The following is a 132,992-nucleotide window of genomic DNA, read 5'->3' on the forward strand; positions in this document are numbered from 1 at the left end:
GTCTCAAGCCTCCGTCAACATCTCCGCTCTCTCGGAGGTGACCTCCCTCACCGCCGTCTCAAGCCTCCGTCAGCATCTCCGCTCTCTCGGAGGTGACCTCCCTCACCGCCGTCTCAAGCCTCCGTCAGCATCTCCGCTCTCTCGGAGGTGACCTCCCTCACCGCCGTCTCAAGCCTCCGTCAGCATCTCCGCTCTCTCGGAGGTGACCTCCCTCACCGCCGTCTCAAGCCTCCGTCAGCATCTCCGCTCTCTCGGAGGTGACCTCCCTCACCGCCGTCTCAAGCCTCCGTCAGCATCTCCGCTCTCTCGGAGGTGACCTCCCTCACCGCCGTCTCAAGCCTCCGTCAGCATCTCCGCTCTCTCGGAGGTGACCTCCCTCACCGCCGTCTCAAGCCTCCGTCAACATCTCCGCTCTCTCGGAGGTGACCCCTCACCGCCGTCTGAAGCCTCCGTCAGCATCTCCGCTCTCTCGGAGGTGACCCCCCTCACCGCCGTCTCAAGCCTCCGTCAGCATCTCCGCTCTCTCGGAGGTGACCCCCCTCACCGCCGTCTCAAGCCTCCGTCAGCATCTCCGCTCTCTCGGAGGTGACCTCCCTCACCGCCGTCTCAAGCCTCCGTCAACATCTCCGCTCTCTCGGAGGTGACCTCCCTCACCGCCGTCTCAAGCCTCCGTCAACATCTCCGCTCTCTCGGAGGTGACCTCCCTCACCGCCGTCTCAAGCCTCCGTCAGCATCTCCGCTCTCTCGGAGGTGACCTCCCTCACCGCCGTCTCAAGCCTCCGTCAGCATCTGCCGCTCCGCTGCAGCGCTTTCATGTCCGCCAGCTCGAATGTGCCGTTTCTGTACTAATGCCAACGTAGCAGGTTCAGGGTCCTCGTGGGGACGCCGGCAAGCCGTCTGAAGACGGTCACATCTGTCTGTCGGGGAGTGATGGACACTTGGACACTTGGATGGTGGATGAATGATGGATGGATGGTTGTAAATTGTGCGTTCTGCCTCTCAGGATCTGATCTCCCTCCAGAGATTCGTTCAAACAGTCGATTCTTTCAGGGAATTTCTCTCCTGAAAGACGAGAAGACGAAAAGACGAGAAGACGAGAAGTCTCGCAGCAACGCTGACCGCTCGCTGCTGTCGCACTTGTCAGACTCATCTCTGGCAGCGAGAGATAAAGTGTACGTGTGCATCCAAACCACACACACACACACACACACACACACACACACACACACACACACACACACACACACACACACACACACACACACACACACACACACACACACACACACACACACAGGCTGCATTGTTGTCTGCGAGAGCCAATTTCAGCCAAAGTAACCAGAGCAGTTCAAGTCCAACCTTCAGTGATGAACATCGTCCGTCTGAATCATTAATAAAGTCATAAAACACATTTCACCTCCTGGAGTCTCGCTGCTTTTGCTTTTTGCTGAATTTCTCCAGTTTGTTGGTTTAACTAAATATTTCTTGAGGCCCAACGTGAACTTTGTGTGTCTGCCGTCTCCCAGTCCGTTCGGTGAACCGGGATTATTCAGATTTATGTAAACAAGGAGGCGGGCTGCTTCTTTGTTTGCGTTAAAAGCCCTTTGGGCCAATCAGCACCTTCGGGAGGAGAATGAAAATACCACCGACACAAAGGATTCACGTGAAGATGCTCCGATATCCGGCCGTGACTTTATTGCGTCTCTTCAGGAGAGCAGCTGTGACGGAAACCTTCAGGAATCAGTCGCGGTGTCTTTTCAGGACTTTTGAGGGAAAACCGTCTTCAGATGAACTCGGATGAAAACGTCCTCAGCGGGTCTTAATTCTTTGAGACCCGGTGCCCCGTTTCAGATTCCATCATGAAATTTGAATGGACTCACTTCAGCAGTGAGGTGGTTCGTGGCTCCGTCCTGAGCTGCCGTCTCTCTCCTGAAGCGTCTGTCAGACAGCTCGTCTCCTGAAATGTCCCTCGGAGCTCCAGGTCGCCTCCCTTCGTCCCCCGCTACGAGATCCCGCCTAAATAAAACGGTTTGTCTCTCCGTTGATGAGCAGAAAACACCTGTTCATACTTCTTTTACTCATTCTGGAAGAAAAGAACGTGCTGAAGATTGAAAGCTCGTCTCTTATATTTGAGTTAATCGTGGCCATTTGAGTAATTTGTGGAAATGTACTGTATTTGTGTTATTAGCACCCGATCTGAGTCCGTATTATTTGGTTTTATTTTCCTGTACAGACATTTAAAGTTTTGTTTACCTTTTTTTTAATCCCACGTCTGGCTTCCTTTATTATTTTTTGTACTTGTAGTCCACAGGTTTTCATTTTATTTGGATTCATTAGGTCACAAAAGATTCGTCAACGTATGCAAAATTACTCAAAAGTAGAAGGAGCTCATTAAAAAGGTCATTTAAAGATTTAAAACTCCTTTTGGTGGTTTGAAAAAGGAACAGTTTAGTTTCTTACTTGTTCGTCAGGTTAGTAACCTGAGATGTGATCTTTAAAGGTGGTTTTCAGTGTAAGTGAAGAGTTTAGAAAAGAGCAGACGGGGAGAACAGATGACGTTCAACACGGCAACATTTTGAATTTCGAGCAACACGAGTTCATTTCCGCCAATAGACTCAGCGGGACGCCAATTAATCCACTTATCAATATTAAAACTAGGGAGAAGCTGAGGGCTGATTTCTTCTGTCAGCTGCCAGATGTCCAAGAAACATTTGACTTCAGCAGGAAAAGACTTCCAGTAGTTTACATTCACTAAATATGATGAAAAAGGTTTCAGGTGATTTGTAGCTTCGTGTTTTGATTTGATATTTAGTTCAAATATACAGAAATGTTTAAAGGTCTTCACCTGCTCGCACGCATCTCTCAGGTTTCAGAACTTTACATGTGTTTTAATGGCACATTTATTTGGACAAATTGTACTTTTAAGCCGAACCAGCAGCTCTCAGATCAGCTGTCGGTCGACTCACTGAGACTGAAACATCTCAACAACCGTTCAACGAGTGCGTTTGATTTTGCCGATCGTGCTGACTTTGACGTTTGGGGTCAAATGTCGTGACAACTATTCTATAGATTGCTGTGAAATTTGCCAAATCCATTCATGTCCCCTTCACCGAGAGTTAGTGTTATTTTGATGATCTCTTCATTTTCCTTTATTGCGTGTTAACGCACCTTTAACGACGAAGACGCTTGACATCGTGTCAGATTTGTCGTTGTGAGCTTGTTTGAGGAAAAATAGAAACTCACCAACTCGGCTCTTTGTTGTGTTCCTCCGTGAGCAGGTTGAGCATGCTAGCGGTAGCAGTAAAGCTCATCGGTGCCCGAAGGGGAGGTTGATGTGAGCTGACAATGAAAGCTGCTAAATGATGCATACGCCAAAAAAGGTTTCCAGCTTCCTCCCTGAAATACCTGAACGTGCTTCCACAACGGCGAGCCCACACCGAGAGGAAATTAGCATCCTGAATAAAACAGGCTTTTAAAAATGTTTTTGCACCGAATGGATTAAATTATGATCAAATAAAGTCATTTCATGGGTTTGTGATGATCCTTTTTTTTTATGATTGTATATTAGAAAAGAGATTTGGCGTCACCATGAACACATATTTAACAGCATCGTCTCCGTGGACTTCCTCCAGCGTCACGCTGTGGACTCTTAAACTGTGTCCAGGATTCTTCTTATTTCTGAATTGACTACTTCTGTATTTCCACCTCACGTCCGTCCGTCCGTTGAGGAGGGAAAGGTCAGTCAGATGTCTATCAAACGCAGAGCTCTGCATTACGAGCGATGGACACTACGACTCATGTTTTGAGGATGCTACGTAGTAAAGACATTTACACAGAACCTGGACACGCAAGTAAAACATGAACTGTAGAAAATAGAGATTTCAGCTGGAGTCTTTTTCTTGTTTGTCAGCGAAAGGTTTCTGTACGAGTGCCTTTCTTTGATTTCTCCTGTTCGGAGATCCATTTTAAAGCTCAAATGTTACACTTCACAACACAAACGCAGAAAAACAAACAAACACAAGTAACAACTTAGTGAAGAGTCTAAAAACGTGGCCCGGAGAGAGTGAAAGTCTGACGGCAGTGTGGAACCTGCAGGCTGAACTCTGAGGAACCCCGGCCCTCTTATTGTCCGCAGGATTACTGTTTGATGACTTTCCAATTTGAACAGAAAAGGTTGTACAGTAAAAGAAAGATAGAAGCCGAAGCAATTTACAGCCGACTCCTCAACTCCCAACTAAAGAATTCAGCCCCACAAAGGCTCCGCTCTGATATGGAGGGATTAAAACGGCCCTTTCACCTAAATTCACTTACATTTTAACAGTGGATACTTTAATCAGGGCTGCCCCCAAATTCTGGGTTCAAAAACCTAAATTAAAAGTTTCAGAAGAGCCTCGCTGGCCGAGTTCACCTCCTCATCTTCTCCTGGAGGAAAACTTGAAAACCTCTCAGACGTCGTTCAGCCTCACAAACACCTCTTTCAGAACCTCTGGAAGGGAACATGTGCATCATTAGTCTCCGGTCGCAGGAGACCGGGACGGGTCAGCGTGGCGCAAACTGGCCTCCGGAGTCCCGCCGGGACCGCCAGTGAATTGTTGTCAATCCCGAAATGTGCCTAAAAATCCCGTCTGCTATGTAAAAGACGACCGTAGGAAAGTGGTCGTTTTTAGATGGAACATCAGGAGAAGAAAGTCGCTTTGAAGTTTCGACGTGAGGTTTTCAAAGCCTCAAAGAAGTTAAAGATGCAGGAGGGAGTGCAGCGCGCTCGCCGCTGAGAGACGGCGCTTTAAAACTATCTGATGGATTGATGGTCGGACGTGCGGTTATCTATTTCCTTCTGCACCGCGGAGTTGAGACCAGACGCTGGAACAACATCACACCAGAAGATCACTGTCCCCTCCTGACGGGGGAAGTCTCAGAGTTTCAATTCGTAATTTAGTTCTGAGACGTGGAGGTGACACGGCAGCAGCGTTATGAAAGTTTCAACGACAGATTTAACGAGATTGAACTCAGATTCAGGAGATGTTTGGCAACAAATCCGGCGGCGTTAAAACTCGTTCATTTGAGGGGTTTGAACCGAGGAGCAAACAGGAGCGATGTCACGAGTGACGTCATCGTTGGTTCGTTATGAAGCCTCCAGTTCAGATTCTGTCCGTCACCATCTTTGCTAGTTCGGAGCGGTTTGGAGCAGGAAGTGACCATATTTGGACGAGCTGGGGGAGGAGCCAGCGGTGGATCTGACTCATCTGATCGGAAACCTGACGATACTACATCCCGCCCACCGATAGCTGTAACCTGACTGCACCACAGGCCTGTCAATCAAACAGACACGCCCCCAAAACCAGGTCTTCTTGAATCTTCTTTTCTAATGAATGAGGGATTATTTTCAGATGGACCTCCAGAAAACTAATAAGAAGGAGTGACTTTAGCTAACAACACCGAGATAACTGATGGACACATTTTATTCACTTTGGATTTGATGAGAGAAGTTGAATGGGAGTCTATGGAGCCGGAGGCTTTTTGGAGCCGACCTCTAGTGGCACTCGCTGGTATTGCAGCTGAAGACACTTCTGGATCAGAACCATTTTACAGACCTGAAGCTACGAACACTTTTATATCCAGTCTGTGGTTTGTACCAAATGCACATGAAGGTCGTTCTTCACACCTTTAATGTACAATTTACAAATAAAATTAGACACAATCAGAAAACTCAAATCCTCACTGGACAACCGAATGTGGTGGAAGCCAAGATATGCAGTCAGATGAGGCTCAGGTTCAGTAAGCAGTGATTGTCTTCCTCAGTATGCAAAGTATATGTAAATGCTGTGTAAGTCCTGCTCCCCCCCCCCCAAGGACAGAAACTGGAAACTGAAAACCTGTGACATTGAGCAATATTGAGGAGAAGGCTGTTGCTGAAGTGAAGAGTGACATTGAAAAGCACATCGCAATGCAAAAAATATAAAAAGAAAAAAAAGAAAGATTATAATTTTTTAATGCCTTCGTTTTATTTTATTTTTCAGTAACAGTACAACCTTTTACTGAAATGATAATTTCAGTGTTTCCTTTGTCGATTTCAGGTTTTGTTTTCAATGTCAAACTTGAATGGCTCTATTGTAGCTCTAAATGTGTGAATATAAAGAGCTCGTCCTGGTGCAGCTCTCTGCCCTCGACTCTGTCTCTGTGACTTTTGGTTCTTGTTGCTGAGACTTTTTGTGTTGATGTGGCCGCCTTCAAGACATATCAATAAAGTCTGAGCACCAAATCCGTCCTGTGATCTGATCTCCGTGTCTATTGAGGGCAGAAATGCAGCTTTCTTCGCATTCATGTAGTTTTGCTCCGAGTTCTTTCTGACTTTCTCTTTTACTCCGCAGCGCTACCCTGCCTCAAGAAATGTTGAACAAAAGCTCAAGGCTGCACATTGAATTCCACACGGCCTGCGGTATTCACAGCAGCCAACAATACGTTTGGGCCTAGTTGTTGTTGTTGTTGTTGTTGTTTTTCCACAGATCCATATCAGGCCCTAAAACATGATCTCATCAGATTTTACAGGAAGCTGAGTGGGACTGAAGTGTGAAGCTGAAGTAGCCGTCCTCACAATCACACCTCTTCCGATGATACCCCCTCACCCCCCACCCCGATGATAATACATCATCATTGCCGCCCTCCCAGATTCACATAAAGCTCTAATACAGCACAACAAAATATGAAGCAAAAGTCTGTCACTGATTATAGCCTGTACCCATAAAATGAAACCACCTCTCAGGTACTGTGTGCACTTAGCTAGCCGCGAGTCCCTCCATTTATAACCTCCACTGCTGCTGACAAAATGATAGTGACTGAAAGAGGTATCACATTATGTGTATAAACCTGTCTGTACCACTAAAATCCAAGGTCACATGAGTCAGGCGGGGTCGGCTCCCCGGGGCCAGCGATGACGAGTCAGGAGTTCAAGACGGGTTCAATAAAATAATAATAATAATCTATTACCAGCTATTATCAGCACTCAACCAGGACAACGAGCGGGGCCTGCTGCCCTCAGGCGATGCCTGCAAAGGTTCCCAGATGCCTGCAGAATTAATGTGCCTGTATCCATTAAGATTTAACATGCTCAGGGAGCAGTGTTGGCCACCACAACATTGCAGGGCTGCAAAATACAGACGCCATCAAATATGACTATATTTTGGACCAAATGCCTCAATATCCATGTTGGTGGGACGATTACCCTTGCTTTTCACAAGATATTTGCTTATAATTTTTGATAAATGATGACCAATAATGTGGATATAAAGGCAAATAATAGTAAAGTTAGAGAAGTCTCCAGAATTGACATCACTTTATTGTAATGCGGCATTTAAATCCAGGTAAATACAACATGTAGGCTGTGTCACGTCGTCATGATATTGATCTAATATCAATGTACTCGGCTGCCCCTCCTGACACCAATGAAAGACACACATGATCAATATGTGTGATTTCTGTTGATGAAATGCCACTCTGCGCGCAGGGTGTCAACAGTGAACGGGTTAACGTGCTGCGCTTTGACGCAGGAATGGTTAATAGGAGGACAGGCAGCAGGTGGGGAGTCATGCAGACTGATGAGCAGCAGCAGAGGAGCCACAGTGTGCTGACAGTTCGGGCTGAGCCGGAGAGGAAGCAGCAGCAGCAGCAGAGGAAGAGGAAGAGGAAGAGGAGAGGAAGAAGTCCACACGGCGGCTCCTCATCTGTTCCTGCACCGGGAAATCTTCCTGTCGACTCTGGAGCCGGACAGCTTTTTCAGAAAAAAAAAAAAAAAAAGCCTCGCGGAGCTGCCGGGCATGCTCTCTCCGTCGGCCTGCGTCGTTAAACGGGACGCCGGTGAATAACACTCGCGGTCCATTTGCTGGATAAATGACTTGAGAAACTCTCGTCGAAGTCAGCGGACGGAGAAAGCGGCCGTATGGGAAATGAATGTGTCCGGGAAACAGCAACCGGAGCAGATCGAGCGACCCGCCAGCCTTCCGGTGCCAACTTCGGTGAGTAAACCTGCTCAGTCATTTGAACATGAATGAAGTTGAAGCGGGGATCAGTCGGCCGTCTGGCCGTGAGCGGAGCTGTGTGCACACTTTGATGCGATGATGTGGAGCGAACTCCAGACTACCTTTTAAAAAAACGACTGTTTGTGTTTTCTTGCATAGAAACACTTCAAATCAAAAGCTGTCTTGTAGATATGAATAGTTTCTAAACCAGTACGAACATCTTCACACTTCGGCCTACATTTGGCAAACTGTCGCGCTCTTACTTGAATAAACTTACAACTTTTTTGAATCACGTTTCGCTCAAGTAACGCTTCATCATCTCTCAGGCGCGAGCGGTTTAATGTTTGAGACATTACTAGTTTAAAAACTAAATCTGTCAAAATAGGGCGGTGTCTCGTGTATTATTTATTAACATGCACATGCCGAATCCACCTAAAACCCCCACTAATCTCCTGAATGTCCTCCCCCCTTCGTACGAGCAGTGTAATTCTACGGATAAGTAAATACACATTAAAATGCCACATATGTGACTGGAGTCTGGTGTGAGGCTCCTTCGCGATGTTGACACAAGCTCGTTTTGGTTGATTGTTTATCAGCTGTGGTTTGATGGATTAGAGTAGCTGTGTTAAACAGACACTCGAGCAGCTTCATTTAAAGTTAACAGTAGCGGCCAACATTATTTCACCTTACAGATGTTTGATTATCAGCAGCATGTTTCTATTTTTATCTGTTATAAAAAAAAAAAATCTGTTTTCAATCAGTGCTGAATTGATGTATATCCTGCTGGTTGTCTTGTTATAGAGTATACTAGTACCTCATTTATATTTTCATTCGTCAAATACGTGTTCACTGAGATTCATATTTAATTGATTATTGTGTTCAGACTACTTGAACAAGAAAACAAATGATCGGAGCTTTCAGCAGTGTTTGTTTTTTATTATTCTGTGTGCTTAAAGAAAATATTCAACATGTATGAAATATCATGTTTTGAATTGAACCAATGATCTAATAAGAAATGGGGCAAATTCAGGTTACAAACACATTAAGCATGACTGATCATGTGTGTTAGTTCACCCACGTACCTGTTTAATCTCAATGTTTTTATGTGGCGTTTTCACCCTTTGCTTCAGTAGCCTCTGACCCTTTTGCTCCATTTGGTCTGTTATCACCTCAGATGGCCACTCGGCACCTTTAATTTCATCCGTCCCCCGAGTCCTGTGTTGCAAGCTCTTTGCAATCATGAAGCATTTGCTTTTTAAAACTTGATATGTCGGCCTGAAGGGAGACGCACGTCTGCAGCTGAATTCTGCTCGGAGATTGGTCACTTTTTCACACGTTTCCCACTCTCTAAATTTACTGAGTGACTAAAGGCTAAAATTACACAGTAAGCAGAGTTATACTGAAATTGACTCCTCCTCTCTGTCATGCATATCTATGATCACCTGGTTTCAATATTTAGGTCCTTTTTAAAACCGTTTTAAACAGCAAAAGATTTATGAGATTGTTTTAATAAGAGATGCTCTAATCTGTATTATCTTTGTGCTGCATGGAAGAGTCCAGGTTTTATAAAACAAAATGCATCCAAAGCCTTCACCAAATGCAGATTGGCATCTTGTGCTAACTTTTTATCCAATTCATGTCAACCCTCATGAGAGTTATTTTTGTTGTTGTTGCTTTAAGGCCATTTGAAGGTCATCTTCAATCAAGTTTAGTCAGCATGAAACAGCAATCCTAAATTTGGCCTGTTGACATGCGCAGATGCCCCGAATCTAGCTGAGATTGGCAATCACTGATGAATTAGATAAAAGGTTTGGAACGGCACACCTCTCCTCTCTTACGCTGGATGGGATGCATAGCCACAGATATTGGATGCCCTTTAATGACGAAGCGTCTGAAGAAGACTTCTGTAAACCGGGCTGCAGCAGAAGGAAGTCAGAGGTCAATCCTGTTTGTGTTGAAGGTCTGAATACGTTTGAGCAGATACAGTAGACCGGTCTCTCCTGTCCAAACACTCGCTGCTCTCTGCTTGCAGCACATGTGCATTACAGCCTGGCTGTGTTTGAATTGTATGTCAGGGTATATTAGCGCCGTGATGGACAGGCAGGGTTGTTTGCTTGCCCCTGCCTGCTGGGAGAGACTACATCTCCGACTCTGTTCAAGCAGGAGATTTGTTTGGTGAAGACTTGAAAAATGTACTGTGTAACTTTTCAGACATAATTCTCTGCATTTGCAACAGCAGCTCAGATCGTGGGTTCATTTACATCAGCTATTTGTAAACCCACTAAATTCTTAACTGCAGGCAAATTTAAATGTCTTATGAAATGTTGCACCATTAAAACTCTGAAACTGTCTTAGGCAGTAAAGACTTAGTTAACTCATTAATGTTGGTGTTATTTTTCATTAGATATTAACAGCACTGTCCCATTAAAAGCAGTCTACACTGTAAACAAGCAGTCAGTGTAATGTTGGCATCACAAACCCTTAACTAAACGGTACATATAAAACTACACTGCCAATCCTTCATAGATGTTTCTTTGTTTCATGTGCTTACATGGAACAAAATATGTTTTTTTCCACCTTAGATACTGATATAAAACCAATGGGAAATAGATCTAAAACCAATGGGAAATAGATATAAAACCATTGGGGAAATAGATCTAAAACCAATGGGAAATAGATCTAAAACCAATGGGAAATAGATCTAAAACCAATGGGAAATAGATATAAAACCAATGGGAAATAGATATAAAACCAATGGGAAATAGTTATAAAACCAATGGGAAATAGATCTAAAACCAATGGGAAATAGTTATAAAACCAATGGGAAATAGTTATAAAACCAATGGGAAATAGATATAAAACCAATGGGAAATAGTTATAAAACCAATGGGAAATAGATATAAAACCAATGGGAAATAGATCTAAAACCAATGGGAAATAGTTATAAAACCAATGGGAAATAGATCTAAAACCAATGGGAAATAGTTATAAAACCAATGGGGAAATAGATCTAAAACCAATGGGAAATAGATATAAAACCATTGGGAAATAGATATAAAACCATTGGGAAATAGATATAAAACCAATGGGAAATAGATATAAAACCAATGGGGAAACCAGTATGGAAAACCATTGATGTTTTCTGCAGAGGTTAAACACTTGAAACCTTATCCATGTCAATCACAGAACGTATTAACCCTTAGCAGGCCAACATTACCTCTGTGAACTGGATCATTTAGTAACACCACAGTTACCCGGTTCATTTATCAATCTATGACGAAGCTCCCTGTAAAATCGTGTTTGTGCGATACGAGCTATTTTAGTGACGTGTAAATCCACTTGGTAAAGACTTGTAACTTCTGAAGCGTCGCTGCTACCAGCTTATTATAACTTTAATTGCAACACAAACTTGAATGAGGCGTGCGTTGCATAGCGTAACAGTTTCCCATGTGCAGGCGCCGGTCGCTCGTCCTCCTGAGAAGTAAGCATGACAGCTTCCTCTGTCAACACAATGCGAGCAAATACGCTCCGCATTATTGACTCTAAAATATTGACAGAGATGGAATAATTACTGACACGCAGCTTTACAGGATTCCACTGATTGCTGAGAATATCGACTCGCTGGTCAATATAACCTTTAGAGAGGGGAGAAGGCCCCAAGGACAACCCGAAACTCAGATCACAGCAAATGGGATTAAAAAGAGGGTGATGCAGTATGATTATCAGACAACCAAATGCTGGCTTGTTCCTCTTCTAAAGGCTTTAAAAAAAATAAGTGACATGCATGTCATGTGAAATTTCCAGCCCCCCGCCCCCTCCCCGTGGTCACACGCCGGAGGGTTTCTCTTGGCGGGAGCTGCAGAAGCGTAATTATACCTCAGTGGAGTGTGGAAGTCGATGCTTTTGTATTCAGGAAGTCAATCATATTTTAACCAAATCACTCCTGCTGGAGCATGAACATGTATTCTCTTAAACTTTTCATTTCCCCACTGCTGCTCCGGTAATTTGAAAGGACACAAAACAATCAGACTTTATATTGTAAAACTAAAATTATGTTCCTTTTTTTTTTTTTTTAAAGGTTATATTTAGTCTCTTTCATTGCCTGAACAATATTCAATTTCCCTCCTATCACACTGCAGTCAGGCTCTTCAAAATGAAAAGTTGAATTTAATGACCCTGGAGTCAGAATGCAAACATGTGGCACACGTTTGACTCCTTCAAGCATTTCCTCCTCGTGCTGTATTAAATGTTGAATAATACTGTTACAAAATCATTATATATAGATATCATTTCCTGTCAGATGGCTCCACAGTTTAATGTTAATCTCCTTATGGTGTATGAGCCAACGGCAGCAACGCGAGCGGCCCGTGAGAGTTGTTAAATGGGCCAAAGGGCAGACTCCAGCGTTATATCATAAATTAGTCCTTTTTTTTAAGCTTATAATTAGTCCCAGTAGCAAGTGCAAAGATACATATATAATACAGTATTATGCACAGTCATATTCCATTATTCAACTGACTACAAAACCAGGCAGTAATTAAAGTCTTAATTAGATGGCGTTTTAATTTTTAAAATGTCAGGAGGATATGTAGTGTCATAAATCCTGACACATCAAAACAAGTTGTGCCCGTCACTGTTTGGAGCCTTTCTGGAAATGTTTCCTTAGCAAATAAAAGGAAGCTCGTCCTCTACATTATTAATACCCGCAGCGTTTCATTAGCATTTTTATTTAGAGTCAAGGCAGGGGACTTCTGCATTTTAATGTCCCCAATTCATTTCCAAGTGAGATATGAAGAAATCTACCTCAGCAGCAGATGGAGGATTGTTGTCAGTCTCCACTTCAAGACAACTGCACTTCAAAAATGCAATAAAAGTGATATTTCTTTTTTCCGTCTAAGATTTGTCTTTGAAGTGGGAATAAAAACAAAATATGGAAATGTAAACAGTCCCGCATTACTTCCTCAAAATCTACATTCACCCCAAATTGTTGCTCCCATCGTGGCAACACGAACCTCCGACTGAAGCCAGGCTCACTTCTGCGTTGTTCAAAATACATTCGATTGTATTCGGGTCCCTGGATCGTGTATACGAGACCGAAAATGAAATGAAATATACTGTAATATTAGGCAGCAAAGGCAATTTCTTTTGGAAAATATGAAGACCAGTTGCACCACTTTCCATCATCTAGCATCTCGTACAAAACACACGCAATAATGTCACTCGGTGGGCTGCATGTGGGGGAACCGGCTATCGAACGCAGTCGGCCATGCTGCTGTTTGAGCAGTAAATCTCTGCGACGAGTCCTTTTCAAACACTGAATATACAATGGAGACGAAATACATCAAGGGGGTTTGATTCCCCGCGGAGCCACGCCGAGTGGAAGATTGAACAAGGATGATTGCGGAAGATATAACGGCACATTTCTGCCACTTTTATCGTGCACATGAGGACGGCCCCGTCCTGGTTTCGGTTTAATGACCTTCCAGGATATCAACGCACAGCGTGCTTCTGCATACAGTGGGTTTACTGATGCACGGGGAAATTATCTACTTGATGCACACGGAGTCATTTAAACCAGGATTTGCAACACAGAAGTATCAACCAGCTGTTTGCCGGGAAAAACCGAACTCCCACGTCATTACTCATCTCAGCAAATACCTTCTTCACATTTCTAGTCCCTGTTCAGACCAACAAATGCTGCTGGGCCAATATTTCTCAGTGATCATATAGAAATAACATTTTCTAATTCTCAGCAGCTGCATTAGTTTATGGAAATCTCTGGAAGGTTCGCCACCATTTACTTTTTACAAGAAGTGTGACATTTAGGGAAATATGCTTACATGCTTCCTTGCCGGGAAAACTGAAGATCGATGTTGTTCTGATGTCCGCACAGTCGAGATGAAGCTAGCTGCTGCTTAACGTAGCTGAAAACAACATGACTTCAAATCACAGAAAACACATCATATCTCAAGCTCATAAATGAACCCATCATATCCCAAAAGCGTAGTGTGGCTCTTTTCATCGGTGAGCCACAAATTCATACGTGATATATCATTTGTAAGAAATCAAAGTATAAAAACCTCAGTTTGTGGTTTTATGGCGAGCCTGATATAGTTTTACCAGTTATGCTCTGTAAAAAACACAACTTGACATTTTATTGCGCTACAGTTTCTGTACAAACTAAACAAAACCAGATATGGGTCATAATTAGTGAACTTTAGAGGTGTTGCTGTGCTGATTTTGTTACTTTTAAATGATTTCAAATAGGGTCGTATTCACCGTGTTCATGAGAAGAGTCCATATGAACGGCGCCCTCTTGTGGTATTCAGAGCGCTGAACTCCAACTTTTCTATAATCCTGGAATTCAGATCATATCTGTTGCTCATAAATAAGAATCATCACTCTTTTCATGTTTCGCAAATATGTGTATTTTCTACCCGGTACAATTATGCCTCCAAATGCAGACAATATTGCATTTTATTTTCATTTTAAAGAAGAATGATTTAACACATATTAGATAGACAAACTGGCCCATATCGTCAGAAAAAAAAACTCATATTATCATGGTAAAGTAGTTATTGATTGATTCAGGAAAGGGAATATCTGGGTTATGCAAGCCTGTTATGTTATATATGCACAATATAGATGCAACACAGGCATTTTGTGTCTCCAGTGTAACCGGTGCCGGGCTGTAAAGAGTCACGCACCGTGTATTTACTGCTGTCAGACACTGCTGCAGGTTTACCCAACATGTCTGCCTCATAAGCTCCAGCTGTGTTCAGAACTACATTTAAAACAGCGCGTAGAGACACGCTGGGACACCGATGAGTATAATCCATCACTGTGAAATGACGTGACTGTGCTGTATAGAACTTTCAAAAAGGCTAAGCGTCGCGTGGTGGTTAAAGTAGGTCTGGTCTGCAGCCACAGAATGTGACAACAGTTTTATCATATTCAGTTGTGCCTCTTTATTGTTATGTAAGAGCGCGTCCTGCTTGAAAGAAGTGAAAATAGTTCCACTAAATGTGGTAATTAGCAGCATGGTAAAGCCATGTTAGGAGAAATTACCAGAGTTGTCTCATTTAAAATGATGGATTGCGCTCATCAGTGCAGCTGTATCTCTGGGCTGTTTTTAATGGAGTTTTGGAAAATTCATTAGTACTTTTAACCCTTTTTATTTTTAAAGCTGCCAGGCAACATTTCATGTTGATGTTTGCAGACGTGAGATCACTTTGGAACAGTTCAGCACACTTTCTACGTTTCAACGTTGCATGCAAACGCTAGCAGTGATGTCATCGTTGGTTCGTGAACGTTATGAATCCTCCAGTTCAGATTCTGTCCGTCACCATCTTTGCTAGTTCGGAGCGGTTTGGAGCAGGAAGTGACCATATTTGGACGAGCTGGGGGAGGAGCCAGCGGTGGATCTGACTCATCTGATTGGAAACCTGACGATACTACGTCCCACCCACAGATAGCCGTAACCTGACAGGCTTGTCAATCAAATAAATACGTCCCCCAAAAACAGGTCTTCTTGAATCTTCTTTTCTAATGAATGAGGGATTATTTTCAGATGGACCTCCAGAAAACTAATAAGAAGGAGTGACTTTAGCTAACAACACCGAGATAACTGATGGACACATTTTATTCACTTTGGATTTGATGAGAGAAGTTGAATGGGAGTCTATGGAGCCGGAGGCTTTTTGGAGCCGACCTCTAGTGGCACTCGCTGGTATTGCAGTTTAAGGCACTTCCGCATCAGCCTTAATTTTTTAGACCCAGAAGTTAAACCCATTTGAATATATAGTCATCGGCTGCATGCTGGCAAAAATGAGACTCAGTTAAAATATATGGGGTTGCACTTTAGATGTGGAAGCCAGAGAATAAATGAATAAATGAGAATATGCCCCTTATATCCATCGATGTTAACATGTTGCTGCCTGATTGAATTATTAAAATAATAATAATCATAAAGGACCTTTCTTGTAGATGTCGACATTCTAGTCTTTCAGTGAAACTGTGCATCCAAAGCCGTGTCCCAGCTGTCAACCCCAGGACAGTTTTAATTGACCTGAAAAGAGGCGACAAACTGAATAGAGCTGGTTTTTTTCTTTTCTTTTCATCTTCGGTTCTCAGTCTGATTTCTAAATGTGAAGATCTTGAAGAGATCCAGATGAAAGTGTTCAGTTTGACAGAAGTAGTAATTGTGCCACCTGCCAACATCACGCTGTACTCGTCATACATACAGCCGCTTCCTGTTTCTAAAGACGTGCTGTTGTTGCGGTGCCGCTGAGGCCACGTCCACATGTTCTGCCTTTGAGCTCCTTGGTCGTTAATGAGACCGCTGGTATGTAAAACTACGACTTGGATTTAATTTTTCTTGATCACAGTTAACTGATGTCGACTGTTCATGGTGTTTGAGGTTTTTTATTTTATGCATAAAGTAGGCGTTGGTTGGATTTTTAGCCCGCTCAATATTTCATGCTCATTAAGAGCCTCTAGGTTCAGATGAGTGCGGTTTTATTGGCCTGAAGTCAGACAGAGAAAATTGGGAGTGATGTCGGTTCCAGTGATCAAAACTCATGAGTCATGCCTGCAACTGTATGAAATCCTTGATGAGGGGTTTGTTCATGTTAAACTGATCCGATAGAACTGAAGTGGGATTTGCTTTGGTGGGCTGCGAGTGGATTAAGTCGAGGATATTTAACCACCTTCCACATCTTCCACTGTGCGGACAGGTTCTGATGGTTTTATGATTGATCTCGATAAAAAAAATAATAAAAAAGTCTGTATCTGGAGTTGAGCTCTGGCTGCTGGCTATGTTTGTATCAGTGATTTGTGTGTGTTTGTGTGTGTGAGGCTTGACAGTTGTGGTGCTTTTCAAGGTTATCAGTGTCTGGAAAGTTTTTTTTTATTATTATTTTTATCCATCACAGCCAAAAAGAACTGAAATGTCATCTCTACATCAGAAGGAGAGATTGAGGCACAGAGCTGTGTGGATTATTACATGCAGAAAACCCGAGCTTTGTGAAATGAGTACAGTCATTTGTTTTGCATTTATGAATAAAGCCATGCCATGTACAGACTCTAGTTTAATGAATACATCTTTATTATACTGTATAATAGGAAGCTACTAGACTAGAAACAATTCAGACTCTAAATTCTTAATAGGATCTGACTAGAGTGACGCGATGAAAACCAACGACATCGTATTAAAACCCTCTGAACCCTGAGCAGTTTCTGGACGTCGTTTTTTGGCTCCTTTCATATTTTTGCTCACTGTGGGCTGAACAGCAAAACCTGCACCTCTGTGGACACGGCACATTCATCAAAAAAGCCTTTAGTTCAGTATAACACAGTTACAATGTCATGGATCATAAAAACATATTTTATTTGATGATTTATTTGACAAAAATTGGACAAATAATGGGATCTATACATACCAGTTCCCACAAGTGTTCACAATGTTAGATATTAACTAGTTACATTTTTACAACCTTTACAAAATCCTTTGTGCTCTCTGGTTTCTCTGAATGAATGAATTTCACTTTTCATAGCGAGACAAGAGAAAACAGACGTAAAGGTTGAAGCTGATTACTTCACGCCAAATGCAGAATCTTGAAGTTAAACTTGTATTCAAACATATCAGTGTTTTAATCTTATCAAGTTCTTATCTTTAATAGGAAGAGTATTATTTCAATGTGTCAAACACATTTAAACAACATTTCATGTTTCTAATCTATTGCTCATTTACAGATTGCAGCGGTTGGTTTGAACATGAATTAGTTTCTGCCTCTTCAGACAACAAAAGCTGGTTACAGATCTAAATTGAATCTTTTGGGTTTAGTTATTTATAACTTTAGTTACCTGAGAATGAGGGGAAATCCTAATTAGGGATTTGAACAGATTTGGATTTGATAAAACGCCACTGAACCCTAAACGCCAGACAGGCCTTAAAGATTAGGGGATGCTGCAGGACCGGTTAAAAGTCTCTTTGCTTCAGCTGTGGAAATGTTGTAGCTCCACAGGGAAAACACGCTGTCGTCTCGACCTCGGTGCACTCGCATGAAGACAGCAGTGCTTCATTTCTGGGGAGCTGGCAATGTGCCACTTACCAAAACAGTCGATAAGAATGGCTCTTAGCAACAATATTTAGCTCGAAAAAGTGCTTCCTGGTACTTGTGATCCACTGAGTATATACGGGCGTGTTTCTCTCTCCTTTTTTTTGTCCACTTCAGTTTTGCTAAGCAAGTGGGATGTCGCTCTGGCTCACTTCTTTCAACTCTGAGAAGTGTACCTCTCCCATTGGATCCATGACTGTGATACCTTGGTACAAACACTATAAAGAGTTGAGATGATGCTTTGGAGTCGACCTCTTTCAGCCGCCATCTCACACAATTGAGAGGTGCTGCTCTTTCAACAAATTGTGACATTTTTCTTCAACCTTGTTTCCTTGTTTTCTCCCTTTGGACAAACACTGTGGGTACTTGTACTGCTCTTTTTCCTGTCCTGTCTCTGTTTTATGCTTGAGGCAGATAGATATCCCCTTCAGTGTGTTCAGCTGCCCACATCATAAATTACAGAGTTCAACCTAAGGTAGTTTGTTTTTATTCTAGATATGTGACCCTTCTTATTTAACGATGCTCCCAGCGTACTCACTAATTCTACATTACTCATATTTTGCTTTCTGCATTATATTGATGGCTGCAAGAGTTTCAAAACCTACTTGTATGAATTGTTTGTGAAACGAAAAGTTCCTGCAGTTTAGTGAGTTTTAGTAGAAGCACATAACACTGTTGTTGCTTTTCATTTAAGTACTATTACACGAGAGGGTGTGCTTCAACTTCAGTGATGCTTAAGTACATCGTGCCAATAATGATGTTAAAGCACAGACTCGCGTGTATTATTGCGATTATGCAACAAGTTACCAACAAAATAAAATATGTAATCAAAAAGTGTTTACATTCGCTCTCAAAATATAAAGCTTTTTGTTTGTGTGATCTCCATTTCCATGGCAACACAGGGGGTATGACTAATAACTGGAAAACAGTCACATCAGTAGACTCTTATGGGATTTATGCAATGTTTACTACTCCAGGAAGTAGGCCGATCCTTAGCAACCACCTAGCAACAGAGAGGATGTCTCGTCGGTTTTATTGCTTTCTAGAGATGGTTTCTCAAACTGAATAAATACAAACGAATAGAAACACTAAAGTGCTCAGCTAGCTCAGTCTGGTTGAGAGTAAGATATATGTTTAAAAAAGATATCCATGGACTCGTGTATTTATTTATATATATATACACAAGATATTAGTGCAGTTTCGTTTGTTAAAACCCGTTCAAGCTCGCTGCTGCTAGGACTTTAAGTGTGCGACGCTCTGTGGTGTTACGGTGCTCAGTGACAAAAAAAGGATTAAAAAAAAAAAAAGACCAGATTTCGGCAAATGGTTTAAATTTAATAACAATTCTAAACAACATTATATTATATGAAATTCAATTTAAATGAATATATTGCCATTGAGGAGGGGGAGTGATATTTCTAGTGATGATTACGGTGTGCTGTTTATGCTGATTTGAGCCGCTAACAAATGTTCAGTTGACCAATCAGATCTCTGGGTTGGAACCACTTGTATAATAAGAATTACAGTACTGACGCAGAAGAAGAAAGTCCAGAATGCGTTTGCTTTATTTCCAGAATAGTTTTCAGTTTCTTCTTCTCCCTCCTCTCATGATGAACGTCCATGCGTTTGGGATAGTTGAGCCTCCGTGATTGAAGCTGGAGATGGTTGAGACTCGGTGAGAACGGTGTTGAATACAAGAGAAATGACACGTTAAATTGTATACTGTGGTGTTAAATGACTGGTGATGAGTTTTTATATTTTAGCAAACGGCAGGAAGTCCCGGTTATGTGCGTTTCTTCTTTTAAAAGTTCTTATCTGCTGTATAGTGCTGAATGTGCGACACAGTTGCTGAAAGTTGATGGAAAGATGCCAGCAGGTGCAGCTAGATGCAGATTTTCTCAGGCAGTGTGAATGGAGGCAAAGTCACGACTGTGCAAGTTGGAAAAAGTTTCACAATGAAAAAAGTTGAGTCATAAAGTCTGAGCTTTATGAATTTCTACGGATGAGACGGAAACTTGATGAAAATATCAGAAAGAAATTTGTTTTCTTTTGTGAGGTCTGTTGGAGAATTTTGTGTTTGAAGTGAAAAACATCTATTGCACAAAAGAAATCATGCAAATGATGCCGGACGGAGATTTGCTTTGCTGATTGTCGATGGAAGTCGGTTGGTTTTGTTGGACCTTAAAACTGATAATGCAGACAGAATGTTTTCTCAGAGTGAGTCTGAGATGAACACGCTTTTTTTTTTTCTTGCCAAATTTGGGAAGTCTTTTGGTTATTTCCTAGTAAAGATCTCTGATTTGTGTGTGTTCTTCTGTGGTTCAGAGAGGTTGGGGATTTGGTTTGGAACGGCGATGTGGGCTTTTGTGCACCAATCAGAATTTGGCAGCATTAAAACGTAGATAAGATTGTGAAGCTTTGGCAAACAAATTGCTTTTGGTAAAATCATTCTTCTGGCTCTGGTATCTTATCAGTCATCTCCGACTGGAAAAGCCATGATATTTTGAATGATCTCTTTAACGGACTGTAGGAACGTTATAGTTCAGCTGTTGCAATAAGCTGCACGATGTAATATACATGCACTTATTTACCTGGTTTTGACTGAAATAAAAAACTCATGGAAAATGCTTGCCGTAATGTTTACTGTGGGCACATTTGTGTGTACTGCATAAACATAATATAATGTACAGAAGAGCAGGTGCGATGCTTTCTTTCAGAGCTGAATGAAACATGAGCACATGTTGGATGACACCGTTGGACTGTTTTGTTGTTTAAGGCTACAGACAGGCTGCGTTATGAGTGAGTGGAAAGTTGCACCGTCGGCCGTCCTAATGCTATGACTTCCTGTTTTCTTTTCAAATTAAAAGCCTTCATATCAAATTAAAAGCTTTAAATACATTTGACCTAATCTTGTACGTTTCATGTTTTTTTTTTTATTTATTTTATTTATTTTTTTTAGGGCAAATGCAATCATTTATATTTAGAGCCAAAGCTCGAAAAATAAAGGTTTTATTGAATGTTCGCTAGTCTGGTTTTCAAACAATACCCCAGGTTTAAGAATATTTTTTTGCTCCTTGGGGGGTAAAAGGTCATGAATAAAAGCTCCAGTGTTGATACAGATGCTGGTAGAAGCATATGGCTCCCAGATGCTGTTGTGTTTTCCCCAAACTTTAACTTTGATTGTGACGAGATATTAAAACTTACTGTTAAAGAGAAATATTAAAGTTATCAGTACCTGTAAGCGTGTGATAAAGAGAAGAGGCTTGAAATATCCAGCAACTCCTGCCTGTTCTCTATTATTTAAAATCTAGAAAATAAGATATAAACTCAGCTTCTCTTCAAGCACATCACTGATGGGATCTCAACTGGTGACATGTTCATAAGCAGTCCTCCAGCCAGTGTGACCAACCTGGCTAATGACCAGCTGTCAGGTCAAATTGCCCTCCAATTCATTTGGGCGTGAGAGTGTGAACCAAGTACGCAAGAAGAACCTTCACACTCTGACAAGACGTCCGCCTCGACCTTCTCCTGCCTCTGTGAGGTCAGACAACTTCACAGCAGTCGTTCCACCACTTCTGTCTGCTCGTTATTAATTCATTCAGCAACTCGTGCTGAGATTCATTAGTCTTCTACACTTCAGAAAAACACAACTTTTTATCGGTGAAATTCCCCGCCGACCATGTGGGCATCATATCTGGTGCCCACAGTCGATATGTTGTTTGAAAATCTTCGTCCAAGTAAATATTGATGTCTTGAAATGAATTGTAGACATCAGGTGAGGCCTTAAGTGTGCAGTTCGCTTCCCCGTCCTTGTGCTGTATTCTTCAGGTAGAAATCCTTTGCCTAAATATTTTACAACCATCTTGTTAATGATTAAAAAAAAAAAACCTACTTAAAAAGGTTACATAGAGGATTCAAATTCAATAAATGAGTTCAATAAAATGTTATTAATGTCTGTATGTGACGATCTAGATATGAAGACAGGGTTACAACATAAAGGGTGATTTATTGCAGGGCTGTTGTACAGGAATGCATTAGGTTGTCTGTCCCCCCCCCCACCTCTCTCCCCCCCCCCCCCCCCACACACACACACACATGTACGATTTTTCAAAGGGGAGAAGAGGACCTCATTCGACCACAGTCAGCATGATGATTATGATACGCTGTCAAAAGATTTTAACTCAATTCAGCTTTGAATAAAGTACAAATACAAATGCTTCTGCAGCGGCTGTGATCTGAATGTCAAAGACTGTTATTATTATCTTTTTTTTTTTTATCATTGGATTAAAGACTGACAGCCCGCCTTGAGAGAATATCATCTGAACCATAAGCACAGGGCTAATAAATGAGATATACCATAAAATGGTATTTTATTTGGGGACATCAGCTCCCACACAGCTCCTACACTTTGGATATTTTTATAAACGGGCCCATCACTTAATATTTAATAATATGTAACTAAATCTTTGTTCACTATAGGAATTCGAAACACCATCTATTGCATCTAAATCAAACTAAAAACTCCACCAAGGGTGAAGGATTGTTTTTTTCATGGCTTTAAGTAGGGAATTCACCTTAAAATCAACCTGTCAGCCCTTTAGCAACTCATTTAGTAAAGTTTTAGTTCATTTCACACCAATTACTTCAGCACCGAGCCAGCAACAGTACATTTTAAGGTTTAAGAATGTGCGCTACATGCAAAACAATGGTATGCTATCCTCGTGGTTTCATTCAAGCTAAATTCTCCAGTAAGACAACAACAACATTCGTCTGTATTATTTCAAACGATGTGCTTTTATATGAGTAGTGTCTCATTCACGGTGAACAGCAGCTGTTTCTGTCCCAGCTTTCTGACTCTGAATTTATTTACAGGCTCTATCAGGCTGATCTTCATTCTGAAATTGGTTAAATTACGAGAAGGTCATTAGTGTTTTTTGATATAAAGTGCTCAGAGACTCGTTTCTCATTCTTTCTGTTTTGTCAGCAGCCAAACAAAAGCTCTTTTGTCCCCAGTAGACTGCATCAACCTCCTCAACACAATTATGGAGACTTTACCGCCTTCAAATGGCTTTTGTATGTATGAATGTCAAATGTGATTCAGTGTTGAAGACACTGGTAACATTTGTCCTCCTCCATATTGTTGTGTTATTGTTAAGAAACACAGCAGGGAGCCGCCTCGGCGGTCGGGCAGTGACGGACTACAAAGTAAGGGAGGTGAAACCGGTTTCCGTTGGTCGTTTCAGTCGAGGACGCCGATTTGTGTGCCATAAAAGTTTCAGACTTGTTTTGCGCCCCCTTAATTCAGCCACTCTGCTGCTGCAGCCACGTTTCCACAAAGTCCTCATTTATTGTGTTTCTCGGTGGGAACAGAGCTCGACTTTCATTCCCAAGTCTCTTTTAAAGAGAATTGGTTTGACCTCGGGCGCATACTTATCGTCACCTTTTTCACACAGTCTGATCACTGAGCAGCACATCGGTGCATCCTATACTATTCTACAGAAATCTAGACGTTACCTGCAAAACAATACAACAACAAACCACTGAGGTTTAGTTTCTCTTGACCTTTTTTTTTTTAACTGGTTCCTGCCTTGCGTGTACGAACATGTATTTATGCCTCGGTGCCAGTGATGTTTTCTGGTTGTTCGTCCGTCCCACTCTCCCACTTCACCGCGGTATCTCAGGACGCCGTTGAGGGACTTCCTTCAAATTCAGCACAAATGTTCTCTTGGACTCGAGTGAACTGATCAGATTTTAGAGGTCAAAGGTCGCTCTGACCTCCGGTCCGTCCATCCATCCTTGTGAACACCTTAAAGGAATTTATTGAAATTTGGCACCAACAATCACTTGAATTCAAGGTTGAACTGATCTGACTTTGAGGGTCAAAAGTCAAAATCACTGCGACCTCGCAAAACACATTTGTGGCCAGAACTCTGCAAACACTTTTCTGGTCATTATTCAGCACCACAACTCAGGAATCGGACCATCACGGTCATGGAAGTTTAGTTGATTGTGATTAATTATTTATTTGTCTTGGTGTCATAACTTATTGTTATGCCACTATTATAGTACAAGTCTAATCATAATGCACGTACAAGTAGTGGCAGTTCTGTTTGGCTTTGAAACTGAATCCATGTTTATGTCAATAGATGCTCATTGAAATGTCTTGAGATAAACAGTTGCTGGAAATAATTCTCCACTTATGTGATTGAAAAATAAGACAGAAGGAAAATTACATGGAAATATTGAAATATGACACGTGTTAGATTCATCCACCTGTTTTTATAGATATGAATGGAAATGATTCCAATAATTATGCAAAATGATGAATTATAATACTTAATTATTCCAGCCTTTATTTGTGAGCTTAAGTCTTCCATATTTTAGTTAAAGTATTTTAACACCTTGATAATGGTAAGTGTAAAGCATTGATAACAGGATTGAATTGGTAAGGCCCTCTTATGTCGTGCACTACTTATCATCAACAGTGTCGTAGGAGGTGTTTGATAATCCTTCAGCCAAAAGGGAAACCAGAGAGTAAAAACCTGCTCTCTTATCAAGTGAAAGAGGGGGTGGACACGATCACTGAAATTCAACAGAGACATCAATAAATCATATTTGTGAAGCTTCAAATGATTTCTGATAAAACTGTCAAAAACATGCTGATTCAACTGAGCAGTGAGCGTTTGGGCTCGTCGATTGTTCGGCGCTCAGGACGGCACTTTATTTGTGTTCCTTTAATTTTGTCCACTTTGTGTATCAAAGTTTGTGTGTCTAGTTCCTCCCTTCACAGTCAACTGGCAAATGTTTTTCTAGCAAATGTTATTCTTTCATGTGTTTATGCACCAGGTAATCCGTCAATCTTATTGACTCTTGTGGCTGGATTGTGGTTAAGCTTGAAGAAACAGTCAGTTCCTACTCGGGATGGACATTTCCAGCAAAACTACTTTTCAAAATTTACTCTGAACTTAGCGGTGGAGGACTCGTGTGCCAGCATAACCTGCATGGTTAGCACCACACCTCATCTTCATTTATGTTTTGAAGGAATAGTTTTCTTTGCATGTTCTGCCATGTTCACACCGGGATATCTAATAACGGGATAGTTTTACCTGCACAGCTCCTGACCCCTGAAAGCAGCGTTTTCTTCTTCTTCTCCTCCTGATGTTATTTAATGTGGCTGGCAGACCAAGTTTATGTGCACTACTGCCACCGGGCACCGGTAAAAACGGGAAATCAGGAAACACGAGTCGCATGTACTAATCGATTTTGTAGATTATAACGAATACATCAAGATTTGTGACCCTTCCCTACTCCCTCCGTCAGCACAGCCTTTAGAAACACTGATCACGATACGCATCTTACGTAATTTATAATTCTAGTGCAGCAAAATGCATTTTTGATACTTAAAGTAATATTTTACCAATAATAGTTGTGACTTTTTACTTAAGTAAGGTTTTTAATGGAGAACATTTACTTGTAGTGGAGTATTTCCGTAGTGTGGTATCAGTACTTTTACTCAAATGAGCTATATACTTTGAAATATGACTAAGAACATGGTGAAATTTGGAAAGATGCCATCTAGCAGTCATTTAATTAATATGCAGGCAAAATAAAATGGTTTGTCTTTAGATATTTGCTGCTTTTATTTAATTTGGTGTTTACATATTTTGTTCAGAGAATAGAGCATTAAATTGAAGGTGTTAAATTTTCAGGTATTTAAATATTTGTGTAATTGTGAAAAATTGCCAGTACGACTGCCTTGTTTTGTCATAGTTAAAGATATTGAAAAGATATTGAATTGAAAGTCTGAAATCCTTTTTTTTTTTTTTTCTTTTGCACAAAGGTTTCACAATGTCAAGCCAAACCAATTAACCCAAAACTAGACCAGTCGAACGGAGTACACAAGTGACACATTGAGAAAAGAGGATTAAAATGTTCTTTGTGTACGTAATTGCTCTGCTTGGCAAAATGTCAATGCTCTTCTCAATTCCAACAGACAAAATCTGGAATTGCTTTGCTGTACAATGAGGAGACCAACAATACCCATGATGTCTGCCTGAAATTGACCAAAGAGGCATTAACCATACAGAAGCTGGATGTGGTTTGCACAAGTGGAAGTGAATCCCAAGTAAATGTAAGTGCGCCCGAGGGCTCGAGCTTTGCATTGTAATTCATGCCGCATAACTCCAGAATACTGTTTCAATGTTCACAATATCCTTTTGCCAATAAGAAACTCCCACTTTCTAAAGCACAGAACTGTTGTACTGCGGAGACAAGCGACTGGCGGTCTGGGCTTAAGCATCAAAGTAAGCAGATAAGTTTTGATTATGGAGAGACTACAGTAGGAATGAAAAGGCTTTGCGGTGGCAGAGATGACTGCTTGTGTGTGAAAGCAGTTTTGGCAGCATCGAAACCGAGCGAGCTTCATCTCCATCTTTCTCTGCTGCCTTCCAGGGAGGCGCGGAGCACAACGTGCCGGTGGTGATTTCAAAGATTTTTAAAGATCAAGTAGGTAAGAAGGTTTTATCTCGCTACTGTAATGTGGAAATGTAAATGAAGTCAGTAAAAGGTGTTTGATATTTTGATGGCATTTTAATTTACCGCAGTAAACAAAGATTCAATTGAACGCAGCAGTGCCTACATTTTCCATAATTCCCCTCGAGCAGCCTTTTCTTTTCCCGTCGTTCAGACACCAACACACTTCTAAATCTGTAGTCGGCAAACCCCAAATAAGACAACGCTGATGGCATCATTAGCGGACTTAAAGGAGAATTTCTTAGTGTGTGAAGGGGATTTTCCTTACTGTAAAGGAATACGCCAACATTTGAGGGAAAACAAACTTTCTTTCTCGGAGTCGGAGGAGATTAATGCCAGTCCTACGTAATGGAGCCAAAATAAGGTCATGTTTAGCCTAGCTTAGCATAAAGATTGGAAAGGGGGAAAGAGCCAGCTAGCATCTGTAATAGGAGACTTGGTTACATCTATTGTGTTTTTGTTTTTGTTTAAATAAAACTCATTATGAACTCATGCTGGGCAGCCAAATGTTTAAACCCAGAGAAATGTATTTGAAAATCATTTAAAGATGGCAAAGATACAAAAAAATGGTCAGACGGGTGAAGTTTAATTTTTAGTGATATGTGTAGAAAATCCAGCAGAAGATACCACACAGCTGCACAGGATGAGTACATTTAATTAGTCAAATCTGTGCCACTTTACTGTCTGCTGCTTTGATATGGTGTCCAGCGGAGTTTAGTGTAGCTTAGCATAAAGAGTGGAAACAAGAGGGAGAATATAAACCTGGTTTAATAAATCGGTCAACTCTACATAAAAGAAATGTAAAAACAGCAGCTTGTGATTGTACAGAGATGGATGGCCTTTGGTTGTGAAATCCAACTCAACATTTTCTTCAAAACACAGACATGCTGCTGTAGTCCATCATATGAAAATACGCTGTGCACCATGTTTTTCTATCTTATCATAATTTAAGAGGATGACTCATGTCACAAAGTCACCTATTACAGGTGCTGGCTCGCTCTTTCCCACTTTCCAGTCTTTACGGGCTGAGTTTAATATAGATCGACTTTCAGCGTGGCGTGAGGTTGGTTTTAATCCTGGCTTCCAACTCTCGGTAAGAAAACAAACTTCATCCCCAGATTCTGACATATTCTGGTAAACTCAGTTTTACTGGTTGAACTATTTATGTACACCTACTGGTAAACACAAAATCAAACAGATAAACTGTTGATAACATGTATTTTTAACTGTGTCCAATAGGGCGCTTATTCATGATCACTGAGCATTAAAATGCTGTGAAGAAGTAAACAGTAGCCGGACCATGCTGTTGGCTAGATGGAAGGAAAAATACTTTCATCATGTCTGTCAGTTAAATCACAAGAAGCGATGACCTCTCCGCTTCCAGCTATGATGCAATATCGGAGCGTCATGTGAGCAAATCATTCTCCTGTAATTTGTCTTTTTGCCCACATGTCTCTCAATACCTTTTTGGATGCGAGAGTCATGTCTTCATACCCAGAGGGACATTAAGAGCCCTTTTTTCACAGAGCTTTGCGATTCTTTTCACCACGGAGCTCTTGTTTCCTCCCGTGCCGCCGCAAATGAGTTTATATCCTGATTAGTTTCAAATTTCATGCTTTCCTGTGTTCTTTGTCCGAGCTGTAGGATGTTACCAGAGATTAGTCAGAAGGAGACAGTGATTGCTATTTCCACCACATTACCATGTATGAAATGAGCAATTATTTTGAAATGTTTTCATTAACCTCTGACACTTGACAACTGACGCTTGCAGCCGATCAGACGGGGAAGCTGTTCGTCGGCGACGCCGTGCTGCAGGTTGGTACATCAGTTCGTGACCTATTTGCTTCGAGGGTCGAGTGGCAACTTTGGCCCTCTTTTATTTTGGCGGTGTAATTAATTAGAGGAAATGGGAGCAGAATGTTTTAACCAAATGTGTCTTCTTGTGTCTTTTCTGCTGTTTTAAAGAGATAATATTGTGGTGAAATGTTTTGCTACTGCGCACGCATTATTTCATTCTAACTAAATAACACTTCATTGTTCTCGAGCCTGTGGCAAAAGGTCATCAAAAATAATTGCCGATGTTCCTTTAGAATAGCTGCTAAAAGTGTCCAATATTTAATAATTATATTCATCTTTTAAAAAGGTCATTTGAATCTGTCTGGCGTGTTTATTGGATGAGCTGTTTATCCAGAATATTAAGTAGATTCAATGGACAGGAAGCAAAAATTAACATTCATATTGGAAATTGTTACGAATTATATTATGAATTGAATTGCTACTGCGTCCACCTTTGCATCACCACCTTTTCATATTCATTTGCGGTGACTTATTTGAGCTGTCACGCTACAGAATAGTGCATCCGTACGTACACTTGAAGCCGCGGTGGGTTTGGAAACGTTTAAATTTGGGGGTCCAGGAGGGGGACGCTGAAAAACGAGTGCAAATTATTAATATTTTAAAAGTTGTGAAGACTCAAATTGAACACCCTGGTTCTCTAAAGACCAAATAGCTTGTAACTTTTTTAATTTGAAATGAAAATTAATAAATAACTGCTATATGTAACCACACAGACAAGTAAAATGTCCTCCACCTCTTACACACACACTGAAAGTTTGTTACGTGGTGTGTTTCAGTGCAACTGTTTTGCATCTCTGTTGTTGTAAGTTTGTCTTGTAATTGTTTCCTTTTAGTTGTTTTGCATCTCTTTGCAGTAATTTGTGTCTCTGTGGTCTTTTTGTTTCTTTCTTGTGGTTTTTTTTTTTCTTTTCTGTCTTGTTCTTGTCGTTGTCTTATATCTCTTTGCTGTTTTGCATCTCGTGTTGTGTTCAAATGTTGTCGTATTTACCGCGTACACGGGAAGAGTCCACGTGAACGGCGCCCTCTTGTGGTATTCACGACATCGTAACTCTACAAGCCTCGAGTTCACGAGTTGTGACGTGTTTGCTGGCGTTTACAGAAATGTCCGAGGTCGTGGAAGTTCCTTTTTCATTGGATGTTTAGCTGATATATTGTAGAGTTAGTCTGTCTTCACAACTTCTCAACGGCATCATCTTTTCTCTCTGTGACTTTGAATTTCCTCGCTTCAGTTGTTTTGCATCTCAATTTAGTCATTTTGTGTTTCATTGAGTTTTTTTTTGTTTTGTCTCTTAGTGGCTGTTGGCACTTTGCATATCTTTAGTTGTTTTGCTTCTCGTCCGTCACATCTTTTTACAAACGTCTTTTTGGCCAATTGAAGTCTTTTCTTAAACAAATGTTAATCATTTCATGATTCATCACACTTTCTAAACTATATCTTAAGTGTTTGCTTCTCTCTGTTGCTTTCTGCAGGTCAACGGCATAAATGTAGAGCATTGTACACATGAGGAAGTTGTGAGTATGTTTGTAATTAACTGTTGCCAAAAGCCAATACTCTGCTCCAGCCATCCATTACTCTCCATCCTCCTCAGATTCATCACCAGATCCGGTTGGTTATCAACATGGGGGTGCGCTTTAACAATCCGAGTTGTCATCTTGGCAGGAGTCTGTTTTTCTTGCGGTTTACACTGTGACAAATTGAAAAGACTGAAAAGGAAGTAGATCGGTATCAAACGCTGCTCAAGCAGTGAGGGTGGCAGTATTTGGCAAACGTTTTTCCACATTAAAACCACCCTTTTTTGCTTAATTTCTCTCCTGTGTAGTTTCTCCATCTGTTAAAATTCTCCTTTATTGTCTGCCACCATCCCTCCATCTCCCTGCGCACCCGCTCACACTCCTCCTGTCTGTCATCTCGGTCTCCTCGTGCAGCTCCAAACAGCTGTTCACTGTATTCACCTCCAGAGCGTCAAAACGCATAATGAGCAGTTTCTCCTCGGAACGAAATCCAGAGCTTTTCATGGCGGCCTGTCGCACTGTCGGCACCGACAGATGCTCAGGCTGAAGTATGAAAGGCGACCAGTGTTGGAGAGGATAGCGAGGGTTTTGTTTGCAATGTGCATTTAGGGTATGTAGCAACACGGGATCACTGCAAAACGTGAAATACACACGCTTTGGCCTGTCTAGGCGTGACAGTTTCACATCTTGTTGTTGGTGGAAATGAAACCTACTGCATGCATAGTCATGTGATTAATAGGAAAATGAACCTTGGAGGAAAAACATGGTTGGGATTAGGAAAAAAAACAAAAAAACAACAACATGGTCGCCTCCTGGATTCAAACCTCTGCCTCCCGAATGGCAAAGCGTGGCTATCTCACGTTTTACTGTGGTGGACGTGCATGTCTATTTCATGCTTTGCAGTGATACTGAGTTGTATGTAGAGGCGACCTTACATGGGACAATTTTGTATTTCCCCCCTTTTATAAGATGCCTGGAGAACAGTTAAACCGACGTGAACGCCTCTTTGGGTCTGAGGCTCGACATTTCTGAGGACATATTTTATATCACTTAGACATGAGATAATCAGATATTCAGAGCCTAATTACTTTGCTGTTTCAGCTGTCACTTTGCCGCTACCTGTCATGAGAGAAGCGCTGGCCTTGAAGTTCTGCCTTTTGATGCTTCAAGTGAAACCACTGCAGTTCAGGGTTTAACTTGTGATTAAATATTCTTCACTCATCTCTTGTTACATTTTGTCTGCTCAGACAGTGACAAGACTGTAGCTTGTATCATTTATGTGAGATGAAGTTTTATCTGGCTGCATCACTCACAATCTGTCTGTCGATCCCTCTCGCTCCTGCCAGGTTCACCTCTTGCGTACAGCAGGAGATGAGGTCACCATCACCGTTCGCTACCTGCGAGAAGTCCCATCATTTCTAAAACTGCCTCTAGGTAAGCGTCCATCCAACTAAATAAGCACTACACGCTCTAAACTGCATTTACGGTGGAGATGGTCCTTTTTTTTTTTTTGCTCAACTTTACCCTTTAAATCAGTTCAATAGATGAGCATTTATTTCACAGTTAGAAATTGTCACGCTCGGTGGCCTGAGGCGAGCAGTAATGTCAGAAACACCCAGAGCTGCACTTACCTTCGACAGCTTGAAAAGATGAAATCTGAGCCAGTGAAATCATCCATGTGGAGCTGATAAAAGGTGAAGAGTGAAGGATGGAGGGCAGCGCAGTCAGAGAGCGATGGCGAGCAGGAAAATTAGAACATGAAGACGTTTTTAAGGCAGAAGTAAATACATTTATCAGGTTTGTGGAACATTGCTTACATAAGTGAGACTACTTTGTCATAAAGGTGACTCGTAAAGCACTGTTGGTTGCTTCTTCCAGCTGGACACTGGTGGTGTGGTGTCATCAGATCTGACTGCAACTGATTCATTCATTTTTAACTATTTTGATAATGTGTAGTTTTTACATGCAAACATGACAAATGTAATGGTTTAAATTACAAATGACTCTTTATTGTAAGAAAACAGTGGCAACCGTTTTGATTGAGGGTGTCCGTCCAACATAAGCAAACAACCCATCAACCGTCAATCACATTTCAAATTCTAATGTTGCTGAATTCTGATTGGTGCTCAGCAATCTGTGACATCACCTGTTTCCAAACCTAGAAAAACGTTTGCAGGAAATGTTATGCTTGTGTTTAAGTCAACTGTCCTAGCAAGAAAAATGTAGTGTGATTTTATTTTTAAACCAACAAATGTAAAAAACAACAACAACAACCTCTTTCCTCAGGGTTACTTTACTGTCTCTCAACCACATCCCACTGTTTTCCTCAGCAGATGGAGTTTTCCAGCTGGTAGGCTAATGAACTTTTTGCCCTGAAGTGAGATCAGAGTGTTGATACTACTCCAATATCTGATTCTAGTTTTGATCATCTAACTCTGAGAAAGAAGCTTATCCCTTTAAACTACCAACGTATGTATGGTTAACCCAGCCAACACATCATCCTCACAGTTTGTTGCACATGGGAACGTCTTGTGTAGCATCGGGGCCTTCAGATGTTCGGTCGCTTGTTAGACAGAAACACTGCGGAGCCACCAGTAATTGTTGTCTTGTGAATTGACTGCAAGCAAAAAGCAGGAATGAACTCCATGTAATACAAATCGTTTCTCCTCACGGCAAACACAAGACTCATTTTGTACAATTTACCTAATTATGGAGAGCACACAGATGGAGCACAATAATTAATACTATTAGGTGCGCATGAATATTTATAGCTCAGTTGGTAAACCTCCACATTCTCCCCAATTCAAAGGGAGAGCTGTGAGAAATCCAGCCTTCACATCTTGTGGGTAAGTTCACATTCACAGGAAGGCGTCGGTACAGAGACGCTCAGGTTTTTTTCACTGTGGGCTGTTTTGGCCCGGCGATTCAAGGTTTTGTTGCCTGACAGCAACAAAAGGTTCACGTCGTATTCTCTCTCTAAGCTGCCCTTTGTTGTGCGGTGGCACCAGATGACGAGCAGCAGAGACCAGGAGCCACTTGCCACATTTTACCGAGTGTGACCGCCTCAGAAAGCAGGGCCTCCAACGCCAAGCTAATATCATATCAAAGCACAGCATTCGTCACTTCTGGATGCCGCCTGCGGGTCGACACTCCGCGGCTTAGAGGCAGGGCAGCAAAATAAAGTCAATAATACCCCTTAAAATTCAACACGGCGCTGGTTTATCTGCAACTCCTGACTTACTTTCTCTGTGAGAGAAGGAATAAAATAGCCATAGACACACCATGAAGTTGAACTAAATGTTTAACAGTGATTCTTCAGAAGCCTTTTTGTACCAAACATGAATCTCTGATCCTCTTGTTTTTTTCTGTCTCAGGTTCTCCGGGGCCGAATCACAGTCGAGTATCCTCTCCGCTCTTCGACAGTGGCTTACATTTAAATGGAAATGGAAACAACGCGGTAAGACGGAGATTTTTGATTTGTCATGTTGATGTTTTCCAATCAGAACCTGTTTTTTGTTTTTTTGTTTTTAACAGGTGACTGATGAAATTTATTTAAATAGCATCAAAGTTAAGCTTGAGGTTTAAAACACAACAGAACATTTTTTGGTTTTAGATGCTCATGAACTGAAATCATTAACACCCTCTAAATAACCGCATGAAAGAAAGTGAATATACTTGTGAATCTGCAGCTCTTTTTAAAGTCACAGTATGTTTTATACGTGTCGGTCATATAGGTCGAGCTATAGACACGACCTGCAGGATGCCGTGTTCAAAGGAACATAGTGTTTGGCTTGTCGTGTCCACTCTATACTGATGGTCCATTACGTCCATTAGGAGTCCATTTAGACTCTCGGTAGCTTTCATGCTGTTTACTGCACCGTTCATCAAGCTTCACGTCCTTCTGTACAGACACAACGGCCCCAACAGTACGTCACAACACAACACTGATGTATTTGGGGTTTCAGCTCGGCGTCTCCTAATCAGAATGTACAGATTCATCTTCTTCTTCTTCTTCTTCCAATCGGTGCAATGAACCTTTTTAGTGACAAACGTTTTGACCTGTCGTAGCAGAAAAAAACCCGTGAAAGAAATGTCCCTAATGAAGGCTTATTTCATACCCAAAGTGTGCCAACATGCACGATGACGGGAGTCTGAAACTACAACGCTGTTCGCAAAAAAGTTGGTATGCTATGAAAATAAAAACAGTATGCGATGATTTGCAAATGACGGGAAACATGTCCCAACTTTCTTGAGACGTGTTGATGGCATCTAATTCAAAATGAACATATATTTTTCATAAAACAATGACATGTTTCAGTTTCAACATTTAATGTTGTCTTTGGTCGATTTTCAGTTAAATATAAGTTTACATGATTTGCAATTCATTACATTCAGTTTAATTGACATTTTATACAGCGTCCCGACTTATTTGGAAACAGGTTTGTACTTTTTCTTTAGTTTTAAAGTTGTTTTGCTTAAATGACTGCTGTGGGGCTGATTTCGACCCTTGCTGAGGTAAACTGGGCAGACGGATGCTGAGATTTATTTGAGGTCACCGGAGTCCGTGTACTAATAGAAAATGATAAAAGTCTGAATTGTGAGCAGCATGTTAGCAGAGCAGCAGCAGCAGTGCTCAATTTGTGTGTACAACTGCAGGTCACTTGAGTTTTGGAGGTGCATTTTATCTTCTAAAACTAGTGGTGTATGTGATCCGATGCATTGATTACTAATCCAGCCAAACTCTGCTATTTGGCATGATTTTTGTCAGGTTGACTTGGTTGCTGTCTTATAAACATAAATGTATTTTGACTGTGTTAAATAAATGTAGTATCAAGGTACTGCCTTGTTTCCCTTTGAAAGTTGTTTAGACTCAGTCATTCACATTTTCACCTTCATCATTTTCTAGATAAAAATCATAAGTAACTTCTAGCTGTGTAACTCGCTAGCTGCACCTCAACTACTTTTTTTTTCTCCAATTTGTTTTGCTCTTAGTCTGCTACCTTTAACATTAATAATATCTTACTAACTCAGATAGCCTTCAAAACACAAACTCAAACAACCAAAAAAACAAAAAACCCCTGCAAAGATCTCAGAGTATCAGTTAGTACAGTTCATTGTAAAACAGTTCACTTTGCTTTGAAGCCGACGACAATAAATTACACGGTTTGGAAAAAAAAAAAAATCCTTTGATGCTCTGGTTTTAAAATCTGCAGGTGCTTCTGTGACTATTTTATTTGTAACAGCTGTCATTCCTGACGACGGACACCGTTTTCATAGAATCAAGTCAGAAATCAAAAACCAGTTTATCTGAAAAATGAACACTTAAACATCAGAAGTATTTAATATGACAGGAACTATATTTGGAAAAAATATAATTTGAGGTGTTTTTTGGTTTGGTTTGTATTCTGCCGGTTAACATGGAGGTCTTTGACCTGAACTGCAGCTGTCCTGTCGTCCATCTTTATAAACAGTTTATGGTTGAGATGTTTGAACGCACCTTTGACAGAAATTATGCAACAATTAGAAAAGCAACTTCTGCTTTTAAGTAATTTATGATTCTATACTTTTTAATCATGTTTTTTGTTTCAACATCACAGCAGAATCAAATAGAAACCAGCAGTTTACAGCGAACCTCACCAGTATTCATCAGAGCTAGTGCAGCAGAGCCGACCGCTCGCCAGGCGAACGGCAGCGCTATCAGCTGCAGCTCTTTGTGGACTGCCGCTCCTACAAATCCGCTTTGACTTTGACGTGTTATTAAATGTGAAATAATCCATAATGTCCTCTACGCATGTATGCGAGGTTGCCGTTTAGCCGTCCGAAATGCACGTCCCAGCGCTGATGGCCGCCGGCTCTGGAGCCGGTCCCCTGGCAGAGCCTGGAAAACTCAACTTATCTCAGACAAACTCTCCCTGTTGTTCTTCCACCCTTCAAAACATTGTCTTGTGTTGGCGTCACTGATACAGAAAACACTGGGACAGGTTTTAAAGATTTTATTAACCTCCCTTTGTCCTACTAACACTGAGGAAGTGTTAAAATGAGCTAAATAGACTTGTTTTGTCCTTTTTTTTTTTAAATGAGGTCTTTTACAGTGGTGAGGATAGTTCAGTATTAGCATTTTTCCCCTTTTTTTTTAAATTACCACCACCCTCATTTCCATTGCGATCAGGTGTATATTTTCCATGCATTATTCAATTAGGTGTTAAGTGCAAACTGGACCTTTTTCATAGCTCTGAGCCAAAATTGCAAAACGAAACAAAAAACAAAATGTTGAATGTGTCTCTTTGTCATTTTTATAATTGCATCAACGTGCAGCCTCTTCCTCACAGTAGAAATATACAGCAGCAACACAAGTGTCTGTCTGATCTCCTGTGTAGAAAGCACACAGCGGTTGAATCGATGTTTGTTGTGTCGTAGGTTGGAAAGGCTCAAAGGAAGAAGAGTCCAAATCATTCATTCAACTCTGTGAGCTGTTATAGGCTCCGTGAGCTTGCTTGATCTTTGAGTGGTGATGGTTTTGATTACAGTGGGCAGTGCTAGGATGAAAGGTGGGAGTACTTCCACTGTATTAGCAGCTGATTTCACAGAGGGATATTTCAGTCTTACTAGAGTCGTATTAATAACCCTACCTTCCAAAAACATTGGGTAATGTCCTGCACTGCACAAGAGTGCTTCAAATTAAAACTTTTAATGGCCATCTAGCGTTCAGCTGCGCCTGTGTTGCTCAAATTTAGAAGCTGAATTTGGTATTGCTGTAGAGCTCTTCTGGCTAAACATAATTTAAATGTTTAATTTTTTTCTCCACCCCCTCCCAGAGCCAATATTTCATCGCTTTTAATAGTGAAGCTTTAGAACATTGCATATTAATATGGTAATCTATAATGAAAAGAGTAGCCTTAAAGACTGCACGTCTGGCTCGTCATTTCACATGAATTATTCAGGACTGATTTGAAGGACAGCAGGTGGCCACTTTAACCTTTCACAGATAATCCAGATTTAGAGTGTTTCCATTTAAATCCCTGGCAGCCCGCTGGAGAAGGCAAAACATCTTTGTGCACCGAATCCTTGCATGCTCTGCACTTCTTTCAACTCATTCTTTCAATGTTCACACAGTATATCCGAGGTAAACAATAGACCCTGACACATGCCTACCTATGCAAAAACAAGTGTGGTATGGCGCTGTGCGACACAACGGGTCAGCTTTACTGAGATCTTTTACGTTTAATTCCCCAGTTGAAACTAGGTGGCTGACAAACGCAATTAGCCGGGCGGTTTCCTCAGCCCAGAAATAACATTTAAGGCCTGAAAAAAACCCACAAAGTTGCAAAGGACGGCCTCCGGAGAGTTTCTTTGGTCATGTCAAGAGAGATTCTTCTTGCCTCGCAAATAAGGGACTATTATGTGAGTTGTTCATTTTGTCCGCGCAGTAATTGCTTGTTATTTTTCAGTTCAGTATATGTCATCACTTTAGTGTTCAGAGAATCATGATAGCAAAGCCTCAAGATAGATATTTGAAGAAAAGTAGGGCAACCTATATAACTTAGTTGTTTTTTTTTAATTTTTTTAATTTTTTATCCCGAAAAGAAAAGAAAATGACATTGCATGCTATGAGGCAACTCTGCATGGCATAAAATAGTCTTTATTGTAAGGGTTGATGAAGGCTGGTTGGCTGAGGATGGTGGCTGACCTTGGATGAATAACACAGCTTGTGTACAGTAAAAAAGCGTGCTTTTTTTGTCTTAGGTTAGGTTAGGTAGTTACTTTATTAATCCCCGAGGGGACATTTTTTCGCTACAGCAGCATACAGAAGCAATAGATAGTAATAGAACAATAGAAAAGCAATAAAATAGCAGTAAAATAGCAGTAAAAACTATAAAATATAAATATAAAACATGAAATGCACAGTATATACACAGTATATACAGTACAGTATATATCTATATATATTATATACAAACAACCAAGAAACACAGTCAACAGTGTTATTGTTATGTGATGGATTGTGACTCTTGCTGAGAGAATGCTAAAGCTATTTTTTATGAGTGAATTTCACACATTAATTTGTTGGACACATTTAAAGCTGCTCTAATCTGTATTTAATGTAAATGAGATGTCTAATGTGAGAAGAGTCGCTTGTAGTTACAAACCCACCTAAATTCACCAAACCCCTTTTCAGTTCATCTTAGCGCTACAGAACGTTTTAGCTTCTTTAAACTCGTTGTTTTGGTTTAACTGTCTGCAACTTTAATGGTTTTGCTTTAGATTTCATTTCCCTGCTTTCAAATCCAGATTAACGCCGCTGTCCATTACCTGCAGCTAAACAGAGACTTATTTCTGTTAATTGGTGGTGGGCAGTAAAACAGAAAGACAAGCAATAGTAGTATTAGAATACATTTCCCAAATGACCATATGTTGCTAATTACTCTTAATTTATAACCTCCTGTTCTTTCTTTGCTGTTAAAAAAGCACAAGTTGTCTGATTATTTTTGTTTTTTTAAACAAAACCTTTCAACATTTCAGTGTCTAGAAGGCTAATTACTCGTTGCATTAGCAGAACATAAAGGATACAACGTTAAGTGCCTTAGGAGTTTGGGACGATTATCTGTAATTTAAAACAATCACCAAATTGTGTGAAAATGCTTTCTAGCTCGCCTGCTCGCTAACAAAGAGAAAGGATTCAAGGCATTTAGAAACCACATCTGGAATGTCTTTTAAAGATGTTGTACTGGAGCTGAATGGAAGTCCTCCTTTGTGCCAACTCATTTCATTTTACATTCATGTTACAGGCCATGTACATGGCCCATAGCTTTTTCTTTATAATCCTAACCTTGATGCTTGATGACAACAACCAAAGGTGCAAAACACCCTGAGGAAGCTACACGCAATGTCACTTTAAATTCCCAGGTTTAATTTGTTGTTTTGAAAGGCTGAATAAATATTACCATGAATTTGAAATTTCAGCACATAAAGAGCCCAAAGAATTAGGTGGAAATTCTTGTGATGCGAGTCCATCAGACCTGAGAAAGGACTTCTTTCTAGACTCTTTCATTAACGTTCAACAATCACACGGTAGAAGTGGTAGTCAGAGACGGCAGTTTCTCTGCTGACAGCAGATCCAATAAACCCGAATGCAGCGCTGCCACAAGAGGCCCAGTGGGGTGACGTGCATGAGCCTCCTATTCTCTTGACAGGAAAGACATTGCCTTTTTTTTATTTTTTTATTTTTTTAAGGCTCTCTATACCGGCACATTAAACAGCTGTGTGCTGCTGAGTTCCCGGGGGGACGTCTTAACTCATTCTGGAAATGTAGGAAATTAAGTCAAAATGGTTTGGACAAGTTGAGGGAGAGTTAGTCCAGAAAAAGGAGGTGAATTATCTCGTCTCGTCTCATCTCGTCTCATCAGTGCTGCATGACCGCAATAAACACAACGGTTTCTTCCACCTTGTACGCATGCTAATTTTTTCATTCTTGCATGAGTCAACGAGTAACTAACTGTACTGTGTGAACAACTGGAACCTACCTCAATCCAAATCTGAATAATGATTTAGTTAATGGCTTTGATTAGAATTACTCAACTGATTTACAACACATCGCTTTCCTAAACTTTCTCCACTGCATTCAGTCAGACTTCTTGTTTTTTGGCCCATTACTGTTAAACATTGCTGATTATCATTGATGATGATATGCTAAATTTTTTATGATGGCCATGTTTTTCTAGGTTGGCTGTCGGTCAGTCGATCCACCACTTTGGTTCAGACGGAAATATCCAAGAAACTCTTTGTCAGATTGCTGGACAGTTTTGTACAAATAGTTCTGGTACCCAGAAGATGAATCGTTACAACTCTGACTTTCCTCCAGCACCTCCATGACCTTGATTTTTATACTTTTGGTCAAATCTCTCTCGGCTATTGGATGGATTAGATGAGTTATGCTACAAACACAATAGTGCCTGGAGGATGAGTCATGACTTTTCGGTGTAGTGCCATCAGGTGGTCACGGTAATATCTATATCTGGTCTCCAACCAGCAGCTCGCGAGTATCAGTTTGTTATTGTTCACATAATAGAAGCTTATTCAGCTGGTTTGGGTGGAGCTCAGCTACGTGAATAAATGTTACTAAGCATGAGTTGCTCTCAGACACTTTCATTTGATCAATGTAGCTCTCTGATCTATACAGACGTGTATATCTACATCTACGAACACATTCATGTTGAGATCCAACGGTTTCATGTGACTTCACCTCTGATGCCACTCTGGAGTTGACTTTTTTTGTATTTGAACTCTTGGATCAGTTGGAATGAAATTTGGTGCAGACCTTCCTTTCCCCATCTGAACGAACGGTAGTACGTTTGGTGATTCGTGCGCGATACATAAAACAGTGAGCGCAGTTTAGCATGCTGACATTAGAGTTTAGCCGAAAACACAACTGTGTCTAAAATCCTTTCGTGCCGGGAGATACGATTCAGCGAGCTCTGTCTTCAGTCGGTCCTCTTGACAACGAAACGACAGACGTGCCTTTCCTTTTCAACGCACCCCGGACCATTTACCTCATTGATTCACCTCAAAAAATGATTCATGATTCATGTCACCTCTGAAACATCAGTATCCACGAAGGAGGAGGCTGACTGGTGTGGAGAACGGCGCTGTGGCTTTAGTTCCTGTTTTCCAGCGCCACAGTGGAGCCAGGTGCTTCGTCAGAGTAATCCACTCTGACAGCCTGATAGTTTTCCATTTCCTGCCACCTCACCTACTCTCTGCAGAGCTCCACTTGAGAGTTAACCAAAACATTTTGTTCTGGCCTGACATAATTGGAGCAAAGGATAATAATTTCTTTAGAAATGTAGTAATTACCGGTGCGGAGCTGACAGCGGTCTGCGTGTGACGTGTCGTAGTTCAGCATTAATGTGCGACTCACTTTGCAAAGGTTGGCACTTTTTCTCTGCTGTTCACTCCAGTCCACCCAGAGGCTTTTTTAATGCTCCAGTAATATTTTCAGGCGTTGCAAAGTTGGGGGGAGGAAGATGGGGTGGAATCGGGGAATCGGTTCTTGCGTGTGTGTGTGTGTGTGTGTGTGTGTGTGTGTGTGTGTGTGTGTGTGTGTAATGATAAAGGGGATACATCAGATTATTTGGAGGAGTTTTGGGATTTTGTGCTGACAGAAAATCTTTAGCTCCAGGAATGATTCACTGTTTGATGTTCACTCTGCTTCTCCTATTTGATCCCCGAGCTTGTGACTCATTAGATAATGTGTAATGCATCTGTTCTTCATTAAGAGCGGTGTGATTTGCATTTAAATGTGGCACACTTCCAGCTATCAAAGCTTTTGTCAACACATTGTGCTTGAGGACCTTCAGGATGAATGCTTTCTGATGCAGTGCATCAGGCTCACAGGGGGCTTTATTAAACCTTGAAATTGTGAACAATTTTTAGAGGCAATGGAAACTTGTCACAATCTGGCATTTTGTGCTGTGATACCACAGTTCTGTCTGTTGTACCAATAGTCAGAGGAAAATGGGTTTAAATATGGTAATGGTTTAATTATGTTCTCTTTTAATACTCCATTTATTCCATCACATGCTTCACCTCTTGATGCTGTTTTTTTTTTTTAACTGCTTCTAGATTTACCAAAATATCTCACTGGTGCTGCTGTTGTTCATCAAGGCTCCTTTATTTGAATTAAACTCCTCTTTTCAGATGTTAAAATTTTAAACTTACCTTTTTCTCTATGACAGGACCCGTCTTCATTTCAGGGAGAAATGATACTAACATGCACTATTGCTTTAGCTGTGTGTGTGTGTGTGTGTGTGTGTGTGTGTGTGTGTGTGTGTGTGTGTGTGTGTGTGTGTGTGTGTGTGTGTGTGTGTGTGTGTGTGTGTGTGTGTGTGTGTGTGTGTGTGTGTGTGTGTGTGTGGGTGCTTGTGTGCACTTGAGACTTTGAGTTGGGATACCTGAAGTAGCTCGAAGGCTTTGCTGCATTTGAAGTTGTTTGCAGGATTAAGATGCACTATTCATGAATCCATATGTTTGAACTCGGAGTCCTTTCTAAGTTGTTTGTAAGTAGCTTCAGAATATTTCCTTTATTGGGTTGCATCATTTATTATCTACAGTGATGGTTTGAAAAGTGAAAAAAAAACAAAAACAACATTTTAAGTGTAGGTATTTGTTAAATGTAATTAGTATATATCTGCACACATGGAGAAATCTTTTGAAATATGTGTTTCAATGTAGAAGCATTCATAGAGTTTATAGTGAGTGGGAAATATTAGATTATATCAACCTTATTTACTCATTTAGTCAAATGTTATTGGCATAATGTTTTATAATTTGGTAATATTGCTAGCAGGCTAACATTAGCTTAAGTTTCACCTGACAGGTAGTGTCTGCACTAATTCTCAAACAACTAATCTCAATGGAGGAACTAGTTTGTGTGATGCAACCCGTTTTGACCTATTTAGGCTACATTTAGAATAACTCTAAGTTTGAACTTAAAAACAGCTGTTGCAACCGTCTTCTGCTCCAGTTTAAACAACTGAAGTGCAGTTTAATGAAAAACTAGAAATTAAATGCTGCAGTTTGCAATCCAGAACTTAAAACAGTGAAAAAAAAATAGAGTAGGAATTAAACTTCTGAGAGAATTGAATTTCTTTAGAACAATGTTAAAGCAGTATTGACCTTTTAGTCGTCTGACAACACTTTCTTTTTTTCCCCCAAAGAATCGTACACAACAATCACCCTTTGTTTACGATTATTTTTCTTCCAACTGCAAGTTGTCAAAAATGGAGCTGTACAACGAAGTAGTTTGAACATGAGAGAGTATTCGTATTGCACTATTTTCCCACACATTTCTATTCTGAACACATTCTAATGTAAACAGGTAATGACCATTGTACGGATGCTGCATTGTAAAGTAATCTGAAGTCCTGCTGCCCTTTGTGTAAAGCCACAGTCAGCAGGTACTCATGAACCACCGTTTTCAAAGCAAAATCTGTTTGCGTGCCACATTATCACCTTTAGGGCATCTTGTAAGCAGCAGTTGAAATTTTTCTGAATGCTCACTGCTACCGATGAAAACTCTAAAGGCAGCTGTGTTATTGCCAGTCAGAGACTCTCAAAGTGCACACTCGCCATCATCAAAACATCTTTTATAAAGAGCTCCGAGACAGAAATTGCCAACATGAATGAACGTAAAATTGAAATGGACCTGAAATTTTTACCCGAAATTACTTTATAACAGCACAAACATGAGATTTTTCTGAACTAGTCTCATTCAGTCATTGATGAAGGTCAACAGGACTTTTTCTGTTGTTCCGTTTTCATGTAATTTGGATCCATTTTCTCTGTGGAAACCCATTTCATATACTGTTTTACAAAATCTTTATATTTGTTATTGATTATCGGTAATATTGACAAACCTGATCATGAAATGACTGGTTTTTAAAAAAAATTTTTTTTTAAATATTTTCCTACATGTATGAATTCAAACTGTAGTTGGAAGACTAGCTGTTTCTGTGGTAATGGCTAATAAGGAGCTAAAAGTCAATCAATAAATAAAATAAAAACCTAAATTTATTCCTAGTTTGTTTTGGACACCAAAGACTAGATGTTGCCTGGTTTGCCTGAACTTCCGATGTAGCTTGGTTTGTATATTGTTTGATTGTTCTGCCAACTTAGTTTCTACATTAATTTGGTCTTTAATATTTGTATTGATTAAACTCTCAGTTCTGTTTTTTCATTAATGGCCTGGTGTGTAAATTGTAAGAAGTTATGGCAAAATGGCCATCACATTTTCCAGAGCTCAGTTTCGACAGTCTAACATCCCTCAAGTATTCAGTTTACAGTTGTATGTAGAAAAGCAGCAAATCCTCACATCTGAAGATGTTTTCAAACCCGGCCTGTTTAATCCAGTTAAATCAGACTCTGGTCAGCTCTGCCCCCGGTATGATTTGCTGTGGCTGATTACAATCATATTATGGTGCAAACCAAAATAAATACACCGAGACCATTTAGAGGAATTGGTCTTGGTGCAATTATACACTATACAGGTTTGAGTTTCCCACAACCAGGTAGCAGGTTGAACTTTTCAGGACCCTCTTCCTGTGTTTACTTTCTCATTTCTGTCCCAGACACATTCACTAATGAGCCAAAACATTATGACTGCTCACAGATGAATCAAACCATGTTAATGAGGATTATCTCATTAAATACACGTTCTTAGGTTTGGAACATGTTCGACGATGAGCAGACAGTCCGTTGTTTTTGTTGTTTTTGTGGGAGAATGGACAGGTGTAATGATATGGGGATAAACTAGTTACATTAAAGTTTGGTATTGAAAGTAAGATTTGGCTTTCAAAAACAAAACCTGAATAATGAATCACTGTCGTTGGGAAAAAAAAGTTGTATTGGCACTGAAAGAAGTATTGGCATTGAAAAGCTTTCCCTGAAAAGTTTAACACTTAAACAATAAAAAGTGATTGCCCCTCCCCTCGGACCCTCCTCTCTTGCGGCAAAACAGTGACAGAAAGTTGGAACTGAAAAATAAAACTTTGGCTTTGAAACCTGTGTGACATTGAAAAAATACTCAAAGCATGAAAAAAGCCTGAGAGAGGAAATTTGTGAAGAAACAAATCTGAAGATTGACATTGAAAAGCACGTCACAATAGAATAAGATAATGAAATGTTTTTTGTTTGTTTTTAAGTTTCTCAGTGCCAATACAACTTTTTCCAATGCAAGATTTTTAGTGCCAATGATTCATTTTTCAGATTCAGGTTTTGTTTTTTAAAGCCAAATCTCATTTTCAATGCCAAATTTAATGGCACTTTGTTATACCCATACATCCGGAGCAGTTTTGACAAGGGCCAGGAGTCTCGCACCACCTTAGTTTACCAACGTATCCACTGACTCTGACCAAAGCAAACCAACTATTGGTACAAGAACTCCTTTTAAAGGCAGAACTGCTCCAATAATAACTGATGGACATTGTTAGGCACCGCTGGGTGACCTTTTAGTTTCACTTTTCCTTATTGTAATACTGAATCCCCTTTTTTGGAGTTACTAAAGTACATACAGTTAATTTAAACACAAACTATCCTGGCCCCATTTTTAAAGTCTTGATAACAGATTTTCTCTGAAAAAAGGAAAACAAATCTGCTATGAAATCTGGCCTTTAAACCCCCCAACAGATCTGATGAATGGTGTCTGCTGGTGCTCCCTGAGCTCAGGCTATAAAATACCATGATGATACTATGAACAATTGATGGTGTTGATTAGTGTTAAAAGTGTTTGGGTCAAATTACACACTGCCTGCCACTCCAGAGAAATTCAAATGATTTGTTTTGAATTGGTGAAGATGATAAATTTGGTGTTGGGGAGCTCTTAAAATCAAATAGTTCAACACAAGAAAATCAATGCTGCTGTTTGTAATGCATTTTAAAAAGCTGCTGGAGTCCATGAACTCTGGTGAGTCTGCAGTGAGCAGATAATGAGAGCCTCTGACTGTACTTGGTTTGGACGTCTCTCTGTCGAGGTATATTATTTGGATGCTTAAACACCGGAGAGCTGATTAACCCGGGTTAAGATGGGAATTCTCTGTGCATGTAAATGGTGTAAGTGTTTCATCCGGGCCACCTCCTCGACGATCAAAAGGACTCGGTGAGTGAAACAGGAAGCTCATCACATTGTTCATGTATTCCACGCAGGCTCCGTCGCCCCCTTCACCCTCAGCTAATGAACCAAAGTATGAGAAGCGCTGGCTGGATGCCGCCTGCCTGCCCCTGTTGATGGCCAGAGTCTCCAGATACAAGCCTGGAACAGATAAATTAAGGTAAGGGTAATCCAGCATGATATAATTCACCTCTAAGGTGCACAGTTCACCGAGCACAGTTGTTGGCTTAGCAAGCACTTTTTATTTAAGCGGTAGGATGTTAATGCCAATATCTATGCACAGGCATAAATGGCTTAAAAGGTCACTGCAGCTGTGAGTCTGTGGTTCAGAAGGTGTGAACACCGGTCCAACTTGTAAATGCTTTTGATTATTATGCTGGCCATTTTTCTATTGATTTTCCTGTGTGTGTGTTTCACAACTGTTTTTCCTCAGAAGCTTTTTCAATCAGCATTTTCCATCATCACCAATCTGTTGGGCAAAACAAACCAAAGAGGTTTATTGTTTGACATTGTTTAATGTCACATTTATTTTTTCTTGTGAATTTTGTTTCTTGTCCTTTAAGATATAATCTCCTTTTGGTTTATGAATTATTAATGAGTGATAACAGCTCAGTTTCATTTGTATATCAAACACTGATATAGTAACAAGAGGAGATTGTTAACGCCTTTACATCAGCGAGTTTCATCATGTTTCATTCTCCGGTAGTTTGGTATAAATCCCACCTTAGTGTGACTGTGTGGACTCGCCTTCTTTCAGCAGTGCCTCCTGATTTGGGGATGCTGATGTCTTCAATTTGTTTATACATGAATCAACTTTCTTATCAACCAAAACTAAGTTCTGTATCTTACAAAGGCAGCTCTCAAAATGTTTTGCAACTTAAAAACTGTTAAAATATGTGAAATAGACAATTACAAGTGCTGCTTTATGTATAGTACAGCACAGGATTAAACAATATATGATATATTTTTTAATTAAACAACAAAATAAAAGAAGGTAAAGTCATTGGTGTATATATATTGAGTGGAACAAGATTTTTCTTCTGTTTAAGCCAATAAGTTCTGTTATGTTCTGATATTCACGAGAAGTTATAATGCATTAAGCAGAATAATGTAAAATCAAGCAGAAACTATCTCAGAACAGCTGCTGCAGAAAGGGGTTAAAATATAAGAACATTGAAAGTTAAAGTTTGGTAGCGTGAGTTTAAGTGCTTGTGCATTCAGCTTAAGGAAACATCTACTTTCTTATCTAATTGCTTCAATTCAAATTGGAAATTATTGTTTACCTTCAGTTTTCCTTATCATGTCTTACACTCGTGCTGTCGTCGGAGCACCAGTCTCTTCAGGGCGTCAAGCTCTGGGACTAAAAAAAACAAAAATGCAGGTACTTCATGATAAATAAATGATGGACGCTGCACAGTTAATTAAAAATGTTTATTAAAGTTGTTTATTATACACTGCGTTGGGTATTATCCAAATTCAAGTCCAAGGTAGCTGCCAGTGATAAGACAATAAGACACATTGTTTGTGCCGTCCATAGTTCAACAACACTTCAGACTAAAAAACACTTCCCTCCATTATGTGTCCGCTCAGAGCTGATAGTCTGCAGAGGAGGAGAAGTCCTGCACTGCAAGTGTTACTTAATACAAATTCCCACCCTTTCTTCTTGGTTGAACTGTGCAGCAAGTATTTATCACAGAGATGTATGAGATATTCTCTGAAACCGCATGACTTGAGGTTTCCAAAAATGTCCGTGCCTCGTCTGTATAACGAAGCTTTGCAGAGTAAACCGACTTTAAATTTGCATCAAGTTTAATCGTTACACTCCAGATTCAGTGCTGCGTCCATCAACATTTTATGGTGAGATACAAGACTTTCATAAAACAAAACAGTTTTTTTCCTCGATATAAAGTCTAATATAAAAAATATTAGCATTATCGAATTAAATTCTGGAAAAAAACCAAGATATAGTATGAATGGTTGGCCACTATGATGACCAAGATGTGAGATTAAAAGTGAAGTTGGTAAAATTTCCTTAGAAATTGCCAGCGATTCAAAGTCAAAGTATCAAAGTATAATTAGGGAAAGAAGTGTTCGTATCGAAAGTACTCAATGCGGTAAATGACTCCTGTGACTATTGAATATCATTCTATTAATATTACTCATCGGAAAAACCACACAGCCGAGGAGTTGAAACGCTGAAATGGATCTTTCCAAAGTGCTTTTACTAATTTGTCGCCACAGCACCGTCATGAGTCCAAATATACCTCCATCAGCACCACCCAATGATCCAAACATGTTCATGTGAATGATTTATAAACCCTACTGCAGTGTAATATCTGTTTATGTTGCCTTGTTGAATTTTGCATCGACAAATTGGCAAAATGTTGCGTTTCAATCATTAATCCAATAATCATTTTAATCCTATTTGGCTCTTTATTTTCTTTATTCACACAGATATTTGGATGCAGTTTTGAAATTCTATCACAGTTTAATCTTCTTGGCTTAGTTGAGTTTATAGTTTGTGTTTGATTTGAATGTTTAGTTTTGCTAAATTCAAAGTTGGAAAACATGAAGCTTGTCCAGAGTGCTCATTTGAGTCATTAACAACAGTGCAGGATGTTTTTTTTTTTTTTTTTACCTTAATGTAGTCAGTGACGTACAGAAAGAAAACAAAAGATCAGCTTAAAGGAGTGAGGAAGAAGCAACAAATACCCTGTCAAAGTTTTATGTGTCTAAAGTTCAGACATTATTTTCACAAATCCATAACAGTCTGAATGATGAAAGAAAATAGTATCTCAAAATGAAATGAAATATTAATGGACACGATATCAGTAGTAAATATCCTGGCATGTCCACTAACGTATCACTGGATCAGTCCAGAGTAAAGCTTGTAGCAGAGTTCTCATCCGTGTGAGCAGCTACCTCAGAAATGACTGTTTACGTCTAGATTTCATTTGGATGAAGCAACAATCCTGCAACGATTCTGTCAAATGTTTCGTCCAATCAACAGTTGAATAACTGCTCGGTGGGGGAGAAATATTGAAGAAATGTGACGGGGAGATTTGGAGCTTAGTCACACTAAACCTAATAACCTGATGCTGAATCAGAAAACGCCGAGTTCAGTCGATAAAGAGCCCCGGAGGCAGAGAGCACGTCGATATCAGAGCCTTCTCCACAAAACATGGCTGACGTTGGGACACCACAACGCACGAATACAGATCGGATCTGCGTTAAAGCGCTGAGAGTCTCAGACAGGATCTCACAGGAACACTCAGGCATACAGTACGTAGTGTTAAGTTAGACAGTTTATCCTTTTTATTTTTAATCAATTACTTTCGAAGTGACAAATTCACCATCATTTGTCACTTTGTTGGATCAGATGTACAAACTGCAGCCAGAGATGTTTGAAGCTTTATTTTCCAAATCCTGAAAGTTCAAGTTTTTCTTTGTCTACATTTCCCAGAACAAAATGAAGCACAGAATAAAACATTTCTGTTTTCATTATGAAATCATGGAAAACGTGTCTAACTGCTCATTAGTTGTTGGTTACAAAAGGCAAATCTGAACATACGATAACTGTTGGAAAAAAGGCACAAAGTACGAATTTATTCTCGTCTTAAACCATAAATCTGGTTGTTTTTCTTTAGTTCAGAAATTGATATGATACCCAGTTATTGTGGGTTTTACCTGCATATCAGGAATCATAATCCAACACCTGAGTTATTGTCACTCATCTGTTTTTCTCTCAAATTATTTCATAAAAGCAGTAAACTAATAGGAACCACATAAACTAAATGGTTGGTTTACATGGTTCCTGGATTTGGACACATGGTTCAGTCTTTGCCTTAAAATGTTATTTATTTATGTATTTTTATTTTTTACACACCACAGTTTGTAAACAGTTCCAGCACGAGGAGCTTCTATTACTGTTAGCGGGAAGATGTTGACTCATGTTTTTATCTGACGTTGATCTGGACTGTTATCCGTCCCGTTATCGTGTCCGTAAAGTTTATACACTATTCCAGTAATCCTTGTCGGTACATTTCCTCCCAGTCGGGACGCCAAATTGTTTTTCCTCAAATGACTGCATTCAAATGAACTCTAAACAAAAAGTCTGAAAACAAGGCCACATGAGCATTTGACAGTGAAGAAGCAGACAACCTTGTTTCTTTGTTTCACTCGCTTTTTTCCAGCATGGCGAAGGTGTCTGAGCGACTCCTCAGTCTGACAGTGACGTATTCTCAGCCTTTTTCATTCAAGCTGTCAGAATGAATTCATTTAATAGGGACGAATACATGCAGATTAATAGAGCTCTGCCTCCCACCCAGTGTGCTACCAGTTGGTTTCTTATCTGAAAGCAAGCAGTTATTTGCATAAAGTATTATTCATCAGTTGTGTATGAATGTAATACTTCAAGTTTCATCTTTGTGTTCAATTTGGTGCGAATGCAACTGTTCAGCAAACTGTTCTCGGCGCTACCAAACAAACTCGTGTGATGTTGATGAAGAAGTCACTCAAAAATATTTGCATTCATAATTTAATTTCACGCTACAAACACTCGTTTGTCGTCTTGTTTCTTTCCAAGATTAAAACTGATCTGCTGACAAAACGTATCTTACGAATCTTCATCTGCAGTCAACACTAAGCTTCACAATAAGACCCACTTTGTAATAGTTCTAAGAGTTTCAGGGATGTGACCTCGGTGTATCTCAACACTGCACAAACCTTTAAGGCAACTTCCTCATTTAATTATCTGGACGGCTGGTCTCAAACATCCTGGTCTGCCCGGAGCGATTCTCCTTTGAAGGTACCGAAGATGCAGACCGAAAAAAACCGGGGAGCGGTCCGTCCTGTGAAAGGACTCACTTCAGCGCCGCCGAGCGCTGCTTTAACTTGTGCAACAGTTTATTCACACCGATGTTTAATGAGTGAGAATACTGTCATCACATAAGCTTGTGTTTATCACATTACTGAGACAATTAGTGGACTCAGAGATGGAAAACATGCAGCCACTTTGAGTTTTATTGAAAACAATGTGATGAATTGGGCAGATATCCATCCATTCATCCGTATACAATCTAAAAGATAGGTGACTTAAATATTATACCAAATACAGCAGTATGCTGGCAGTGAAAAAGGGCGTGTCAGCTGTTTGACAGTTTAACAACATTTAGTTACTTTAGTGAAATGACTGCTCAGCCAGACGTCTGCAGGCAGGTCACTTCCTGTCTCTCATTCTCGTTCCTCTCGCTCAGCAGTTTTCTCTGACACCATTTTTCAGACTTTTTTGTTTGAGCTCATCATTTGTCATAATTTTTTTTACTGTCTGATTTATTTGAATTTCCTCCCCAGTTCGTTGGTGCAGTAAAGATGTTGGAAGAACCGATCAGCATTTTCACTCGTCGTGAATATATTTCCTCCGTGAAAGCAGAGCGTTCAGAAACCCCCACTGACAAGATTATGGAGAGACATTTTATTCGAAATGGTCACAAACGTGTATTACCTGATGGACAAATGAAAAGTGAGGTCTGCTTTACTTTAGGCTGAATGTATCTCAGACTACCAGGCAGAAGGTCCTCGGAGAAACACAACTCTGGGACTGTTTTACCAGCAGAACATGTCCTCCGAGCACTAACATATTTAAACCATATATATTTACCTTCATAGGCTCTATAGAGTCCATATTAGGTATTTGTGTCCTAACTGCTGCTCTATTTTGGAAAACATTATTCACTATTTGAAATAACTCACGAATTCAATTCAAAAAGAAAAGATATCAATTAAACGCATCACTTATTTTTTTTTTTGTCTTTGGATTCTAAAAACTCATAAAAATGCAAACTGATCTGCATATCAGGTGATTTGTGTAAGTTTTTAACATTTAATATGTAAATTAATACAAAACGGTGTCATATTTGGAGATGTGTGTGTACACGGATAGCTTTTCAAAAGTGGAGATTTTTAGACCCGTGAAGTTGAATTTAAAAATCTGTACGTAGAATATGAATATTTATTTAGGTTTTGATGCGTGCATTTGTTTAAAAGTATTCAAATGGTTTGGTATTTGTGTGGATAGGAACATGTCAATACCCAAAATTACACACAAACCAAAACAAAAATCATTTTTTCATTTCTAGATTTATTCATATACGTGTGTGACCAGCTTGAGTCACTAACTGAGCAACAAACACGCCAGAACACAACAATCTGCTGAAGTAATCACTATATTTTCATTTATAAAGAATATCTGAACATGCAATTATGTAGGAACAACTGTCCTCACTCATATTCAGCTCTGTTCAGGATCCTCTTTCTTTGGATTTTGTTGTTGTTGTTGTTGTTGTTTATTTGGCTTTAGCTCCAAACAGAAACGCTGACGAAGGTCATCTTCTAAGTTTTGGATAACGTTCAATTGTTTTGGGCTTCCAGAAAAAAAAAATCAAAGATCACAGATCTTTTGCTTCAATAATATAGGATTGCTTCATTTAAAACAAAGAAACGGCAATTAACTCATCGGTGGCGGTCGGAGAGCTTCCAACGTTTGAGAGTAATGACCTTTAAAACCCGACTGCTTATGATGACGGTTGTTCTTCAGTGGAACCTGAGGAAAACGTTGCCCGGTATTCTTCCCCCAGTATTACACACCTTACCACTGGGCAGGCTCTTGATTACCTTAGATACCTGTCATGTGTGTATTATTCCATTTCCTTTTTTTTTTTCTTTCTTTTTTTTAAGATGAATTATTTCAAATGTTTGTTTTCAAGTCGGACCCAAAGTAAACAGAAATGTGCTTCCTTGAACGGTCGTTCTGCTGACAGCGTTAGTTCAGCTCCATCCAGGGACACGTTCCAGCTGACCAGCGTCTTCATCCACTCGTGTTCCCATTTCATTTTACAAGTGGGAAGCTGACTTTGTTGAAACTCGGCAGCTACATAAAACATCAGATTACCCCACGGACCGCGATGAGGGCGGTCGTGGGTGTTATCCAATAAGTCTACAGCTTTCATGCAGCTCTGATTCAAGACTGAGACTAGCAATTAGAGGAAATTGCAATAAATACCAAAGAAAACAAAACCTACTTACACAAATCAATATCGCAGAAAAATGCAGGAAAGAAGAAGCATAAAAACGGTGGTTTAATTGAATGAAAAAGGATGGCCACTTTTAATAAAAGAACATGATATCACACTGAGCGGTTTTCATTGCAGCTGTTTGATCGCTGTCATGGAGTTGAAGTTACATCTATGCGTTTCTTCGTAGGAGATCCAAAGCAAACACATTTTTTTTTTTTTTTTTTATCTCATTCATTATGCTGAAAACGAAATGCCCCAAAGCCTGCCCTTTCCCCTGCTTCACTAATCAAGAGCCGTGACACATTTTCCCTCTCATTGGCATTCGTGCTACACGGAGACTAATGGCTGATTTCCCCTCAAAAACATTTCCCCCTGTATTCTCCTTCATGTATTATCCTGCGTGTTGACGTCCGTTCTCTGTCTCCGTGGATTTCTTACTGCCTCGTCAGCAGGAGAGGCACAATAATTTGTGCAGATGTATGAAAGAGTCTGAGTGTCCCCAGATCATCTTATCTGTGAGGGTTTCTGCTCGGTGACGGTGGAGGAGCTGCAGCAGCTCCTCCTGACGGGGTTGTGTTCTCCTGACATTGATCTGCCAGCTGTCCACTCCTTTGATTAATCTCTGCTTTGGGAGCTCTTCATTCATCCTTTTTTTTTTTTTTCTGCATTTCCTCCGTCGGCCTCGGAGGTTTTGCATCAACTGAAAAGGATCTAACTGAAACTGTAGAGTCTGTGTTGCTCACTTTATCCCTGCATTACTCGCTGACAGACAAGTGCAGATGCTTTGCAGGTTTGCAAAACAAATGCACTCTGATCATCTATTTGTGACACTTTCAAGTTTTACAAATCAAAGCATACAACTCATTTGGATCAGGCACACGCTGGCAAACAATGTTCGCCCTTTGTGAAATAAAAAAATAAAAAAACGACATTTAAGTCCAGTCAGTTCCCCCCTGGAGAGTCAGCGGGTCAATACACAGGCAGCGGAACATACGATTTTAACAAGCGTATTGCAGATACAGTGTAAAAGTCCCACTCACCAGAGGATTCGTTAGGAATGCTGACTTTCTAACATCTAACCTCGAGGACCTGCTGCATCTGAGCGAGGAGGAAGTGTTTGGTTTAGGAGCTGTCGGAGCAGATTTCCCTCTTCATACTGTGCTCTGGAAGCCTTCTGTTGTTTCCGTGTTTATCAGCCTTCGCCTCACGTATTCCTTCGCTACGTCTCCTCGCTGCTGCTCAACACTTCTCCAACCTTCAGGTTTTTTTTATTAATTTTTTTCCCCTCCATGGTTCCACGCGTCTCCACTTCGGGGCGTCTCGTACGTTAAGTGGTGTTTTCTTGACAACTATCTCAAAAAGCTGAAAGCATCAGCAGCGTGCAAATGCACTGGAATTAAATGTCGGAAAGTATCGACTCTGCTGATGAGCGTGATCCCGCTCAGATGACCTCATCAGCATCCCATCAACAGAGAAGTTAATTGTATTTTTAAAGCAATGTGCTTAACCTCACGGATCTCCATGTGAAATATGCAACAACTTTGTCCTATTAATAACCTCGTCTCTTCCTGTAAGGGGTTTGTGATGAGAGGCTGCAGCGGGTTTCATTTTGACATGCAGTGCGCTCGCTTCACTTCTCTTCATTTTTTAAAATCGACTTTTTCATAGATTTGTTTGTGCTTTGGTCAAGTTGAGTTATAGATATATATATATCATACACTTTATGCAAATATTTCGCTGCTTTAATCTTTAGTGAAAAATTAATTAAAGGAATAGCTCAACATTTATCTTCTAAATTAGCTTGAGATGGACGGTCGATACTATTCTTACATCCTCAATTAGAGAACCGGTGACGGGGGATTATTGGCAGAAATGGAATATAATATTCACAATTATGTTAAATTACCTGAAACTAAGATTTGTGTTTTTGTTACCTTGGTATGAGCGCATCATCCCTACATCAGGAGCACGTCCTCTCCCACAGCGTGTTGCACTGCCGTGTTTCTACAGCTGCCCAGAAAGGACAAACCTATAAGGGGCCCCGAATGAATTCATATGAAGGGCCAAAAATGTATCTGGAGGGATCGCCATGGGCCAAATCTAAAAGAACATTTCAGAATAACCTAAAACACTCTTTAATCTGCATAATAGTACACAAACAGGAGTTTTTCCCTTTTTTTTTTCCTTCTTTTTTCTACATTTTCTCTTGTCAGTGTGCCACTGCTTCGATCTCTCATCTTGACTGGCAGCCTGAAGTCTGTGACGTAGGAGCCACTAACATCATGAGCATCAGCAGGAGGAAGACAACACAATCACTCTTCTTGGATTAAGTCGTAGACCAATGGAATTGAATTACTTTATTGGGGAAGACTAACAGCACTGTGCTGTACGTTTCCTTAAAACGGATCACATGTACTCTTTTAGCTGCACAAAAATTAGAGTTGGTAGTCATTACGCTGAGGACTTCAGAGCACATGAGGAGAATAAGCACAAGCTTGTCAAATGGCGTGGTGGGCTGAAGTGGGCGGTTCTGGACAAACCAAACACTGCCTCTACAGAGGGACTTTTGAGCTTTCAAATATTAGATTCAATCCATTTTTCTTATGAAATGCCTTTTTTTATCAATTCATGCCGCCTGTCCATGTTTCTTTTCCTTTGCAGCCATTAGCTGAGCTTTTATACTGTAAAATGATTTGATTTGAACATCGGTAACTGACATTTAGGATCTGGGATGTGCCTCTCCCTGGTTATATGTAGCAAAGATATTTTTATAATTTGGTGTCACTCCCCCCTCATGAGAGATCCTCTGCTTTATATAACGGGGGAACTGAAGCTTCACGTTTCGATGATTGCAACTTGTAACAAACCGCTCCACCTTAACTTTCTACAACATCACCTTCAATATTCTGCTCTGTTTCTGTCTAATCTTCAACTTTTATGCTCCTCCAGGTCCAACTGTTTTGAAGTCTTTGCCTTGGATGGAGCCAGCACCAATATTCTTCAATTTTGCACTGCAGCAGAAAGCACTGACTGGCTCCAAGCAATATCTACTAATATCAATGACTTGACACAGGAGAATGTAAGTCCATCTCTGAACATTAGAGGCTCAGCTCCATCTTCCTCGGAGTCTTTGTTAAAAATGAAAGTGAAAAGAAAACCTGTTTTTTTTTTTTTTTTAATCAAGTAGAGTTGTGTTATATTTTTAATTCTTCCTATAGAATCCACTACGTTATATAATCACTAAATGGACGTGGTTGTTTTAAGTAATCTAAATGTGCAGGTTTGCAGTTTAGGAATTACCAGATTTCAGTGAATTGTTATCCACTTTTAATCGTTTAAAGCTGATAACACCATTTTAATACCGAAGTCATTGAAACTTACACTGGAATATGTTTTGCCCACAGTCGTTGTATGAATCTTCCCACACACTTAACATGGTTTTAACAGACCCTTCCTGACGAGTGCTCATTGACTCATTGACAGAGGCCTCTCCCCTTCTGCTCACAATAAAAAAAAGAAACGCTCTTATACCTAATTAATGAGTACCAAGTACTCATTCTGCATGTGCTCTTCTCTCTCATTCCCTCCTATTTCACTTTGATTCTCACACCGATGACGCGCAGCGTTTTTGATCGGCGAGGATGCAGACGTACTGAACGCTGCGCGCTCGTCGATCGCACAGCTGCCTTTTTTTTTTTTTAAAGTGTGATTAATTCATGCCTGCTTCGCCTAATTACAGACGTGGAGTGTGATTGCTAAATGTCCAATCAGGATGTAATTGTCTGCCCGCTTTGGGAGAGAGCGGAACTTTTGTTTTAATGACCTACAACCTCTAAATAGACTGAGCGACATCCTCGGTTTCCCTCGCCAGTTTTTCTCGTGGATGAGTGTCATCTGGCGTGTTGCTGGATGATTTGATGCCGTTTGATGTTCGGTTAGAGAGAATTAAAAAAGGATCTGGCAGCTTGTTGGTGTTCAACAATACACAGATTTCAGGTGGCGATGAAGCTGCTGAATGCAGCTGATGTGGAACAACCAGCTTGCAGAGAGGGAAATGCTGACACGCCAGGTGTGCGTTCGCTGCGAACACGTTTCACTGTTTTGCAACATTTTTCTGGCTGCGTGATGTTCCAGAAAAACGGTGCACATTTTGAAACGGACGTCTCTTCCGGTGTGTTTCACAAACGTTTTCTGAACATGTATCTTCTCCTGCTGATCTTTATTTGATCTCTGTCTTCATCCACTGACTTTAACTCTGGTGTTCTTCGGTCGTCGTGTAACTCTGCCGCAGATTGCATTTGTATGTGGAACCGTCTGGGATCGAACCAGACATGACTTCCTTTTGTCCTGCTCTTGACTCTGATGCATTTAGCCATTTTGTTTCTTTACTTATTCTGAGATCACTAGTAAGAAAATGACATGGTTACTTTTTTTAGTAAATAAGAGAGACATTCATTTTAGTTTATGAAACACACTTTCCCAGTTTATTAAATGCTGCCAGTTCATGTGCTGTTTGCATTTACGTTGCTAATCCCAATAGTTTAATCGTATTCAGTTAAACACATTTTATTACTTGAGCTGATCACCAGTATCGCACCCATCATAACAAGCATCTCTGCATTTTCCTTCCAAAATCTGCACTGCTTGCAAGTCATTGTTGTCCTTATGGTTATTATAAACGTACATCTCGAATGCAATTGTAACATAGAACAGAAAAGCAGACTTTCAAACCCCCTTGTAGTCTGACTTGGACGTGCCCCCAATCATCGAAGGCTGCCCGCATCCCTGATGAGGGAGCAGTGCAACCAGAGGAAGGAGTGATGGAAGCGAAGATGCAACAAGAGAGGTGGGCTACATGCTAAGCTAAAGGCTAGAGCCTTTACCTCGAGTGTTTGCTCACTTGAGCACAAGCTTTAAGGACCAGGATCACAGCACAGTGGGGAATTACAGGCTATCGTGCTTTCATTTTCACGGAGAACCGACAGGCCTGAGTCAGCGGAGCAGCTACAAACACGCTCCGTCTACCGTGAGGACCTCACAGCGGCGTCGGGGGAAGAATACAGGTTCACTGTTTCTTCAGCGGAAGCGAGTCAGACTCTGAGAAGGATAAATCCCTGGAAAGCGGCCGGCCCAGACCGCATGCCAGGCTGTGCACTCTTTAATCATCAGACCTGGCCGATGTCTTCACAGTCGTAATCAACCTGCTTCCAGACCATCGACTCCCTTCCCGAGGAGAGGCCAGCGACGTGTCTCACGGACTCCATTTGTGATGAAGTGCCTTGAATGGATGTTCACGACCTACATATGAACGTACCGGACACGTCTGCGGTTCACTTCCCAGCAGAACAGGTCTACAGAAGATGCCGTCAAGACTGCCATCTACACGGTCCTCTCACACTTGGAGACCGAGGACTGCTCTACAGTCTCTCCGTGTGGCCTCCCAGAACAACATCAGTATCATCACATTTGCAGATGATACTGTCATTGGATTGATGATCAATGAGGGAGAGTACAAGAGGTGAGATGGCAGACAAGACAACAATCTGTCCTGAAACACCAACCGCATTACGGAGGTGATTCTTGACCCAAGGAAGTGAAGAGAGCCGCAAATCCCACCTCCAACTTCTTCGGTATTCACGTCAGCGAGAATCTCACGTGGTCTCAACACATCGCTGGTCATCACACAATCTCATCCATGTTTGTGTTCTCCGAGAAACTTCGGCACGCCAACCCACACTCTGGGAAACTTGTAGAGGGGTACGATCGAGAGCATCGCAGTCTGTTTGGGGAACTGAACTGGACCTCAACGCTCTTCAGCCGGTGTCACAACTGCAACAACCATCACTTCAGGACATCTTCCACACCACATGGAGAGTCATCGGGAGAGCACTCGATATTATCGGGGACTCGACGCACCCTCATCACAGCCTCTTTGCACTCGTACCTTCAGGGAGACTCGCAGTGTGAAATCAAGAATCCCACAACTCAGAAAACCGTTTTTAATCCGCAGGCCATCAGACTATCGAACGACTCTTCTCTCCTCCCACCGACGTAAACAACTCATTTTGTGTGAAGGGCTCTAACCTCCTACTCACACACACACACACACACACACACACACACACACACACACACACACACACACACACACACACACACACACACACACACGTACACTGCTGCTACTCATTGTGAATGTTTTGCATACACGATCACTCAAAGCACTTTGGGGCTGAATGCATTAACCCTGTAAAGCCTGACACCTCAAATAAATAGCTAAAAATTCTAGTTAAAAAAAAAAAAAAATTGTAAATGTTTTTGAAAAAAGTGTTTTTGACAAAGTACAAAAAAATTATGCTAATTTTAGAAAGACAAACTAATTGGATTTGGAAAATTCAGAAGTTTTTGTTGATGTTTTTTGCTGTTTTTCCAAACAGGAAGGGGAGCAGGGCGTTTAATGTGTCCAGTGTTACATATATAAATTAATAGCGGTCTGGGACATTTTGGATTTTTCTCTTTTTCTCTGCTTGACAGAACTGCTGAGAAAACACTTCACTTTTATCGCTCAAGTCTTCCTTATTACTACCTGAGTTTCCTGCAGTAAGCATTACATTTTGAGTCCATTCCTCCTCCTCCTCCTCATCATCCTCATCATCCTCACATTCCCCTAACTGCTCCATGTCACTTTAATTTCCATCTGTAATAATGCTGATTACATATTTAACACTACTTTTTTTTTGTATTTTTCGTGTATTTGACATCGTTGTAGGTATAATGCAGATTGCATCATGAAATGCGATACAATAACAATTGACATGGATTTGCAGAGAAATTACCTTATAATATCTACTGTATCAAATTTGATGCAAACATTTTCAAGCGATTTTACTCAACTGTAGGCTGCAAAATATTAAGTAATTTCCCTTAAATCAATAACAATATAAATGTTACTCTTGGCTCAACTTTTCTGAAACTATAAAGATGACCTGAACTAATAATCTACAAGAGGTCAGAATGTATCCCAACAGGTTTTTTCAGCAAAGTATTTATCATATTGATGATGTAGAGGACTCAGAAACTCATGCGGAAAATATAATACAAATGGTGTTACATGGATAAAATATTGTCAAAGTCATTAATGCAAAACGTGTTGCTAATTTGTATTTATCAAAGTGTTTTATTGTACATGTGTGCTACAGTAGACCATGTGCATATCAAACCATCTCACGTATGCAGCGTGTCATAAACTCCTATTTATCTTCTTTCTTTCTTTTTTTTTTTTAATGGCTATATAATACAATCTTCTGTTTGCGATCAGAAGAAATGCAGAGTAGGAATTTCTTTCACAGTGGAACTGACTGGCTTCGTGTACGCCAATGTAGAATGTATAATTAAATGTCCATTTGATGTGTATTTTGCACAAAATGTTATATACAGATGAGACTGTTTATTGCTTTGCTGTATCTAATGAGTTGTGTCGAAGTAAAGTGGTAAGTACATCTGAACTAAGCAGAAATGTGTATCAATAAAGTGCGATCACGTTTGTGTTGGTACTCGCTCAACAACTTCATTCACAGCTGTTAAGAGGATCAGAATGTCTTTAAGCATTAAAATCTGTAATATTTTTTTTAATTTTTTTTTTTTTTTATAGCTCTCACTATTTTATTTCTGTTTCCCTCATAGATAAAGATAGTCAACAAATACTGCTCTTCGGATGATCAGGTATGCTGACACCGGCCGAACTCGACAAGCCAACCCAACATATATTTTTTGGAATAACCACGGTGCAGCAGCCCCATTAAATCACCTCTCACTGCACACCTTTAGTAAACAGTCATAGTAGAGACAGAACCGAAAACAGTGACAGGGGCCAGAATCAAACTGAAAGGTTGTGCTTTAATGATACCCTGTCTAACCTTACTCGGCACCAGTAGTCTGAAAGCTGCAGGTATTAAGTGCAGGGTACGGCTCTCGACAACATCTCTGGATGTTGTTGGTATTCTACACTTTACACCAAACACGATTAAAAAAATAAAAGAGAAATGATGCCGATGCAGAATCGCCTTAAACTGCAATACCAGCGAGTGCCACTAGAGGTCGGCTCCAAAAAGCCTCCGGCTCCATAGACTCCCATTCAACTTCTCTCATCAAATCCAAAGTGAATAAAATGTGTCCATCAGTTATCTCGGTGTTGTTAGCTAAAGTCACTCCTTCTTATTAGTTTTCTGGAGGTCCATCTGAAAATAATCCCTCATTCATTAGAAAAGAAGATTCAAGAAGACCTGGTTTTGGGGGCGTGTCTGTTTGATTGACAGGCCTGTGGTGCAGTCAGGTTACAGCTATCGGTGGGCGGGATGTAGTTTCGTCAGGTTTCCAATCAGATCTGTCAGATCCACTGCTGGCTCCTCCCCCAGCTTGTCCAAATATGGTCACTTCCTGCTTCAAACCGCTCCGAACTAGCAAAGATGGTGACGGACAGAATCTGAGCTGGAGGATTCATAACTGCCGTTCATAAACCAACGATGACATCACTGCTGGTTTCTGTTTGGTTGCTATTCATCTAAAGGCTCCTTTTGGATCTGCCCTGATGGAGTAGTTTGTTAGATGGTCAGACTCTGAACTTTTAATTAGGTTTTTTTTTAGGTTTTTATTGACACTATCTGGTGACTATCAATGTGCAGATTGTTAAAGTATCGTAGAACTTACATGTTAAAAGGTCACGTGTCTCTCTACATGTCTAGTGGGTGGAGATCCCAGTTCAGACTATTGTCCTTTGCAAGGAACGTTCCAGCTCTGCATGTTGTAGCATTTCCACAGTGAATAAGCCAATTGAATGACATTTTTCAGTGATTTGGAACAATTTTGGAACGAATCATCCTCATTTTAAGAAAAGCAGCAGAATTCATAAGTGTGACGGTTTTGTCAGGAAGGAGTGGAGACCAGTACATAGAAATCGATGGACCTAGTTAATGACAGGATATGAGAGTGTAACAGAAGGAAGCAGGGCAGCACTGTGCGGCACTCGGGATCTTTCTGTGCTTTTCCTCAGATGGGATGAGAGCAGAGAAACATACCGAGTCAATCTAGTGTAGATCAAAGGTAAATTGTTGCAGTGCGGCTGAGACTGCAGCACCACTTTACAAAGACTGTCTTTTTAAATGCATCACTTCTGAGCAATGTCACTGTTTTCTCTGCTTTTATTCATTTACTTCAGCGGTGCATGTTTTACTCTTGTGGCCTTTTGACTGAGCAGGAGCAACATTTTCATTGTGTATATTTTTCACATTGAAATAATGAAACTATAAATGTCTTCTCTGCAGATTGTTCACGTGGGCTGGGCGTGTGAAAGCCCCGAAAGCAGCGCCACCTGTCGAACTTCAGCATTCAAGTTCCTGGCACTGAGAGGACCATATTTTTATATCTTCAGAAGTCCCCCGGTAATTAGTCTTTCATCATTTTCCTATTCAATATGCTTTTCACTTGTCATTCAGATCTTTAGAAAGCCATTTAAAACATATAAAAGGGTGTAATATTAAGTTCATTTGAAATGGTTTTGTCCAAAATCTGAAGCATGTTTATCTGATGGCTTTACACTCACAATTCAGATCCAGATGATTAAATTCTACTCCGATCTCAGCACAGTGTAATAATTGTTCAGGGCCCATTTAGATTTTGTTCTTGTATGTGAGAGTCGTGATCATTTTGTTCTGCTGCTCACTGATCTGTGATTGCCCCTCTCTGTGCTGCGTGTTCTGTGCTTTTGAAACAAGTTGGCAGCGTATGTCAAATACAGTGTGCCTCAGTTATAATTGAATAAAAGAAGACAGCCGTGCAGTGACTGCTGATGAATTTATATTTGTTGTGATCACGGCTGACTGTTAGTTGACAATGACAAAGGCTGTGCCGCTGACTACACGTGGTTAATTCCCTTTTTTACAATTGGATGATAATTGATTTGTCTGCATGTATGGCCTCTGGTGCAGTGCAATGTTGGCCTTGAAACTGCTGGTATTTATTCCATACCAACACCACACTTTCTAAACCAGGAAAAAAAATAACAGGTTTATATGTTCCAGTATTTTCCATCTGATTGCCTTCTTTTCCAACTCGGTTTATGTCTGGACTGATTATGAAACATTAAAGGGCTTTTAATTTGAAAATAATAAAATAAGTGCTGGCATTCGGCCGACCGATGGTGCTGATCCAGCCACAAATATTTTCCTGATATTATTTACCTCATTTCTGTGCACCCATTTCATTTCAGCTTAGTGTGAAAGTCTGTTCTTCACTTTTGCTGTCATTGACATAGAGGCACTACTTTCTCTTCTCGCTTCTGCTCTCTGTATGCTTTGTAAGGGGCGGGGCTTCATCCCCGCCACACCCACATGGAGCGGGGCCATAGACTGGATATAAAAGTGGCCGTAGCTTCCGCGTCTGAAAATTAGGCCGATACAGAAGTGCCTTAAGCTGCAATACCACCAAGTGCCACTGGAGGTTGGCTCCAAAAAGTCTCCATAGATTCCCATTAAAACTAGTCTAATCAAATTCTATGTCAATAAAATGTCTCCACGAGTTACCTCAGAGTTGTTAGCCAAAGTCACTCCTTCTTATTAGTTTTCTGGCGGTCCATCTGAAGATAATCCCTCATTAATTAGAAAATAAACTAAATAAAATCATGTTTTTGGGGGTATGTCTGTTTGATTGACAGGCCTGTGGCACCGGCCAAATTCCAAACTCAAGGCATCACGATGGCCGCTCACAAACCAACAGGTGACGTCACTGCTGGTTGCCGCTTGAGCAGAGCAGTAGAGAGATGGGTGAAGTGAACAATGAAGTGACAACTACACTCGGTGTGAAACTGGGAAGGCAATAAATCCAGCAAGATTAAGTTATTAATGAACTGACGTCGCCCTCAACCTCCCTCGAGGTTTGAAGTTCACCATCCCTTGAAGGAACAACATGACGCTGGAGAAGTGTGCAGCACAGCAACTGATAAAACCTTCCTAAAAGCCCCTCAAGCCAACACTACATTTAGTCATTGGTCATTTTAAATTCATATCATGCCAAAGGGGTGCCTGAGTCACGCAACCTGTCGGCACCCCCAGTTCAAATTTCTGTTATTGTGAATAGTTAAGCAAGTAGGTGACCTGATTTCCAAAAACCATAAAGTTTCAAGTTCAAGTTTCTTGAATATTTTAAATAAGATTACTTTTTTAATTTTGTTTTTATCTCTATCCATTACAATTTCAAAATAACAAGAAATGTAAAGGGTCCAAAGTCAAAGTTTGGACGTCCTGATTGGTCGGTTAGTAACACCTCCTTTGGCAAGTAGCTTGTAAATGCTTTTTGTAGCCAGAGCCCTTTAATTGTTGTTTGGGGGAATCTCAACCATTGTTCCATGCAAAAGGCTTCTAACTCTGTGAGATGCTGGGTCTGTCTTGCTTGCACTTCTCCTCTGAGGTTATTACACAGTTTAGGATGGGAGACTGAAGCTCATGGCAAATTCTCCAGCTTGTGTTTCTTGAGGATGTCCATTAGATTTGGAGGTGTGTTTAGGGTCCTTATGCTGTTATAGAAGCTGCCCTCTCTTCATCTTTTTTTACAGACAGCTTGGTGCTTGGTTACTGAATCTGCTGGTGTTTAATTGAATCCTTTCTTTCCTTCTGTCCTCTATCAGAGATGTTTCCTCTGCCACTGGCTGCAACACAAGTTTAAAGCATGATCGATCCACCACCGTGTTGGAGAGGTGCACTTTCTCTTTTCATGAAATTTCGCACCTTTTTGTCTCCCAGCATACCTTTGCCCACTGCAGACAAAAAAAAAAAAACAACAAAAAAAAAAAAAAATCGATTTTAACTTCATCAGTGCACAGGACTTGTTTCCAAAATACATCAGGCTTGTTCAGATTTTCCTTTGCCAATGTCTGATGCTGAATTTTGTGGTGAGTTTTCATGTCCTCCAGACCTCAAATTAATCTCTGTTGTTCCCTTTAACTGCCATTTCTTAATTACTGAGGAAACAGACACCAGAAAACACTTGGATTCGTTTAGAGGAGCCCATGTCTGCTGAATGTTAACACGGGGTTTGAGGAGTCAGGATATTTCAGAAAAGTTTTGAAATTTGGCCTTTTGCGTAGATGATTGTGAACAAGCTGAAGCCATAACAAGATAGTTAAGGTTTCAGACCTTGGTAAAAGTTATCTGAGAGTGCAAATTTCTTCTGGTGCCCAAACCTTTGCATGACGCTTTCTACCTTTTTACGACTGCGCCAGTGATAGCCAAAGCCAGAGGCGTTACGTTTTTGGATTGTCCGTTAGTCCGTGCTGTTCTTGTGAACACGATATCTCAAACATTTTGAGGGAATTTTTTCAAACTTGGTAAAGAGATTGACTTGGTGCGAAGGATGAACTGATTCGATTTTGTTGGTCCAAGTTTGCTGACACCCCACACTGACCAATGCTTATAAGCACGATATCTGGGGAAGGCCTGGAGGAAATGTCTTTAAATTTGGAACAAACATTCACATGGAGTCAAGGATGAAGCGAATATATTTTGGTGGTCAGAGGTCAAGGCCAAAATGATCTCACGTCCATCTTAACACTCATTCCCATTCTATCGATATTTGGCTCTGGCATTCACTTGGACTTAACTGATTACAATTTAGTGGTCAAAGGTAACTGTGACCTCACAAAACACATTTTGGCCATAACTCAATAATTCATACATTAATTTTGACATTTCACACAAATATCTAATACGATAAAGTGATTATTATTCTTTTCTGTCTATTATTCGGCACCGTAACTAAAGAACAAAGGGGAGACTATGACCATATTTCACTTTGATGATAGATACTGAATCTCTCGGTGTCCAGGTAGACATTGTGATTGTATAGATCTTCTGAGCTGTCAGGTTTAAAGTTGTGTGCGCCAGTGCATGATTGTGGATTTAGTGTCCCATTGCAGTTCATTGATCTGGTGTTTGGTTGACCTGAAAATCTGACTGCTTAATTTCACAATTGATTTTACAGTTAGAGAGATTTTTAAATACTTTGATCTGCATTTAGTGACATAGAGATAAAAAGTGTCTTACATCACAGCTCCTCGATCATGGATTATGGGTCTGCTGGAGGCCAATACATTTTAGTTTTAGTTCTGCCTCCTCTAGTCTGCTCAAGAATCCAGCTCGACCCACAGTGGATATTACACCGCTGTCCGATCACCACATTTTGAATTCCCTCATAACACCGATGATGTCCGGTGAGATTGGAGACGGTCACTCCGGCCGTTTGTTCGAATGTCAGGGACCCGAGTCGGGTCTTGTTTCAGCATATTCTCAGGCCGAGCTTGTTGATACCATCAAACAGGCCTGCAGCGGTTGCAGGCAGTCTTTCACTCTGCTCGAGGTGTCACTACAGCAAAGACACAACTACCACTAAGAGATTTTTTTTTTAGCAACACTGTGGGTGATGCCTGCATTTTCTATAAAGACATTAGTTATTAATAATCTGTACTGAGCATCCAAAATTCTGTTGGATTTCAACAATTTTATTCCCTAATTATAATTAAATTATAGTGATTTTTCTTCCCACATATTTCTTTTTCTAAACCATCTTCAACCTTCAGTAGGGACCCTTGTTAACATGAGGGAATGGCCCTAATGAACCTTATACGAGTCAAAGAAAGTGCTGCAGGAAATGTCAAGGAAGTCTCCTTTACAAGAAACATGCCACAGGCAAAGACTTTTGCTGATGCAGAAACTAAAGTCTGTCTGAAGTTTCGGAGCCTTTAGTTGTGCTTTAATGGGAAGAAAAATAACTACAGCCTGGGAGCAGGTGTGGGCTGCAGTGAACTTTTGTATTTTCTACTCTTACTTGATACAGACCAATCAAAAGGGAACAGCAGATTATGATGACAAGTCATCAGCGATCATTTTATTAAATTGCATTAATGGCTGTATTTTGAAGTCTGTTAAGTTACAGTTGCGTGAACTCCATTATGCAGCTGGTGGGTTGTGAAATGCTAGAAGTGTCTTCTGGCTTTAGTTGAAACATGGCAGTTGCCAATATCCTGAGGTAGAGAGCGCTTGAATATGCAACAGGATGGTGTTGGGGGATGTGGTTCAATGAAACGTGCCCTGAAAAACAACATTTACTTAGGAGCCTTTTGTACTGTTGCATTGTGAAAATGTATAATTGCAAATCCATTTTAACATTGACCCATGGATGTAGATGACCGCGTTTCAGACCTCATTTCAGACCTTAATTTTGCCCTTTAAAAACAGTACAGCGGGACATATTTTACATTCAAACGCTTCCACACATAACATCTGTTTTTCTTGTCGTCAGTAAATCTCATGAAAAGACCCAAACTGTGAAGGAATAATTCATCATTATTGGTTTTCTCTAGCTGTGTGAGGAAAGGGATCCTCATGCGGTTACTGTGACCTCCTGTACTTTGGGTCGCCAACGGCAACTCCGTGACAAAGATAGGAGTGAAAGGGCAAATAGTCCTGAAATGCCAGGCCAGCTGTGAGCACAGAAGGAGGCTCTCTCCAGTTTTCCAAGGTTAACCAGGTCTCAGGGATGAAAGTGTCACATCTCCTCCTTATCTGGAAATACCAAAGAGTCTATGAGGGTTTTTAACTTTGGCCGAAGAGGAAAGAGTTTTAGAGTTGGGATGGCGAGGCGCTCATCTCCACTCATTCTGACTCGCCATGATCGAGTATGTCAACAAATATTTCTACTTGAGGCATCAGATGCTCTTTTTCCAGTAAATTTGACTGGATTAAAAGATTCCCAAACAGCAAACATTTCTCAATCAATAGGTTTTTGTGTTTTCATTTCATTTGTGACAATATGAAAAAGAAAAGAATCCCAGTTTGTGTTTTAATTAGATAAATAGTTTTGCTCACGATACAAGACATGAGGAGGAAGGTTTCGATTTTCAAACTGCATGCATATGATAAGCTTCTAACATTCACTACCGGTCAAACAAGAATACTTGATTTTCTTTTTCATGTGAAGCATGTTTCACAGACTGCCGACAGCCAGATTCACATCCGTGGGCCAAAAACGATGTCTTGTTGAGCATTTCTGTCATCTTGCTCTCTGAAAATGTGGTCCTGAGATTTGGTCTACAACTGTGGTCTTTCCTGTTTGTTCCCTGAGAGCCACACTGTCAACATGAGGGACACATTTACTGTGAAACTGAAAAAAATACAAATAAAATTTGCATTACACGAGCAGTTTGGAAATGACTGTTCCAGTTATTTTGCTTGGAAGCAGAATCTTTGTTTGAATGGGAATGGATGATTTTTTTCTTGTTCATGTTGGTGAGGACAGCAGGCCAACAGAACTGGCAACGCTGCACTGAATCAGGATGGCTTCAGGGTCTGCAGAGGCTCTGACTGTTTGGGTTTTTGTGTACGGCTGCATTATTTGCTGCCTTTTCACCAAGTAAAGTTTGGCGAGCCTCATGAGGCTCACTGCTGTTCAAATAAATATCGGACACTTGAATTAGCACTTGAAACTTTGTGAATTAAGCAAAGTTGAACTGTAATCTATAACTACAATTCTGTCCTCACTTCTCCAGCTTCCAATAAAGTTTCGCTTTCATTTTAAAATACTGTTGCTACACTTTAGAGCTCTCCATGGCCAAACACCTCAGTGCATTGTTGATCTCCTCCTTTAAAACCCGAGGTGACGAAGCTTTTCAAACTGTTGCACTGAAGTTGTGGAAAGCTCTTCACCCATCATGACGATCTCTCCAATCCTGCGACATTTTTAGAAGACAGTTAAAAAACACTTTTAATCAGAGGCTTTTTGTTAACCTGTAGCTTCTATTATGTATTACTGTTTACTGGCTCATCTCTCCACTCGTGTCCTTGTTGGTTAGTTGTTATTGTGATTTTAACTGTTCAAAAAGCATGCTGTTTGTAGGCTGTTTTATCAATGTGAAGCACTTTTCAGTGATTTTATATCCATGAAAGGTGCTATACAAATAAACTTTCCTTCCTTTATTACTTACTTATGATTCATGTATTAAAGTTAGCTTTCAGAAGACCTCCTACTCCCATTAAAATGTACCCGCATGGAAACATAAATTGATGCTTTTGTAACTTGGTTTATTTCATGATCTCTTAATATCTGCTTAAGCTCTTTTCAAATGCAATTTTTTCCAACTTTTTAGGTCTCTGTTGGTCTAGAAATAATTAAAAGAACAGTTGGTCTTCAGTTCTGGCTGCAACATCAACTTGGCTCTGACCTTTTTCACATTTTACATTATTGATGCATCTCTTCTATTCAAGTGTCCCTGTGAGCCACTGCAGTGAGGCTGTACTTCCAACACCAGGACAAGCAAACTGGAATTCACCTATCAGTCTTTTTATTAATTACAACATGACATGGGATTGTCCCACCAGACACAACATTTAAAATATGCTGTGTATACAGTAGGATTTACCTGTTGGTGATTGGCTTAATCAGCATACGAATATTTTAGCTGGTGGAACAAAACCTGGAAGTGGAAGATTTACACGTCTGTCCTGTCTTTTAAATAAACCTCTCTCTGTCAGCTGCTCCACTCTGCCTGCCCTGTTTGTTTTGCTACAACAAAAGCACTGTGTACTTCTGCTCTAGTCTTTGTGGATAATGCAAGGTTTACTTTTGTGATGTAAATTTATCTCCCTGTACAGAGTACAACAGGATGAATCTATTGTGCTCCGTGTCTCTGGCGGTCATCCAGGCGTTCACACACCTAAAGCCACCTGCCGAGCTTTAATTTGCATGTAGTGCTTAAATAAGGACAATTCTGCCATCAAGGGCAAAAAGGCTTGTTTTGATATGCTGCCTCCTCATCTCACTGATTGATGTTTATTTCTTAGATCAGTGCTGCTGACTGGGGACAAGCTGAAACAACGTATAACCTCTATGAGGTTCTTTTCAAAGTTCACAAGGTATGTTAAGAGAAAAGCGTTGTTATTATACATCAGGGCTGTTTCCAATATAGATGGTTGTTTTTCTCTGCCTTTAAATAATAGTGTTTTATGATCCCAAAAAGGAGGGTATATACACAGTGACATTTTGTTTCTGATTAACCTGTTAAATGTCAGAATTGACTTAATTCCACTCAGTGACTGAAGCATTAGAAGATGAAGAAGATGAAGGCCAGACGTTTCCCTCTATAATTAATTATAATTTTGTGTTCCAGCTGTGGCTGGCAGAAGACTGCTGGCTCCAGGCGAGGCTCTACTTGGGGCTGGAGCATTCGCCCGAGCAGCAGGACAATGAGTCTCTGTGCTTTAGTATTCTGGTCGGCCACGGCCAGAGCCACACCTTCAGGGTAGAGCTGGCCACCGACCTGGCTATCTGGGAGAAGTCCTTCCAAAGAGCCGTCTTCTTGGAAGTGCAGCGAATACGAGTGAGTATTTCCACACATAATCATATAATTTTTTTTTTAAAGTAAGGACCATCTCTGTAAAATGTTCTTGAGTACTACTCGGATTAAAGGAGCCTCTCTAAACACCCTTTTCCCAACCTCAAAGGGACGACATAAAGTATTTGATGTTTGTGGAAATTAAGAGTGCAGCACTACTTTGTGCTTTTAGTTGGGTTTTTAGAGGCAGAAGGCAGATAACTACCATCAGCAGTCTTATGACAGCTAATACACTCTGCACAATACAAACATGACAAAGTCTCAAAATAGCACATTAGATATATATATGGTATATATATATATTATGTTTCATCTTTTTTTTTAAAGTAATGTTACAAAACAAACTATTTGTGACTGTAACATTGAATACAAAGGCTACTTCTGCTTTAAGAATAAGGGCTTGAGCTGTTTGATAAGGTGTTTTATAGGCTAATATTAATTCAACATCTGTGTTCACAAAAAAAAAAGTGCAGTCTCTTACCACTGGCAGTGCAGAAACATTGCCTGTAAAAAGTATCCACCCCCTTGGATGTTTCACCCTTTTGTTGCTTTTATACATGAAATCATGGTAAATATAATTTGGCTTTTTTGACAATAATTTGCAAAAACAACTCTTTAATATCAAAGTGAAAACAGATTTTTATAAAATAATGTCAATTAATTAAAAATATAAAAGGTAAAGTAAATGATTGCACAAATATCCCCCCCCCCTTTTCAGGTCAGTATTTAGTAGATGCACCTTTGACTGCACTGAGTTTGTGTGGATGTGTCCCAATCAGGCTGCCACATCTGGACTCTGACATTTTCCTCCATTCTTCCTTGCAAAACAGCTCAAGCGCCGTCAGGCTGCTCGGGGATCGGGCGTGAACAGCTCTTTTCAAGTCCAGCCACAAATTCTGGATTGGATTGAGATCTGGGCTTTGACTTGGCCACTCCAGAACATTCATCTTGTTGTCTTTGAACCATTTCTGTGTATCTTTTGCTGGATGCTTGGGGTCGTTGTCTTGCTGGAAAATAAAATCTTCTCCCAAGTCGTAGTTCTCTTGCAGACTGAGTCAGATTATCCTCCAGGATTTGGGGATATTTTTCTCCATTCATGTTCACCTCTACCTTTACAAGCCCTCCAGGGCCTGCTGCTGAGAAGCATCCCCAGAGCATGATGCTGCCACCACCATGCTTCACAGTGGAGATGGTGTGTTTGGTGATGTGCAGTGTTTGGTGATGTGCAGTGTTTGGTGTTCGCCAAACATAGCGTCTAGTCTGATGGCAGAAAAGCTAAATTTTTGTCTCATCAGACCAAAGAACCCTCTTCCAACTGACCTTGGAGTCTCCCATATGCCTTTGGGCGAATTCCAGGCCAGATTTCATCTGAGCTTTTTTCAACAGTGGCTTTCTCTTTGCCATCTCCCATACAGCTTCAACTGATGAAGAACCCGAGCAACAGTTGTTGTATGTACAGTCTGTCCCATCTGAGCCACTGAAGCTTTTAACTCCTTCAGAGTGGTCGTAGGTGTCTTGGTGGCCTCCCTCACCAGTTGCCCGGTCACTCAGTTTGTGAGGACGGCAGCTCTAGGCAGATTTAAACAAGTGCCATACTCCTTCCATTTCTTAATGATGGATTTAACTGAACTCTGTGGGATGTCCAGTGAGTTGGAAATATTTTTGTCCTCCTGACTTATACTTTTCAATGATCTTTTCTCTGAGTTGCTTGGATTGTTGTTTTGTCTTCATGTTGCAGTTGTAGCATGAATACTGATGAACCAGAGACTGGACCTCCCAGACAGGTGTTTTTGTACTACAATCACTGGACACACATCATCTGCACTCACGTGATCTCCATTTCACTAATTGTGACACTGCTGGCACTAACTAGCTGGACCTGTTGAATTCGGTCAGTCACTTTAAAGGGGGTGAATATTTATGCAAACACTTATTTTATACTATATATTTTTAATTAATTGACATTAGTTTGTAAAAATCTGTTTTCACTTTGACATGAAAGAAGCTTTTTTTTTTGCAAATTCTTGTCAAAAAAGCCAAATTATATTGACCATGATTTCATGTATAAAAGCAACAAAAGGGTGAAACATGGAAGGGGGGTGAATACTTTTTATAGGCATTGTAAATACTAATTTAACATATTCCTCATTCCAATGATAAAACCACATTTCCGTCACTTTCATTTTTACGGTTGTTCTGGATTTTTCGGTTAGCTAGCACTGACTTTGTTTTTGTAGTGAGAGGCGAGGGAGCAGAGCCGTGCTGATTGTAAATGAGATGTTGTTTTGTTATTGAAGAAATGTTTTTGGGCATTTTTTTTAAATTGCGGGAATTTAGCAAAATTGCAAATTTCTGCAAATGTTAATGATATTGCTTGTATTTGCGTTAATTATTGAGATTGCACTGCCCTTTAAAAAAAACAACCTCAGCAGCGAGTTTCACCAGTCAGTCATTTAACTTATTTTGAATTTGAGAAAATCAGCACAACAAACCTGATAAATGAAAGTGGATCATCACTTATTTTATTTCACACTCATATTTTGATTCAGAATCCAAAACCCTTGAGTTTATAGCGAAAACCCTGTAGTATTAACATACTTTTGGATGACACTGTATGTAACCTATTTAGTTCTATTTAAAGTTATTTTGTATGAACAGCACAGTACTGTCGCTGACGGTAAACTCCAGTCAACCGCAGTAAGTGTAAAATATTTTTTGGGAATATTTAAATCAGCTCTGCCCCTTTCTACCAATTTAATGCTTCAGCAGTGAGGACAGATTTGCACGTGATGTTTTCTATTGATACTCTATTGCTTCTGCGCTGTTTTCATTTTTTTTCTCATTAAGAAATTAATTGCATTTAAAACTGAAAGGCTAGCCAGCGCACTGTTTTCCATAAATGTTATTGTTACTTTAAATGCATTTTAGCACGTGCAATCTAAAGAATTAGTTCTCACATCAATGAGCCATTAAATTGCCTCTTAAATATGTTTTAAAGAGTAAATCTCTGGTGGAGAGGGCCCGGTTAAGGCGACTGTCGCATGTCTATCAAACATGAACACTCAGTGGACAGTTGAAGAGCCACAGGAGGAGTCCACGTTACTATCCAGAAAAACAGTTTTAACGGGACACTTTGCACTTCACTTCCTGATGCCTGCATCCAGTTTATGGCTGCTTGAAACCCTTGTCGTGTATTATTTGCTATTTTTACCGTCATGAGTCAGAGTGCCTCAAATATTCTGAGGCTGCTTACAGTAAATACGGCATGTTCTGGGATTACAGCAGGGAAAGTCCTCCTACTGACAGTAACCAGTAGACTATTATCATTATTTAAGGTCGACTCACCTGGTATTAATAATTCTGGACGAATGTAAACAAAAGTGTAAACTCAGCAGCAAAGTCCGCAGCCTAAAGTGGGAACTATCAGATCACACCAATACAATAAATCATGTTTAAGATGAACAGCTTTGAATGAAAAGCTTTGGATGGAAGTGTTTCAATGATTGAAAAATGTGAGGATGAAGGATATAAAAATATGTAACTGAAAATTATAACCAGTGAAAATTGTTCTACAAAGGTATCCAGAAAACGCGTAATTGCATTCTTTGTGTCGTGCAGTGTTGAAATGTAGAAGAGTGCGGCGTGATGTCCAGTTGCAATGTTTCAGGAAAACTCAAACTACTTTCTCATTACAGTCAAAAACACTAACCTTCAAAACAAATTGCTTCTAAACTTAAAACTTCATTTTTCCTAGTTTTGTTCTACTGTTATGTTCATGTGTTTGTGTGCAAATGTCCTTCCCTTCATGAGAAGCCAGTCACGGTCAGCTTGCTTCTTTTTAGTGAATTCAGAAAGACAGCATTATGCATACTTTTAGGCTATTTAAAAAAAACAGCCAGCTCAATTACTTATATTGTCACATGACAAGCTGCAAAAATACTCCCTCAAAGTAGAAGCTTTAAGTTTGTAACTGTAGATAGTCCTGGACATCTTTGACACCTTTGTTGGTCGCTCTAAATGAATGCACCAGTATTCAACTCTCTGGGCCGTATTTTTGTATTTAGTTTTTTTCTGATTCACCTATACTGTAAATACGCTCGATAACAAACCCAGATGTTGGATTTCTTGTGTAAAGCGCAGTCCTGCGTGTCTGCAGTATCATCAGTTTCTCATCAAGCTTTAGAAACGTCCACATGGCCAGGATCACACTTTGACTTCAGTGAATTAAGAAAGTATGTCAGGTCAGACTTCGCATGAAATGGCAAGCGGTTCCCTTTTTATTTTTATTTTACACTATTTCACCCCCTTCCCCCTCCTCAAGTGCAGCCAACCAAAGATAAAGGCTAAAAACGCAATGAAGCCTGAGGGCTTTGGTGCTCGGGACCCTTAAGTAGGGACATTTATAAATATTACAAAGCAGAGCACCTGTCAGAAGATATTTGAGACTCAAATCCTCTATGGGTCAACATGGGAAGAAGATATAATTAAATGACTTCTTATTTCATCAGTGGAACAGTGGAACTGTATATGTGGGTATTATAGAAGCAAGCAGCGTCGTTGACTCCGGCACAGGACACATGCAAAATCCATCAATCTGAAAGTCTTAAGAAGCATTTCTAATCCCTTTATGTTCGAAAGGGCTCATGTGGTCACCGAGAGTTTAGACTCATAATTCCAACCGACTCAATTACATTCTGCAGTTAATTCAGCACGCGCTAATTCCTAAAACTAAAAACTGTTTAAATGCAGAGGAGAACACAAGTTATTTATTCTGCACAAGTGAAACTAAACACACGAAGATGAAATTATTTATATCTCTAACACTTGGTCTCCCATGTGTTTGGTTCCATTAACTGTGGTTAAATTGTCTGACAGAGTTATGTTTGCATTCAGTGTCACTTACCAACACACATTGCATGTATCCTTGAGGTCTAACAAACTTGTTAAATGCATTTCGTCACAGCTTTTCTCATTCAAACATGTTTAAAACTATTACAAAAAAAAAAAAAAAAAAAAAAAGGCATTGCTGTGCTTCTTTACGCCGTCACATAATTTCTGTATGAAAAATAGTGTAAAAATAGAGGCAGAACAACACAGTTCCCACTCGCTAGTAAAAGTGAAAAACTTGAGACAACAGAACTGGACTTGAATTAATTAAGTTAACTGAAATTAACTTTAGATATTGTGTTGAATCAGCAACTGTTCAGTCACAATAAAAAATATTTCATACAGACTTGCTGTCAGTTAAACTTTCCTTCTTTTTTCACTGGCATGCTCGTCTTGTTTTTGTTTTTTTAGAAAGTCATGAGTTGAGTGAACTCTCTGAAATACATTCATTCAACTCATCATTTTAACTCCAAAAACCTCAAGTCAGAAAAACATGCTTATGTTGTGCTAAAAATTAAAAAAAAAAAAAAGGTTGTTGAATTAACTTGAAATGAAATGTATAAACAAAGATGAATTGATCCCACTAAATAATGTATTATGTATTACACTTGCACGCTCAGGCCGGTATGAGGACCACGGTCCTGTGAACTTTGCGAATTTCCTGCCCAGTTTGCAGCCATAGTTGAAATACATTGAAATTTGAAAATATGAATTTGTGTTTCTGTAAACACCTGGAGTTGTGTTAACTTACTCTCATCATACTAAATAATACAAATCTAAACCATGGCGCAGTTATGTGCTTGTGCACGACCTCACAAACTACTGGCTCTGGGTGTTCTGGTATTACTTGGAGAAACCACACAAAGATTTAATTCATGCTTTATTTGTATAAGATGTTCAAAATGTGAGATTTCAGTTTTACAAGAGAAGAGGCTTTAAGATTGAAGACAAAATCTGTGGTTTGGCAAATGTGAGCAGCACATAAAGCTGCTTCTCTGAGCCGCTTGGAGAGAAGCTCTGGACCGGTGTTGAATTCACTGGATCAGACGGTTTTAAATGGGACTGAGGAAGACTTAGTTCACTCCTCATAGACGCATAAATGTGCTATATTGAGTCACAGACCAGCGATACTAAAAGGAATAAATGCATTGTCCTCGTGGCTTCAGCGCCAGCTTCAAACTGTGACTGCTCAAACCCGGCGGCGTTGATATTTGACGAACAAGTGTGTCTCCAGCTGCTCTCCAGGCGTTAGCATGCGCATGATTGGAGTGAGTAAAAACAGTGTTTACTGGTAGCGCTCCACCTGTGACCACCAACATGCCGTCTCTGTAACAAGGAGAATCACCGAACACAATATTTAATTCACGTTTTTGACATGGCAGCCACAGTTAGAGAATCAAAGCACACTGAGGCCGTGTGGTCGCCGCACTGTCCAAACCGACTCTTCATAAAACGGTCCACTGAAACCGATAAAGAAACAGCGACCGACTCGTTTAGAGCCGCAAATTCAACTTTTACGAGCGAGCCATTTCAGCCTGCTTTGTTTGTAAGTATGTGCAGTTAAGTTTTGAGGACATTATGCCACCGTTTCACTCTACAACAGCAGAGGCGTGAAAGGCATTCAACATATGTTTTACGTTCAGAATATATATTTTTCCCACTTAGCATTCAAAGCTACCTTTATGTAATGAAATGAAGCAGCCCGCCGCTGCAGACTCTTTAAAGATTGTGTTTTCAGTTTCCTGGGAGTCGATGCATCTACTCGTGTAGATGTACAGACATCTGCTGTCATACATTCAGTGTGGTGCAGCCACGTGATGGAGTTAAACAGGTGGAATCGTTTTCTTGAGTTGGAAAAAGGATGAAACCTTTTGTGCGCCTGTGTTACAAGCAGAAGATTAAAAAATAACACCACGACTGACCCTTTAACAAATTCCTCACCTGAGCAATAGCAACAATAGTCACAGTCAACCTGATCAGTTTTGTAATTTCTCCAATTCTCAGTAGTTTGAACCATGTCTTTTTTTCTTGCTGGCATTTCTGTGCCACCTACACTTATTTTTAAGGCCAAGACTGAGCATATAATCATCCTACTACGTTAGGTTGAGGGGTTGTAGCTTAATCTAATGCTCACATATGGTTCATTCTAACATGTTGTAGATACTACCGCAGTTTAGGATCGTGTTAGCTTTTATACATCATGTGGTTCATGAGCAAATGGAAAATACACCTAAAAACACCTGTCAAACTGGGAATATCCCACTCGGCAAGGAAAGAAGGTTTTTAAGGGTCTCCGAGAAGGAGGTTTGTCATCCTTTGACATTGAAGAAATGTAGTGAAAATACCCAGATTTGGTTAAAAGTGGCAGTTTATTTAAAACAAATAAACAAAAGTAGTGTGATGGCACTATGGTGCAGTGGTTAACACTGTCGGGGCCTTTCTGTGGAGTCTGCATGTTCTGATGTGGGTTTTCGCCGGGTCACGTTAATTGATCGGTGATGCTAAATTGCCCCGTAGGTGTTCGTGAGAGCGTGAAGGCTTGTCTGTCTGTCCGTCTGTCTTTCTGTGTTGGACTGGGATCGACTCCGGTTCAGGATGAAGCGAGTATAGATGATGTGGACGGATGCATGAATGTGGTGTGCAAATAATAGCAACCTCCTATTTGGTCTCTTTTGCTTAATATGGATGATGATGAGGTTGTTTGTCCTGTTTCTGTGTGCTGACAGCAGAAGTGGAGCTGATATCCTGCTGCCGTGTTATTTAACGCTCTCTTCCTTGAGTCCCAGCTGCCTGAACGAAGGACGCTGACTTGCAACCTGGGAAATGCAGCTTCTCTGTCTTTAAGCACATTATCATCAAGTGCACATTCAAGACCCTTTTTAACTTGGTTCTCGTAGCGATATAAGTCAGCCAAAGGTTTTTCCTCCAACTCGTGGAGCTAATCTTGGGATGGCTTGTTGGGTACAGTGAATAATATCTGCCAGTGAAAGCCAGAGGAATCGATGGACTGGAGTGAGAAGCTTAATTTGTCGCCTCTATCTGAATTCAAAGACGTATCATGTCAAAAGTCACTTGGACGTCAACAGTCACTGAGTAAGGAGGAAAAAGCTTATCCAGACACATGCAGAGAGCAGTGGATGAGATGTACAGTCATCCATGTTGGTGCCTATGATGTTCACCCAACTTTCATTTTCACGTGTGTTGAAGTTGTTGCAAACTAGCCAAGTTTCTATAAAATAGTGGTGTAGTTTATTACCTTTATCATATTATTTAACATGATTTGTTGGTGAAAGGTATCCCGCTCAGTAGTGCCACATTAAGATTAAATTGTTAACTTGGCAGTAGATCCCCAAAAAGCTGAATATGAATGAGATGGTTCAGGTTTTGTTTCCTCTGCTCAGCTTGTGCTACATGATGAATGTTATAAGTACCGCAGGAGAATAACGAGGAACAGGACCTAAGGTGTCGGCACTCACCGAGATAAGATTCCTGTATGAACGATGCACCTAATCATTAGGAAGAGAGTTCAAGTGATCTGCTTTGATTTGTGTGTTTAGGTAATGGTAATATATTTGCTGGCAGTCAAATAGCAAATGTTGTTCCAGCTCAGAAGCTGAACCGAGCTGCAGGATGGATGGATGATGGACGTGTTCCCGCTCTCTCTCGTTATACTGTAACAATATCCCGTTCCTCCGCGGCGCTCAGACAACATCAGCTTCAAAGGGGAGCGTTAATATGCAGGAATGTTTGATGCCGCTGTCACACGGTTAGCCAGCTAATGATTGGCCAAATTCACTCTCGATGTCACATCAATTGTCAGAGCAGCCGGACCGACACACGCTCAAACAATGTGATGTGATGTCGGAGTACTGATGGATGTGGAAGTTGACGGCCTTTCTGGATGTATTTGAAGGATTTGTGCATCGTGGAGCCAGCTGACATCCCTGATTGGCCGTTATACAACAAGTGGTTCCGACCCAGCGATCTGATTGGTCAACTGTACATTTGGAACGTGCTCAAATCATCATGACATCACACCCTGCTCATCACTAGAAATATCAGCCTGCCTTATCAATGGGAATATAGAATTAGAATAGAATTTCATATAATGTGTAATATAATGTAGTTTCTACTTGTTCTAGGTCTATTAAATGACCCATTTGGTGAAGTCGGGTCTCTTTTGGTCCTTTTGGTCGCTCTGAGCACCCGTACCGTAACACCACGGATAGTCACGCACTTACAATCCTAGTGGAGGCTAGCTGGACCGGTTTGGTTTGAACACATGACACGGAGCTAAAATGTTAAAAACACATGAGTCCATGGATATCTTTGTTCATCAGATATCTTTGTTCATCAGATATCTTTGTTCTTCAGGTATCTTTGTTCCAACCAGACTGAGCTAGCTGAGCAGTTTAGTGTTTCTATGTGTTTGTATTTATTCAGTTTGAGAAACCGGAGAGCAATAAAAAACCGACTAGAAATCCTCTCCGTTGCTAGGGTGGTTGCTGAGGATCGGACTACTTCCTGGAGTTGTAAACATTGCGTATGTTATATAAGAGTCTAATGATGCGACTGATTGTTTTCCAGTTGTTAGTCATAGCCCGTGTGTTGCTACGGAAACTGAGGTCACGCCAACAAAAACTTTTTATATTTTGTGTGTGAATTGCTCCACAATGTGAACACATTTTGATAACATGATTTATTTATCTGGTTGGTAACTTGTTGTAGAATCGCAACATTACGCAATCGCCTCGGTCCCGACCGCGTCGCTGTCGAGCCAACGATGACGTTAAAATACATCTTATCGAGTAATATTGCTTAAACATGTTTAACTCTAAATCTGACTCTCCACTTCTTTCTTAGTCAGGGCTGACCCCCCCATCACCAACCCCCCCCCCCCCCCCATCACCACCACACCTCCCCCGATCTTATGAGTATGAAATATGATAATGTCGCATTTTTTTCAGTCTTTAATGATGCAAATGTGGGACACCGTCCTCTGGGAGTCCACTGGAAGTGATGAAGGATTTCACTTTGCCTGTGATTCTCTGTTCTTCTCCCAATTAGGGAAACCTCCTGTGGCTTCTGAGGAGCACTCAGCACAGTCCGACGCAGGCTAACCTTCAAATTGTTGGGATCTGGGCATTACACAAACACTGCTGATGGGGAGGAAGTCGGGGGTGGAACTGAGAAAACTGTCCAGCCAGCATTTTCTCATTTAATCCCCCCTTTGTTGTTCTTTGGAGATGATGAAACCCAACACGGTGTTGATGGGGTCTTTTAGCTCACAGCATGTAGTTGAGTTGTGTAATGTTTCACTTTTGCCATATTCTGAAGATTTCAAAATGGCAGCCACATATGATTTGCAAATCTGTGATATTATTGCCGTCCTCGTTAGCTGTGAGTTTCAAACGGATGTTACTGGAGGAACACAAGGTCAAAGTTTTAATATTCAGCACCAAAGATAAAACTTAGCCAACTTCCACTGACAGTTTTCTTCTCATCTTCATCTTCAGTTTTAGATTTTGTAAGATTTACATGCAAGAAAATTACAATTTCAGAAAACACACATTGCCTGCAGGTGGAAACTGCAGACTGCCTGTAGATGGAGCACTTTGCACGTTTGTACATCTGCTGCAGTTATTTTGGTTCAGTTGGATGATGCTGGTTTGACCTGCTTGAGGCGCATTCCATCAGTGACATCTAAATATAATATGCAGTTCAATATAATGTCCTCAATAGTTTGAATGATTTCATGAGAATGTTTATATTTCGCTTTGACTCTCATTTTTTAAAATCTCATTATGAACTGTGAGTTTCATTGTTAATTTTAGCACCAGAAGTGTTCAGTTTCAGTCTTTTGATAAACGTGTTCAGTCACTTCCTTTTTGTCAGCGACATTTCAGTCTCATTTTGGAAATCTTTTTGATTTTTTGCAAGTCTAAATAACAATTATTTAATTTGTTGTCCTTGAATATTATTGTTGTGATTTTTTTAATTATTTTTTTTGTAGTTGATGAAAAATATAAAACATTTTGGCAGTTCTCATTTAAAAATGTGTTTTTCAGTTCAGGTTTTTTTGTGAATTTTTGTGAAAAATCAGCTGTCAAACATTTTTCATCTGTTTTTGTTATAAAAAAATGAACACCGCTAGCAACTTGTTCTACCAAAGCAAAGTGGTGCTTTGAGCTAAATGCTAATATGAGCATGCTAACATGTGGCAATGAAAACATGTTGATGATGATTAGTGTTAGCATTTGCTAATTAGCACTAAACACATAGTACAGATGCGGCTGAATGTCATCAGTGTTTCATTGAGTCATAAGTAAATAAGTTCAGGAGAGTTATTGCAGTCCGCCCTGACGGAAACATTGATTCATTTCATTGTTGAAATAATTTGGTGTGAAGCTGAGTTCGCACCAACTCAACCGGTTTTACTTTGAAACAGCACTGACAACAATCAGCTCTTTTCAGAGCGAGCTGACACCAGGTGTAAGTGTCTGAGGCTGACGTCCAGCGTTCGAGCGTCCTCTTCGCCCGGCTGCCGTACACAGGGTGCGGTCGGGGCATCGTGACATCACCGCTGGGTGAGGCTGCAGGTGCGATGGAGGACAGTGATACCGGGCGCGGTCCGAGGTCACTGAAACAATGCTCGTTGTTCGATTCAGATCTGCATTCACAAAGTTGTTTCTATAAATATGTATTTAACAAGACATCGGTGTCGTGATTATGATTCCTACGATGCCTTTATTCATCTCATCAATCTCCGTGACAGCAGCGCTGCACCCTCGTGTGTTTGACCTATCCTCTGTTTTATTACAGAATATCTCCTGACACGCACACGTGGCCGTACTTCTGTCAGACTTAGCTGAGGAGATTTTCTTTAAAAATTTCATGTTGCTAATTCCCACAGAAAAAAAATCCCTTCCAATTAGTGAAGTGTAGTCACTGCTCACCGTGTCAAAACACAGTCTTACATTCGGTGACAGCGAGAACTTAGCATCTGGCCTGCCACTGTTGCTTTTTTTCCTTCCTTCCTTCCTTTTTAAATTTTTTTTTTTTTATCCCCGTCACAGCTGAATTCACGACGCCGCTAAAGACAGGAGGGGGTGGTGGTGGTGGTGGGGGGGTTGAGGTCTGTGAGCAGAAAACCCTTTCAGTAAAAGGACTGCACAGTCCCCTGCTGCACTCACTACACACTGCACTCTATAATTAAAATCACCCGGCCCCCGCTGTGTGCAGCAGGGGGAAAAACAAGGAGGAAATTTAAAAAAAAAGGAATATCGCCCAAATAGGGAAATCAGAAGACTTCTTGGTATTCCAATTCAGTGGACGACATGATCGAGAAATGAAGTCGTGAGGCAGGAAAAGCCTTCGGAGAGATAATGCTCCTCGGAGGCTGGAAAAGCTCACACATCAGTGGTTTCAAAAGACCCGTGAAAAGGAGTGTGAAACACATGCTTGTTTGTGTTGCTGCAGAAAAATGAATGTTAAAGATTTATAGCTTCTAAAAGAGATTTCCTTCGTCGTGTGTCTTGACATAATCAGACAGACTCGCTGCTGCTCCTGCACGACAGATAAAGATCCGATTTGCTCTTGTTATACGTGTTTAACAAGAGATCTCCACGTGCAAAATGACACATGAGTAAATAAATATTGTGAGCAGAAAATACAATTCAAAGGACCAGCATGTTCTGTCAGCATGTGGCTGCTTGACGCATTGATGTTTCATACATAAAATAACTTGTTCAAACACGGAGCCAGATGAAACAGCAGATAATAATCAAGACTACATTTTCCGCGTAATGGTTTTTACATTTTCTTTTTTATACCCGCATAACCAGAATATTATGTAATGGCTCCGAAGATAAAGTTCTATATTTATCAAACTGTCTGATTTATGATGCTTTATTATTTTACTCCACCAAAAGGACATTAAAAGAAAAACTCGGAGTTAGCAGTATTTGCAAAATGTGCTCGAGTATATCTAACGAGATCGACTGTACTGGGAGGAAACGATGTAATGTTGGTTATTGTTGGGCAGTGATGTCTGAATTAAGGCCTCATTAAACCAGAAGAGACAGAAAGATCAGAGCATCTTTAAAAACTCGCTGGTTTAAGAAGGTGCCTTTCAGTCAGACTCCTCTCAGGGCTGGTTGGTAAATCGCTGTAGCCGGCAAGCTAGTGGTCATTCACAACACCTCCGTTAGCGTCCCATAATTCCCTTTATTATTGTAAATATCACCACAAAGATCCCTGTATTATAACGGCTGGAGCAGAAAGTTCAGCCTGAATCTGCCCAACTGTCGCACACAGCTTCAGTCTTTGTTGTGATTGTAGTCTGGTATCTCTGTTTGCGTTACGGTTTGTTCAGCCGCTCTGAAGGGTGGACCAATCAGCGACAAGTGTGGGCGGAGTGAGTGCATTGACGTTGAAGCAGCTCCAACACTTTCACAATCGACCTGAGATCTGCCCACGTTACAATCTAGCAACTGTAAGAAATCCTTAATTTAGCGTGTCCAGACCCGTATATGTATGCGGTCTGATAATACCAGGCGACAGAAGGTCAGCACGGTCAGTAACTGCTTCTCATTCGAAGGCACAAACTTGCATGCAAAAGTTGAACTCTGTTAAAAGTGTGGATGGATTTATTTTGCATTTGCAAATCCAATGATAGCTCGAGATAACATTTTCACACAAAGATTTTGTAATTTTACTTGCTGCCACGACTGAACATTCAGGTTCATTTTTACATGTTAGTCCTGATTGGAAAAAAAAATAGACATCCAGATAGATTTTTCTCACAGGGGACACGAGGAGTTATTAACGTTAATACGAGTGCTCATTCTGCGGTTCCTCTTTTGTAAAATCCAGCTCACCGACACATAAATGGACCATCGCTGGTGATATTAGTTCCATCTGTGCTCTTCTCAGTGTGACAAATCACAACATCTGCAGGGAAGTAAAGCCTGTTTTCTGTGATCATAAAGAAGACAGTAAATGAGTGCTAACATGAAGATGTATGCTGTATACTAACTGAATTATTTATTCATCTCTTTTTAAAAGTGGGCTGCATTTATTGCTACAAATGGAATAAAAGCTAAAGGCGTCCTATATTTCCATACAGTGCTACCACACTGACATGTACCACAGCACTGTTTGCACCAGAAAAAAATGTGATGCACAATATTTAATGTCTATTAATTGTGTCTCACCAGTCCAAAAGCTACATGTGCAGCAGCCAGGGGAACGTACTGTGCTTCACCGTAGACTTTGGATCAGGCTTCACCTGCTCTGAAGGCACTTCAAAGGTAAACTAGTGCTGACTTCACAGTCCTCGTTGACGTGCTGCTTTGCTGTTCTTTACCTCGTTAGTTTGAGGCTGCAACATTTTATTTCCTGTAGTGATATTTTATTCTGTCATTCACTTATTCTCCCATTTTATTTGAAAAAGAAAGAAATAGCCAAATTTTACGTTTTGCACAGTGGATGGTTGAGCACTGAATTCTGTATCTCAGTCAATGCTATGCTATTTCTATTAAACGGACATTTTGAGATTATTTCAGCTGCCTTGCTAAGTGTGGATAACATTTCCTCCCCATTGAATCAACACAAGAATGGTATACATAATAATATAACATATATAATGGTACAAGAACGGTACAGCACGTCTTTCCAGAGCACTAATGTTCCTCTGTTATAAATTATACGCTTTCTCAAAGTACGACTGCATATTAAAATGTCACTTCTTGATCTTGCAGGTCTCGGTAGGAAGACGTGGTGTTTAAAATGTTGTGCTCATTATTGAAATCCCTGCACTGTGTTTTATAATCCCTTCCCTCCCTCGTAGACCGTACTGTGGCGATATAAGTTCTCTCAACTTAAAGGCTCCTCTGATGACGGGAAAACCAGGGTAAAACTCCTCTTCAAGAACGCTGAGAGCAACCAAATAGAAATGAAGGTAATACAACAGTTTTCCGTTTCTTCAAATTTAACAGTCCGTAATGACACTGCACCAAATCGGCAAAAGTTTATTGAACATTTAGAGAGATTTTATTGCCTAGTTAAGCATTTCTGCATAAAAATAGAAGAAAAAAAAAAGATCTGTTTTTCAGTAGATCTTAAAGTATAATTCTGGTTGATTTTATTTTGATGTCTTTGTGTTGCTCTATGGATCATGCTAGCTTTAGCATGCCCCTGTAACCTTCCAAAAAATACTCATATTTTTACAGAAATCATTTCTCGTTTGTTTTACAGTCTGGCAGAAAGTAAGCACAGAAAATAGAAGCACGACCATGTTACTAATTGTACTAGAGCTTCCTGACCTGATCACGAGTTTGAATGCACGTGTGTGAGGCTGTGGGTAGCTTTCAAAATAGTGTGTCTTTGTGCTGGAGAGGATGAAGCCAACGAGATATCCTGCACATTTTTTACTTGTAACAGCTTCTATTTAACATACGGAGAGTCTCGGTCTTTTGATTTTGGAAAGTCTCCATGTGTCCAATAACAATCCCAGCTGTGAAACTGCAGCACATGAATTAGCAGCTTTGATAAATATTTCCCTCCTGATATCAGCAGGTCCTACTTTTTTGCTTGATATCATTTGCAGCGTTTCATTAACGTGTCGTCATTCAGCGTCTGAAGAATATTTCTCCTTCCTCGCTGTACTTCAGCAGTTTTCTCCTCCGATGAAGAAACTCTTCAGCCTCTTAAAAGTCCTCCTCCCTGCTCCCAACGCTGTTTCTCCTTCGGAGCTCTCTTAAGTGTCAATATGTACAAGGATCTCCTCTTAACTTTAAGGGGAAATTCTTAGAAAACGTCACTTTAATAAGAATTTGGGCACGAGGGAGAACTTTTAGTCCGAGGAATCTTTGTGAACACGGCTCCAGGGTTTTAGAAAAGCTGCAGGGAGCTCGTAACCCATGGAGACACAATCGGCTCACCAATTGGAACAACGTCAGGTTGAAATAAAGCAGACTGATTGTGATTTAACTCTGAACATCGTGCATGAATGAATATGTCTCTAATTGTTGCCTTGTGCTTTTCAGGAACTAGAGTTTGCTAACCTGACAGCCGTCCTCCACTGTATACACTCTTTTATTGCTGCCAAAGTGGCCTCCATGGACCCTCACTTCATGTGCAGTCAAAGCTTCCCTGGAAACTACGTGAACGGTTGAGAAGACGCGTCCTCGCCGTGATGTGCTCCGGAGGCCAATCAGCAGTATTTTATGCACAGAGCCGATTGATATGTATATCTTGTTCTTGCTATTTTTCTATGAACTCCTTCAAAAGGGATATTTGTAACGGACCGTAGAGGTAGATAATGTACGAGTTAATGACGGAAAGATGATATTTAATTTTAGTCAAGTAGAGATAACAGTGAAAAGATTCATGGTTCTTCTGTTTCTTTTAAGGTGTTTTCTTTCATTTCTTATGAACAATGATTCAGAAGCACCTGTGACACCACTTTGTGTGTAACTGCCATACATTTCATACCATGACCCCAAATATAATACAGCCACATCTGAAAGAGAATTTAGACTCCTACCTACATCTAGTGCAGCGGTTGTCAACTGGTGGCCCCATTTTGATGTGTTTAAACGTACTTATTTTTTTTTAAATTGAGGGAAATTTACCATCAAACTTGGATTTTCTGCTGCACTTATATCCACCAAAACTAATGTCACATCAGTAGTCTTCTCTCATTCAGGTTCAGGATAAGAAACATCTGGCTTTTTCATTCACTTCAAGATAAGTCTGCCTTTTTTATCTCATGCTTCATACAGTTCAATTTAGATTCCTGATCAGCATCATCAGGTTGAAGATGTTTTTTTTTCTTCCAGTAAATAAACCTGTAGCCTTTCTATTTCATTGTTGTTGTTTTTCCAAGTTGCAAATTTTTTTGCTCTTCTTTTTAGTTTATTTAATGTTTTCCACAGTGGATGAACGCCTTTTGCATTTCTGCACTATTTGTTTGTGACAAAGACCTAAAGTTTTATCCAATTTGAGTCATGACTTCCTGACAGGAGAAATGTGGGTCCTGAGGCTGGACCATATGAGAACCTCTGATCTAGTTTTATATTTTAACATTTTAACTGACAAAATGATGCCGTCTTACTGTGATGGGAGAATTCATATTTGCTACTAGCCACTACTTTTGAGAAGGTTTTTCTTTCAATCAAATTTACAACTGAACAGTAATGAAACCGTAACTTCTCTGTGTCCCCACTTCCTACAAGTTACTTACTTTTGTCATCTCTGTGAAGACGGAGTGCAAATGACACTTAACATCTTACAATATAATGCAGTTTAATAAGCCTCCAAATAACTTCTGAAATGAGTCACCACCCCTGTGATATGGGCCCCAACTATGATTAAACAGAAAATACTTCACAAAGGCAGCATCTGTGCCAGACGTGCTTCAAAGGCTCAGATTAAATTGCAAGTTGTTTGTGCCAATGTGTCCGTCTTTTGAACCTAACAAAGGCAGGAGCCCCGAATTTAACATTTCTCTGGCCAACAAGGACGTTTTCACTTCAGTATTGTTCCAAACCAACTTTTATCAAGTCTCATGCTAATACAGTGGAAACTACTGTTTGTTTTCATTTGCTTTATGTACTGGTTTCAATGTTGAATTACATATTTGCTGGATTTTCAATAAATTGCTCACAGCACATCTGGGTACCACACGAGACATATCAGAGCTCCCTGCAGGTTGTACGTGTTTACTTGGAAAGTGGAGTGGCGGCGTTGGATGCAACTTTAGCTGAACTGCTTATCACCTGCTTAACATTGTGTTTGGTGATGAAAACAAAACATAGAACCCTGTATCACGGCAAAACGTGAAATAGACACGTTCGTCCACTCCCAACAAAACGTGACAGTTACACATTTTCCTGTAGTGGTGGAAAATGAAACCTACTGCATGCTTTCAACCTTGTGATTTGCAGGAAAAATAAACTTATCAATAAGTCTAGAACAATGTAGTCACTGTAGGCGCTGACTGGAGGTTGTTTGAGTTTACAGGATGAATATGATAAAGATGGTAATTATAAGGTAATTATATGTCATCAAATGCTCTCGGTTGCAGCACAGTACTCACTCAATGAAGTGTTTCTTTCATCGAGGAGGTGTTATCATCACAATTGGTACATAATATCCACTAAAGGAATAATAAAAAAAAAAAATTAAAAAAAGGGAAATGCGTATTTTCCATTGACGTTTAGTGTATGATGTGTTTCACGGTTTCTTGGTGCGGACACGATAGTTTGAGTCTTGCCACCACGGTTGCTTGGTGATTATTGTATTCCTATTCTATTTATTTGATTGATTTTATTTATTTGTATGTAATTTAGCAAATTATTGTTTGACTTAAGTTTATTTATGTGACTTCTGAAAACGGTGCACTTTCCCCTTTGGGATTATTAAAATACTCGTATTAAAATACTCTTATCTACTGAACGACCGAACCACGCACCCAATTACCAAACTACAGACTGAAGTGCTGGACTACCTACTGGACCACCAAACTACCTGAAGGTTCATATTTTACAGACAGCTATGAGATCGGTATTATGTATTTGTTGAACTATTCCTTTAACAGGTAATTTTTTTTAGTCCTTGAAAGGTAATGTAATGGTGTCCAGTGCTACCTCTTTAATTTAACAAGAACAAAATCAGTGCAAATGAACCAAACAGTTTGTTTTATTCTTTATTTCTTCATTCTTTTGTTTTTACTTTGGAAGAGTCTAGTTCCTGTTCCTCCCTTTTGCTGCTCCGCTCCCATTGCCCCCCATTGATGTAAAATCATGAATTGAAAGTGTTGTAAACTCTGAAAGGCGCTTATATATGTTTGATGTTCACAGTGATAGTCACCCTGAAAGGTTCAAATGTCCGTTTGGGCTGCAACCAAACATTATTATTCAATATTGATTTGTCTATTATCCTTTTCTTTGTCTCTAAGATTACAAACATGGAAATAACACCAAAAAAAATATTTACCTTGTCTTCAAATGTGTTTTATTGTCCAATCACTGGTTAAAAAAACAAAACAAATATATATTTAAAAAAAAAAAAAGTAAACTTTATATGACAAAGCAAAACATTTTACATTTAAGAAACTGGATCCAGCTATTTTTTGGCATTTCAGATTTAAAAAAGTACAAGTATGACTATTGTACTTTCAAAACAGTTACTAAGGCAGGTGTTTTAAAATAAAGAAGTTATTTTTTAAATGTTATTTAAAATCAGTAAAACATCATTCCACCACTGAAACAGATCTCTGGATATCATTTCAACTGATTATGCAGCTCCACAGTTATAATTTCTAAATGTTGCTTATTGAATGAATTAAATACAACTGAACGATGTCACAAGAGGTTTTCTATTATTAAACAAAACTGCATGAAAAATTTACTTTCACCGTAACCTGAAGCCTTGGACCACTGAATACTAATTTGCAGGATGTTACGTGATTTTTCTTTTTTTTTTGGCAACATAAAGGTAAAAAAAAAAAAAAGAGGCCGGAGATTTTCTGCTTATTTCTGGTCCCTTATTCTGAAATGATGCAACCGGGAAAGTCGAAAAGTGCAGAAAGCCACAGCGGTCAGAGAGAGACTGTCACTAAAACCAGATATTTCAGGGGATATTTAAATACCAATACACCAGACTATAGCAGTAGAAATTACCATAACGTTTCTTCAACACCTCCTGACACCAAAAAGTTACTCAAATTCTGAAAAGGGTGCATTTATTGCACTTTCAGAGTATCGGCTTGCACTATATTATTCCTCTGTCAGTTATTTTGTCTTTCCTCGGGTCCCACCGGATGTCACGCGCCGCGTTTCCTCCAAACTCAGACGCTCATTTGGAGAAGTTTAGGCTTAAAAGTTTCTCCGTTGGAAGATAGACTCTCCACCGTGACAACACGAGCGCACAGAGCTAGAACTGAGACGATCTTCAGCGCGCCGCTGAGGTCACTGCCGCACACACAGCATCACGAGGTTGCATCAGCGCCATGTCAAGCAGGAGGTTCAAGCACTCTGCTCAACCGTCAATGGGCCGTGACGCTCACAGTCGGCTCCACCGGCAGGGTTGGAAACTTAAGTGCCGGCTGAAGTATTTCAGACGAGGATACGTTTCCACGGCAACATTAAGATCGCTGCCGTGACCTTTGTCACTGTTGGTGATCTCTGCAGTTTGCATGTAAAACTTTTAAAGTAGGTTTGAGGATGGAGACACAGAAAAGGATGCAGTGTGCAGTGTGAGTTATATAGTTAAACTGAGGTATAAGATGAGAGGGTTTCAAGGTCTACAACATTTGTGACATGATAGGTTTTTAATTTCTTAATTAAATGAATAGTGGGATTATGAACATGGTGCCAGTATGGGTGAATTGTTCATCTTTCCATAGTGTCCTTTACTTTACTGTAAGTTCTTTTGTATCAGAGTGAGTAGAAGTCCCAAATCTCCCCTCATTCTTCTCCAATGAGATTATTTCGGTGTTGTTCTGGTTCAGTTCGACGCCCTAAAGTCATTAGTTGAGAGGAATGAAGGTCCTCAGATTGAGTTCAGGGATGGTGGTGTTGATGTATCATTTCCAATGCGCCTGTCTTGTAGGTGTAATCTGAGCCACTTGAAAGTTGTATCTGAAAATCCAATTCAATGTTCCAGTCTGTGTTATCATATGTTGTAATTAACAGTTTCAAAGGCTGCACGAGAGTCTAATAACACCGGGAATGATGTTTTGCCTCTGTTGCTATAATCGCACGTGTCATTTAAAACCTTAATGAGAGCTGTTTCAGTGCTGTGATTGGAGCCGACGCCTGACTGAAAGTCATCAAAACAGCACTTTCAAATGGTTGGTTGATTAAAAACTTATTTTTCAATGATTTTGCCAACAAATGTTAGATTGAATATGAGTCGGTTGTTGTTGTTGAGTATGGAGGCATCTAGATTTTTCTTTTTGAGGAGGGAGTTTTGCGACACCTGTCTTCAGGGACTCAGGAAATGTTAGACAGCAGTGATACGATCATATCTGTTGCTTTGAAAAACAGATTTGAAAAAGTTGGGAGGCAAAATAAGCAGCAGACGGAACAATAGAGATTCCTTGAGTTTTTTAGTCTCATTGTTGATTGAACTAAATTCTCACATCCAGTTGAGTTCCTCAAACTTTGTTGTTGTTATTTCCAAATGTAAAATTGTTGGGAATTAAGATTGATGTTCTGTCTTAAATTATAAATTGTAATTAGATGCAAACTTGTTGCTTTAATTAACAAAGAGAAGAACAAACCGTGAAGGAAGGTTAGTTAAATTCTACACAATTGTAAATAGCACACCGGCATTGTTTATACTTCTACTTCTAAAGTATCTACTGAGAAATAAAAAGGCCGTCTTGCTTTTTCATATTTCAGTATTTATGTGAAGCATCTCGTATGAATAACAGATGGAACTGGAGTTAGTATACATGTCTTTTTTTTTTTTTTTAATTATTCATCCTTCATAATCATTTCAGGAATTCAAAATTATACAATAAATCATCTACAGAGTCTGACAGTTGATTGAAGTAATTTAAAATGCCAGCCCAAAGCAGTCGATCATTGATTGCTCTCCTTTGTACGGTCATACATGTGTTCTGAATGTGAGGAGACGCAGACACATTAAAGAACACAGATGAGTTTAAAATCCCCCGATGTGACGAGATAATCCAAATCTGAACAAATTACCAACAACAGTTCACTCAGATCATCAAGAAAAAGTTTTGGCAGAGTTTTTTTTTTTAGAGGCTCATAGAGTTACTAACAAAATATTAGAGAACACTTAATAAAAGCACATTTATAATCAAATGAGATGAAGTCAGCAGAAGAGGATCGTTTACTCTGGTTACTGTCTATCATCACTCATAAGAGTGAAGTTTGAAGAAGCTTTTCCTCACTTATGTTTAAAGTCATGATTATTTCCCAAAATTAAAGATGTAATAAATCAGCAGGGTTGTACAGAGTTGCATTGAAACAGTTGCACATACAAAAAGTTTTGTACTAAACTAAAAGCCCCTAAAATGTAAATAATTCTCAACAGACACGTCAAATTTGATCTGAAAAGTCCACATCATGTTGATCGAAACGTACTCAAAACTCTTATCTTCTTCATTTCACACTTCACGGATAAATCAAACCCCTGCAGACTGTCCATATCTGTCTCTATATGCTATGTTTTCTCTGGGATTGTGACATGGAGGTGCATGACATGCCAGATATCCAAGTGGCTGAAATAAGGGCAGGAAAAAAAAGAAAAGAAGTTAAATCAGTGAAGTGAGAAGAAGAGAAAAGCAGAATGTCTGAGTGACTGAGCTGGTTTACTTAACCTTGGCGTTTGGCTCCCAGCGTTATCTGAGCATACAAGGACGAGACTCTCAGGGCACACGGCTCGGAGATATGTCTTTGATTGTTGGTGGGAATCTTTAACTGAACTACCCTGAAATATGACTCATTACATCAGTTCAGTTTTCCTTGTGATGTTGGTCTGCTTTGTTCTGCCTGGTGGTTCAACTGATGAAGCACTAAGGGCCAACTGTAAGTATATATATTTTTTTTAAATAAATCTTAAATGTTTGATCATCTATAAGTAATAGTTAAAAAGTCCAGATTGGAAAGCAATTTGCATTTTGTACATGATCATCATGTAATGTAGCGTAATTTGCTTTATCACCTGAATCTATTATCAGAAAGAGATAAACGTATAGAAATTCCACCACTATATTCAACTTTTTATATTTAAAATGTTTTACATGCAGAGTCCAAACATCTGAGGCCACTTTTTTTAGATTCTTTATTTTGCATTTGCTTCAAATGTGCTAAAGAATTTTTCCATACAATGATAATAGTTTTACAGTTGAACAGCTTGAGTGAAAAGTTGAATCTCTGAAAAAATGTCCATGAATTTCAGAATGTCTTCATATTTGTTTGTCCCCTTTTTGCTTTAGTTACAGATGCACATGAGCTGCATGAACTCCACACGTTACTTATCTCAGCATGATGTGACAATGTTCCAAAAAGCTTGTCGCAGCGTGAAGAGCGTTCGGCTTCTTTGGTCTTCAAGTGCCCCGTAAATGTGCATCAGGGTTGAAGTCAGGTGACGGTTGAGTCCGTGCCAGTCAGCTCTTCAAGGGAAGAGACGACTCTTCAAGAAGTCTTTAGTCTTGTTTCCCCTCCTGCAGCGGTTTAGAGTCGCCGCTCGTCCTCTTGAGACGCGACTACGCAGCCTTCTTCTTTGGACCGGACTTCTGCTGATTGGAGTCTTATATTTTGTATTTATCAAATTCTGCATCCGTGAAAGTTGTTTTTCTCTTTCTCACTGAACAAAGCTGGATTTGTTGATCTGTTGATGGTGTGATCACTTTTGATCTGCCTGATTGTGCTTTGGATTCGGGTTCTATAAAGTCCATAAGAGCTCCTCCAGCTGCCTCCTTAGAAACCTTTGATTGTGATTTAATGCTGAGAAAACTACTCTTTGTTTGGAATAACAATCTGACTTTCACCTAGTTTGGATGCCATGTGTCAAAATGTAAAAAAAAAAAAAAATGCTACTTGGTGAGTTCAGCCAGAAACCTGCAGCACAGCCATCTTTAAAACAGGTGATCAATGGCTGCAGGGAGCCTCTGATGAGTCGATCAGATCATCTTAACTCTGCTTCAGTGGAAGGAAACAACTCAAGAAATCTGACCTTTTGTACAAAAGAGTAAACATACAACACATTAGTTTCACTTTGATCGCTGCCTTTGAAATACTGCAGAATCTGAACTTTGTCATCTTCATTTTACATTTATACCTCGTAAAGATGCCTTAGCAATATAAAAAGGAAACCGGTGGGACTGCAAAAATACCAAACCTCTAAAACATGTGGCAAAGGGTGGAAAGAGTTATAAAGTTTTTATTTGAAATAAAGTGCAAGGGTTTCCTCCAAAATACATGATCAAAATTAAATATTATTGATCAAATTCTCAAGTTTAGGACAACGTTGTGCATAAGAATGAGTATTTTCTGCCATTTGATCTGTTTTTCATGCTGCTGTGATTCTGTATATATTCCAGCCACCTACACCAGAGAGTTGCTTCTCTCATCACATCAAGAAATCCTTCAAATCGTACATGAAGCCTTACACCACTCTAGACGACGGTAATAATGACATACATCGTCTCCCTCTGTTTTAACTGAAATATTACCCGTGTAAGAAAGGACAGAGAAAAACAAACCCGAAGCGTTCCTTTATCTGTCAATTTGTGTTTACAGATGGAGCACATCCTCATCTTCCACGCGTGGCTTTACGTTGCTTCGGCGAGCCGAGCCGGAGACCCTGGACATTTCCCGAGCCGCCGAGGTTTTTCAAACAACTCTGCAAGTCCTGAAGAACAGAGCAAAACAGAGATTTAAAAGAGCCGTGCAGGCAAAAGGTAGATTTCCTTTCCTTCATTGAATCCAACAGATCTCACCTGGGAAGAACACAGTCGGACACCGCGGAGTCCAAATAACTTTAATACATCCAAAACATATTATTTGGTCCAATTTACCACATTATAATCCACCAATAATTTAAATGGACTCTGGTTATCACTATAGGATAGATTTGATCGTTTATCATTTTAATAACTTTTGTCCTTTCAGACTTGAAATGTTTGTAAAGCATGGCAGCATTAACCTCCATTCAGGTCCTCTCATGTTAACTGTTGACATGTTAATACAGAGGTGTTGTCGTTGGACTATATGAAGCTGATCTCAGAGCTGTCTGGATGTCCTTCTGCAACACATCCAACCTCCTGTGAGCAGAGTCATCCCAGCCAGTACCGCTCCATATCAGGAGTCTGCAACAACAGGTATCTAAAGGAGTTATTCTGATGAGTCAGAACCAGAACCGTGTTGGCATGAAGCAAAATATATTGTACAGTGTTGGAATGATGTCGCAGGATTCAACGTGGGGATCCCGAGTAAACCTCATTTTAATAAACAATGCAACGTGAAGAAAAAGGCAGAAACAGAAATTAGTGAAAAAACAGTTTTGACAAGTGAAACTCCAAATCAACCAAACCGAATTGAAAATAACAAAATCTATTTTAAATTCACTTTAATGTTTATTTTAGTAACGTGTTGAGGAACAATTATGTCTGTGAGCAGTAATGTTGATTTGTCAGGTGTAAAAATGAATTACAAAACGTGGATGTTCACATTAAAGTTGGCAATTTGATTGAGTCGTGTTTTGCATACAAAAGGCCAACGAATATGTTCATGGATGGCTTCATTTTTAAATTGGACCAAATTAACATATGTTAAACCTTTTGTGCCTCGAAGTGATGTCACTTGAGTGAGCACTTGGTTGGGATCAAGACTACAAATTAAAAAATCTTGGAAGTGAACTGTGCAGCATCCCTCCTTATTATCCGCTTGAGAATACCACCGTGAGACTGTATTAGCCGCTGCAGTCCCATCGAGCCGTAGAACAACAACCCTATGAGTTGTTTGTGAAAGCAGTTTATTACAACCCAGTGTCTTTTCATCGTTAAGAGGCCGTTGTTTCAGCTAATCCCCAAAAACGAGGGACGTTCAAGTGACGAAACCCTCTAGTGGCCGTCGTAATTATGACTGATGCAGAGGAGGAAGTCAGATAACGGTTATAGAGCCACAGAGTTGGCATAGGAGGTGGTCGAGGTGGATGGATGGGTTAACTAAACACTAGACCATTGTAACCATGACAACGAAGGTCCCCCGACTTTCATAAAATACCTGTTTTAACCCAAACATAAGTATGCACGTCTCACTGTGAAAGTGTTCTTATAGTTTTAAGTAGCAGGTAAAAGTACTAAATGTAGAAAAATGCTCTTTGTGACTGTTACCACACTATTATATGATGTCATTAGATTATTACTGATGAATTCATATAAAAGCAGTTGGAGCTTTTTTTTTCTTTTTTTTTTTAACTATTTTGACTAAGACTTATAGCAATGCTATCTAGACAGTATTCTAAAGGACTGATTCATTTCTTGATTAAACAATTAAATTTTTCATTTATTTATTTTATTTTAAAAGAGAAAGTTGCCCATCACGGTTAACTGGAGTCCAATGATTGATATGTCCAACCAGCAGTCCAAAACCTCAAAACTGTTAGAAATTAATTCAGATAATTAAAAGAAAAATGCAAGAAATTCTTAGATTCTACAAGCTGGAACAAAAAAATATCAACAGGTTTTGTGTAAAGTCGATGGCAAGTTTGAACAAGAAAGCAGAAAGTCTATCTGGTTCTGCTGCACTGATTGTGATTCTTTTCTGTTTTTTAATGGTCATTTGTGAGTCTGACAGTGTTTATTGGAGTGTAATGAAAAATCAGTGGTGTTACTGTGGATTAAGAGCACACATGGGTCATTCTGCAGCAGGTTTTTTCCAAGGAAGAAGGTCCCCTCTTGTGTTCATATGTTCAGGTCACGGTCAGGATGCGACTACACTCCGTCGGTTGATAGCAAAATCACAAACCGCTTGATTAGCTAACCGACCACATGTAGTTTATATGAATTAGATGTTAATAAATATCCAGTATTTTAAACTCCCGATGACCCTCTGGAAGAAAGCAAACATTCACTCTGTCGCTCGGCACTGTGTTTGGACACACTTCATGATTCCTTTTGTCAGGCAAAATCCTCGCTGGGGAGCCGCCAACACCGCCTTGGTCAGATGGCTTCCAGCTGAATACGAGGACGGAGAGGGAGAACCCAAGGGTTGGAACCGAGAACGGCTCCATAATGGATTCCAACTTCCCCCGGTAATCTACAAAATGCCGGTCCGACACACACACAAGTCTCGGTGGAGAAATTACGGCAGAGATGAAGCGAGCTCCCCCTCTGCACAACCCGAGTTAATGTGGCTTTCCATTTATTTTTCTAACCTGCTTTACAGGAGATAAAGTCCACAGCAATTTAGGTGAGAGCAGAGGTGTGTGTGTGTGTGTGTGTGTGTGCGTGTGTGTGTGCGTGTGTGTGTGTGTGTGTGTGTGTGCGTGTGCGTGTGTGTGTGTGTGAGATGACACAGATTACAGCTGCTTTTCAATACTGCAGCCTGTGCATTTAACTCACTACTTCCAGTGCTTGAAAGGAGCTGGTTTCCAGTCACGTGGATAAACAACATTTCTCACAGAGAGCAGACAAAACCGTTGTGCTGATACTTGCATTGAATGTCAGTCTTAATTTATGCACAGATTCACGGCCTGTAGTGGAGGAACTCATCAAATATGCATCAGTTGTATTCAGCCTACAGTTTACCTCCATATATAAGAGCTATAATCTGCTAAAGTGTTTTCGATATTTAATATTTGAAGATCCTCACTGTTCAGTTTCTTATTAACAGAGGTCGAGTGAATAACATTATGGATACTTAATGTGTTGGGTTGGGGTTAGCTTAATTTAAAATTAAATTCCTGTTTATAACAAAAGTTAGTGAATTAAAGAACGAACTTGAAAATCTGTTCATTTCTTTTAATGATGACATAATTACTGTAACAGCCGTACTCACTGTCACCCCAAATAAGAAATCCTGCTTCGTCAACAGCCTCGGACCGTCAGCAGGGAGATAATAAGGAGCTCTTCTAAATCCAAGGATGACGTCTATTCTCAACTGCTGGTGGAGTGGGGCCAGTACATCGACCACGACATCACGTTCACCCCTCAGAGCACCGACACCGCTGACGTGGACTGTTCCAACACCTGCCAAAATGTGCAGCAGTGCTTCCCCATTCAGGTAAACTGCAGCAACACCAGGTTCCTGCTTTTTATCCTCCCTGTATCATTACCGGCATATAAAAGGAATAGTTCAACAATTTAGGAAATAGTCCAGACGTATACGTTGAATGTACGGTGGCCCTGAAGGTCAAACGCAAAAGCATGTCGTAGAACACAAAAACATTTCAGGAAACACAAAAACATTTCAGAAAACACAAAAACATTTCAGGAAACACAAAAACATTTCAGAAAACACAAAAACATTTCAGAAAACACAAAAACATTTCAGGAAACACATAAACATTTCAGAAAACACAAAAACATTTCAGAAAACACAAAAACATTTCAGGAAACACAAAAACATTTCAGAAAACACAAAAACATTTCAGGAAACATTTCAGAAAACACAAAAACATTTCAGGAAACACGCTGAATGAATGAAATCCCAAAATGTGAACTTAAAAGTGAAATTTAAAACTTAAAAGAGTTAAAGACGCAGTTGAAGCATCGTGTGATGAGTTAGTCTTCTTCCTCTCCAGACCGATGGATCCTGTGAGCAGGCCTGCATGCCTTTTCACCGCTCCTCACCCGACTGCTTCGTCGGTTGCGGAGCTGACGTGGGACGAGCCGCTCGGCGACAGCAGCTCAACGCCATTTCGTCGTTCGTGGACGCTTCGGTCGTGTACGCCAGCACTCCCCAGCTGGCGAGCTTCCTCCGTGACCTCGGCGGCCGTAACGGGAAACTCGCCGTCAACGATCAGTTCAAGGATCCAGAAGGACGGCCGTACCTTCCTGCGGTCGCCGCGCTGCCGTCGGCCTGCCACCAGGACCGGCAGCGAGACCGAGTGGAGTGTTTCAGTGCCGGAGACAGTCGGGTCAATGAGGGTCTGCCCCTCACGACTTTACATATACTGTGGCTCCGGGAACACAATCGGATTGCAGAGGAACTGAAACACATAAACTGTCACTGGAGCCCGGAGACGATATACCAAGAAACCCGCAAGATTATCGGCGCTCTGCACCAGGTATGTACCAGAAAATACAGTTAGGATCTTTGAAAAATGACTAAATCAACCGTAACAGATCAGCACACCAAAGGAATTGACCTTTTAACGAGCTGAGCAACTATTCATCTTCTTACTTCATCATTTTCCTATAAAATATAAGAATACTTGTCTAAAACATATATTTCCTCCAGCTGAATCTGACACATTATAAGGAAAGTTGGACATTTTTCTTTTTACATTCTCATAATCTTTCATGCCAAAGTTAGCTTCACTTCGACAGAGGGAGAACCGGCTCAAGAACACGAGATGCTGTTCAGCACCTCTAACTTTTGCTAATTAACTTGTTTAATTGTGTTTCATCTCCCCACACCACGGAATATCCAAAAGAAAAGTTGTAGTTTTCTCTGCTGTTTGCCGACAGCCTCACTGTGACAAGACGTTCCACCACCTAACTCCACAAAACCACAAATCTCTCCACATTTCAAAACTAAATCAAACGTAGCGACCCAGGCTGAACTCGTTCCCCTTTCTTACGGTCTTCATGCAAAGCTAAGTGTATGCTAGCCGTAGGTTTCTACATGCATCACTTTTGGTTTTGCTCCCAAAGGAGATGTTGTCGCACCTCATGAGGCGAACGGTGTTTCCACGGGTGGGAGACGCTCTGTCTCAAGCTCATGGCATAAATAAGCATAAGCCGTCAAGGTATTTAATTTGAAGCACCGACGGGCGTCTCTAAATTCTTCACCTTCGCTATCGCTGTCCGCATTCATGTTTGAAGACGCAACACGTTTCAGCAACGAAAAATCCTAAAATGGACGCACAGAGTCATTAGAGTTACTGCAGTGGAGATGGATGAGAAAACAAAAAACACAAAACAAAACCAGAAGAAAACAGAAACAAGGAAATCAGCTGCACAAGTGCAATAGTTGAAAAACTGATTTTGTTATCTTGCTTTGTTATTTTGTAAAGAAAAAAACCAACAACAAAATGGATGCAGGCCGTTTTTTTCTTATTGCATTACAGACCTATTCAATTGTCAAGCATAGACACTGGAATCATTTGAACAATTTTAATGAATTGTAATGAAGTATTCAGCTGGTATCGTCTAAAATCAGATTGGGACTCGGACTCGGCCGGTCTTCGATATTTAATGTCTCACATCAGGATCCGAGCACAAAGACCTGACCGGGACATCCCTCAAAGAGTGATGTTGATCTTCTTCTGTAACTTTTGGCTCCTGTTTCTTTTTGTATCTCGCAGCACTCTTTGGGCTTCAGTGGAAATGAATCCACAACTCGACACACAGTTCTTGTGAGACTCGTGTGTCGCTTCACGACAACTTTCTCCTGTGTGAATTTGAGATGTTTCTATACCAGGAAGACAGAAAAAACTCTGAGAATCACCTTCCGCCATCCTCACTCAGTTATTAGTACTTTTTCTTTGTTGTAGCTGCGTTTCTTTTTCTTTGTGGTAATTCTCTTCATATTCTGCAGAAATCTGCATAGCTTGTGGCTTTGTGGTGACTCACAGTTTTCCCTGTTGGGTTTAACGTTGGCATCAAAACTGATCAGACTGACCTGCACTTCACCCACATATGCACAGTTTGATTGACATGAAACACAAGCTACTCCGGTTTCTTCACAGCCTCCAGACAAAAGCCACATAAAAAAGAAAAAAAGAAAGCGTCTGTCCTCCAGTGTCGACTTTTGAAGACTACAGCCAATCAAAATGTGGGACGCAGGACGAGTGATAAAAAAGCAGGACACCTGTGTGCCCCAGGAATAAGCCTTTTATCCTGATTATAATTGCTTGCTTTGTGCACCTAACAATCCAAATCCCTCCGATGTTCAATGTACTACAATATGAGACAAAAAAAACAACATTCACATCTGATGAGCTGGAATAAGTTGAATTCGTGTTACTTTTTGTTTGCAGGATGAATCAACTTAAATTAATATCTTTCTATTATCTTTTTTTTTAGCTCAACGGCTGAATTAAAGTCAGTAGTGCAAATTGTACCTGTTTAGGAACGTCAGCAACATCTTTCTGCCTCCTGATCTGTGCTGAAAGTTTTACCTTTGACAGCTGAAGCACTGTATTAACAATGTTCATGGAAAACATCATCCACCTTTGTGTGAACCTCCTCAGAGGTCCTGAAATCAAATGAAATTACTTTTCATGAGCTCTCGCTTTATGAGAAATGTAGTGCTAGTCGCTTCCTGCCGTTTGTTGAAAAGTTCTCTTCATGCTTTTAGCAGCAAAAAGGATTCACATAAGACGATCACATATTACAAACTCTTGATTGTATTTACAGGAAAGCTAAATCAAAGTCGAGTTTTCTATAGCAACCACCGACGTCACTGACCCATGACATCAATTATCCCCCCTTTGGTTGCCACCCTGTGATTTTTCTCCAGTCTGCAATTACTGTGAGGTGATAAATTGTAACCAGGAGCTGGTTTTGTTGGACTACATACAGCGGAAACCTTACTATTTAGCACTACATAAGGAATCCACATGCATATTCTCCCCCATTAAAACACCCTCAGAAGGGCCAGAAGATCAAATTCGATAGTGGTAGCATGAATACTAATTGTGCTGATAATGATGAGAAATTAGATGTGGGTCAATGTGAGGCCAAGATTAAGACAGTTTTGAGCCATTTACTTAAAGAGACTTTGAACATTTTGTACCCGACTATCAGGACATGCTGCCGTAGATCATCATGACTGAGAGAAAGAAAGGAGACACAGCTGTGAGATGAAAATAAAAAGCAACATGATTCACATCCGTAAAACTTTTTTATTTAGGAACACAGATGATGCCTGAGGGGAAACAAGCTAATTCAGCATTTATGAACGTGGTGATTTTAGAATCTGCAGATGTCAGGAGTAAGAACTCGTTGCAATTACACGCTATTAAAGAAGGACGTGCTGATATGAAAGGTGCAGTGAGGAGATTCTGAAAATTTTAAAAAAGGAGAGTATTTTCTAAGTAAAACGGTGACTCGGGGTCACTGCAGTGAAAAAAACAAGTCTCAGCTGGAGTTTTCATAAACATGAAAAGAGAGTAAAACGTTACAAAATCAATACCTGGATTCATTCTGATTACAAACTGTACTGTGCTGACATTTGTTGAAGCTGCCAGGGATGCACATCCAACACATTACATAAATATTTAAAGCAGCTCAGGTTGTTAATCTCAATTTTTTTTTTTTATCAAAGTTTGCACATATTCATTGAAAAATTCTTCAGTTTACCCAAAATGAAAAGCTTGAATGGGAAGTCTCGGCCTTCAGCCTCAACGATTTACCTCAAAGCGGCATCTTTGACGCACTTTTTTATGAGCTGCTGTTCAGTGATTTATTCATCATTTGTTACCACTGTCTAATTTAAGCCTGAATAATACTGAAACATTTAACAGACATTTATTATAGTTATTTCATCACATTAAAAATGACAGCAGCTTCATTCCATTGCTGGTCTGTAGCTTGTGCTCAGCTGTGGAAGAACAAAGCAGAAGCTAAACCAGCTTTGTATCGTGGCAAAGCGTGTAATACACCGGAAAGCCCACCAGAGGACAAAATGTCAGTGCCTACCATAGACTGTATATAAAAGTGAACATAGCTTCTGGGTCTGAAAAATGAGGTCGATGCAGAAGTGTCTTAAGCTGCAATACCAGCGAGTGCCACTAGAGGTCGGCTCCAAAAAGCCTCCGGCTCCATAGACTCCCATTCAACTTCTCTCATCAAATCCAAAGTGAATAAAATGTGTCCATCAGTTATCTCAGTGTTGTTAGCTAAAGTCACTCCTTCTTATTAGTTTTCTGGAGGTCCATCTGAAAATAATCCCTCATTCATTAGAAAAGAAGATTCAAGAAGACCTGTTTTTGGGGGACGTATTTATTTGATTGACAAGCCTGTCAGGTTACGGCTATCTGTGGGTGGGATGTAGTATCGTCAGGTTTCCAATCAGATCGAGTCAGAGCCACCGCTCGCTCCCCTCCAGCTCGGGGGCGCCGGCTCAAGACAAGCAAAATGGCGGCGGCTAAGATCCGAACTGGAGGCTTCTCAACGGCCGTTCACAAACCAACGGGTGACGTCCCTGCTGGCTGCCGCTTGGTGCCTACGCAGTGAAATAATAATCAACAGAGACTCATGAATGTCAAAAACACGATGTCTTTGCTCATAAATGTAAAATACTTTCAACCAAAAGTACCAAAGATCGTCCTGGTTCCAGCGAGCATGTGAGGAGTGGGTGTTTCTTTTATCAGCATGTATGTATAAGAATGATCACTCTCTTGTTAAGCAAGACATGATGATGATAAATGAGATGAGAAAAAATGATTTTCTGTACAGATTTCTTTTTAAAAAGAGTCAATGGAGGTATAATACAAATCTGTGGTTACATTTGTGGAGTTTTTCTCCAAACTAAGATGCTTTTTCTTTCTGCCCAGCAGGTTCCTGGTAAGAGAATCAGATACTGAACCACATCACTCTCTGTAGACATTAGTGTTGACTTTTGGCCTTTCTCACTACTCTTTCTTTTAAACTCTTTTAGTGGTTTTAAATTTGAGTCTTACCGGTTTCCTCTTCTTAACTAATATTCATTGTGCTGCAAACTTGGCTTTGTTCAGTCCAAGAAGGATTTTCTCTCCTGTTACAAATGTCTGCAGTTGTTTTTAATTCAAGAAGTGAGGTTTTGTTGGTGTTGGTCCTGTTTTGTGACCCTGTTGGAAACAGGTTGTACAGCAGTGACTGATCGGACTGACTGTTGATAGCAGCTTTTCCTTTCAGCTGCAGGCTGAGAACATTATTAATGGTGAAGGAAATCTTCAGTGCATACATTCCTCATGAAAAATAATAGAGAAAAAGTTTGTGTTTTAATGCAATTGATTCATTGCCTCTATAACAACGGGGACCGGTGACCCTACTGCTCGGCTGCAGAGTCTCCAGAGTATTTATAAGCAGAAGGGAAATAAGTCTGTAATCGGTCAGATTTGGAGAGCTGACACTTGACTACAGCAGTGGATTAACAACTTCTATTTTCAGGTGATTCAGGGACAATAGGAGAGGACAGAGATTTACAATATTAAAAAGGGATGGACTTAGGTGAAGGGGTTCTTTAAATAATTTGTGAGGACGAAGCATAAAAGGCAGGTAGAGGATTTACATACTGCAGCTATAACCGTGCTCGGCTTGGAAAATCCCTGTATAGGCGCTGGAGTGAAAAGTGAGGGACTATCTGGTCTGACCAGGCTGCAGACTGGCAGAGTGTGACCGTTATCTACTTTTTCAAAGAAAAAGAAAAAAATCAAAGCTGAGATGAAGAATTAAAGAAGAACTGAAACTGTGTGTTTCTGAAGAGTCTTTGATGGAAGAATTTAGCAGAAGGTTACTTCATGAGGAGACTCGTACTGACGAGTTGGCGAGCCCCTTGTAGATGAAAGTAAATGGTCAATAAGCACATTTCAAAGCTGTCATCATGACTCAGTTAAACACATCCGCCCATGTTTATCCTGACTTCTTTTGACAAATAATGAGCACGATACAAAGATGAGTGAAATCAGTACACAAACACTTGCATGTAAGTTAGACTGTATAATCACTGAACCACAAACATCCTTTTATATGTTAAAGATATTTTGATCCTGAAAAGACGGAATCAACAAATTAAAGACAATCTATTTTAAAACATCCATGCCGTTTGCAGTATAAGTACATTGTTCTGTAGTATTAACTCAAGAAAAGAAGGCATGCTGGGAAACTACAGTCAGACCTCCATGTGAGACTGAACTGAGATGCTTAACAAATATTCAAGGGTTGAGTAATGTTATCTGTAGAAGAAGGAAACTCTCTTGCCTTCAGGCTCATCGTTTGACTTGCAGCTTCAGATGAGTTCAGTGGGTTTGTAGATTTGTTCATTAGTAAATAAAACGGAGGCTAATTAAGAAAAACAGCAGCACCATCATGTGAATTAAATGTTTTTAACAAAACACTCCTACAAAAATGGCACATGCTGTGAAATGGAAACTACTTGTGTGTACACAAAAAAGACTCATCTTTTTTTTTTAACTGTAATTAATATTATTAATACATATATGATTAATATTTGCTCTATGCAGCCATCCGTAGACAAACAAACAATCATGAAGTTAGGCGTGTTTACTCATTAGCAGCTCTGCTCACTGATCAGTGAAACCATCTGCTTCAATTTAAAAAAGAATCCTCATTCTTTGGCATATAAGCCTTTTTTCCCAGCAGGCATTTTGACTTGTCATAACAGGAGGTGTCTTCATAAAGCAGTGATGGTGAGCTCACCTCGAGGATTCATGTTTTAAACTACACGTGCTACAAATTGTCTGCTTTGAATAAGGTCTGATGCAACGCAGGATTTAATGGCAAACGTTATTCCATCAGCACTTCATAAGATTGAGAGTGCTCGTTGTCATAAACGATTTATACAGAAAAAGTTCAAAACAGCTTTGCTGCCACTTTATTCATTCATAATTCATAAGCATACTAATAGATGTTTTTTTTAATGTAATGTAAAAGTGCTCGTCTATTGTATTCATTTTCAGCATTGAAACGTCTTCCTGTAATGTGAAAAGTTTTCTAGTTCTCCCATCCCACTGGGAAAAAAGCCTCCAACTGCAGCTCTTTGTTAGCTTTCAACAGCTTTCAGCTCATTGTTGTGGTTTCTGGTCCATATGGTTGAATCCCAACAGCTCTCGCCAACCCCTTCCCCACCTCCCCATTTAAATCCTCCGCCAGCTGTTCCCAGCAAACAAGCTCACGCAGGGCAAGTGTTATGTAGAATGCTGTTTTTATTATGCATTATTCTTGACAATTTACTGGCAAAGCTCTACTTTAATGTATTAAAATATGTGCGACACTGGTAATTACTAACCAAAACACACACTTCAAGGCCAAAGGTAGCGAGCAATTAGGCAAAAAAATAAAAAACATGACTATTAAAAGGGTTTTAAGGCTGGAGCTGTGAGGTGGATATCTACCTGCTCATTCAGTGTTACTGTGTATACCAGACACAACTTTAGATGTTTACTGTACATCTATGTCAAACACTCAATTATATTTCAGTATGAATGTAACAACATGCTGGTTGATTATCTCTTCCAGTCTGCTTGTAATGAGGACAAATTTCAGAAAAATGTAATTTATCCACATAAAGTCCAGATGTGTTGGTTGGTTGGACAGTAACAGAATCAAACTGTAACATCTGGAAGAAACCCAACTTATTACACCACCTTGTTGTAGGTTTTATGTTTGAAAAGCCCATCACCATGAGATTTTCTTCTCCCACATTAGTCCCTTAGCTTTGTTTAAACGATCAGAGAACATCGTTTTCACCCCAGAGAACCTGATTTTCGCTATTTAGATGTAAGTGTTACATCTTAACTGGGTTTCATACTGTACAAAGGTTCCTTTATAGAAACAGCTGACAGCATCAACAGACAGGAATATAGTTTCCATATATACCAAAGGAATATATACTAAAATAATTAACTCGCCTGTAATAAAGGCATGGATGACAGTTTCCATTTTCTTGCACGTAAAAATATATATTTTTTAAATGCGATTAATAGTTTGTTGTGGCAGCACAGAAGATTCTCTCAGATAAAAAGGACCGGATAAACTTACCCACTTCTAAAAACATTCAGTTAACCCAGTAATTTAGGTTATATCTTGAAAATTCCACCCAAAAAAACTCCCAAATTCAGTCAGTAGCAGATTCACAACACTCAGGCTGATAAAAACAAACTAGGGGTCTCTGCATAACAGACACTTGGTACAATGTTGAAACACAAAAAAGTCTAACTGTCATCATCAGACCACTAATCCAACAAACATGGGCAGTTTTACTTCTGCCCCATTTAAAACTGTAAAAAAGATAGTAAATAAAATCCTTATAACAACGAGTCATTGAACGCTAATGTTTCACCTGTTCTAAAATTTCTCCACTGCATCTATACCAAATTTGATGCAACGGTACTGAAGCACGACAATGTTACACCCATCTTAGTCATAGTTGTCTCTCCGTTTGCTCTGCAACCTTCTAGTGCCGGTACAGAAACCTTCTGGGTAGCGAGGGAATAAAATCACACAGTGAACTGTACCAGAAATGGCAGGATGATCAAAAATATATTAAAAAAATACATTTGGCCACTGAACAGTTGCTAAAAGAATATTCACTGAGATCCCTAAGAAGTCCTGCACCACTCTGAAACCTAAATGAAATTTGCCATTCATGTTATAGAGTCAATGAGCTACTATTTCTTTTCCAAGATGTTAGTTCTAGATATTGGGTGAAAGTTATCTATAATGAATGGTTCCTCAGGTGGCTTTTTGAGAACAGTTGGACCACGGCTTAAAATATTCAGGCATTCGACCAGCCTTATGTCAAGATGTGATTATAGTTAGAATAAATGGAAAGACAGACTGAAATATCTCCTGAATATCTGATCAAAGAATGAATTTTGAGGTCTTCTCTTCTCATTCAATAATGTATGTTTTTAATGCAAGATACGTTTCAGGAAAAAAAAAAAACCTGATTCAAATGCTTTTAGGACAGGATGTGGTTTAGAGATGTCACTGAAATGCCTCCCGATGCCAGGCATTACACCCCCCACACCGTGTGTCATACAGTATTAATAAAGAGACAGTGGCTATGTTTAAATATACAGAGAACATACAGCTTTTGTTCGTGACATAACAGTCATAGAACAACCCAGATAAGCTCATGCTGTTCTCTAATTAGAGGAAAACACTTAAATAGGTTAATGGAAACATCCTTCTGAATACCATTACGGGTACATTTTAGTGTCAGCTAAAAGCTTTGTGTTACTATTTGAATCATTACATGTCTCAGGAGCAGCCACATGAAACTATTCACACCGTCTCTCCAGCTGACTGTCTGTGGGCAGCCACTAAAAAAACATCATTCGAAACGACTTGCAGAACAAACGAGTGGAAAGGTCAGACGCCATTTCAACTCGGACGGAAAGCTTATTATTTGCAGGAAACATCTGGTTTCATTCTGACGCATGTTTCAATCAGTGCAAGGTTGTCAAGGCTATTTGTCCATCCACTACAGTTTGTGTCACGTTCCCAATAACAGCAGAGCCAAAGCCTCTTACGATGCAACTGGATCAAATCACAGGCCAGTAAAAAAACAAGTTTCAAAGGGATTCGTAGGTAAAATGAATACAGACCAGCTGAATGGTTGACGTCATTCTAAAAACACACGTTGGGCCTCATAAAATGACAGACGTATTGACGATACTTTCAATGATCTGCAGTCAGTTGACTACAAATTATAGTGCAGCATATGGATACAAACAAATAGTTCATGGATGTAATCCTTTAATTTCTCCATCACAAGTAAACGTTTCACTTAACTATTGTCAGCAAAATTTACTCTAAGTTTCAGAGATTCTTATTGCAGTATTTTACTTTATCTGACGCAATGTTTTTACTACTTTATACAAAGTTATGCTGTTTAATCTCAGCGTCCCAGCATAGGGCTTGTACCCCCTGCAAAGAGTCACGAAATAACTCTGAGAGGTCCTGAAATTATTATTAGAGTAGGAAAGAAGATACCAGCACAAGTTTTGGTGAAACAGTTTTATTTCTTTGGGTTTGTAATTGATTAAGTAATCAATACTGTTATTTTTGTAATTGATTAAGTAATCAAATTCAATCTTCTGATGAATTCAGATGTAAAATCTGCTAACAATTCATTTTGAAATTTGAAAAAAGAGGTCTCAACTAGATGTGATAGTTTTGTTAAAAGCGAGAGGTGCATGCAAAGCAATAACTATCGTAAACATGTTTTTCAGGAGTGTAATTTCCACAAAGGAGGGACAGCCGAGCCTATCAGCCTGCGCCGAAAAAGACTGACACTCTGCTTTCTACGGCGTTTTTCTCTGAGCACAAATTATTTTTGATGGTAACGCTGTGTTTTTTTCCAACGGCAGCAGTGTGATGAAGCGCTGAGCCTTTATTCTGCGCCGAGGCCTGAACATTCAGGTTTCTCTTTTTTCAGAATTTGAAAAATGTTCAACTTTGGGTAGAAATGCTGTGCTCTCCACTTTCACTTTTTACCCAGCGGTCCAATCACAGTGAAGGAGGGGCGGGACAAATGCTTGACCACCAACACAGGTCAAACTACTACGGGGGCAGACAGTGACTATAATCACAGTGAAGAAAACTGAAGCTGTCAGTAACAGTCTGGAGGAGTCGGGCTTTGGAGGAAGAATCATCCCCCTCACTTTTCAAAATCCTCTTTTTGCCCCCCTTTTGATGGACTAAAACCTCTGCGTGCTTTACTCTTCCACTGTCCAGCTGCCAAAATTCAGATGTAAGAAAATCTGAGCTCTTGCAAATGTTGATTCACTCATCTGAGCCACCTTCAGTCATTACGGTGGGCTCACAGCAGTACAGTCAACAAAGCTGCTTTGTGGACTGTTTCCAGCCTCGGTTTCACCTCTCAGGCTGCCTCGTCTTACAGCTATATAAAACCTGAGAGGAATACCTCGCATAATATTTTTAAATAGAATGAATTTATCCATCTTTGCCATTAATCTTGCATTAAAAAGTTCATCTACAACACATCTTCTTCACCGACTCGCAGCTGTTGTTACGTCAACGGATCCATAATGAACTTATTTCAACTTGTTCCAATGCTGCATTTTGCATTGAAAACTATGACACCAAATCTGATCCCACTAATGTGCGTGTGCGTGTGCGTGTGCATGTGGGCGGATGCACTTGTGCAACATGTGTTAAGATTCAGGTGCTGAAATGAGGCCTTTATAAATAGTGATGGGAACAGATTAAATTCACTGTGGTGAGCCGTGAGAGAACAAATGTGCAGTCATATGTCCAAGCTGCAGATATTACAAAAATATTCTCCTCTCTGGGAATCCTGCAGGGATTTCTTTTCGCTGCACATTCACAAGATTGTTGTTAATTATTTGTTTTCTAAATGAATGCACTTATTCAAACTCAGAATATGTTTTCAAATGAATTAAAAAGATTTGTTTTCTTCTTCTCTGATGCTCCTCCTTCTCATTTATTTTGACTTCCAGATCATAGCCATGAGAGATTATGTACCCAAAATTATTGGCCCGGAGTCCTTCGAACGTTACATCGGACACTACAAGGGCTACGATTCAACCGTGGACTCGTCGATCTCCAACGTGTTCGCCACCGCTGCGTTCAGGTTCGGCCACGCTACCATCTCTCCGATCCTCAGGAGGCTGAACGAGAGCTTCCAGGACCACGAGTGCTTCCCCCACTTGAGACTGCGCGACACTTTCTTCAGTCCATGGAGAATAATCAAAGAAGGTCAGTGCACTCTTATGGGGCTGCCTCTTGGGAATAGTAACGTATCCTGCGAGCACACTAAACACGCCATAAAAAGGAAGCAGGAAGAAAAAAAACAACACTTTATTTAGGTCAGCTGCAGCATCGGAAGTCTGTATTACTGCAATAATTGGTTGCACGCAGTTCTAGTGCTTCACATAAGAAAGATCACTGACATGTTTGATCTATTAACTAGGAAAAGCTGCATCCATATATCGTACGGAGTACATGACCTATACAGTGTGCACCCAGTCACAGGAGACTCGTTACAGAAGGCTGCAGGGACCTTTTCCATTCATTAGCAATACATTACTTATTTATTACTTATTACTTACTTATATAGCCTTCAATACTCGCCATATGCAGGTGTTAAAGGCCTGCTTGTAGTTGACCAAGTAATGGAAAATTATGATATGTTTCTTGTTTCTCATTATTATGAGCATTCTGATTTATTATGTGATGATACAACAAGTAGAGATCTGATTGGTCAACTGGACATTTGGACCGTGCTCAAATCATCATGACATCACATCCTGCTCGTCACTAGAAATTTCACTCCTCTGTCTCAATGGGAATATAGAATTAGAATTGAATTTCATATAAAATGCAAAATAATGTTTTTATAGGTCTGTTAAATGACCCATTTGGTGAAATCGGGTCCTTTTTGGTCCTTTTTGGTCGCTCCGAGCACCCGTACCGTAACACCACGGATAGTCGCGCAATTTAAATCTTAGCGGCGGCTAGCTGGACTGCTTTGGTGCTAATATCTTTAAAAAAAAATCCATCCATCCATATCTTTTTCCATCAGATATCATAGTTACAACAAGAAGATCTCTAGAAAGCAATAAAACGGACTAGAAATCGCTTCGGTTGCTAGGTCGTTACTAAGGGTCTACTTAGGTGACTGATTGTTTTCCAGCTGTTAGTCAGACCCCATGTGTTGCCATGGCAACTGAGATGGCACTAAAATAAAAAGTTTTATATTTTGATAGCAAATTGTCCCACAATATGAACACATTTTAATTACATATATTATTTAGTTGGTAACTTGTATAATTTTCAGTGATTCTTACGGACCGCATCACTGTCGTGCCAGTGAAGCCGTTGAAGCATCACCCTCTCCTGTAATATTGCTTAATTATAACAGAAACTCTGTTGTACGGAGAGATTCAGAAAACCCAGACTGCAGCGAAAAGGGCACAATACCTTAGCGAGCAGTGTGAAGCTTGAGAAATGTCATCTGGGCACTTTGTTTCTCGGATCATATTCCTTTTGCTGCCCGAACCACTGCAAAGTCTAATTATCTCGGCTTCACAGCTCAGCTCTCCCTTCACCGTTTCACATCCTGCATGGTTGCAATAAGTTTCCCTAATCATCAGCTAGTGGTCCAATGAGAAGCTGCCTAACCACACACGGGCAGGTCAGGTTTGATTTTTCAGTAATAGAACCGTTTGACCTAAAGGTGATGCACACATTATGATCCTTCCCTGAGTTCTGAATAATATACTATTTACTTTTAGTACATACTGCAGCTACCCTTAAAAAGTATCTACTGTTGCATGTCGTATGTGCACAATTGGGACATACATACTACTTCATCATAAAAATGCGTTTTGAACTTTAACCCACTTTGTTTATCCGTCGCGATCCGTAGTGATTTGGAACGAGTACGCTTCCTTTTCTTCTTCTTCTCCTACTTCCTCCTTTTCTGGGAGCATAAGCGCCACCGACTGTTTCGGCGGCTCAGTCGATGTGACGTATCTTCTGCTGCGCAAAGGATTGTGGGTCAGAACAGCCAGAACAGCATGCTGGCCTGCTGACTGTAAAATACGACCAGATGTAGTCGGACATCGTGGTACTTTTGACAGCCTACATTTAGCATACTATGTATTTGGACAGACTAAAACATTTTCTGGGATACTAGATAGTCTGCAAGTATTACTGGAACGCAGGGCAGGTATCTCATCATCTCTATTTACTGTTAATGTGAATAAACTGTTTTAACATTGTTTACTTCACATTTAAGTGGTCTACGCTTCCTTAAATGACCATGAATTCGCACCAGTCGGGATGTTTTGCTGACCTCCAGTAGTGCAGGTTCTTACCTCGCTGCAGTAAAAGTGTTCAGTATTTTTTTTCCATCAAGCAGCAAGTGCATTTACTTTTATGAAACAGTGTATTGTTATGATAAACAGCGCACTCATCCCTCAACAGTCCATTCATCCTATTTGCTCACATGAAATTGTTTGGACACCAGCGAGCCCAGGGGAAGCTGCAAATCCAAACCCAGGAGTGATTCACAAACCTGTTTATTGAGCAGCAACAAAGAAAGCTCTCCAGCCAGAGAAAACAACAGCCATGTGTGTGTTGTTCCTCTTGTCATTCTGGTTAAGACCTGGATTATAGACAAGCTGGATTGGTGAGAAGAATGATCTTTTTTGACGGTTTTGTGCCATCACATTGTGTGATCTTTTACTTTTGATGTGAAAATAATAAATGCAAAGCTGCTGCCTTAACAGTGCCCCACAAGGATATATAAACCCATTTTATAATAGTGGAAAGTAAGTCGTACTTTTTGTGTCTAGGTGGGATTGAACCAATCTTGAGAGGCGTAATTGGAACGGCGGCATCGACCGTTAACGCAAACATGCTGTTGGCAGCGGAGCTGACGGACAGGCTGGTTGTCCTGAGTGCACCGCAGCACATGGACCTGGCTTCACTGAACCTGCAGAGAGGACGAGATCACGGCCTCCCAGGTAAGACTCAGCAGGACCAATCGATGCCGTTCAGTTAAGCCTCGTCAAATCAGAGTAACAATCGACAATGATTGACCAGTTTAATCCTGAAATCTTAAATCAATAAAAGTACCTACTGTATAAACCATGCGAATGGTTTGACAGGTTTGACAAAGGGAAGGATGAAGGAACTGGTTTTTAAGTAGATGACTTTGATTCCTACAGCAGTTGGTTTCTGCACTTTGCTTTGCCCTGGTTATTTGCAGTGATGGCCATTGTGAGTGAACAATTTTGTACAAATCCTGAAACCCTGAAACTCCAAATCCAACAATGCAACAAATACCAAATCAAAAATTATTGCAAAAAGAAATAAAAAGGCCACAACAAGGATTTCTACAGCCAAAGTAGTGCAGGATACCCGGGAGAGGTGGTGGTGGTGTGTGTGTGTGTGTGTGTGTGTGTGTGTGTGTGTGTGGGGGGGGGGGGGGTAAAAACGTGTACTTTTGTTTAATTGTCCTTTACCTTGTTCCCTTTAGAACAAGTTCTTTTTCTGCTGCTGTCTTTATCTTTTTTTTTTCTTGAAGCCTGACCGGCACACAGCGGTTCCTGTATTCTTGCTGCCAGATTGATCCTGAGTTTGTTTGCAATTTTTCTTTTTTAGATTGAAGGGCATAAAGTTCAGGAAACTCAGAGTCACATGTGTGCTGAGACAGAATGACAAAAAACAATTTACTAACTCTGAAAAGCTGTTCATATTAATCTAAAAAAAAAAAAAAAAAATGGTTTCACCTTGTGGGAAATATGCTTTCAATTTCTTGCCAAGAGTTCCACCCAGCTTTAGTTTGTTAGGTTAGCTTCTTGCTAGCTTGCAAATTAAATTACTAACAAAGAAACAAGTCATCGTCAAGGCAAACTCAGCGGCTGAAAAATGAAGCCAACGCAAAAGATCAAATAGAAACTGCAGCTTCTAGAGGCTGGCTCCAAATGCGATTCAATTCCTGTAGACTCTCATGTTATAAGAAATAAACAGAGCTGGGTTCACAAAACAGTTTTGGTCTCTATGGCTAATTTCCCCATTCATGATAATTGTACTGGGCTACGTTTTTACTTCTTTAAATTCCATAAAGGCTTAAAGTCAAACGTAATTAAGGGCGGGGCTACTTTGAGTGACAGGTCGGTGCTGTTACAGTTGGTTAGCTGCCTGCAGGTTTCAGCAATCAGGCTTCATTCGCCCCCCTACCCAACACTATGGTTAGCAACACAAGCACAAGTGTTATTGGACCACCCAGGCATGGACATGCTTATTGTGTCTGTTGGCACAAGTGACAGTTGGCATGTGAGTGACATGTGACTCAGCTGTTAAAAATGGATTTCATACAACAGATCTTCCAGAACAAGTCACGACTCAGGAAAAAGACTATAAACCTTCAGGTCCTTCACTGGCATCAAATACCTGTCGTTTCTCTGCTGGAAATTCACAATTTCAACTTGTTCTGGGAGCAACAGCTCCGTTGCAGTTGTGGCTCAGATGGTGACGTGAGTTGCCTACTGATGGTACGGTTCAGGGTTCAATCCCCGGTGTGTCCTGCAGGACTGACATTAGTCTTCACGTCCTTCTCTGATTACACAGTATTCAACCAGAGCGGCTCCACTGTCTACCTTCCTTGTTTTGGCATCAGGATGAGCGATGTGTTCCTGGGACTCATTGGGACGGTGGCCTGTACAAAGGACAGTTTAAAGATCAGCCAGTTCTGTAGCACAAGTTTCTATAGAAAACATGGATGCTGCTGGAAACTTGACCCGAGGTAGTAATCTCTCAGATTGTGGAACATTATAAGATATCCTATCATAATTATGCAGATGACACACTACTCTTCATAAGTGTCACCATGTCACTACAGTTCTTTAGAATTGCTGAGTAAGTACAATGACCACATTTTCAACTGAACACAGAAAAAAATGAAATAATTTTTGACCCCAAAGAGGAAAGTTTTAAAAGTCAGTACCTTCAATCAATGACACTAAAATCTACAAATCAAGCCAGAAGCCTTTCAATAGTTCTGGACTCTGACCTAAATTTCAACAAGCATATAAAGACAGTTACAAAATCAGTCGGCTGCCACCTTAAAAACAGCAAGAATGAAAAGGATTTCTGTCTAAACAAGATAAAAGAAAGGATTAACTGTTCCATCTCCAGCAGCCCAGACTACAGTAATGGTGTCTTAAAGTTAACCAGACAGCTCCATCACATCCAAACTGCTTCTGTCCTCAGTGACATCAAGGAAGTGGATCCCATTACACTGCTGCTTAAATCACTGCACCGGCCTCCTGTGTGTCAGAGGATAGATTTTAAAATCATATTACTCGTCTATTAAGCACTAAATGGTGTCAGCACTAAATACCTCTCTGATTTACCTCTAGGTTACGAAGCATTCAGCCTCCTTGGGTCATCTGGGACAGACTTATTCATTTTTCCAAGGATTAAAACCAAGCAACTTTTAGTTGTGATGTTCCCCACGTGTGGAAAAAGCTTCCAGCTCATTTAATCGGGGCCAAAAACATTATTGTTTGCTGCTGTGCAGTATTTTGTTTCTTATATTTAAATTATTGAATTGCCTGTTTTGTTCTTGCTTTTTTCTCAAATACAATTTTAATGTCTATTGAATACTTTTCTATCCCTCTGAAACACTTTGAATTGCTTTGTGTCTGAAATTGTTCTATTTAAGAAGACTTGCAGAGTTTAAAGAGGAACTCCGCTGCTTACGTGAGACTTGTAGCTGAAGACTACTAGTTAGAAAATGTAAAAAAGTGTGTGTGTGTGTGTGTGTGTGTGTGTGTGTGTGTGTGTGTGTGTGTGTGTGTGTGTGTGTGTGTGTGTGTGTGTGTGTGTGTGTGTGTGTGTGTGTGTGTGTGACCTGCTCATCTTGGTCTCTGTTTGAGTCTAGCAGCTACCAACAGGTAATCAATGGGACGTCACCCTCCTGGGAACCACGTCGTTGATTTTACACTTTGGTTTTGTACATGTCAAACAAACCAGATACAATATTAGTTATATTATATTAGTATATTAGTATTAGCTCTAGAGGTGCACGTACGTGGGTTTCAGCATTGTTAACTAACAGCCGTCTCAAAGCACATTGTGTTCAAATCATTTTCCAGGATACAACGACTGGAGGAAATTCTGCGGACTGAAGCGTATTAAGACACTGGCCGATCTCAAAGAGGTTGTTGGAAACAGCGAGGTCGCTGAAAATATACTAAGACTGTACAAACATCCTGACAACGTGGACGTATGGCTCGGAGGACTCGTTGAGAAGTTGTTGCCCGGCTCGAGAACCGGTCCTCTGTTCGCCTGCCTGATCGGTAAACAGATGAAAGCACTCCGCGACGGAGACAGGTACGCTAGGATTAGTTTAAACTATGAAATGAAATGAAGGCTTGAATTGAGCACATTGAGATCAACTATTTTTTTATTTTTCAGGTTTTGGTGGGATGCCGAGGGTGTGTTCACCCAGCAACAGAAGGATGAGCTCCAGAAAAACTCTCCGTCTCGTCTCATCTGTGACAACAGCGACATACAGGAAGTCCCTCCTGACTCTTTCAGATTTGGGGAATATCCATGTGATTACGTCTCTTGTGATCAAATACCGTCACTGAATTTGGAGGCTTGGAGAGAGGAGAAGAGCCCAGGTGGGGCCTGTGACACTGTTGGTCTAAACCTCATGTTTAAAAATCATCCCTTTATGTTGTATTGTTCTGTTACACGTTAAAGTGAAGAACTTGTATCACTCATTTCCAGACTTGGAGCGGTGTGGCTCTCCGACAGAGATAAGGAATGGGGATTATATATTGTCCTCTACATCTGGCAAACTCGTTGCTCTGTACTCCTGTTACCATGGTTTCAAATTAGAGGGTGCTGCTGCGATAGTTTGCGAGGGAGGCCGGTGGAGTGAACATCCCCCACAGTGTGCAGGTACGTGAACTATTTCTGACGAGCATCTTGTCTCTTTATGTGGAGTAAACATGAGCGGTGGAGTCCACCGTCAGCTCGACGTTGTTTTATCGTCACTGAACGAACTGATGCACATTGAAACACGCTGTAGCTCCTACAGTCCTTTGCACATACAGTACTGTATATCCTCTACGCTCCTGTCTGAGTGGAGCTTTACTGCTATCTGCTGGTTCTAATGGAGAAAAGGAAATATATCAACGACATGGCTCTTTTATGATTTGACCCATTTGCCAGAGAATCAGTACCTCAGTGTAATCATCAAATTACTTTTTTTTTTTTTTAAACCACACCTGCATCAATAAGCTGGATGCATTTTAAATGGCACCGATTCTTCATGTAGACAGCAGGTTTTTAATGACTTTAAAGTCCCTTTCAAGCAGCCTTTTATATCAGACGTAAAAAAACCCCTCTTTTCAGACACCTGAATGTTAGTTTAGACAGGTGCTTCATCACAGTGAACAAATTGTCTTCTTCCATTTTGAAAAGTTTGATCATCAGATTTAAGGGCTGGGACTGTTTTGAGAACTTTTTTTCCTTAAAGATATGTTTAGGTGTTTATGGAAATGAGGAGAAAAAAGTATTCATCAATCAATATAAAGAACAAGGCAAGTGCATTGTTGTCACTAAAGAAAACAAAATCTCAGTCTTTTTTTTGTAGTTTCCATATTTCATTCTTGACTTGTCAGATGGTAATTACAAAATCCTTCCACATATTTGTGGAACGCCTTCCTTTAATGCTCAGAAAATGCTTAAAGTTCACAGGAAATGTTCCTGTTATTACAATAATATATTGTTATCAGATTTAATTCCATTATCACTTCAATAATCTGGCAGAAAACAGAAAGAAAAAGCAGCCGTTTTGGCTTTGATCACAAATACTGATTTGATTAGTTTGCACTTTCCCTCTGCTTTTTGGCATTTTCATTAAAAATTAATTGATATTGATGTTACTGAGAAATGTAGGTCTGTTTCTCAGTAATATATCAGGCAGTATTTTTGCTTGTATAATATTACTGTAGCATTTTACCTGATTAGTTAATACCGGTTATCCATATGTAATGTGGAATTTACCAAATTTATTCATGGCCTGAAGGGACAATTTAAAATTTTGGGCGAACTCATTTTCTTGCTGAGAATTCGATGAGAATAATAAAACACTCTTTTTTTTCTGTCCAATATATATATGAGGCTGCAGCCAGCTGCTCTTTAGCTTAGCTTAGCACAAAGACTGGAAACAGGTGGAATAGCTAGCCTGGCTCTGTTCATGAGAAAAACCTTGACTCGTTGCACTTGAACTTGTTGTCATTTTGTTGTTACTGTGAGGTTGTCAGGCAACCTGTAGTCTAAGGAAGAGTCTGCCTCACAACCCAACACAAAATATGAGCTGTCATCGTTATACTTTTGATTTTGTACACATGTAAAAAAACAACAAGATATGATGGGATACTGGTTGGGAGAGTTAGAGGTTCTATTAGGTGGATTTTAATACTTTTACATAAAGTTCAGAATCTGTCAACCTGCTGTCAGTCACATTTTTTGTACATGATGTGTACGCATGTTCCCATTTACTGGGCATTCACTTAAACAGCATCTGTCAAGTTCATTGTGTGACATGAGTGACTGCGAACTAACAATTTTTTTAATTGTTTTTCAGAGATGAACCACTAAGTTGTTAACATGGAGCAGATCCAGAGATGCGTCATCTTTTTTATAACAGAGCTGAAGGAATGTTGCTGTTCTTGTTCTCTGTGTTTCCATCGTCTTGCTGATTCAAAGTTTCAACCACATTTAAAACTTTAACATTGTTCAAACTTTCATGATAATTGTACATCTCTTGTCCTGCAATATCAAAAATGACTGACAAATATTTTTATATTACTTTCAAGAACATATCATTGCAACAACATAAATGTTTTCTATGTCAGCATAAATATAAGTTTGCATTCAAATATTCAGTAAAAACAAAAATGTTCTGTTCTTTAGTTTGTAAACAACAACAGGAACTCGGAGTGAGATCCAGATTCTGTATGAAATATCGTCGCTTTCATTTAGGCTTGTTGTTGTTCTGCTTTGAATTCTGCACCAGAAATAAGTCACGCTGTTGCACTGCGTTACGATACGACATCAATAAGTCAGCATATCACAATAGTCATTTTTTTACAATCATTAAAAAACTATACCAATATTATTGTGAATGACACAATATGGCACCTCTCTACCCTGGAACCTGGTTAACATGGATTTTTGTTCTCATTAATTCCACTAAACTGAATTTTGTTTAATAAAAGTATAAACACACTTTTTGTCATGCTTTCCTTACAGTGCACACTTTCTATGGGACTTCATTTGATTAAGTAACATATTCTGATTTTTTTATTTATTTCGGAAAAGGCATTGCTATCAAAGTGACTGCAAAGTGAGCTGACTGTAGACAATAAAATACCTTACCTTGTTTAAATCTGGCTAGATGACTCATACACCTGTTTTAAAACTTACAAAATATATTTGAACACGTCACTGAGAACACGATGGATTTACTGGTCTGCCTTGTGGTGTAATATTAGATGCAAACAGGGACCAGCGTGCATGTTGCTAGGCAGCACAGCATTCAGTCGGACGAGAACTGGAGGAGCCCTGGGAACTAAAACCAGACATTTTAGCACATATACTGTATGTTTAAATATCAATATCTCTGTGAAAATTATTCCAAAAAAAAAGATGCTGATAGAAGATTAGAAAGTGACGGCTTTGTTTGAGGCACAGTTAAGTTTCATTTCTCTTCCTTACTCCCGCCCCAATCTGGCTTACTCTTGCTTTTATTCTCGACTAATTAGGAGGCTGTAAAGTTTAAACATTAAATATTGCATAATATCTGAGGAAGTGCCAAGACACGTCAAAGAGCTCTGCATCAAAACGGGGCATTTAAACAGAAAAGTTGCAAATATAGAAAACACAAACAGAAAAAAATGTGCAAATAACAATAGGGCTTTCGCACCATCGGTGCTCGGGCCCTAATGAGACTATGTGATCCAAAATGAGATAACAAATCTTCTGTTTGTTTCTATTTCTGCAGCATGTTTCTGTATTTGGCTGTTTTCTTTTGGCAATTTGCACCGTTTTTTTCTTTTTTTTCTAAATGCTGTTACTGAGCCTGTTTGTTGCAGTGAAATGAAATCAAAGGCCAAAACACGACTCAACAATAGAAACAAACGAGCTCTTCCTTGCGTCACATTCAGAAGGTGCAAAACATTCCTGTCAACACTGAGGTTCTGTGTGCACCTGAAAACAATGATCAATTTGTCAAAAATATCCGATGTCCATTTAATGTAATGAACTGGCTGAGTACCAGATTGATTTATCTTGTCACTGAGGTATGCACCGCACCACACGCCTGCTGAGGAGCCATAACTCACAGGGTGATGGGAGATTTAACTGTAATAAACAGCAACATGTTCGGTTACTTTTCAATTTCAGGTTAAATCAGAAGCTGAAAATGTGGAGCAAGTTTCAAGCACTGAACTGGTTTGTGGCTCAAATACAGAAAAGTGTTCATTAAGAATTCCAGTAAACTTTTAGTTAAAATGTGCTACAAGGAGAAAAAAAAAAAAAAAAAGCAAAAGAGGAGGGGTGGGGACAGAAGGCAAGTCCACCACCGAGAGATGAAATAATATGCAAATTAATGAGAAATACAATGCAACTTTAAAGGGGGCCTTGGAATTAAAATTAGAGCTCTTTATATATGCACCATGTCATGCAGCAAAGTTGTGAAGGACATAAACAAAACAAACAGGAGAACAAAATCAGACTACTGCAAAGACTTCAAAAGTAACGATATGATATTGTGTTACTGAAACTAAATGAAATAGAAATAACCACTTTAACCTCTTTAGTGTGGAAAATCACGAGAGGTTTTAGTCTCACCTTCTTGCATCTGACTGTAGTGACAAAAGAACAATCTCTGGTGATGTTTTTGTATCGACAACAACAACTCTAAGTGTTCCCGGTGCTCTACAACCAAAATGTCCACTGGATCTCTACAGTTATTTAAAATAAACAAACAGTAACAACTAATCAGTTCTGTTCTTATTATGTTAAAGGATGTACTAAAACTGACCAAAATCAAATGATATGCAGATGTGTTTGCCATCTGTGCAGCCTTTTGCAGAAAACTTGCATCAGATCCAAGTTTTTGGAGGAAAAGATCTACCTTGACCACAGTTGGCAATTGAAAAGTTCAGAGACTGATCAAGTGACCTAAGTTGGGATACTTACTCATGGATGTTATAGCTTCTCTCTGCTCGGTGCACATTGTGGCGCTGCGCTCGGTTCGCATGCAACAAGAAGAGTCGTGGATCTTTTTAAGAGCCCCTTAAAGTGGTAGCTATACCACTCACATGACCAATACAATTCAACGGCACCATCACTGTCCCATAGTTAGAGTAAATTAATCATATGTCGAATATGTACTCGTCCGTGGCCACCTAACTTGACTTGTATTGAAATGTACTTTGTGTTGATTGTCTGAGGTCTTTGTTTTAAATTAATCAGCAGGAAATCAGCCTGAATGTGTCTCATCCTGTGAAATGGCTCATTGCTATTTAACTTTGTTAAACTCATTCAAGTTCTGCTGCTCACAAAACGTTTTTTATTAAAATGCTTGTTTAAAGTCGCAGTAGTCTTGCTTGCACCAGTTGTCGATGTTCACCATTGCAAACGTGATCTTCATAGTTCCTCGGCCGTCGGGAGGGCCTTTCTTTGTAGGCGGTCTAGAAACTACAGCTGAATCATCAACGCAGGCACGTAGGCAACGTTCTGAAGCTGCCAAGATGAGTCTTCGGTTCCTAGAAAAGTTCATGTGATGGAGACTAGGCAAGAAATTGTGAACAGCCCCACCCAGACATGCTGACGAAGTTGACAACTTGTGTTGTCTCCTCCCACTTCATGCCTTTGACATTTCCTTTGTGTGCGCCTGCTTGTTCGTGCTCATGTGCTCCAGAGAATATTTGCGATGTTATGAGGGACTTTGTGTACTTCTGCTTCTGGCATTTAAAGAGTCTTGAGGCTGCTGGATGAGTCATCCTGCTGAGCCCCACGGTGGCAGAGTTTCAGTCTCAAATTTCTGATGGTGTCACTTCTCTACTTGTCCATCTATTTAAGGCTTTTTCTATTCATGTTTTAGGAGGTGAGCTCCGACCAAAGGGACAAATGTGAGGACATCCCAGAGTGATTACCAGTCCGTTGAAGGGTGACGACATGAGAAATAATTGCGATGAATTCAACTTTATTTAGAACAGGAAAACACCCCAGTTCATTTTGGAGATGCGTGAATTTACTTGGCCCAGAGAACAAAATGCTGGGTGTGTCGGGTGTGTCAGGGAACCAACAAGCTCTTTAAAAGGAGACAGAAAAACATTGATGGGAAAAGTCAATTATTTAAGGAGGCCGTTTAACATTCATTTCACATCTATAAACGGAAATGCAGCAGCAGCTACAAACATCTACCTTACTCATATTACTAAAAATTAAACCGTTTTCAGAACATATATAAATACTGTTGACTGTTTTTAATAAATACTTGGCAATAGTGCAAATTTTACTCACTGACTTTAATATCTTTTTTTCTGACAGTATCACTTATGTTTTTATAACATCTTTACAAACATTTTGTTTTATGTGCACTTATGATATTTTATATCTAAGATGTTTTTGGTGGGATTGGCATCAATTCATTTATTCATTCTTTTATTTATTGTGCAGTTGTTGCATACTTGGGTAGCAATATTGAAATTTAAACGGCTGATAAGTAGGTCCTGGATTCAAAATGTTAAAGTTGATACTGATACATTATAAAATGTATTAGTTATTAAATGATCATTTCTGGCAGGCCCTCACTTATTAAAAGAATAAAGGACTTGTGCACCGCACTTTACCAACTGCACCAGTTCCACTTAGCGCTCCTACAGTCACGATAAAAAGGAAATACATCCCATAGAAATTGTTGGCTGCTTTGAAATACATAAAAAGAGTGACATTAAAGGGGGTATAGTCAAATAGATCACACATAAAATTGAAATTAGTAGTCCTTTTGATAAAAAAAATAAAAAAATCCATCAGATGGAAAATGTAAGTACGTCCCTACAATCACCACATCAACCGACTCAGAGAGACAACTGGAACCCATCTTATTGAAACCACTGGAGGGTTGGCTGTTCTCTGCCATTAAAGTTTGTTGAGTCACCACGGCAACATTTATAGAGCTCTCAGATATCTTCAGAAACTGATGGAAAAAAAGGATTTGTCTCTTCCTCTTGTTTGCATTGTGGCTCCGGAAAGTCTCTTGTCCGAAAAGTTTCCTTTGTTGTCTGTCTTATTTGCAAATGATTCTTTCTGCATCTAATTGACGACTATCTTGTGACCTACAACCAACTCAGTATTACCATACAAAAGCAGGTACAAAGGGAATGGGGGTGACGGTCTACTGTTTTGTCCCACTGTATAAAAGCTGACCTACAGAGGAGGGAAGGCTCTCTTCTTTCCTGGACACCTCTCTTGGAGGGGAAGACAAGGACTGCTGGGGAAACCAGGCTGGGTAGAGCCCGACTGGGGCGAGCCCTGCTGGAAGGACTGCTGAAGAAGGACTGCTGGAAAGCCACGTTGGAGGACTGCTAAAGAGCCATGCTAGAGAACTGCTGGGGGGAGCACTGCTGGACACCTCTCTTTGAGGGTGCATGTAGTTGCTCCTTCTTGCAAGAATAAAATGTCCGATGTGTTTAATTTTGAACCGAGCCTCTTGAGTAATTTTTCCAACAGAAACATAAAAAGAGTGGGTACCTATGAGTCGGGGGAGCTGCAAATTATTTGAAATAAATCATTACACTGAAAGAAAAATCATCTACAAGTGGTGTAAATTTGAAACACTGGCTAGTAGTGTAAAAAGAAGTCAAAACGAACCTAAAAAAAAAGCATCACATGATCTGCAGTAACTTTGAGTCTATAATCAGGAGGACACTTTAGACCTGCACGAGAGGCGCGTCAGGAAAAAGCCTTCGACAACACAAGACAACAGTTTGTCAATAAAATATGGCCTATATTTGCATAAAATTGCAAAGTCCAGATTTGAATCTCACCAAAGCACCTTTAGAGTTACTGAAATATTCTTGGCTTTCTACTAAATACAAGCGTTGCTAATGTCATAAATGAACCAATAATCTGTTTTTTGTCCTCTTTTAGGAAATATTTAAAATCTTTACTCATCTCACCATGGCACCACAGTAATAAATACAGTTCTGGTCTGACAGCAGTTTTAGTGACTGGGTGTGTCAGACAAATAGTAGCTTCATGCAGCCAAGAAGTGGTGCTGTACAGGAATGCTGACTGACAGGTCTGTTCACTTTTGACTGGCAGGTCATTATCTCTTTATTTGTTATGAATGAGTCATTGTTTTGCCCTCGTGTTGTTTTAAAAGCTCTGATGAAACAAAAAGTAGAAGCATGTATATAAACTAACAGAAGCATGAAGTATTTCTATAAATTATTGGAAATACTTTTGTCTCGGAAAAGAAATTTAGCTTAAATATGTTTTTCTGGATCATTCTTAATTGGTAACAGAAATGTGATGGTCAACTGCTCAAGTGAGACGTGTATCCCCATAAACTTCTGCCCTAATTTATAGTGACAAACATGACCATGACGGCTGGGGCTCCACATTGCAGTGTGGAAAAGACATTTATGTGCAGTCGGAGCCTAAAGACACTAAGACTCATTGCCCTGGTTGTACCAGTGTTTCCAGTGCCGAGTGCGAACATGGCCCAGGGGCACAGTCTTTTTATGTTATGTTGAAAGTATATTAATCACAAAAGAAAAAGAGTGATGCTCAGTAAACCAGGGCAGGAGAAGGTACAGTCATTAGTTCACCGTCTCTTTTACTTCACAGGCTGTATTTACCTGGAGGATGATGTCCTCAAGAAAATGTGTTAGCTGTGATGCTGATTGGCAAAAAATTCAAATCTCACAAGGTTTGGTATTGCATTATTAATCAACTGTGAAAGAGCTCATTAGGCTGACATGTACAAATTAAACAATATTACATTAAAATCTAAAGCAGATGTGTTTTAAAACCCCCATTTACTCTCTTTGCATCCATAATTCAACCAAAATATTAAGGTCAGTGACTTTGATATAAGAAGGAAATGTCTTCCAAACATTATACAATGGATGAAAGATTGGAGTTTGTATTGTACCAGTGCTGTAACCCCGACATTAGGTTACTTGAGAGTTTGCTGACCATGTCGTCTTGATTAGCTAAACCAGATTAAATTTGCTTTTCACTTGCATGTGTGCCCAGATGAATGAAGGTAAAGGGAATGAAGTCATGGAGGGGCGACGGAGGCCAGCTTGGAAAACGGGACAGACTTACGTGTGTGGTGTTTTGGGGATATTCCACTATGTATGTTTGGCAGCAAAATTATTGTTTACGCCAAAACAGCATGTGCAGAATCTGCAAAAACAGACTTACTTATTACTTATTGGTTGCTTTACAGACACAATTGATCTGTTTTGTCATTTAGATATAAGAAAATATCCAACTTTTAGACAGTGCAAAACATATTCATTCCCATGAACAACAACAGTAATAATAGTAGTCACCCAAATGGAATCTTACCGAACCCAAGGAGCACTGTGACTGTGCATTTCATTCGAAGGATCAGCATGGGTTTGTTTGCTCCACCCAGTGTATACCTGCTCAACCTCTAATTGTAATCCTCACTGTTCTCTGATGGAGCGAAGACGTTAGAGGTGAGTCCAACCTGCTGTACATCCTTCTACAATCACTGAGCAGAAATCAAATAGTCAATTCTTTAGTAATTGTTGAACAAACATAATTCTCGTAAACTTTATAATATACTGTAAATATTTAACATACGACAAGAAAAACATGTGGGTTAGATGTAGTGCTATACAATGCAATTCTTAAAATGCTGTTTTTTTTTTAAATATGAATACCACTTTTTAATTGTTGTTTTTCTTTTTCATAGTGTTTTCTTTGATTCTTCTTCATCTAAAATGGCAATTAAATAAACTGAAGATCATATTGAGGTGTACAAATTAAAAAGTGAGCTGCGCTGCATTCTTACAATGGGTGGCCCCAGAACTTCATTGCAAGTTCTGCTGCTCTCAGCTGTCGGGATCGGTAAGTGTTCCATACTCAGAGGACGATCACTTACTTAATGACTTTATCATGAATATTTAAATTAAAGTGGTACATTTTTAATTTGTTTTCCTCTTTCAGCATGCCTGTCAACATTGATATCTGCAACTGTAAGTTTGTTTTATTGTATTTACAACACTGAGTACGTACCTGTTGAAAATATTGAATTAATAATCTGTTATGAATTTTTATTCACAGACCAACACAACAACGGGTAAGAACAAAACCTTCTATGTTAATAAAAGCATTGGCAATTTTAAACTATTTTTCTTTTTAAAAAGCTGTTAAATCCCCTTTAATGAAATGACTACGTGTTTATTCTGTGTTATAATATATTTTCATATTTACAGGGCCTGGTTTATTAACATCTGAAATCAGGTCAGTATGCAAACTTTGTATAAAACTTTAAATACTTTAACCGAACACATTCCTGTTCCGCAGGAATACAATTTCAATTTACTTTGTAAATCAAAGATTAATTTTTGTTTTATTTTCTTTTCTTCTGAAAGCAATGCTACCACTCCCAGTGATGGTTTCCAGGAACCTTGCCATGCTGAAAATCTACGAAATGCCAGTCAAAAAGTGAGTGACATACATCGTAATTTCAAAATGCCCCCTAATCCCAAGTATTTTTCTAACTTTTGAAAGTTACCACCAAGCACTGTTGATAATTGACACCCCTATAAATTCAGTTGCCAACTAATGATGCTAATCATCTTCCCATGTTGCTATCGATGTTCTGTCTAGATATCAGCAGCAGTGGACACACTGGCAGGAGAGCTATCCTGTAAAAGGGGTAAAAGCACAACCTTACCAGAAGACAAGTCCAAGGAGTTGGAACAAAGTCTCAGACGGATTGTGGAGTCAACTTTAAAGGTCTTCTTTGACCTGGTAAATAAGCTAATTTCATTTATTATTATTAATACCTTTATGTAACTCATAGTTACAGGAATTTACTTTAGTGTTGGTGCAAAAATATTCACAACTAACACAAATTTCAGCAAATATCCACCACACTGGGTTTTATGGGCTTCAAAATGTGCCAGTTACGGTTAAACTGTCGTTAATTTGTTGCGAAGCTTTTCATAACATTTAAAAGATGTTTCTATGACAAAATTAAATATATTACAGCTTCTATCAATAGTAAATTGCAATTGTTTTATAACAGGGGACCAATGAGTCTGGATCAGATGTTCTGGATATCTTTGGAGTCCTGGACAGTCTGAGTCTCGGTAACCAAAGTGACCCCGGATTCATCAGACTGTGGTTTTCACTGAAGATGGCTCCTCTTCTGCCCTATGTCAATGCAAACTTCCTCATCCGGCTGAGCAACCAGAACTTCAGCTGCAGTTCTTTCCAAGAATTGTGAGTGAAAACTTTTCCATGTTACCGATGCATGCACGTCTCATTTGACCTTGTAACATTCACGAAGTACAATTTTTGTAAATTCGGATCCCAGGCAGCTGAACTGACTTTGATCACAAGGGGTGTGCTAAAGAAGTGTCCAATAATTGTCACCACAGTCTCTGTGACAGCTTCGGGTTCTTTGGCTGCACAGTTAAGAGAATCATAGCTGATAAAACACATTAGTTACAACCACCCATTAAAAAGATTGTTCATTCTGAAGATATACAATACAAATACAGTGTGTTGCCCACACTGTCTCCGAGTCTTGTCTTTACTGACCCCCAGTGATTTTATTTCTGACCTTGATGCAGTGATGTACAGGTGGACTCCAGGATCCTGTGACATCACGGATGAGTTCAGTTAAAGCTTCAAAACAGTCACTGTAATGATGACAGAAAGAGGGGAGGGAGCGAGTAGGTGTTGTCAGTTGATGTTAATACTGATGTAAACACAGCCAACACAGTAAATGTATTAATACATATAATTCCTACAATATATAATGAATACAAGTAATTACACCCCTCTCCCTGTTTACTGGTATAGTAATAGCAACCCTTTGATGGAATCATCACCTCCACCAAGAGGGTTTGGAGTTTTTTTCATCTATCAGTGGGATTTTGGAAAAACACAGGGCCCGGTTTTCATTAAACCTGGTGGTAGGGTTCAGCATGTGCCATGGATGAACCCATTCAATTTTGGAGCAGATCCAAATCACGGGGTAGAGCCACGGATCACTTATCACTTTCACTGCCATCGCAAGACAGAGCATCTGACCTGCCAAATGCCATACATCTGAACAGCCAGTAGATGGCACTAAAGTTAAATAGTGACAAACTGATCTCAACATTCACAGGTACCAGTAATTCTCAGGGATAAACATGTATTTGCTCAAACGGCACACAACAAGCTGTCCTTATGGAGCACTCAGGGTCAGTTGTTTATATTATGTATTTGCAACTGTTTAAGGACAAAATATGTAAAGTCGATAATGTGTTGTGTTGTTTAAACAACATATTATTGTTGTAATTGCTGTTAGAAATATGTTTCACATACATGGGAAAACAATCAAAGAGTGAAATGCCATGTACAGTTATAACACACGTGGAAAATTGTATGTTGGCGGTACCATAGTCTGTGTTCTGTGAGCACTGTCTTGCATAGAAATGAGAAAATTCCTATAGTTTGATCGAAAGAAAAGAAAAAGTAAAACCCACCGTTGTTATCACATATGAAACAATGCGGAGCAACAAATTTAGGCAACAGATAAACAGAAAAAAGTCTGCAAAGATCAAAACAGTAAAGAGGTCACTGTGCTGGGTCGGCACATGTAATATGTAATGATATGTGCACTTAATATACAATAATGTGCATGATAGATACTTATTTTGTTGTAGACATGATTATCTTGCTCATGTCTGATGGTCTACGTTGTTTTTGTGAGAGGAAAAATAACAAAATTGTTTTCAAGTGTTGAGGCGATGAGTGAAGAACTGGAGACTCCTGAAAGAATGAAGAGAGAAATAATCTACAGGAACTTCATTCAAGTCTATCTGTCAAGAGAGGACTCACAAAGTAAGGACAAAAAGATTTGTACACGTGTTAAACGCTTTGATGACATGTTATTTGAGAGTTGAACAAAGAGAACCATATGTTCACTCAAATTGTTTAAAAAAAAAAAAAAAAAAAAACGTCAGGATTGCTCTCACCACAGCAAAAGGCTGAGCTAATCTTGGACCCCGACCGTGGCGCTTTGGGGGATGAGGCCGTTGTAGCCGTGGTGTTCAAAAGCTTGGCAGAGTCCGATGATGACGAGCAGCTAAATGAGTTTTTCGAGGCCTTCACAAGCATCAACAAACAGGTGAATGCTTAGCATAACGTTGCCATGTTATTTGCCAATAAGTTGGTTGAGAAACCTGCCATGTACATCTTGCTCAAGGAGCTTTTTGCGGAAGCGAATAAGGAGCCAAGATTTGAATCAATGCGATGCAGTTGTGATCTGCTTCTTGACTGAATTGTTGCCAATGGTGGCTTCAGTCATGCCTCCGATGCAGGAAAATACAAAGATGTGCCATCCAGCGTGGTGTCATTTTCACGTTGATTTGAGAAAGGTAAAATGTCCTCCTGAACAACGACGTGAATCCTTTTGCTTCCAGAGAAACATCACCTTCATCGAGAATCCAGGTGTACGAAAGACCATCTTGAACCTCACCTTGACAGCCCTTGCTCCTGAATTTGAAGACTTTGAGCCTGAAGACTTTCAGCTTTGGTTCCAGGTCCATTTGACTGTTGTGATAGCGAGCCTCCAGCCTGACAGCTTGCGGGTGCTCCCCAGGAACATCAGCTGTGCTTCCTACGCAGCTATGTAAGACACGCTACTTCTGAAGTCATATGTTGAGTGTCCATGATGTCAGACTGTGGCACCAGAAAAGTCACAATAATTTCTGTTTTCTTCCGTCAGACTCACCGGTCTTCGGCAAAGTTTGAAATTCCTGCCACTGGTTCTTTCACATGGCGTGAGATCAAGCGTAAAGTCACTCAGTGACACTTTCACACGTACGTGGCAAAAACACTCTGCTGAGAAACTTTTTGCAGAAAGCCCAATACCACCACTGTGATGGCAACTTCATTAATGCCATGCCTTCATTTTATTTCTCCCTACAACAGGTTGCTCAATACCAGATTCCTTCATGGTAAGTTGAATTCGATGGGTGTATTGTATGAATAATTCAACATTTGATTGCTATTTACACGACACAGGTTTGGCACTGTGACTGGAAAATAGAGGTCAGGTCAAGGTGTTTGAAGCTGAAGTAGCTTTTCCCACTCGACTAACAATTACATTTTATTTGTCTCCAGTGCAAGCAGACCCCAGTTGATGGTAAGTCTTCAAAATACCAGACATTTCACCTTTGATGACACAATCACCTTCTCAAGTACCAATGTCTGACACGTGAATGTTGTCTTTTTCTCAGCGGACCTCATCTGTGCTGCAGTCGATAGGTGGGTGGATTGCTGTTTTGTCTGGTGCTGCGTTTGCATTGGTAAAGTTCTTTTACGCAACGTTGCCAAGATGACAATGGATTTCTGTTTAATTCTTTTCTTCAGATCCCGACTTGATGGAACCTTGTCAACTGGCAATTCGTCTACCGGCCCGTGCACTTTTACCATCACTGAACACGCCTGTTCCTCGGTAAGATTGTTTTATGCAAGCTGTAAATCCCCCCCCCCCCCCCCGCAAAATGAGTCTGCCTTTAAAACGTTAAGATCCTGAGGCAAATATCTTTAAGTTCGGAGTGGTTGACCGTACTTCTGGTCATCTTTGTTTTCCCAAGGCTACACATCTCAATGCCAGCAGCTTGGTCACACTGATGAAATGCTCACTGGAAAGCCAAAGGGTGTACCCGGTAGAAGTCTGGAAGCTTTTCTTCCAAAAAGTTTCTCCTGCGCTGGACCAGGCTCTTGAGACATTCGCTACCATGGTAAATGCAGTCCCACAATTTCACAACGATAGTTTTTCCCCGCGGGAAGTTTGTGTCCAACCGAAACGCTTTTTCCGATTCTAGGCCCCCAACAACAGCAAGCCAAACTTGGCACATGCTCTCGAGGCTCTTGGAGAGGTGAGAATTGCCAACTTCACCCAGGCACAACTGCAGGACAAGAAGTTTGTCGACAGATGGTTCCGGAATAAGATCCGACCGTTTCTGGCCTCTCCATCCTCCAACTTCCTATTCTGCCTGAGCTCCAACAACTTCAGCTGCGTGACGTACCGCACTGTGTAAGCAAATATGCCATATGTTTCTCCACTGTCAACAAGATTGCAGAGAAAGCCGCCGTTTTCTAGTTGTGCAGGTGTTAAAGGCCTTCTCTCCAATGTTAGCATTCAGGCACTCAGCAGCCAAAGGGCATCCATGGACCGTGACAGACAGCATGCAGTCTTCACTCATTTCATCAGACCATTCCTGTCAAGAAATGACACATCAGGTAGAGACAGGCACTCGGGCTCAATTTGGCAACGTCTCGGTAACATGCCATGGTCCTACCCTGCCAATGTTCTTTGTTTCCTTGTCTTTTGCAGATCCTGGCTGCGTCTCAGCTTTCACAGGTCATAGTGAAGAGTGGCTGCAGGTAAACCTTGGCAACTTCTCCAATTTTGCCACCTTGGAGGATTTGCAAGCCCTCAATCCCAACTTCTCCATCGTGAGTGGCAACTGCAGTCGTAGAAATCTTCTCCAAAATTGAAATCTTTCGCTCATGGCTCATGTCAAACTGATGTTTGACTCCATATTGATTCCCTCTTGTAGGCCGATTCCTTGCCATTGCTCAATCCTTCTCAGGTGGCACAGTTGATACTGAGCTCGGGGGCCTCGAATGACACAGAACTAATCGATCGTGTTTTTGAGCGACTCGAGGAGGGCGACGCTCTGGAAAATGTTGATGAATTCTTGACACAGCTGACAGCAACTGAAGAGGTAGGCTACTCCTTGAAGTTGTGGGACAGTCCGGCTCTTATAACCGAGCATTGTCAGTAGTCAGACATGAATCTAAACCTCCACATCAGTTGTAGGGGAATCATTAATATCAAGTACTTCATGGCATCCTTTCCGGCATCTTGTGCGATGTATTTGCAACACGTGAACCTTGTGGTGTTGACCTCGTCTGGTGTCCTAATTTGACAGGTCCCAGATTTCCAACCTGTTGTGAGAGACCGTGTAATGAATAGGACCTTCGCCATCATCAGTCCCCATTTGCCGGCCTTCACTGAAGAGGACTTGGATGAGTGGTTCCATGTTAAACTGCTGCCCGTCCTCCCAAGTTTCACACCAATGATGCTCAAGAATGCAACCTCAAACATCACCTGCACGAGATACCAAGTCATGTGAGTAACTCTTAAACAACATCTTCTCACACCAAAGTACAAACATGCTGACGAGGGACTGTGTAAGAACGTTCTGTTCCATCTTTTGTAGTCTGAGTGGGATCGCCAAAGTTTTCACCGAGACGCCCTCGCACAGACAAGAAGAAAACACAAGGGTTCTGCTGGAGTACCTGACAAATTCCGCCAGAGGGGTCAACGAGTCAGGTAGGCCTAATGCAGTTAACTGCGGCAGGTGGTTGCTTGTGTGGACCTGCCCGTGGACTTAAAATTGTGAAATATGATGCTGAACTTGCCATGAGAAGGAAACAGGCCATGGAACTGATGCATTTGTTTCATTGACAAAATATGCGCACCAAATTGCACGTATGCCAATGCCCATCTATGTGCCTCAGGTTGCAGGCAGAGAAGTCAGAGTGATGCAGAATGGATCGAAAGAAACTTGGGTCCATTTTCCACCTACGTAACCTACTCTGAGCTCAAAGTCTTCAACATCTCTGGGGTAAGTTGTACATCTCACTACCAA

General features: G+C 40.2%; 3 protein-coding genes across 3 annotated transcripts; all 3 read left to right on the forward strand.

The window, feature by feature from the left end:
* The first annotated feature begins 7,697 nt into the window (after window positions 1–7,697).
* Window positions 7,698–87,778, forward strand: sntg2 (syntrophin, gamma 2). The gene is made up of 17 exons (XM_069719740.1): window positions 7,698–8,009; window positions 26,124–26,261; window positions 26,377–26,433; window positions 26,582–26,639; window positions 28,434–28,477; window positions 29,990–30,031; window positions 31,378–31,465; window positions 33,406–33,488; window positions 45,728–45,852; window positions 55,715–55,844; window positions 60,449–60,487; window positions 62,086–62,202; window positions 69,649–69,720; window positions 69,975–70,184; window positions 84,305–84,397; window positions 84,937–85,047; window positions 86,135–87,778. The coding sequence occupies exons 1-17, from the start codon at window positions 7,941–7,943 to the stop codon at window positions 86,261–86,263; spliced, it is 1,605 nt and encodes a 534-aa protein (XP_069575841.1). The 5' UTR covers window positions 7,698–7,940; the 3' UTR covers window positions 86,264–87,778.
* Window positions 87,779–94,112: 6,334 nt separating this feature from the next.
* Window positions 94,113–118,826, forward strand: tpo (thyroid peroxidase). Its single transcript, XM_069719729.1, has 12 exons — window positions 94,113–94,258; window positions 94,373–94,533; window positions 94,824–94,953; window positions 96,758–96,887; window positions 97,670–97,858; window positions 98,379–98,864; window positions 109,956–110,214; window positions 112,818–112,988; window positions 116,127–116,364; window positions 116,449–116,657; window positions 116,767–116,940; window positions 118,634–118,826. Exons 1-12 carry the CDS (start codon window positions 94,113–94,115, stop codon window positions 118,645–118,647), a joined length of 2,307 nt encoding a protein of 768 aa, XP_069575830.1. The 3' UTR covers window positions 118,648–118,826.
* A 10,472-nt stretch (window positions 118,827–129,298) lies between these two features.
* Window positions 129,299–132,968, forward strand: LOC138633480 (uncharacterized; the record flags this gene model as incomplete). The annotated part of the gene is made up of 15 exons (XM_069719730.1): window positions 129,299–129,451; window positions 129,747–129,955; window positions 130,052–130,146; window positions 130,258–130,283; window positions 130,450–130,471; window positions 130,566–130,593; window positions 130,699–130,783; window positions 130,926–131,072; window positions 131,157–131,368; window positions 131,471–131,574; window positions 131,669–131,790; window positions 131,895–132,062; window positions 132,270–132,469; window positions 132,561–132,673; window positions 132,862–132,968. Coding segments are annotated over exons 4-15 (1,311 nt in total), but the record flags the coding sequence as incomplete, so codon positions are not given.
* Window positions 132,969–132,992: the final 24 nt, after the last annotated feature.

The sequence above is a fragment of the Brachyistius frenatus genome, unplaced genomic scaffold, assembly GCF_029030835.1.
Source record: "Brachyistius frenatus isolate BFR_SWC_R1_liver_20210118 unplaced genomic scaffold, ASM2903083v1 Contig_222, whole genome shotgun sequence".
In the NCBI taxonomy this organism is placed as follows: domain Eukaryota; kingdom Metazoa; phylum Chordata; class Actinopteri; family Embiotocidae; genus Brachyistius; species Brachyistius frenatus.

Excerpts from the sequence above, each read along its gene's own strand:
- sntg2 (XM_069719740.1), top strand. The coding sequence starts at position 7,941 with ATGAATGTGTCCGGGAAACAGCAACCGGAGCAGATCGAGCGACCCGCC. Across the intron at positions 33,489-45,727 it reads ATGGAAATGGAAACAACGCG|GCTCCGTCGCCCCCTTCACC; the intron begins GTAAGACGGAGA and ends TATTCCACGCAG. Across the intron at positions 69,721-69,974 it reads TTCTTTTCAAAGTTCACAAG|CTGTGGCTGGCAGAAGACTG; the intron begins GTATGTTAAGAG and ends TTTGTGTTCCAG.
- tpo (XM_069719729.1), top strand. The coding sequence starts at position 94,113 with ATGAGTATTTTCTGCCATTTGATCTGTTTTTCATGCTGCTGTGATTCT. Across the intron at positions 96,888-97,669 it reads ATGGATTCCAACTTCCCCCG|CCTCGGACCGTCAGCAGGGA; the intron begins GTAATCTACAAA and ends CTTCGTCAACAG. Across the intron at positions 97,859-98,378 it reads AGCAGTGCTTCCCCATTCAG|ACCGATGGATCCTGTGAGCA; the intron begins GTAAACTGCAGC and ends CTTCCTCTCCAG.